Source organism: Rosa rugosa, chromosome 6, assembly GCF_958449725.1.
Source record: "Rosa rugosa chromosome 6, drRosRugo1.1, whole genome shotgun sequence".
NCBI lineage: Eukaryota > Viridiplantae > Streptophyta > Magnoliopsida > Rosales > Rosaceae > Rosa > Rosa rugosa.
This window is the reverse complement of record NC_084825.1, coordinates 32,995,656-33,117,551: the sequence shown is the minus strand read 5'-3', so window position 1 is coordinate 33,117,551 and position 121,896 is coordinate 32,995,656. Positions and strand designations below refer to the sequence as shown.

The window sequence follows — 121,896 nt, the reverse complement described above, 5'->3', positions numbered from 1 at the left end:
ATCGAGCACAAAATAAAATTCTTGTCTCGCACCTTAAACCCTGCTTAACAACTTACAAGCACAAGGAAGAAGTAACCACAATAATTTCTTCCCTAACCTCAACCCTACTAACAAACTCCACAAGGACATCTCATTACAAAACAAGATATTTAATCCTTGATACGTACATCCCATCCAAAAACATCTGTATATCCAACTTAAGAAGGAAAAATCTCTATCAATTTATACTCGTATCCAACCTGGGTACATGCATAGGTCAACATCATGCCTTCACTTCTACGTACAAAAGAAACTCATTTCCATAAACAATCCTCACCGACTCATCAGAGTTAAATCCGGAGGTTTCCATTCCTCGAAGATTGCAACTCTCGGAAGCAAAACTTATTCTAAAACGAACCTACAAGACAATTCTACCGTCCTACGGACTTACACACTGTCTAGACCCCATACTAAGACATACCCAATGATTATACCAGTACCGAAGAGTATATGATGGGGATCCGCTGCAGACGGGCCATCACTCGGGGAGTACTGATTATCACCAAATATGTACCTTACGCTCTGATACCAAACTGTCACGCCCCGAATTTTGAATAACAAATTCAAATCCGAAACATGAATTAATACAACTCACATAAATACAACCTGAATTTTTTTCTCAAAACAACCACACCTCACATCGCTCGATATTACATAAACCAAATCTCAAATTTGTTTATTACAGCACACTCTCACCAAATTATATTGTAAGGCTCAAATGAGCATAACTCACCTCACAATTACAATTGCTGTAAAACTAAAACAAATTCTCTAACCCGCACGATCACCGTCCTGATTCTCCTGACCTGTAGGATTACCCGCTACACAATTTGAATAGTGTACCGGGATTGCAACAACACAAACCCGGTAAGCTTTTGACAGCCCGTATGAGTAAACAAGGAATTGCACGATTTTAAAGTAACAATTCAATTTCAGTATCTCTTAGCATAATAATTGAAGTGCACAACGTCACTTCAAGCATCAATCAACACACGTCTCATCATGACTACTCAAAAACAAACAACTGTTTACTCAATATATACTCACAGGCTTATGATTTATTTATATAAATCATCCCATGCAGTATATTATACTTACAGGCTTATGATTAATTATATTAATCACCCCATTCAGTATATCATACTTACAGGCTTATGATTAAATATATTAATCATCCCATACCGTATATTATACTCACATCTCAACATGACTACGCAAAAACAAACAACTGTTTACTCAATATATACTCACAGGCTTATGATTTATTTATATAAATCATCCCATGCAGTATATTATACTTACAGGCTTATGATTAATTATATTAATCACCCCATTCAGTATATCATACTTACAGGCTTATGATTAAATATATTAATCACCCCATTCAGTACGTATATCATACTTACAGGCTTATGATTAAATATATTAATCACCCCATTCAGTACGTATATCATACTTACAGGCTTATAATTAAATATATTAATCACCCCATTCAGTATGATGGCAGACAGACTAGAGCTCTAACTGAATCGTAGAGTGTCACCTTGGCCAAGGTTCACCCTTACGAAAATATTTGCCTCAAATCACTCGACTCCTCATTTAACTCATCTCAACGACTCAACTATAGCACTTTACTCAATTACTCTTTATCACACTCAACTCAACCTATAAGATAAATTATATCTTCTAGAGAGTAATGCTCGAATTGTAAATCAATCGCATCAATTCCACACTTCACCAAATACCACACATCCAATATATATTCCACGTAAATATATATATACGTAGTCACCCACACAAGAATGACCACTAATACCAACTATAGTTCACATGCATTAAAATCAGGAAATTCATTTTTATAGTTTAAATACATTTTACTTACCTATGGACCGTAGTCGATCAAGTCCATATAATTTAAAACAAATATTGATTTTCTTAAAACAGTTTCCACAAAATCACTATAGAATTCAATCACTGAATTTCGGTTCGTAAATGAACCATGTGCGATTTTACTCACCTCGATATTCCCGCTGCGTCTTCAATTCAACACAATACACACCGAAATCGCTCACCCAAGGGAGACCGTCAATCACCTAATCACACATGACCTTAACTTAGCCAATAACTCAAAAACATATTCAAACGACAATCCAACGGTCGGATCGAAATTAAATGATGATCCAACGGTCGGATCCTCACGGATCGCCCTTAGGATCACCCTCCAAAAATCATCACGAAAATCCAACGGTCGGATCTTCCTGAATCGTCCTTACTAACATCTTCACAAATTTATACGAAAATCCGACGGTCGGATTCTCACAAATCGCATTCCGAATCATCTTTTTACAAATATACGAAGATCCAACGGTCGGATCTTCGCCCATGACCACACAAAGTCACTGGGACAGTCATACGATCATCATATCAAAACTACAAATCCATCGGACGGTACGATCTCCACAGATCACAAATCGAACGATTGAAATCGATCGAAATCGTAAAATTCATAACTTAATCATACGATATCCAAAAATTGCGTATAATATATCAAAATGATCGTATTGAAATATAGAATCTGAAAATGTACAGAAACCATATTTTTGATCCCCGGAGGTGGCCGGAAAGGGCCGCCGGAGTTAGTGGCAGAGCCGCCGCCGACCACCACCAATGGTGTCGGGGCCGGGCTGCTCCTCTTCATCTTATCATGCTTAACAAAAAACTATAAAGGCTTGCTATCAGAAAACGTCAAGAAGAGGTCGAAAATTACCAAACTCAGTCACGGTGGCCGGAATTTTTCCAGAATCCGGCGTGAGCTCCGATCAGCGTGAAAACGTCCACCACTCGCTTCGATTCCTCCTGGAGACTGGTTCAGAAACTCAAGGCGAGTTCATCAAGCCAAGAATCACAAAGAAAGGTGGCCGGAAACTCAAGATATCGGCGTTGACTCAAAATCGAACTCAAATCGGACCAAGCTTGCCGCCGCCGCTACAGGCCGCGCCGTCGTGCAAGGCTTCCACAGACGTGTGCGCAAGGACCATACGAAGCCAATGGAAGAAGTTTGGTGAGGATCGGTGGCCGGAGGAGGAAGATATGGCCAAACGAAAATCGGAGGCGATTTCCGGCGGGGACGAGGGCTGCAGCAGCTTTTTTCTATTTTTGTAAATTCTGAAACTATTTTCGGAAATTTCCGAAAATGGAAGCTTTATACTAAATTGGAAACTTTTTCAAAAAATCATAACTAATTCATACGAACTCCGATTTTTGCGTTCCGCATATGCCCGCGATCGTATCGACGAGCTCTACAACTTTCATGAAGGAAGTTTTCCCAAATTTTGAACGTATAAAAAGTCAACTTTCGCGAGCCCCTAAATAACGTTCGTTTTCGAAAATTAATCGTTCGAACTAATTCCACAACTTCTCCAAGCCTCGTACTCGCTCCCACTATCGTGAAATCATTTCTAAAAATCCACGGAATTTAATTTAGATTTTTCGGGGTATTACAGATCTCATGCATTTCGTCTTTATATATTTACCAAGTAAGACCACAAAGGCAATGACTGTAATCAGCCTAAGCAAACCCAAGTGGGAAGAGCTTGAATAATGGAATGAGGATATTAGCTCTAACTGAATGCCTATAATCAGTCACTACGAGTTATATGATCAGAGCACACTTCTGTTTATTTGCCACTAGGAGAAACGATGATGCAGCAAATCACAGATCAAGTACTACTGAGGGAGAGGTTTATTTGAGCAAACAAAAGAGACAAATTGATTCTGATGAGTAATATAATAATGCCATACAAATTTATAACAATTTCAAGAAACATGCATTCAGTAAACAATAGTGGCAACTAAATATACATTTCTGTTATCATCAAAACTCAATTACAAACTTTACCATGTATAACGGAACAATATTAGAAAACAACCACTGAAGATTAGATTAGCAGACTTGTTCAACTATATATAGACTACTAGATGGTAGTAACAGTTGTGAGAATGATGACTTCGTCTAGCGATGCTATGCTTGTTCATCACAGTCCACAAGAAGAGCCATCCAGAAATCATCCAAAAAAGCAGGACACCATGCTCCAGTATCCTCTTTCATCCAGAAATCATCCAAAAAAGCAGGACACCATGCTCCAGTATCCTCTTTCATGAAATGTAGATCATCATCGCTGTTGACTAATGCTAATGCTTGATCATCACATTTTCCTTGAAGAAGAGAAGTCAATGAATAGTCCACAATAGGAAAACTCCATGTTGCAATATCATCATCATTACAGGATCCCGTGAGATTATGATTATCATCAATGTTGGCTGCTGCTATTACTTCTTGATCACAGTCCTCAAGAGGAGGAGAAGGAGAAGCCAAGTCATCTGGAGAAGGAAACTCAAGGGCTGCTAATGCTTCTTGATCGCAATCCATGACAAATTCATCCAGAGAAGGAAACTCAATGGTTGCTAATGCTTCTTGATCACATTCTGTAAGTGGAGGAGGACAAGCCATGACAAAATCATCCAGAGAAGGAAACTCCCATGTTTCAATATCAATATCCTTGAAGAACACGAAATTATCATCACCACCACTGTCAGGTTCTTGTTGTTGAATAGGCACTGTGGGACTGGTAGCAGTTTGGCTTTGCCTATCAAGTAAATCCGAGTCATGCATTACTAGTTGTCTGTAAGCTTCTTTTTTCTTTCTAGGCTTCTTCTCCTCCAATCGATCAATTTCTCTGTGTTTCCTCTTCTTTTCACTTGGAATTCCTGACGACATTGATGAAGCCGGTGCTTTGTACCGCTCGTTTTTTCGAAGAAGCAAAATTGCCCCCTCATCAACAAGGCTTGTGTACTCTTCCAAATACCACTCCCCATGATGCACAGAGCCTTGGTTAACATATCTGAGTTTCCTCTTTCTCCCAATCGGCTTTCTTTCGCCTTCATCATCATACACCAATTTGGCAGCCTCCTTTTGGTTCCATGTACCAGACCCAACTCTTCGACCAAAATTACAAACCCTCCCCTTGGAGCCCAGTGACGATGTGAAAAAGTAGAGGAGATCTGGGTGGTTTTTAACCGATGAATACCTGTCCCAAATTTCCCAAGGCTCTTCCTGTCCAAACAAATCACAATCATAAACAATAAAATCTGGGGCAATATCAAAACCAAGAAAGTACCTAATCAATTGTGAGTCCGTGGGGCGGAATAAAACCTTCATACCTAATGGTAGAGGCTGAAAGAAGTCTTCCACACAAATACCACACAGTGATTTGTATTGTCGCTCGTTTTTCCGGAGCCGGAAAATTGCACATGAATTAGCAACCTCAACACTAGTATACTCATCCAAACACCACTGCAAATGTTGATCTGACCCTTGGTTGTGATATCTAAGCTTTCTCTTCACCCCAATTGATCTGCCCTCGTCGCACACAAACTTGATTGGCTCCTTCTGAGTCCAACTACCACCGCCAATTGTTCGGCTGATCCTTGAACCACCATTAGACCGGCTCAATTTCTTCAGTGAAGGCATGAAGAAGTAGAGTTCATCTGGGTTGTATTGGTTTAGAAACCCTAGATATCTGTCCCAGATTTCCCAGGGCTCTTCCTGGCCAAATAGATCACAATCAGTAATAATAAAATTCGGGGCAGAATCGTGAAGAATAAACCTGATGAGTTGTGAATCGGTGGGGATGAATGAGATCTTCATACCTAACGGCAGCGTTAGGTATGAAGACGAGGAGGCCACCATCGACTCTGTTTTCTGGATCGCCGCCGCCATAGAATCGAAAGTAACGAACAAACGGTAACAAAGAATATTGATAACAAAGAACGAAATGTAATTGGGAAATTTTCCTAAGAGCAGAGATTGATAACAAAGAATGGAAAGTGGAGCACGAATATATACAAGGGGGATTATATAAGGATTCCGTCTATCCTTCTCTTGATTGGAATCCCGATAACGGTAATATTACTTGGGCACCGACCCATTAAAAAACACTAAAATTCAAATTTAAATTAGAACTTTTTTTTTTTTTTTTTGATCAAATATTTAAATTAGAACTTAGATATTTAATTTAAATTTGAATTTACACAATAAACTTTTTTTCTTTTTTCTTTCACAAAATACTGAATTTTTTTTTTTAATTCAAAACAAAATCCCCCCAACCCCCCCGGCGTGGTGTAGATATAGAGTATAGACTTCTTTAAACTAGGGTTAGGGTTTTTTGACTACGTAGCCTCTTTCTCACGTCAATGGCAATTGATGCAATGGCAGCCCGCTTGGCCTCCTCCCTAGCGTTGGCTGATGGCAAGAAACCGGTGGACCTGCGTCCATCCAAAGGACTGCGACAACCCGAAGCTTTCATGGTGGGAAAGCTGCTCACGGCGCGGGAATACTCTCGTCGCTCTTTCCTTGGCATGTTCCGATCTGCATGGCGAATCAATGGCAGACTGAGCGTTGAAGAAGTTGGAGAAGATGACAGGGTTCTGTTCACTTTCACAGATCCCTCTGATGTGGATAGGGTTTGGAAGGGTGGACCGTGGGGCTACAACAGGGCCCCTGTAGCACTAGCGCCGTACGACGGTATCAGTCCGGCAAGCGAGATACCACTGAAGAAATCATCCTACTGGATGACGCTGCAAGGGGTACCGCCGGCGTTCAGGTCTGAGCGTATTATGCGCCTGATCGGAAGTACGCTGGGAGAGTTCAAGGAATTTGATCGTCCGGCTTTCCGGACCCGAGTCCTGCGCATCAGGGTCGAGATCAACTATGCAAAGCCTCTCTTATTTCGTCGCCGCTTCTGGGTGGAAGATGAAGTTCAATTCATGGTGCAGTTTCGGTATGATAAGTTGTTTGGCAGATGCGGTACCTGTGGCCTAGTTACCCACGTTGGCCTTCCTTGTTCAGGGCCGGATCTGGAAGAAGATAGTGATACACCAGTTGGAGCGGTGGCACAGCCCACGGCCTTGGCAATACTACGGGGACAGGAAAACCCTAATAACAATAGGGTGGTGGTAAACAATCAAACCTTGATCTTCAAGGCTCAGATACCAACTAGCATACCGGAAGCTTTACTTCCCCAATCCGTGGTGGCCATGCGTCGTCAAAGACAGGTGCAAATTAGAGCACTGAGAGAGCCAAGACTCAATGGCGATCCAATTACAGGACAAAGGCGAAGCAGGGAAAATGATGAGGTAGTTATTTCTCCAAAAAAATTACGCTTAAGTCTTGCTATTGGGAAGAAAAATCTGGATGCAGTGACTATGGGTTTATTGGAAGGGCCTTCCAAAAACAGTGATCAACCAAAGAGAAAAAGAGGACGCCCTATTGGAAGTGTGAATAAGCTGCCTTATGGAACAGCAGGAAAAGGAAAAAAGAAAGATGGTGAACCTGACAAGACAAAGAGCAACAAGACCAACCTGATGCCGAGGTTGTTAGCTGCTGAGGAGCCTGAAACTAGTACTAGCTCTAACCCTAAGGGGAAAGAGATGGTACTTGCTTAAGGTACCAAATTTCAAGACATTCTGAACTTCAAGCCTTCTCAAGTGGGAGTGATTTCTATATATTTTCTAAGATGTTTCTAGTTGATATGTGTACCACAATTGAGTGCTGGCAGATTAGACTAGATGAATGATTTTGCCTTAGGAAGTGAGATTATTCTTACTTAGTTTGTTGGCTTGCTGTTTCAGCGAGCGACCATTTAGACTTTAATGAGTTTATGTGTGACTTAGATAGGACATCCGGTTTGTTCCGGCTCTTCTTATGTAAGTTCTGTTAGACTCTGGCCTGTTTTCATGGCTTTGATATCTAATTAAATCAAATCCTTTCAAAAAAAAAAAAAGAGTATAGACTTCTTTAATATATAGGCTTGGGGAGAGAAAAAGTTTTTCCTTTTTCTTTGCTTTTATCTTTTTAATACAGTTATTATTTTTGTTTAATAAAAGAAAAAAAGTAGCGGAGAGTAATCGTTAGACTTTTTTGGGACCGGACCAGAAAAGAAGAAAGCTTTTTGAGGGGTTTGGATTATGGGGGTTGACAAGGGATCCGGATTCTCTGCTATAATTCTAGTTGCTATGATCTGCTATAATTCGCATAAGGTGCTGCCACATCATCACAACTCAATCTAAGGGTTAAACATTAGTGTTCACATGAGTCTAGTTATGCCTCACATACACCAAATTCTATCACCTATCACCCTCCATTTTTTCTGTGCCTGAAACTGGAGAATAAAAAATTCCAGGCATCCTCATATTATCTTTACCATAACTAATTGAAACCAGAGGAGGATCGGAGGAGATGATGGAGGTGCAGAGGTGGAGGAGAGTCTTGGGAGTGTTGCTCGTAGAGCTCATGTGGGTCGGAGAAGAACGAAACGACGAGGCAGAGCGTCGTTAGTAATTGATTTTGAGGGAACAACGGTGAATTAGGGTTGGGGAAAGGTGGGGCTTTGGGTGTAAAGGTTGAGGCTTTGGGGGTTGAAGAAGAGAGAGCGAGTCTACAACGAGTAAGAATGAGTTTTGGAGGGAATGGGTGGAGAGGTGGAAGAGATAGCATTTTGGAGAAGAAGATTATGAAGAAAGAGAGGCCTGATCGATCAACTTTCTTTATGGGTTTCAAATCCATAACTGAGACTTCTTCAATCTGGGAATTTTGTGCAGTGAGGAAAAGATAGGATCTTCAGTATTGTTCTACTCCTTTTGTGGAGTTTTGGATTTGATCTCTCTCTCTCTCTCTCTCTCTCTCTCTCTCTCTCTCTCCCTCCCTCTCTCTGACCTGATCCACTGTCTCTCTCTCTCATCTGATTGGGATTTTCCATTTCTATTTGGAAGATCGGAAAAGAAAATGCAAAATCAAAAACGAAATCAATATATAAACTACAAATTTGTTTGTTTTCATTCTTTTGTTTTCTGGGTTTTGTTCCAACCTATTTCGTTGTCATTTCATAAGCTACCAACTTTCACAAAGCAATGGCAGATCCATCTCTCTCTGTCTCTAGTTACAGAGAAGGGGAGAGGGAAGGGAAGAAGGAGAAGAGGACACGATATGGTGCTTCAAGTCCACCAATGTGATTTTGTTAACTCTTTATTATTAGCCATTGGATTGGCTGATGCTGATGTGGCAGCCTAATAGCAAATTATAGCAGATCATAGCAAAAGGCAATTATAGTAGAGAAGCCGAATCCGTTGACAAGTGGGGATATATCTCTACGTGGGAAACCCACCAGAATAAGAAGAACTTGGACGCGTATATATAGGCTCGCGAAAGACAAACTAACTGTTCACACCTGTTCATTGAGTGTCGAAATGACGTTTTTGCCCTTGCTTTTCACCCACAATCTCAGGCTGCCATTGCTTTGTACACGTATTAACATCATCTTGCTCAGTCTGTCCAAGGTTCCACGTATAGTGATCAATTACCAAACACCTATATCGGGTTGTACAGTTTTGAATATGAAAATGTAGACGGATTGGTAGTGCTTTGTAAACTCAACAATTTTATAGGCAGGAGTAATCAACAAAAAACAAAATGCCAATATCACTGCATTATATATGACTGATCTTCTTTGCTTTGTAAACTCAAAACAATTTTATAGGCAGGAAACTCTTATTTTATCACAATCAAGCCCTTTTAATTCATATCAGTCATTATTGTAAACTGTCCTGCAACAAAGAGGGGGTACCATTGCTATTCAGTTCTGTGCTGCTTGGTTTACATAAATGTTCTGCTATGTAATATTATAAAATCAGCAATAATATTGTCTACACAAGCAATTACTTTCTTCAACAATCTGCTAAATCCCGCAGCAAAGCGCGGGTATGCTCTCTCGTAATACCTAGAGGAATTAGGATTAGGTTTGCTCTCTTTCCTAGTTGGGATTGGTTTGGGGCTTTTTTTTTTTTTTTCCTTCTTTTTTTTTTCAATTACAAAAGATTTTTTTATCTTTAAAAAAAAAGTACAAAAGATCGTTGAACCTATGCGGTCATTTTCAATTTACACCTAACTATTAAGTTTTGTCGTTTCGATACCCCAAGTTTGCTACGTACCGTTAACAATTAATTTGTATCTCGCAGTTAAAAAATTTCATTAACTGTTGACATGGACGTATAGCAGTAGAGGTTGCACGATAGAATGAAAAATTCATCATTTTTGTATGTAATATTGTCCAATTTAATTTTGTACCATGTAAAGGAGAAGCCGTAATTAATTTTAGATTATTGGACAATATGTATGCAATATAGTGCAATCCACCAAATACTATTACTCTAGCCAAATGCCTCTAGTAAATACTTATACAACCTATAAATTTTACGTGTACACCGCACACCATTTAAAGTGTACAGGTGATTAAGATTCAATAAGGCTTTTTACCTACACGATGGAGCTCGAAGAGTTGTTGTATCTTAAGAGAAGTTCATCATTCAACCCCGTGCAGTAGGAGATGATTTCTCAAAACAGTGCATTTGCACGCCTCGACTGAATAAGTTTCTCCCATATAAAAATCTACATATTAATTACTTTTCTTTTATTTCTTATCTCTATTATATTATTGTTATTTTCTACAATATTACGATATTATTTTGTGTTCTAATTTTACAGCAATTCCAACAATTATTTAAAAAATAACATGTATAACAAACCAAGATCAGAAAACAACAACACAAAGCAGACTATGGCCGCAAGATCTCTCCATCATTGGCAGCCTTTTGGAAGCGTCGTGCTTTTTTTTTTTTTTACACCTTTTCCGCCTTTAGATATCGGACACCGGAGCTCTCAAACCTCTTCTATTTTGCAGCATACTTGCAGAAACTCTCCTCTACAACGCCAGTTCTGTGACAGCGGGGACCCGCGAAACGCACTAAGATCTTTAAGTGACAAAATATTGTTGTATGTACATTGCAATAACTATTTTTAAAGATCTTATACGTTCCAATATTATACAGTATACACAAAATTTATGTGTCCATTCGAAACAAAAATGAAAACATCTCTTGGTCTAAGCGTCGTGCATTGGAATTGATGAACCTCTGATTCCCTCCATGAGTAAGGGGTGGCCAAATAATGTTTGCTATTCTATAGCAAGCAACATTTTGGATACTTTTGCTATCAATGGACAAGTTGTACAAGTCACTTATGATTCCAGTGGTATTAAGGTAGTTCTTCAACACGTTTTCAAACAGATTGAGGATGTTGGGAAACAGCATCATGGAGCAGTTCTCCAACGTACTGATGTTGAACATTGTTATTCGTTGCTCTCCAAGTTGACAGGAAGCAACACCAGTATGGAGAATTTGGCAAGTGACTTTATTGTTGAGAAGGGTATGGATAAGCTAATCAAACTATGGGATGAATTTTCTGATAACTCTTCAGTGCCACTTTGCAATAACTATTTTTAAATATCATATATGTTCCAATATTATACAATATACACAAAATTTACGTGTCCATTTGGAACAAAAATGAAAGTACCTCATGGTCTAAACGGGTAAGATTTTGTAGAAGAAATATTTACCGTGACAAAATATTGTAGTATTATATTGCAATAACAATTTTCAAAGATTTAATGTATTTCAATATGTGCAAAGTATTAACAAAGTTTATAATATGTTCATCCGGACCCAAAAAAAAAAACATCTCCTGGTCTGAATGGGCAATATAACTAATGCGTTAAAAAGATTACTTATCCATCTAAATAGGCAGCTGTTATCACTTGTTCATAATCGGTTCTTGCAAATCTAAGGTGAACACGCATCACTCTACCTTTACAGTGTATCTCATTCTTCAATTCCACAATCTCAGCCAAAACTAAATCACTCTTAAACTATGCGGCAGTAACATCGAACTTCTGAATTGCAACTCCGAAATTTTATTCAATTTTCATAAAACTCCGATAGAGCTTGGAGTATGTATGTTCTAAATGGCCTTTACCTGCCAACAAGTATATGATCCTCAGAGAAAGACTAGCCCCCGGTACAATCATTGGCAGTATGGAGCCTTTGGATGCAAAGAAAATGAAATTCAACCGATAGTTGAAAAATTATTGAAGAATGAAGTTGTTATCAAAATTAATACCCACTGAGGGAGCTTTGATGACACTGATTGGGCAATACATACCTTGAATAAAAGGAAGATAGATTCAGTGAAGCAACATGAGAGTGGTGTGAAGCTCTGTTTTGTGATTGAGTATTTGAAAAGACTAACCAGTGATAATTCCACCAAGGATCATATTTATTGGGCTTTGAAAACTTTGACTCCATATTAGAGGTGGCAAACGGGCCGCTAAGCACTAGCACGGCACGAGCCCGGCACGTTTAAAAGCTGCCCAGCACGGCCCAAGCCCGTTAGTGACCCGGCACGACCCGAGATTGAGGGCTTTTTTAGAAGAACTAAGGACCTTTCAAAAAAAAAAGAACTGAGGAAGAGAGTAGTGGAACGCGTCTTTAAATAGGCTCGCTTATAATACCTAGAGGAATTAGGAGACCATTGATATTAATAGCAGACCATTGATGCTAAAATTTATTTTATGGATAAGGAAGACAAAGCAAACTCATTTAGTTTGTAAGGAGGCTGCTACAACCGTCCTAATTCATTTGGGACTTGATGACTAGTACTTCTAACTTGCTTGTTGTAGCTAGTGAATACTACTCCATATTGCTGTATGTACATTGCAATAACTATTTTTAAAGATCTTATACGTTCCAATATTATACAGTATACACAAAATTTCAAATTTTATGTGTCCATTCGGAACAAAAACGAAAACATCTCTTGGTCTAAATGGGTAAGATTTTGTAGAAGAAATATGTAGCGTGAAAAAATATTGTAGTATTACATTGCAATAATAATTTTTAAAGATTTAATGTATTTCAATATGTAAAAAGTATAAACAAAGTTTATAATATGTAACCACGTGGTGTGGTGTGTTGGTCGAATGGCCTAGTCTGGAACCCCCAGGTCTAGCGTTCGAATCCCAGCTCCATCTCGTGGCCAGCAGATTTGAGGGACCCTTTGGGTTCGTGCGTCTGCGGTGCAGTGGATTAGTCTGGCTTTGCCAGGCTTTCGCCGCAATGTCGGTGCAGGTGTCTTGGCGCTAGGATACCACTGCATGGGTGTGTGAGTTACTAACAACTAACCCGATCAAAAAAAAAAAAAAGTTTATAATATGTTCATCCGGACAAAAAAAAAAAAATGGTCGTGACTAGTTACCCAAATAAGGCTCAACAGAAACCCAAATACTCCACTAAGAGATATTTGTGCCCATTTATCCAAACTAACTGTGCAACGACGCTTCTAGGCTCTGAAAACAAACAAATAACAAACCATGCCACTACCCCCTACCCATTAATAGTACGACTCCATTCACCTTACCTTTTTAGTTCTCTCTCTCTGGGGAAACAACCACGATACTCACTTAACACCGGCGATTAAGATTCAAGGTCTGGCAGCGGTTGTATTTTCTCCGGCTTCAAAAACATCAAAAGAGGTAAAAATTGAATTTCTGATTCGTTTTTCAGGTTTTCTAAAAAATCAATTATATAAATCTTCGATTTAAACTTGTTTTCAGGTTTTCTACAAAATCAATTATATAAATCTTCGATTTAAACTTGTTGAAAGCTTAAATTTAGTTCATATCTGTGAAAATAGACTTTGTATGTGCGAAAATCTGTGAAATCTAGGGTTTGTAGTTCATACGTGTGAAATACTGTTGTGAATGTTGTTTTTTGATTATAAACTGTTAATTGAGTGAAAATGGAGACTCATTGAAAGCCTATTGTGGAGTCGAAACCAAAAAAAAAAAAAAGATTATTGTCCCCCAATAATATGTCTATTGGGGGGCAATAATCACTGCACTGTTTATTAAAGTACAATAATCACTGCACTGTTTATTAAACCCACCGGAATAAGAAGAAGATGAAATCGACATTGAGATTCGGGGAGAGCTGGAACGCGTAAAAAATACGCGGATGACTCGTGTAATGGGAGTTCCGATTCGGTGGTGAAGGAAGCGCCGGTTGCTGAGTCGGAGAAGGCGAACTCGGGCGAGTTGAGGGAATCGGTGGCGGAGTCGAAGGGGACAAAGGATCGAGAGTCGGAGTAGCAGTGAGGTTCAGAGCTCAGCGAGTTTGTCGAGAAAATTAGGGCCGGAACTAAAGCCGAGCGAACCGATCGAATCGGAGTGTGCTTCTACTGTTTTATAGGCGATGCTGGATTACTGGGTATTTCTACGCGTATTTGTAACGGATACTTTTTTCTGCCTACTCCTTGTGAAATTAGGATATGACAAAAATGCATAAAAAAATGAAAATGAAAACATATTTCAAAAAAAATGAAAACCAAAATTTGTTCATTTACAACTTGCTTTCTCAAAAATAAAAAATAAATACTTGTTTTTGATTTAGAATATAAGTCGTAAGTTTTGTCGAGTGGACTGTGGTACTCTTTTCAATTTTAAGTGATTTGGTTGTTAAGTTTAACAAGAGGAATTAGGATTAGGTTTGCTCTCTTTCCTAGTTGGGGTTGGGTTTGGGGTTTTTTTTTTTTTCAATTACAAAAGATTTTTTTATCTTAAAAAAAAAAGTACAAAAGATCGTTGAACCTATGCGGTCATTTTCAATTTACACCTAACTATTAAGTTTTGTCGTTTCGATACCCCAAGTTTGTTACGTACCGTTAACAATTAATTTGTATCTCGCAGTTAAAAAATTTCATTAACTGTTGACATGGACGTATAGCAGTAGAGGTTGCACGATGAAGGGGACTTGATGACTAGTACTTCTAACTTGCTTGTTGTAGCTAGTGAATACTACTCCATATTGCTGTATGTACATTGCAATAACTATTTTTAAAGATCTTATACGTTCCAATATTATACAGTATACACAAAATTTCAAAATTTATGTGTCCATTCGGAACAAAAACGAAAACATCTCTTGGTCTAAATGGGTAAGATTTTGTAGAATAAATATTTAGCTTGACAAAATATTGTAGTATTATATTGCAATAACAATTTTTAAAGATTTAATGTATTTCAATATGTACAAAGTATAAACAAAGTTTATAATATGTTCATCCGGACAAAAAAAAAATGGTCGTGACTAGTTACCCAAATAAGGCTCAACAGGAACCCAAATACTCCACTAAGAGATATTTGTGCCCATTTACCCAAACTAACTGTGCAACGACGCTTCTAGGCTCTGAAAACAAACAAATTACAAACCGTGCCACTATCCCCTACCCATTAATAGTACGACTCCATTCACCTTACCTTTTTAGTTCTCTGTCTCTCTCTCTCTGGGGAAATGACCACGATACTCACTGAACACCGGCGATTAAGATTCAAGGTCTGGTAGCGGTTGTATTTTCTCCAGCTTCAGAAACATCGAAAGAGGTAAAAATTGAATTTCCGATTCGTTTTTCAGATTTTCAGGTTTTCTACGAAATCAATTATATAAATCTTCAATTTAAACTTGTTGAAAGCTTAAATTTGGTTCATATTTGTGAAAATAGACTTTGCATGTGCGAAAATCTGTGAAATCTAGGGTTTCTAATTCATACATGTGAAATACTGTTGTGAATGTTTTTTTTATTATTATAAACTGTTAATTGAGTGAAAACGGAGACTCATTGAAAGCCTATTGTGTAGTTGAAACCAAAAAAAAAAGATTATTGTCCCCCAATAATATGTCTATTGGGGGGCAATAATCACTGCACTGTTTATTAAAGTACACTAATATGTTATTGATTGAAAATGGAGTGTTTTCTTGGTGGTCTATTGGGGGCAATAGACAAATTATTGCCCCCAAATAATTTCTTAACTGTGGTTAATTAATCACTGAAATTAGGGCTTTGAAAAGTTTTCTGATTCTTTGTGTTTATTAAAGTACACGAATCTGTTATTGATTGAAAATGGAGTTTTCTTGGTGGTATATTGGGGGGCAATAGGCAGATTATTGCCCCCCAATAATGTATTTATTGGAGGTCAGTAATGTTAGAAACTTTGATTTTAAAAGTCTAAGATTATAATTTTGGTTTTGTTTGCGCACAGAATTTAGAACAATAAAGAAACAAAAAATCCTACCTTTTGTCTTATTTATGAGAATCATGCACTAGTTGGTCACTTGGTTTATGCCGGCTTAAAACAATTTAACAACCCAACTGATCTGAAAATCTTTCCATTGACATTACTTGCTTGTTCCTCTGACTTATCCACATCAAAACTCTTTATTGATCTCACCTCCTCTTCGGAACTGGCCCTCGACCTCTCGTCGTGATCTATGCTCTGGCTAGCTCTTCTATATGGAAATTCTATCTCCATGTCCGATACAAACTTCTTTAAATGCTTTCTGAATTGCGGGTACTTATTCAAGTCATTATGTTTCCCTCCTTGTATCCACAGTGGTTCATACTGATACTTCGAATGATACCAAAGCTGCTGGCCATGCCACCAGTTCATCAGCCGTCCCATGAATCACCAGTACAGGACAACTAACTAAAGGTATTTTCTCAAGGTTCTTATAAATGTCAAACGAATATGATCGTCGCTCCAATCCTGCGGCACAAAGTGCAAACGATACGAACCGAAGGGCAGATGTGATAGGACTTTGAAGAACCACACCCCTCAATCTCGGCAACCGGGTTGCAAGGTCTATTGTAGGTCCAGCTCCAATGGAACTCCCATATAAGATGACATCTTCCTCCTTTGCACCGTACTTGTCCACAAGGCATCTATACGCAGCTTCTATGTCTGCACAAGTGTTTTCCTCACTTGGCTTCCCAGTGGACTGGCCGTAACCGGAGTAATCGTACCCCAATACATTGACTCCGAGGTGATCGCTGAGCTCAGTCAAGGCCCTAAGGCTCATTAGATTACCCAAATCTACAGCATTACCATGCGAGTATAGAACAGTCAAGGAAGCCGAGGGGTTCTTAACATACACTGCCACGATATCATTCCCTCTCTCGGTCCTGATCTTGACAACGTCCATCCCTGGCTTCAACTCCGGTTTGTACCAAGGAAACTTTGTGTACGTGACAGCGCTCAACTCCAGCTTTAGCTTCTTGCTCCCTTCCTCCTCCTCCAGTGTGTAGAAAGGTTTTTCCGGAGGGTGAAACAGATAATCGGTTGCAAGTGAAGAAAACACAGCATGCATAAAACCCATCGAATAAGAGATTATTATATTCGCTCAATATCGTTGTTTGGTGGAGGAAAGATGTAAAGACGTTGGAATTCAGTTATGCAGGGACCTGCAAGCAATATTGGCTCTGAGAATACGCCATGGTGGGTGGCTGTGTTTATATAGAATGGGAATTGTGTTGTGTTTGGCTCTTAGAAGAATTAGGATTGAAGGTAAATTCAAGTCTGGAGGTGAAAAAAGTTTTCTGTTTTGATATGGACTGCTCACTTTAATACTTCCAATTGGATTAGATTAGCTCACTGCTTTCTCATACAAAAACCTTTTCCGTTTAAAGTATTTTTAGAAGCAATCCCAAACGGACAAAAAACAAGAGGGGAAACGGTGGGTTTTTCAACATCTCGCACAATCTATTATACGACCTTGTAAGCTATGATGAGAATTACATTGCAAAGTTATGATTTAAAATTAAAATATTTTATTTATTTCTTTATTCATTGGGGATTATTCTAAATATTATGTTTATTAGGTTATTTATGATTTTAACATTTTTTTTATATTTATATGTAACAATTATTTGACCGTTATATGATTTATGAGGCTAATTATGGTGATTGGTAAGTATGGCTTATATAAGAGTGCATGACTAGAGTTCGAAGGCATGATGTGTGGTTGGAAGGCATATGATAGACATATTGTTGAATATGAAATGTTGGATGTCAGATACATATGAGAGGGGAAAAGCACTCAACCATAATGCAACCACTATAGCACAACACCCTACTTTCCTAAAGTTCTCTTACATATTGTATCATATATCTATTTTTAGTACACAAGGTTTTGAGTGCACGAGTGATTAAGGTTCAATCAAACTTCTTAGTTGCACGACGGAACTTGAAAAGTTGTTGTATTTTTTGAGAAATTCGTCATTCAACCATGTGCAGTAGATAACAAAATTTTCTCTTAGGACAATGCACTTGCAAACCTCAACTCAATAAAAAAAATTTATATAAAATCTATATATTATTTATATCTTTTTACTTTTCTTTGTTTTCTTATTTGTATTATTGTTGTTATTTCCCAAGATATTACCATATTATTTTTGTGTTCTAATTTTACAGAAATTTCGTCCTATATTTTTTACAACAATCTAAGAAAATATTCGAGCGGAATTACAACAATCTAAGAAATTATTCGAGCGGAATTACTGACAAAGACGGACACTTCTCGATCAATATCAATTTGGCTTCTTCTTAATATTTTTCTTCCGGTCACCATCAATTTCGTTCCTCCTACACCTATCTTTACTAGTATAACTGTACAAGTAAAGACGATGATTTGTATCAAAGAAGTTCACCAAAATTTGGTTTTCCAGCCCATTCAAACAAACTTTACTAACTTTACTCAATTAATATTTTCTAAGGTGTCAGAAAACACAATTAAGTGACCCAAAAAATATTATTTTCTCATATCACGGTTATGAGAACACTAGTTTTTAATTAGAACACCAGTTTACCAGAAAACGCATGAACATATTGTCGAGTATGTAAAGCATGGGCTAATATTTCCTCACATTGCACAAGGCATTTCTTTTACCTAATTTAAATGCTACAATACGCGATACCCAATTCCTTTTTTATTGCTTTTGATATTCCAATTTTCTCGTAGAAATTGGTTGCAGAGGTACCTAAATCAGCTGTTCATAAGCAGCAAGGCTGGTGTCTGTAATGGTTGCGTCACTGTCGCTGGTGGAATCACTTTTTTCATCATTTTGCATCAGTGGTGATCTTGCTGGGATGGACATGGTGAGATTTGTATTAGGGATTGCACAATCAGTTTCTCCAGCTATGCCTGTGGTCTGAGAGGGCCGAGTAGAATTCATTGCAGTGGCCGAGGTAGAAGCAGCAGTAACAGGGCCAAAGGTTCTCATTTGCTTTACTCCTCTGTGGATATGCCGGTCACAGTACTTCTGATCAGGAAGAACATCCCTTTTGCACCGCCACTTCTTTCCATCTGTCCTCCTACACCTGCCTGGTTCAAGTTCTTCGCCACGTCTGTTGTCAAAGTATAAGCCATTGCAATTTACAAGAACTGAAAACAAAAGCAAATGAAATAAGTACATAAGAATCAGATGATAATTATAAGGACAAGCTATAGTACCCAAAACCATTTAAAAGTTTCAACTTTGGGGGTACCATGGACCACTTTTTTTAAGGCCCAAGTGAACATAGAGTTTATAGACCAAGTTCAACATTCATTAGTGAGGAAAATCTCTCAGGACCAGTAGTTAATAGTTATCCTTATCAATTAATATATATTTAGGGAAAAGAAATATGCATGGCACAAAGGTTCGATCTTACTCATATGTCCTGCCTGAAGAACACTTTTGGGGGAGAAGCCTGATCCGGGTGATATATTACTGCCAACATTGATGTTGTTTCTGCTTCCTCTGATAATGCCATAATTACCAGCATGGTAGTTGCAACCATAGTCTTTCACACCGATCCAGATCTTATTGTCATTGCAAGTGCTGGCGGTTGCGGTCATTTGTCCAGCAGTGGTGGAAGGGGCTACAGCAGCAGGGGTAACAGCGGTTCTATATGAAGGTGTGCTGGTAGTGTATGCAACTGTACTAATATTGTTCTTAGGTAACTCATGATAGCCACTAGAGAAGGTAGTTCGACTGTGGCTGACACCACCATTATTGGAGGGTTGCGCCATAAGTTGAAGGCCTTTGGGGGTTTGAATCTGAAGGTTTTTCTTTGAATTCAACAGTTCGCCGTCAGAATTCTTCAGTAGCTTTGTGCTGGGAGGAGAAGTGACTTGAGAAGCTTCCACAGGCTTTCTTGAACGATGGCGCCCTCTGTGCATGTGTTTCTCACAGTACTTCTCATCAGGCACTACATCCCTACTACACCTCCATTTCTTTCCATCAGTTCTTCTACACCTTCCTGGCTCAGTATCCATTTTACTCCTGTAGTCGAAACCCCCATATCCTAGAACTGTAAACAATCGAAATGAATAAATAACAGTATCAAATTAACTGAACCAGAAGAGACCTGTTTCAATGTCACGCAAAACAAACAAATTAATCAACAAATCCAGTCATATAATATAAATTCACATGCCAATCTTCTGATAGGACACCGATTAGTACTAGTACTACTGCTCTTTAAATTCGGTGCACAAAGTTGATCGAACTCAACCCGATTCAAATGGGGAAGCTAATGAAAGACATTTTGCTCTAGAATTTAAAGAAAGAAACAGATGGTCTATCGACTTCTACAAAATCCCAACAATTTTCAGGAGTCAAAATTTCACAGAACAAAGTACGCTTAAAACTTCTCTCATTGGAACAGAGTCAAACACAGTGATCCTCAAAAACCCAAGTGCAATTATTACAACCACACAGTTCATAAGGCTACCCAAAATAAACAGAGAGATTATCCTTACAGCTGGGATACTGCTGGTAGAAAGCAGCATTAGAAAAACCGGCAGCCACACTCTTCCAAATGGGAAGCACAAGCTGAAAAGGAGCAGGCAACCCAGCAGCTATGTACTTATAAACAAGCCTCTGATGCTCCAACTCATCCAACTGAGCCACCGTAAACTCACTCCTCCTCCTCTTCCCCACTACCTCACAATCACCACCATCACCGCCGATCGCAAGACCGAGCTTGATCGACGGCGGCGACGATCCTTCATCATCCTCATGCTTGACCTTCACGACTTGGGTGTCGTTCATTTTCAAGAAACCAGACTTTTTTCACAGATTCAGACACCCATTTCGTCGAGCTTTAAAGCTGTGGCGGAAATGAGTGAGGAAACTGTGTTTTGGGTCCGGGTGTGGGTGGGTAAGCCAAGGCAGAAGCCATTTGCTTTGTTTAAAGTGGGGTTTTGTCAGAGTCAGAGTCAGAGAGACTGACAATCCCTGTGTCGCTATACCAGGCTTTTCAGGCCAAAGTTTTCAGAGACGGTTCTTTTCTTCTTGGGGTCTGCGAAGACGAAGGCGCGTGGGGGCGACGCTCCAATTGGTGTACGGGTTCGTGGACTGTTGTGGATGTGCTCCACGCGCTTGCTTCGCCAGGTGGTGGGGAGCGCTGCTGGTCTGGCACTACCGCTAGTCTGCACGGCGACACGTCGGTTGGAGTTTATGTCTGGCGGGTCCCGCGTTTGCGTCGTTTTGTTTGTCGCTAACATTTAAAGTTTGGGTCGTTTGATCAAAAAAAAGAAAAGAAAAAATTTTGTTGGGTCGGGTCGGGGGTCGGGTTTCGAATTGGGTCGGTGATACTGGCTATTTTCAAGATCTCTATGAGCTCAAATTTGAAACTTCGAACAATTGATCACAAAAGGGCCGATATTTGCATGACCCCAAAGTGTATCTTCTAGTAAACAGATTAACTTTGCCAAAAAAAAAAAAAAAAGTTAACAATATTTAAAAACCACATTGATCCTGCCCATATATTAACATATCAAACCCCAATCGTATTTTTGTATATTGGCTTCGAAGTTAATGGCGATGCGCAATGTTCTAAAAAAGGGCCTAGGCAGCGCCTAGGCGCTAGGCGGTAAGGAACCGATCGGATTTTGGCCTAGGCGTTGCCCTTAGGCGCTGGGCTACTAGGTGGGCTAGGCAGTGTTAGGAGGGGACTAGACGGCCCTAAATCCTAATTTATTCTATATTTTGACTATTTTTATATTTATAATTAATTTGTTGACTTTAAATATTTTTATTTATATTATTATAGGTCATAAAAATAATTTAAAAATTAAAAAAAAAATTAAAAACCGCCTAGTCCCCGCTTAGGCCCCTAGGCGCTAGTCCCCGGGTCACCGCCCAACTAGCGCCTAGCGTTTTTTAGAACCTTGGCGATGCGTATGGGACTCTATACACCATTCATGTGGTTGTTGCTACTCTTGTGGTGTATCGGATTCAGCCACTCATTAATCCCACGTAACAAAGTGGATTGAGGAAGGAAGTCGAGGATATAAAACAAGTAATTGTTCTTGGTGTGCTATTTTAACTACGAATGTGCACTTCAAGAATGAGAGATATCCTTTTGGAACGAGGTTGGTTCTCCTTGACTAAGGAGTTGTATTAGACAACATGTTCTTGTTTTGTCTACTATATGTGATATCAATCTATATTTTAGAGCTAGTGGCCTAATCTCCCATTCAAATTTCCACTCACCAAAAAAAAAATGAAAAAGAAGAAGAAAGAGTGGGTGCTAAGAAAAAATCATACTCCTAAACAATATTGATATTTCCACCTTGTGTAACCCAACAACTAGGGACCATCCATGAGTTGCATAGTTAATGGGGGCACTGGGCACCGGGCACATAGCTAGATCCTAGATCACACTAGCTAGGGAAACATTTTAGACCAGTTACATGTGGTGCTACAATGTTCAATGTTGCCGACAATAATCGTTGCATTCACTGCTACCAATTATTTTGGAATTATTCATGATAGTTTGTAGCATCCAATTCAAATATCCAAAAATTACCACAAAAAAAAAATCAAATATCCAAGGGTAGGTAGTTGGGCTAGATTCAATAGTGTGTTTGTCTTCATTTACTTGAAATTATTTTGACACAACATAATGAAACAATGTAGCTATTTTGTTTCCAGGAACAATATTAATATATTATATTTGAATTGAATTGATAGATAGCCCGTTAAAGCAAAGAAAGGAACATCATACAGTGATAGGGATACTTGTGTCACAAGAAATTAAGGATTTCATTCCCATCTGGTCTTTTGAATTTTTTATGCTTGTCATTGATCATATAAGGGAAGGGGAACATATAGCCAGGACCAAATTAAAGGTTGTAGAGATTTTATCTTTGATATAATTTTAGAAATTCATTAGAAGCTCTTCTCGATTTTAGATACCAAAGTGAACAATCTTACGTGTCACTGAATTATAAATTTCTTCTGTTATGACACATTTCGTTGTAAAATACATCTTCGAATAATATTTAGTAACCGATACAACTGTCAGGGTGCTCGATTGAGTTCCTCACTAGGTAATCATGTATGGATACTTCTAAAGTGTGTACCTAGCTAGTATTACAACCGAATCATAATGTTCCAACACACATGTAAGCCATACATTATTTGAAAATGCAAAGCACCAAAGTATGGTGGCATGCCCTACATTATCAATGCAAGATTTGCATATTTATTCGAAAGTAGTAAAAGCTGAGCTGGGTTTATCGTGGCAACCTCACATTTCTAGTCATCATAAGGTCATGGGAAGCCACTTTTACCCAAATATTTCCCTCATATAATTTAGGGTATCCTTTCCATTTTGAGGACTACATTGGCACGAAGGTATTATGGCAACAACCTAACAATTTAGGGTAGTGTTAGGTTGGCTTCAACAACCCAATGTCATATGCTTACAGCAAAGCAGCACCAGTTAAGCCAGAAAGAGATCGGATATATCTAACGGGCAGACCATTCAAATTTGCTGTCTTGAGCTACACGTACTACGACAATTACATATATACCTTTGAGTTAGAAGCTTTTGAAAAAGACAATGGCTTTTCTGTGTTTTGGTGCTAATTGCCAAAAGATTATGCTACCAACCCATTATTAGGGACCAGATCAATAATTGTTAAGTGCAGCAAGCTATTAAGTAGTGATTAAACTGTTCAAACTCATGAGTGTTGTATAAAAAGCACCGATTCTAGTTTACACTATTTCAAAATTAAGTGATTTTTCGAACATTATACTTCCCATTTTGTTAGATAAAACGTGATTATTAACCTTTACGTACACTAATAGTAAATGCATGTGCCATGAGATGGGTTGTTGACATGTCAATTCATGTAGTTAATCATTTTTAGGGAATTTTCATTATCTATACAACTATCAAATCGAAGCAAGAAATTAATAAGCAGATGAAGAGTGCCATGAGAATATGATGGTAACACATAAGAGAGAAATAGGGATCGAGACTAATTCCAAATTTTTTTACTAAATAAGTTACTTAGATTAAAAGTAGTAATATTTAAGGAGTAAATTGTTGACTACTAGCTTAAATACAGCTGTTGTATAATACAGCTCTCTTACATGAAATGGGTCATTTTAAAAGGACTGCCCTATATCACGGTCCGTTTCCAGAATTTTACGTTTTATTGTGAGAAAAGCTGTCATATATATCTAAGATTTGCCACCTCACATAAAAATTAAGGAATTCAATGCAAAATAAGCAATGTATTCGGGGGATAAATGTGTAATAAAACCCGACATTACACAAATCTCTGCTTGAAACTTACACATACTGATCCACATTGACCTCTTCTTGAGGACTAAAACCCAACTCCTCCCTTTGACCACAAAAAAAATACAACCCCAACTTCTCCCAGCTTTCCACCTGTGTTTATAGCCGTTACCCTTTTTCTTTTCTTTTTTCCTGTAATCACAATTTCCAGACCAGAAATTCCAGAACACAAAGACAACCACAACAGATATCTCCCTTCTGCTGCAGCAAGATAATCACATCCACCTTTATCCTAACATAGGAACATAGAACCCCGAAAAGACAGGCCCATTCCCGTCATTTCACCCCTAAAGATACAGAACAAGAAGCACCAGCATATGCCACACAAAACCCCCTTTTCATTTCCAGCTACACATGGCCCCTCTCTCTTAAACCCAACCCCAGTTTAACAAACTTAACCCCAGTCAACCCCTCAAACCCCCCCACTCTCTTTTAACCCCTCACTCTCACTCTCTGCAACACCGACATTACTTTTTTTCTTCTTCTCCAACAATGGCCTCCTTCCACTGCCACCTCCTCCTCCTCACTCTCCTCTCCCTCGCCGCCGCCATCTCCGCCCACAACATCACCGCCATTCTCGAAGCCAACCCCGAGTACAGCCAGTACAACTCCTTCTTAACCCAAACAAGACTAGCCGACGAGATCAACACCCGCACCACCGTCACCGTCCTCGTCCTCACCAATGGCGTCATGTCATCCCTCGCCGCCAAGCACCCCCTCTCCGTCATCAAGAACGCCCTCAGCCTCCACATCCTCCTCGACTACTACGACCCCGCCAAGCTCCACAAAATCTCCGACGGCTCCGTCCTCACCACCACCCTCTACCAGACCACCGGCCACGCCCCCGGCAACCTCGGCTTCGTCAACATCACCGATCTCTCCGGCGGCAAAGTTGGCTTCGGCTCCGCCGCCCCCGGATCCAAGCTCGACTCCAGCTACACTAAATCCGTCAAGCAGATTCCCTACAACATCTCCGTCCTCGAGATCTCTGCCCCGGTCATCGCCCCCGGAATCTTGACCGCTCCGGCCCCGTCGGCCTCGGATTTGAACATCACCGCGCTTCTAGAAAAGGCCGGGTGCAAAACCTTCGCTTCTTTAATCGTCTCCAGCGGCGTGCTCAAGACTTTCCAGACCACCGCCGATAAGGGATTGACTCTGTTTGTGCCGAACGACGAGGCGTTTAAGGCTAAGGGAGTGCCGGATCTGACCAAGCTCACCAATGCCGAGGTCGTTTCGCTCTTGCAGTACCACGCCGTCCCTAAATACACTCCCAAAGGTGCCCTCAAGACCACCAAGGATCCAATCAGCACTCTCGCCACCAATGGCGCCGGAAAGTACGACCTGACCGTCACCACCTCCGGTGACCAGGTCACACTCCACACCGGAGTCGACTCCTCCAGAGTCGCCGACACTGTCCTCGACTCTACTCCGTTTTCAGTCTTCACCGTCGACAGTGTTCTTCTCCCAACTGAGCTCTTCGGCAAATCTCCGTCGCCGGCGCCGTCGATGGAGCCAGTAGCTGCTCCTTCACCGACACCAGTCCTTGCTCCCAGCCCAGCTTCCGTAGAAGCGCCGTCGCCGTCGGCCGCTTCACCGCCGGCTCCTCCTTCCGAGACACCGGAGGGAGCTCCGTCGGATGCACCGTCGGCAGCGGCGGCGGACAGTACCTCGCCGAACGGAGCTGGTCACGTGACTTCACCTGCATTGCTGATGACAGTGCTCACTGTCGCCTCTGTGACTGTCATTTCCTCCGTTTTCTTGTCCTGAACGGTAATTTGAGATGCGTCTGTTAATTTTTTTTTTCTTTTTTTTTTTCTAGTTTTAATTTATTGGTGTTTGTAGTATTTCGACCGTTTGTTATTGGGTTACAGAGATTTTTAATTTAAATTTTAAATTTTCGAATTTCTTGTTTTGTATTATGTAAATCGTGTGGCTGGTGTTGTCCTTAATTCAATATCGGGATTTGGAAATCGATGGCTGTTATCTGTTGACGCTGGGGAATTAAGCCAAGCGCGTGGATTGGTGGATCTGACAAGGATCCACGTGGGATAGTGGTGGGGCGTGACGCAACGTTTACTAGCTATTATTATTAAATTTTTTCAAAATGCTGTGAAGGGACCCACATTATTTTGTTCCTTGCTTCTGGATCGTTCCAGAACATGGATCTGCTTTTGGGCGCGGCGAAATGGTCTGTGTGAGTCTAACGGACACCCCGCGCCACGGCGCCACCGATGTTCAAAATTTCAAGTCACTTTAATTTTGAAGTTGCAAATTTAAAATATGATTTACACATAACTCTTATTATACTTCAACACGAACACAAAGAAATTATGATATGAATGAAGCTCTGTCCGAAAACATCCAAGTAGCTCAGAGAAAAGGAAATCAATTGAGATCCAATTAGTAGTGGTACACTACGTGAGGAGAGTGGATCGCAGGATTGAGGCAAAGCAAACACAAAGCCTCTTATTGCAAAGTGTTCACTTCTTTTTCGTCGCTAGGTTTCGTTCGATTTGTTGCGGATTGGATGATGGAAACAAGCGAAGCCAATCTCCTTGATTCTCAAGCCGAAGTAATATTTTCTAGACTAATTTGGTAAAGCGTGGTGGGTCCATTGTTATCTAAGGTCTGGGATGTTGTACATCGTTTACTATTTGGTAAAGTGGGCCCGTTGTTGAAGTTTCTAATATTTGAACTAGGGCCTCTTGAACTATTATGAATGACATCTTGCCACTCTCGCGCGATCTTCATCTAGTGGTCAAATTTCACGGGTGCAAAATTTTCAACTTCTTGTCTCTTCATGTCTCAAGAATATTGAGTGGATCTTGGGTCTTCCATAATAATGGATCATGAAGTAGCCAATTTCAACGGTCGAACCACTATTCATGTCGTTGATTCTACTATGTTTATGAAAAGTTCTTAATAGTCCAAGCATCATAAGAAACCATGTGATGCTCGATCATTAAGTTTCACTTGAGCATGATGATGTTCCAAAGCAAGTCAGATGCTAGAGGCGAACATGATTTATAAACTATTTTGGGACACTATGATCCACTTGAATATGGTTATTATGGATGACGTCTCGCCACCCTCGTTCATCATTTAGTGATTGATTTTTTTTCTTTCTATTGTTTCTTTTTTATCTGAAGAGTCATCTCTCAAAATCTTGTTCTCTCTTCAATGCCTTAAAAGTTGAAACCTATCAATTTTATATTGGGCCCATCATGAAACTGGCTGGTGTACTAGGTAAATTTAACTGCCGTGCCACTATTTGTGTTGGTGAGTATGCCATGTTCTGAGTTACTAACAACAGTCCAAGCATCATACAAAACAATATGTGATACTCGATCATAATAATGTTTATTCGGTCAGTTACTGACTCAAAAAATTATGTTCAACCACTCAAGAATGTAAATCTGATAGTGGAGATAATTATTATTAAGTTGAATTGTTTTATTTTTTATTTTTAGATTTACACCAATGTGAACACCATTGGTGATACTCATCACATATCGATTACAAACATCGGGGGATTTGAAAACTTATTTGGGATGATGTGGATATTTCATACACTAAAATGTCATTTTAGATCACCTGAGACCATTAATCCTAAGCATATGATTCGGAAGTGAAGGGGGGGGGGCAAAACAAAGTGGTGGTCCGGTGGAGCAGCTACGAACGGGGCTCCGTTGTGGAAGTGTAAAAAAATTTTACCAAGAAAAAGTTAAATCACCCAAAAACGACACAAGAAACAAAAAAGGGTTAAAAAGGTTGAAAATTTTACCAACTTCCGCAGGAGTCAAAGCGTCGCCGTATCAAAGCCATTCGTTCTGTTTTATACTACCCAAACCATACCAGGTAGCCTCAATCCAATCTACGATCAATTCATGGCGTCGGAGGAGCCTCCTCGCCCCACCACGACCACGTCATCCACCGCGACCGCCGCCGAAAAAGAGAAACGACACCGTTCTATCTTCGAACTCCCGGCCAACTTCTTCGACTCCTGCGCCCTCCTTACTTCTTCCGGCCTCTCAGTTGCTTCAACTTTCGAGACCTCTAACAACAACAACAACTCCGCTCTCGAAACCCTAGACGAGTCTGTGTCCGATAGCACCGATCAAGATCGCTCCCTAAACGCCGCCGTATCGACTCGGTGGACCTGCAACACTTGCAAGGCTGAGTTCGAGTCCCTCCAAGAGCAGCGATTTCACTTCAAATCCGATATTCACCGATTCAATGTAAATTGATTCCTTACTTTTGCTTTAGTTACTCTTATATGTTTCTTGAATAGTTGATAGAAAAATTTGATACAGTTATGTGTTAGCATTGTTGATAGGTGAGATATGCTTACATTGCTTTTGCTTAATGTGAGAGATTCTAATCAAATTTCGATTTCAATGTATGAGAAATATTAGACGTCACAAGCTTTAGTTAGTTTTCGATGAATGGTGTTTTGAAAGCAACACTATGCTGTTGTCCAGCTTTAATGGTGCTAATCCGATTTAGCTTTGTGACACTTGAGACGGTAGAACTATGTTTTCTGTGATCAGTTTGCCAGTATTTCGGTACAAAGTACCTGAACTAGTGAAAAAAATGCTATGTGTGTTTTGGTGATGTTGGAATTGATGTAATTACTTGGCTGTATATGATCATAGGTGAAGCTAAGTCTTGCCGGAAAGAATATTGTGAAGGAGGAGGACTTTGATGAGTTAACGTCTGATTCTTTTAAAGACTTTGATGTCTCGAGTATATCGGGATCAGAGGATGATGAACCTGAAAAAGTTGGCCCTTTCAAGCTTTCAAGGGCAACTGCTAGGCAGAAATTACTCATCCACCTTCAGACAGGAGAAAGAATTTCGATTTGGAAGGGTTTGGTTACAAATGAATCTGGACCTGAAAGTAATTTGTCATGTGATGAATTGTTAGGGAGATTGAACACGGTGGTTCATGAGCCTAGAGATAATACCTGTTTTAGAGTTGTGTTGCTTGCAAGCGGTGGGCACTTTGCTGGTTGTGTGTTTGATGGTAGCAAGATTGTAGCTCACAAGACCTTCCACAGGTTGATTTAATGTTTATGTACAATTTTTTATTGTCTACTTTTTGTATTTCTTTAATAATTTAAGAACATTCACAACTTTTCATTTTGGGATGTAGGTATGTCGTAAGGGCCAAGTCTGGAAAAAAACAGTCATCCAATGATGCATCTGGAAGGTTTGCTCATTCCGCTGGAGCTTCTCTTCGTCGCCATAATGAACTTGGATTGAAAAAGGTATTCGATGATTTTTTTGGCTATACCTTTATTACATTTTTTGTGTCATGGAGTGCAGACAAAAATTTAGCTTCCGACAGAAATTTCACTATTTGATCTAGTGACAACTATATGTCTGAGTAGCTTCGCACTTCTTTATAATTGATATTTGTATAGTGGCACTTTTGGTGAAGATGAGGTTAATTTGATACATGTCCAATTATTACCGTCTTTAAGCCAAAAAAATGTTTGCAGTTTGCTAACCATGTAATTGATACTTAATATGTCTTTTATGCCTCTTAGTTTAGTTAGGCCTAGTTTGTTTTTGTGAGATAGCTTAACTGGAACAAGTACTCTTGCCTCTTTCATACAGATATTTATTGAGGCCATATCTTATGTTGTGATTTGTCTTCTGACTAAGTTGCTGATTTATATTATACATTCTAGGATATTCAAGAGCTACTTGCTGCATGGAAGCCTTATTTTGATGCTTCGTCTTGCGTTTTTGTTTATGCTCCTTCTAGTAATCATCAGCTGCTATCTAATAGGGAGACACCATATTTTAGTCATCAGAAAGTCCGAAATATTCCAATCCCTATTCGGAGACCTACTATGAAGGAAGCTCGGCGGATATATGACCAGTTGACACAAGTCTCTTATGAACAAGAGGAGAATGAAGTTCCTTTAGTTACCAAAAAGGAATTGCCGTCTAGTTCAGGAATTGAAAATGATATCATCTCAAGCATGGCGAAAGTCAACATTGTTGAGCCTTTTGTTGAGCCTAGTACAGAAGCTTGCTCAAGTACTAGAGAGTCCAATGAACTCCCTATATCAAGTGAGAGTAGTAATGAGGTTAAAGGTTCGTCAACACCTTTGCATGAGGCAGCACAGTCTGGGAATGCTCTCAAGGTTTTGGAACTCTTGGAACAGGGTCTGGATCCTTGTGCCAGAGATGAAAGGGGACAGACTCCATACACGGTAGCAAACGAAAAGGAGGTCAGAAACACATTTAGACGGTTCATGGCCTCAAATCTAGATAAGTGGGACTGGAATGCTGCTAAGGTACCTAGTGCATTGACAAAGGAGATGGAGGAATCTCAAGCTGCTAAGCAGGTAATTGTTTGTTAGCCCCTCCACCTGGTAAATAATATGAAAAATGGAATTGTAGTCTTTTTGTGTTCAGGAGTTGACATATTTGAGTTGGCTCTACTTAAATAGAAAAATTTGTTTACTTGTAACATTATTTTTCTCATATAAGTTATTAATTCTTATTTTGCCCCTAAGATGATCAAAACACAAAAGATTGAAATAAAAGTCTTTCACCCTCTACTCCTTTTACCTCATAGATTGGCCAGCGCCACTAATGCACCGCCATCAGCTGGGCATGGCATGTGTGGGTGCTGCTCTTTGCTTTTGGCTGATAAGTCGTGCAGGTTTTATGGGTCTCTGTGTTTAATATAAAGAAATGAAGCCAATCGTACTTTGAAAAAAAAAAAAAAATTATACAATGGTAGCATCTAACAACCACAATCCTGGAGAACATATCAGTAATTACACCTTTCTCTCTTGGTTCCCTGTTTACCTATGATTTGGTTAATTAACGTCCTCTATAAGGCATCCTGCCTTTGTTTATTTGGGTTGCCTCTTCAGTATTGTGTGGTGGCGTATTGATGCTTGAAAATATGACTTCACTTCATATTTGATTGTTCAGGCTGAAAAAGAAGCGAAAAGGAAAGCTAAAGCAAAAGAATTGAAGAAACTACGCAAAGAAAAAGAAAAGAAAGCTCAGGTGCATAATTGTTAATATGGTTCTCTTTTTTATGTTGATGGAGATTTTTATTTTTTATTTTTATTTATTTATTTATTTATTTTTATCCTGGTGACTTGGTTTTGATTCTAGTTTTTCTGAAAAATCTTTAGGATGCCATTTTCAAATCACCTGATTCATGTACTTGTATTTAGCTTCCATGCCCTTTATGTTGTGGTTTGCTGCATTTTTTTTTTTTTTTGTAGATTGGGTGCCTTTTCTGTTTTGTTAACTGTTAGTCCTTTAATTGTATTAGAAAAAGAGGAATTAGAAGTTAAGAGAAAATTCCAAAATCATTATGCAAGGGTTTTCTGCTGTCTGGAAGGGGTTGTTTGTTTTAGATTTGAAGCAACATTTGACGTCCATCTAACGACTAGCTGTGTGTTGCATTCTGCTTTTTTCTCCTTATATATTTCTTAGTTTGATTTTTCGCAGGCTGAGGCTGCTGCTTCCAAGAATACTTTGACCATTACAAAGTCCTCTTCATCATCTCAGCCCAGTCGTGCATCACAGATCTCTAAAGAGGTCAGTGTAGATTTTTTATGAGTTCTTTCAGCAAGCGTTTTTTTTTTTTTCTTTGAATAGGCTGTTGTATGAGTCCTAAACTGAACTTAGTTTGTTTCCCCTTCTTTGATTTCTAATCAGGAGGAACTGAAAAGGGCACTGGTAGCCGAGAGGGAAAAACGAGCAGCCGCAGCCGAGCGGAGAATGGCTGCAGCTGCAGCCCTTAGTGCTCAAGGTAATAGCACCACTCCACAACCCAAAACTGGGGAAGCTGGTGAAATTAATTGCTCTTGTTGTAATGTGTCTCTGGCTGGTAAAGTTCCTTTTCATAGGTATAACTACAAATACTGCAGCACAACTTGCATGCATGTGCACAAAGAGTTTCTTGAGGAAGATGGATAGCATAAACTGCTGGTGGTTAATTTACTTTCGTGTAGGGTTCTGACTTCAAGTTATCTGTATCTTGTTTTTTCGTTCTATATCTTTTCAAGTAATTGAAGCAAATGGCAATAGTGTGTGGAAGGTTACAGAATAGAGTGGACTAGTGGAGGTACATTCCCATGTTGTTTCGGGTTGTTTATTGGTTACTTCACTACAGTTGTAGTTGAGTTTTTTGGAGGCCTAGGGACATCCTTGTAGTCTGTTCTATTTTTACTGGACCATGTTATTACATTTCTGATAACAGTCATGATACTGTAGAATATACAAAGGAATATTTGCGACGATGAGAATGTAGATGTGCTCCGACTGTAGATGTCCTCTGAATATAGAAATTGAACTATATAAGCATCAATTGGATTATGTACTAAAGATCAGCATGCTGAGCAAAACTTAATATAACAGAGTTATCCTTGTTTTGTGTCTGGTCGGTTAGGAAGTTTTGAGATTCTGAAAGAATTTCACAAGGATGGAATTTAACCTAAGCAGTTGGAATACAGGATCTGAAGGTGGCGATGGTGGCTGTGGCTATGGTCCAAGCGATGCTAATGGCGGTGGTACCAGGGATGGTGGGGGTGCGGGTGGTGGTGGTGTTAGTGGCAAGTTAGTGATGGTAATTGTGGTGGTCACAACAATGGCTCTCGAGTGGTGGCAGTGGCGACGCAGACGACAATGATGATAACGGGGGCAAGGACAATGGTAGTGGCAGGGGTTGGTGGTGATGGCTTTAGGGATTTTGGCTTTTATCATCAAATTTTGGAAATAATATTTAGTTCGAACCCGAGCATTTTTCCCAAGCTGAATTTTCAGTTTCGGTTTTATACAAGCCCATCCAATTAGTTTTCACCATTTTATAAATTCCGGCTTCCGGCTAAGTCCACACGAAGTTTGAAACAACCAACATCACAATTCATGCAAATGTGGTCATCCTAGGTTGTGGTCTGATAGTCACCTTTATCAGCGGGGCTCTACTAACCTGAGAATTTCCAGATATATTCAGCACACAGCTTCATTAAAGCGAACAAATTAAGTTTAGATCAAGTTTACCACATCCGATATAGGTTTCGCTCAAAATAAATTACATATCCAGGATACCACATTTCTTTTACTCATCTTGGTTATTAATTCTTATTTTACCCTAAGATTATCAAAACACAAAAGATTGAAAGAAAAATCTTTCACCCTCTACTCCCTTCCCCTCATAGATTGGCCAGCGCCACTAATGTAGCTCCATGAGCTGGCCATGGCACTGTGTGGGTGCTGCTCTTTGCTTTTGGCTGATAAGTCGTGCAGGTTTTATGGGTCTCTGTGTTTAATGTAAAGAAATGAAGGAGATCGTATTTTGAAAAGAAAAAAAATTAAATACAATGGTAGCATCTAACAACCACAATCCTGGAGAAGATAATTAATAGTATTTACTCCTTTCTCTGTTGGATCCCTGTTTACCTATGATTTGGTTAAGTAATGTCCTCTATAAGCATCCTGCCTTTGTTTGTTTGGTTTGCCTCTTCAGTATTGTTTGGTGGCATATTGATGCTTGAAAATATGACTTCACTTCATATTTGCTTGAAATTATTGTTAATATGGTTATCTTTTTTTTTTTTTTTTTTTGAAATAATATGGTTATCTTTTTTATGTTGATGGAGAATTTTTTTTTTTATCCTGGTGACTTGGTTTTGATTCTAGTTTTTCTGAAAAAAACTGTAGGAAGCCATTTTCAAATCACCTGATTGATGCACTTGTGTGTAGCTTCCATACCCTTTATGCTGTTGTTTTGATGAAGAATACAAGTGGAATCTTTGAGTCACCTGGAATTGGAAAGTTCAAGTAAATCTAGGCTTTTATTATTAGGATTCTTTTAATCATAGGGATATTAGGATTACTTAATCCTAGTTATTCTAGAATTATATTAGCCTCTCTATGATAGAGGCCTTTGTAGTCTTTTATTGTCAGATTTGAGTTTATAAAAATTGAAAGCTTTGCTTCTCTCCAGGTTGGTGTGATGCAACTTAACCCCAGGTGTGATGCCTAAAACCTCGATCAGAATGTGATGCGTAGATGTGATGCTAGTAGTTTTATCATAGAATCTTATTGGTGTCATACTAGTAATTCTATCTCTCTCTTCTTAACTTTCTTATTCTAAATTCCCTTTTCTTCCAAGCAATTAATCGAGAATCAGATCCTAGAGCATTTATACAAACCCTATGTCTACAGTTCTTGTTCACTTGTCCTGCATCAGGTTTACTGCAATTATTTTGTTCGTAGGTTGGGTGCCTTTTCTGTTTTGTTAACCGTTGGTCCTTTTATTGTATTAGAAATAGAGGAATTAGAAGGTAGAGAAAATTCCAAAACCATTATGCAAGTGTTTTCTGGTGACTGGAAGGGATTGATGGTCTTAGATTTGAAAAACATTTGACGTCCATCTAATAAACGACTAGGTGTGTGCTGCATTCTGTTTTTTTTCTCCTTATATATTTCTTAGTTTGATTTTACGCAGGTTGAGTCTGCAGCTTCCAAGACTACTTCGATGATTTCAAAGTCCTCTTCATCATCTCATCCTAGTCGTGGATCACAGATCTCTAAAGAGGTCAGTGTAGATTTTTTATGAGTTCTTTCAGCAAGCCTTTCCTTGCTTTGAATAGGTTGTTGTATGAGTCCTAAACTGAACTTGGTTTGTTTCGCCTTCTTTGATTTCTAATCAGGAGGAACTGAAAAGGGCACTGGCAGCCGAGAGGGAAAAACGAGCAGCAGCAGCCGAGCGGAGAATGGCTGCAGCTGCAGCCCTTAGTGCTCAAGGTAATAGCACCACTGCACAACCCAAAACTGGGGAAGCTGGTGAAGGTGCCGATGGTGGTTGTGGCTATGGTCCAAGTGATGCTAATGGCGGTGGTACCAGGGATGGTGGTGGTGGTGGTGGTGGTCGTGTTAGTGGCAAATTAGTGATGATAATTGTGGTGGTCACAACGATGGCTCTCAAGTGGTGGCAGTGGCGACGCAGACGACAATGATGATATTTGGGGCAAGGACAACGGTAGTGGCAGGGGTACGTGGTGATGGCTGAATTTTCACTTTCGATTCTATACGAACCCATCCAATTAGTTTTCACCATTTTATAAATTCCGGCTGCCGGCTAAGTCTACACGAAGTTTGAAATAACCAACATACAATTCATGCAAATCATGCAAATGTGGTCATGTGGTCATTCTTTTTAGTTATGGTGTGCTACTCATCTTTATCAGCCCTATTAATTCAAGAGTTTAGAGACATGTTTAGAACACAACTTGTTTCAATGATATAAATGTATTTCACTTGACCAATGTAATTTTACCAAGTCTCTTATTCTCGATCATCTAATGTTAAAAGAGTTTGAGTAAGTGCTCCGCCAAATAATTGGGGAGAATTAGGGTTTGGGAAAAACAAAAGCGACTTTGTTGCCTGTCCCGTGGCGCCCTCTCACTGACAGTGGCTTCCAGCCTCGTCGGCGGCTAGACGGGTTCATGTTTGGTTTGTGGCGAGTGGTTGTCGGATTTTGAGGTACAATGGAACTTTTTTCCTCTCTCTCAAATGGTTGCGATGCGGTGGTGGATCGGGGCTTTACTGCAGATGCAAGGGGGCTCATCACTAGTGGAGGACAAGGTAATCGATTTGGGTTCCATAACTTGCAGTCAACCACAATGTTGTCCGGCGATCGGTGGTGGGCTGAATGATAATGATGGAGCTGCGAGGTTTGGTCCGTTGTTGGGGAGGGATTTCGGCAGACGTGGTCACTGGATCCAACTTTGTAAGTTTCTAACCTTTTGTGGCGGTTCCTGGAAAGTTAGAGTCGACTTTGACTGACTTGAAACAGGTTTGCAGTAGTCTATTACTTTTCTTTATTAGGTTTTAGGTTTTGGTTTTTGGTTAGGTCTAATAAGTCCCTCCTCAATTGAGCAAGGGTTTGGTTGTCTTTGTTTCATAGTTGTGCCATTGACATAACATTCCTGAGGACGATTTGGTTTAACTATGGTTTGTTTTTGTTATCAATTTGCCGACGAGCGATCCTTTACACATGGTTTGGTACTTTTTGGACACAGTGTTGAAGAGGACGCCGTCTTCTTTGCTGTTGACTACTGGGTGTTATTGAAACTTTCGGGATCACATGATCAATGTAGTCTTGGAAATGGGTGTCTTGTGGTTAGAGTTTGGGCTCATTGGCCTGATGGTATTTGTAACCGCAGTTTCTTGGGGTATTAATTGGCTTATGTCCCCCTCAATGTATACTTTCTGATTGATTGAATAAAATATCTATCCTTCTAAAAAAAAAAAAATTGTAAATATTACTTAAAATTAATTATATATCCCACTTAATTATAAACTCTAAATTGATAAGAGTGCTTTTATTCATATCTCCAAATTTGGTATTTAAACCTCCATCTCTAAAATTTTACCCTAAACTATCGATTTTAACCTCAATTTTTTTTATCTCTATACACCTAGCCGTTTTTTTCTCTATACACCTTACCTTTACCTCCAACCTCCACGCCAAAGAGAGACTCATTTTGCTGCGAATCATGTATGTAGTCGATTCCACCATCATCCTCGTTCTCCCCTTGAAGTCTTTGTGAATTGTCTTTTCACTTTGTCTGCAGTCTCTTTCAGAGAGAGATTACTATGGCGAACCATAGATCGAGAATGAACATGACAATAGTTTGATGCTGATATGGGTTTATTAAATCTTAAAAGTTTCAACTAGAGTCTGGAGGTGATTGGTCTTGGTATTTGAAGAGAAAATCATATTATAATTGGAGAAAAATTCAATTATGGGGCAAAGAGTTCAGTTATGATTCTCTATGTGCTTATCAAAGAGGTCATATCATTCAATGTTTTAATACGATTTAGTATCAAAAAATTCATTCACTTGTTCTGTTAATCAACATATTCAAAAACCAACGATGAATCAAAAAAAATATTTCTTCCCATAAATCAAAGGTATTGACGAGATAGAGGGCTTTTGTGCACTAATATATTTTTTTCTTTTTAGATTTCTAGAAGGACAAAGTTGAAAATAAAATTGTTCAAAAATCATGGGAGGTGTATATACCAATTGAGGAGGTATGAATAGGATTTCCTACTTACGTAGAAGTAGAACCTGTTGGCTAGAGTTGATTATTTTCTTTTAATCTCATTTTATTAACGAGAATAAATCCGCGTATGATAAAAATCTCCCACAAAATATAAAAGCCCTTAAGCGCAGTGGTCTGCGGAGCCCAGAGCTGCCCAAAGCGCGAAAGCTCTAGAATTGCCCAGCCCTGAGCAGCAGCAGCAGCACAAACTCGTAACAACGCAAAAATGGTCAGTACTCCTTTCCATAACCCTTGTTGAACTTGGATTGGACTCACCTTTCTCGATTTAAACCTTGTTGTTTTGGTTAATTGATTGTTGCAGTCTGTCACTCTTCACACAAATCTCGGGGATATTAAGTGCGAGGTCTTCTGCGACGAGGTCCCTAAAACCGCCGAGGTCTCTCTTCTCAACTCTCTCTCTCTCTCTCTCTCTCTCTAGATTAAACTTGATTGTTGCCCACCTAATAATACTTCACAGGGATATGTTGTGGCTTTGATTATTGTTAGGGAAAGCATCTGAAATTTTAATTACATCTGAAATTGATTACCAAATTTGTTTGAAAACCCTAGTTTTCCTGTCCAAAATCATAACTATCTTTAGTTTCAGTTTTGGAAAATCATGTCTTGTTTTGACTGCTATACTGTTAATACAGCGACTTGCATTGCAGTGAATTAGTGATGGTGTTGGTATTTTACATGGTGAATGACTTTGTGTTTTATTTCGGCACAGAATTTCTTGGCGCTATGTGCGAGCGGTTATTATGATGGGACTATATTTCATAGGAATATCAAGGGTTTCATGATACAAGGTGGAGATCCGACTGGTACGGGCAAGGGAGGGACTAGCATTTGGGGCAAGAAGTTCAATGATGAGATAAGAGAGTCTCTCAAGGTAACCATTATCTTGCTCTATGGATAAGCCTGGTCTCCTTACATTGTTTTTCAACCTTACTAGAAGGTATAGTTTGCTGTATCGAGGACCAATCTGTGTCTAATTTTGCCGAGGTTTTCCCATTTTACTGTTTCTTTTACAGCACAATGCAAGGGGAATAATGTCAATGGCAAATAGCGGTCCCAATACAAATGGAAGCCAGTTCTTCATTAGCTATGCAAAGCAGCCACATCTCAATGGATTGTACACAGTGTTTGGCAAAGTGATTCATGGGTTTGAGGTTCTTGATATCATGGAAAAGGTACTATGCTAGCTAAGCCAAGCATCCGTCTCCTTCAGTGCTAACATGTAGTGCATTATGCATGCTAACTGATGTATAAATAGTTCAGCATGGGTCTGTAATCACTCTGCTTCTGTAGATGTGTTTGGGCTATTGGTTCATTCATTTCATCTGAGGTTCACCTATTCTGTCTGTAGATTGCTGAATGGTGTCTGTGAAATAGTAGTAGGTTATGATCCCACTCAGAGACGGCTATTGTTCTGTGGATGAATAAAATTTTATTTTCCAGATACAATACCTACTTATTTTTTGGATTGGTTTGTTGTTTGGTTCAAGCAGATGGTCTCTGTCATTTCTTGTTTGAATTCAGTTTTGTTAACTGGTGTTTGAATATGTGCAGACTCAAACTGGAGCAGGGGATCGCCCTCTTGCAGAGATCAGGCTTAATCGAGTGACTATACATGCTAATCCTCTTGCTGGTTAGCCCTGAGTTTGGACTGGTTGAAGGAGGCTGGGATGTAATCTAGCAAATAGTTGCAGCTATGTGTTTGAACAATGAGAGGAAAGACATAGTGAGTGCTGTCATCACTAGCAGAGAATATGTATAGCACATTTTTGTTACTTCGTTAGACTCACTTAACTTGTAACTTTGGGATCTACCATTCTGGTTGCCTTGTTATGACTCATATGTTGCCTGAAGTTATGAGTATAATTTGTTCCCGTAGGGTTTAGTTGAAGTTAACAAACTTGTATCGATTTGGTTTTGTTGCGCTTATGCCTTACCTAATTGGGGAAACCATGTCGCAGAGGATTCTTGCAGCTAGTCCCCTCTGGTTGTATCATTTCGCTTCTTTTGTTTTGATTGTTTAATATCTATTTGCGAGTCTTTCTGTTCTTTGTTACATTTCTTGGTAGCATTTACGGGAATGAAAGGAAAGGGGGATAACAGGGAGGGAGAAGCAAGAACTCTTTAGTGGTTCTTCAAGCAAGCAATCCAGTAGTGAAACAGGAAATGTGAAAGTTGATAATCGGGGTGGAGCTTCGCAAAGTTTGTCCCCCTCTTCTTCCTGCAATATGGGTTGATGATTATAACAATATGAATTGATTCCGATTATAACAGTTGATTTTAAAAGATATTGTGTAAAGGTCATGCCTGCATCACGTAAAATTGAAATGAAACAGTCCCGACACTGAACTCTTAGAAAACAGAGTTCGAACGACCTACGAGTTATAAATTATCTGATAATTTATGTTACTACACTAAATGATATATAAGTTGATAGTTTAGTTCTAATTATCTCTCTTAATCAAGTTTTGAGAGATCGTGAAATCTAACATTTGACTGATTAAGAAAATTATGTTCAACCACCCTTAGATGTAAATCCAATGGTGGAAATAATTATTTATAAGTTCAGTTGTTTTGTTTTCAACCATTTGAATGTAAATTGAATGGTGATTGAGCATAATTTATTTGATCAGTTACGTACCGACCAGCTGAATACACTCTTATTTATTTATTCAAAACAATTGTATAAAACAAAAATTATTTTAGAGAAAAAAAAAAAAAAAAATCACCAAGCTTCCTCTGCACACTAATCGAATAATATTATTTCCGATAAAAACCAAAGGGAGTAGGTCCACGACTCCAATAGTTAGTAGAAACTAGAAAGCCACTATCATTATCAGAGTTGGAAGACCCTGACGCTGACCCGAACTCCGAGTCTCACACTATCCACTGTGATCTGTCCTCACCTTCTTCCCCAAATTGCTGCTAATTGTTTGCTTCAATGTCCGACGTCGGCGAAAGCGAGCCCGCTCCGCTAAAGCCCAATGGGCCTGTGCGCTCCGAGGAGTCCATGTCCCCCATGCAGTTCACCACCTCCGCCGCCGCCAAAATCGCCTCCCAGCCTCTCCCCTCCTACGACCCCTCCGTCTGGGGCGTCCTCACCGCCATCTCCTCCAACGCCCGCAAACGCCCCCAGGTCTCTTAAATTACTCTTTTACCCCTCCCTCCCTCCATTCCCTCTTCTTCTTCTTCTTCTTCAACTCAATTTCCCCTACCTGAATTTTGTACCGAAATTAATGTTAAATAGCAGCGTTCTTGTTCAGTTTTAGGGCTAGAAATCGGCTTGCATTGAGTTAACATAGTGCTCTGTTGTGAAATTTGGAGATGAAATTTTGGACTGATTTGTGGTTGTAATAAATTTGGAATGTAGGGCATAAATATGCTATTGACTTCCATTGAGCATCAAATTGGACGATGCGTAGCCGATAAGCGGTTCCAGATTGAGTCTACTGCCATTAGTGCAAATCACTGCAAGATATATAGGAAGAAGGTTGATGAAGATGCCAAGTCTGCATCAATCTTCCTCAAGGACACAAGGTTGTGCAATTACTAGTTGACGCTTTGGTTTACTTGCATTTTTCTTCTTCTTTTTTTCCGAATCATAGTTTGTGATTTTGTTGAGACTTTTGCAGCACGAATGGGACGTATCTCAACTGGGAGAAGCTCACAAAAGCTGGCCCTGAAGTTGAAGTACATCATGGCGACATTATCTCGCTTGCTGCACCCCCTCAGCATGGTGATAGCTACTGTGCCTTGTGCTCTAAGTTTCTTCGTCCCTTCACCACGCACTCCAAGTAGAGTTTGATTTTTGTAGGAGTATCTAGTGTTGAGATGTTAGGACTTAAGAACTTGGTCTCAGTGTATGTGTTTATAGGTTTCTTAAATTACAATTTGAGAGTTGTTGTCTACAGGTATTGCATTTGCATTTGTATTTAGAGAAGTTGTCTCCAATGCCAGTACAGCTGGTGCTTTTGCAAAGAGAAAAGCAGGTACGTTTATGACTGTTTTAGCATCCATGTTATTGATACAATAATACCGTCTATACATTTTGCTTCCAATGTGCTTTCTCAACCTTAGTGGTGTCAATTTTGGAGTCTGAGTACATATGGTCTTCATAAAATTGGTTATAGAATCAGAATTGATTAAAGGACATTTCTCTTGTGGTTGTGGCAGCCTTTCAAGCCACACGGCTCACAAGGCAGTTCCACTCTACATAACTAATTTACTTGGGCCATAATAGATGTTTATATATTTGATAAAATGTTTGCAAGTGGAATGGAAATTGATATTCCTTATTGCTATGCAAAATGCTAATTCCAAAGATAAATTTTTCATGCCTTTCTTTTGGCTCTTCTGGGTAAGCTTTAGAGGAAACCTACTTCTGGAGAATCTGAAATTCAGAAAAAAATTCTCTGGAATGGCAGTCACATAATTAGTATTGTGGCTGGCATCTAAATGGGTCTTTGTAAGGGTTGCGTTTTCATTTCTTGAAATTGACCAGTGAAGGAAAAGGCTGAAAGAGAAAGGAGATAAGCTGAAGAGAAAGAAGGAAAAATTGACAACTTAGGGATATATTTTATATTTGGTTGCTGTTCTAGGCACTCGTAAATTTTACATAATGTTGCTTCTGATATAGTCTTCATTATTATGATGTTATTTTTCTATATCTTTTCACTGTTTGTACAGATGAGTTTGCTGGTGAGAACAAGAGACTGAAAGGTATTGGCATTGGGGCTCCTGAGGGTCCAATATCTCTTGATGATTTTCGAAGTCTTCAACGGTCCAACACGGTACATTTTGTTTAATGATACTATAGTAGTAAGTGTGAAGTGATGCTGGCAAGTCGATATAATTTACTTCTTTTAAAAAATATCATATCTGCAGGAATTGAGGAAGCAATTAGAAAGTCAAGTCATTACAATTGATAGGTTGCGCAGTGACAATCGTTTGGCTGTTGAGCATCATGAAAATGTATGGTTCTTGTTACTCTCTCTCTCTCTCTTCCTTCCTTGATATAGAAAGTGCATTAATGTGCTTATACGTGACACATCAATTTAATCTTGTAGGAAAAAAGAGAACTGAAAGAATCAGTTGCAAAACCTTACCTTGATCAACTGAAAGAGTTGCGTCGTGTTGTGGAGGTTAATCAGAAGGAGGTGGTAGAGATCAATAAGATATGTGCAGAACAAAGATATGCTCTCGAAGACCTTAATGAAAGGCTTACAGCTTCTGTGCAGTCATGCACTGAAGCAAATGAAATAATGAATACGTAAGGCAGATTATTTCATAATGGTTTTTTTAGTCAAGTCTTTGCAGTAATTTTAATTGTAATTAAGTCTGTAGTATTCCTCACAAGTCATAACACAGTTTTGTTGGAGTAGCTGGCCCATTTTCTCTGGCTAAGAGTTGAAATTGCTTCTTGTTATACCTGATTCCATGCCATGTACAAATCTAGAGTTCCAAATTTCTGAGCCAAGGCATGGGAAGAACAATCATTTTTTTGTGCAACCCGAATTTTTGATCTGGAGTCTGGAGTTCTTGGTGATTGCTAAAAGCATCACAGAGACCTGGCATTATCTATACATTCAAATAAAATACATCTATTTGGTTAGATTTTGTACTTTTAAAAGCATGGAACCCAGTGTTAACAAATAGTTAATGGAAATATTGCAGTTGCTATGGCTGTATCTGGTTTATAATATTGATGTGTATTAACCTGTTTTCTGCATGGTTATTTGAGCATGCCCACACTAGCATGTCTTGTTTTGTCAAGAACAGTGGAGCATTCCCTTCCCACCATACTGTACTAAAGGTTAAGAGCAAGTAATTACTGTTTTCTTGTCTGTAGTCAGAAAGCTTCTCTGGCTGAGCTCAAGGCACAGTTGGATGAAGAGCGAGATCAGAGAAGAGAAGAGCGAGGAAAGGCTGCAGTAGATCTAAAAGCAGCAGTACATAAAGCTCAATCAGATGCTCAAGAGGAACTAAAACAATATTCTGATGCTGCCACAAGACGAGAGAGAGAGCAACAAGAAGTAATTAACAAGCTTCAGGTACAACTCCTATCTTATATAGTTATATATGTATGCTATAACTTCTTCTTCTTCTTCTTTTTGGTGTTGAGGAATTATATTATTGGCATTTGTGGTTTCAGGAATCAGAGAGAGAGGCGTGTTTACTAATAGAGAACTTGAGAACAAAATTGGTAATGTTGGCTGTACCTTTATTGAATGCTTCATTTAAACGATGGAAGGTCCTTCTCCTGATTATCTTGTGTGCTGCAGGAAGACACTAGGCAAAAGTTGGTAGTCTCTGAAAATAAAAATCGCCAGCTAGACACCCAAGTTTGCGAAGAGCAGTCAACCTCTGATAGTCGAAAAAAGGTGATCATGCCTCTTAATCCTAACTTGGATATTATTCCCTATTATAATTATCTTTACCACAAACAGTTGTTGAGGACAAGTTTATCTACTGTTGTGGATGTTTGGGCAGAGAGTGGAAGAACTTGAACATGAGATGAAAGGACTGAGGAAAGAGCTCGAGAGTGAAAAGGTAGAAGTGAAAATTTTCCTTTTACCTTTTGTAATGCTGTAAATGGTTGACTCTGCTAACATGGTTGTGCATATGGTGTTGTCTACACTGCTGTTAGTCTCTGCATGTGAAATGCAATTCCTCTATTTTGTTGATCACTAATATGAAAGATAGAGATATTAAATGTATAACATTTATGAATAGTCTTTCACCCAGGTATCATGTATGATGACTCATTTTAATTTTGGTGCAAGAGGAATTTTGCACGAATGTTTGCTTATAGTGATACTTTTATTCATAACTGAGATATTTCTTGTTGTTGGTAGCAGGCGGCTCGAGAAGAAGCATGGGCTAAAGTTTCTGCCCTTGAACTAGAGATGAATTCTGCAATGCAGGATCTTGATTTTGAGAGACGAAAATTGAAGGCTGCTAGAGAAAGAATAATGCTTCGGTAAGTTTCCTGAAGGATTATAATCTCAAGTCAAGGGTGGTGCTTCAGTAAACTACTTTTGTCTTGCATCTTATCTTTTATCGCCCCATTTGTTTCAAAGTTTGCCTATTGTAGAAATTTTTGTGCTCCAACAATCGGTCAATTTTTTATAAACACATATAGAGGTCCATTTTAGGTAATTTGGGCTGCACATTTTACTTTTTGCTCGAGTAGAGAGTACTGAAGTCTTTTAGAGCGTTACATTTTCAACTTCTCAGATTGGCAGCGTTTGAAAACTCATTTCCTTAACTGGAACATATTGTTTCATGCAGGGAGACACAACTAAGGGCATTTTATTCCACAACTGAGGAGATTTCTGTACTGTTTGCTAAACAGCAGGAACAGTTGAAATCGATGCAGAGGACACTGGAAGATGAGGAAAATTATGATAACACATCAGTTGATTTTGACCTCAATGTTATTGGGGATACAACTGGAACTGAAGGCAGAGATGATAAAGTAATCAGGTACCGAAGAAACAACACTGCTAGGGCAGGGTCAGCAACAACACCGCAGAGGTCCAATGGAAATCAAATTGGAACATCTAGTGAAGAAGTCAGTGTTACTGAGAAGCATGACTGTGATATCAGAAGCCAACAAGGTGAACATACCGAAGAGGCAGAATTCACTAGTGCAAACCATGGTGTCAAGGGTGGCTTTGGTTCTGACATTGATGGTATTGGTACAGGACCTGTTATGGAGGGAGATGGCATTGGCACTGAGCATGTTCCTGAAACTGAAGGCATTGACACTGAGCATGTTCCTGAAACGGAGAGCCCTGGAATGATTGGTGACGAGAATATTGATTTGAACAAGATTGCCACTATGGAAGGGGATACAATGCAAATTGATGAGGAAGGCCATGTACAAGGAAATGATGAGAAAGTTCCAATGATTTTTCAGCAGCGTCACTCTCAATCAAACACAATCAGGACAGCAGACCTTATAGCTTCTGAAGCTATTGGTAGCTGGGCTTGTAGCACAGCCCCTTCTGTCCATGGAGAAAATGGATCTCCAAGAAGTAGAGACAACAATGAGGAAGGTGCTGCTGCACCACACGATCCGATTGACAGGGTGGCTGAGAGCCAAAGTACTCCATCTTCTGAGACTGCTGCCACAAGACGGAATCGTGAGCGTCAAGCACTGAGTGAAATGATTGGGATAGTTGCTCCCGACTTAAAAGAACAGTTCGGTAATGTGGACGATAGTTATGATAATGAGAGAAGAAAACAGGCTTCTACATCTGACTCAGATACCGAGAGTTGTACGAACAGTGAAGATAATAACAAAGTTGAAGCTGCCGAAGGTGATTCAATTTCAGACTCAGAGACCGAGGGTAGTGATCGGGTTGATAACGCAATGGACGAAGATGATGTGGATACAGAAGAAGATTCCGTTGGATAATCGGTTCGTAAGGAATCCAACAAGTAGTCTTACTTTTCTGGTTTGTTTTTCCTCTTCGTTTAGTTCATACGTTTCGAGAACTCTTTAGGATCATGTATATAGTATATATGTGCAACTCTCCCTACACCATTCTGCCCAATGCTTTTCTTTCTTTTTTTTGTCTAAATTGCAATGGTAAATTGTGAATGGATGATCTAGGATTCTGGGATGATAGACAGTCCAAATATGGGTGTGCAAAACGTCTGTTTACTATTTGGGATGTAATTGTCAGTAGCAGTGGCTCAAAGTGGTTAAATATCAATTTTTGAATTTGTGTCAAGAGAAGCAATCAATATGTTCATACACTCACAAATTGAGGAGTCATATTACCATATTAACAAGGCCACAATTTTTGTCAATACCAACTCAAAAATTCTAGAGAGGAAATCCAGAATTTAAATCCCGTTCCGTTCACGTAACTGATCCAAAAAAGAAAGAATAATCATCATGAGGGATTGTGCCAATCTTAAGGCAATCGATTGCGGTAGGCAATTGAGTGTTCTAAGTTGAAATGGAAGAAATTGGTGATGGTGATGTGGATCACATTGCTTGATCGTCAGAGGTTTATTTGAAACCTAAGAAAATTGAAGATTTGGAACTCTAGGTTGCGCTTAAACAAGGCAACGGTTTTAGGGCGTCAGTACATGCCTAGCTATAAGGTGGCCCTTGAAAGTCATTATACATGGGCATCAACAACTATATTTATTTCATGAAAAACATGCAGAATGGCATCAAAAAAAAAAAAAATGCAGAATCTAGATATTTGCGAATGGCACAAGAGTCATTCATATGCTGCAGGTCAATAGTAGGCCATAAGTAGGCCTACGGCCCCAACCCAATGAGTGAAAGACACACTTTTGTTTGTCAGCAAAAGCCTCCTATAAAAAAAAATTACAATAAAAAGAACATACATTTTCCAATGAGTATTTCTTTGTTTTTTTTTTTTTTTTTTTTTAACCAAATCAATCATTTCATTCAACTCAAGCCAGAATGGCACGGATACATACCTTCCCTTGCCATACCTAAGACAAGTTTAGGACGTGGTATGCTAGCACCACCCATTAGACAACCAATGCTCACTTATTCTAAAGCGAGCCTAATACTATGAAAGTGAAGCATAGTAATTAGGCAAAGTTTAGCAAAATACGAAAATTAAAATTTCTCCTTGCCCTTAACAGTAGGGCTAGGAGGCTTTGAGAGATAAGCATAACAGATCTCTTGTGCATCAGTCACCTTCTTCGACTTTGGAGGCTTTTTGTTTTTTGCCCCCAACGGCCTTCCTTTCTTCTTGTTTGGTGCAGGGTTGGCAGAGACCATCTCCTTTGGTACAAGAATATGTCCAGGTGCCTCAACCATTCCCAGGGATCTAGCAGAGAACTTATTGGTGAACATTGGCAGCTTTTGTTTCTTTGCTTGAACGTCGGGGAGGAGCGGTTTGAAGAGTTCTGGTAGCAGGAACTTGAGCTTTTGGGGAGATTTAGTAGGAGAGGGAGGCAGTTGACGTTTGTCAACCCTATTCGCCTTAGCTATGGTCTCCACTACTGCAGGTATACTTGTGTCTTCAAGAGTTTTTAGACCTGGAGTGTTCTCAACCGGTATGAATGATGACACTTCCGTAACCTGCAAGCATGCTTCTGGAGCATTTACTTCAGGGTCGGGGATCACTGCCAGTGTCAGAGGTTGAGGAAACTCCGCACCTATCTCAGATAGAGCTAGGTCTCTTGCACGCAGGATAATAGGTTTGCGTGGTTTGCATGCTTCCTTGGATTGGAAGAGTGACCTGCAAACATTTGGTAGAATCGGTGTTTGGACACCCTGAAAACGAAAGGTCCCATCAACAAATTTGTTAGCAGTAAAACCCAATGAAGGACCAACGATTTCTTTTCTTTGATCAGCTGTATTCGGTGTGGCATGACGCCCAAGTAGAGGGCAATGATCACTCTCATGATAAATCAAATTGCAGTGATCACACTTTCCCACCAAGTTCTCAAAAAAATATGAAATTTCAGCTTCCACCCCAGATGCAAGTTTTAGGGTTTTCTTGAGGAAAAATGGTTTTGAGATATCATGAGCCACACGCACTCTAACCTTGCCCTGATTCGCAAACAGTTTATCATCCAGTTCAAGGAACTTACCAGCCACCGAAGCTATATTCCTAATCATGTCAGGCTCTTCAAACAGCGGCGGGATGTTTAGGATGCGAACCCAGAAGAAGAGTAGAGTCGGAGCGACATCCTCAATAGGCGTAACGCCGTCATACTCCTGCAGTACGATCGGGGCGTGACTGAAACGCCATGGTCCTCCCTTCAAAACTTTATTTCGATCCTTTCTCAGGTCGAACGCTAGGACAAAACGGTTTGGAGCTCTTTCTTGAATCTTAAAATCCTTGTCCAAGACCCAAACTCGCTTGAGAAAGCGCTTCAGATCGTTCAAGGAGGCCGGCTTCTTCACCAGAGGACGTGCCTACAGAAAAGACTGCTTGGCCCGTCGTTGGATTCCACCAGAGGCATTGGAGACATCAATCACATCCCTGCTAGCAAGCGCCAGCGATGCAGCAAAGGAAGAGGTGACAGCGTCGATGGTGGACATGATGGCGGTACTGAGATCGAAGGAGGAGCGACGTACGTCGCTCAGTTTGCTAGGGTCGGGCGGCTGCACACAGAGCGCTGCCTTAGGGTTTTATTCCTAATTTTCTAAATTAAGATATTTCTTTGTTTAAACAGAAGTCCCCACGAGAAAATAAAATAAAATAAAATAAATACACATTTTATCAATGACATAATAGTCAGTAAAAGCCTCTCGTAAGAAATCAATAAAAATAGATGCACCTTTAGCGTCGAATAATTTTTCATTGAAAGTCTCTATTAAAAGAAATAAAATTAAAAGGAATAGACTCTCATTATCTAGAGTGCAACATTCTTCCGTTTTGCCTAGGACTACAATCTCATTTTTACGATTTAGGATAAATACTCATTTGTGCTACTAAAAGATAAAAATTCATCTACCAAAGAAAATAGTTAGCAGCTTAGTTTGAAGTTTGAAGTCCAACTTCTTCAATTCTCTCATCTTCTTTATTAGTTGATAACATAGGAAATTCTATAGTTATATGTATCATATGAATTTGATTCTCTAACATTTAACTTTCTAGTATGAATTTGATCTTGGTTCTCAATTGCATAAACAAAGAAAAATAAAAATAAAAATTTTCAAAGTACTGAGCTGTGTATTTACTTCACCTTAAGCCTCTCAATTCTCAGTGCCAACTCTGATATGTAAATGATACCAATCTCCTGGAGATTGTCATTAATTAAGAAGATTGGTTGCCTACTTTATAATAAGGATGAAGCATTTAAGCTTGGAGCCCAAGCTATGCTTTAGACTAGTTGCTTCAGCCTCTACCCTCGAAGACAGAAGAAAACCAATCTGGAGAGCAACCTCCAACTTGAACACACCTATGTTCATTTGCAACAACAAAGCCAGCAACGTACTGCCACATTATTGTTCTTTTATTATGTACTACAAATTTGAACTGAAGTCCTATATCAATTTGGCGAGGAAAACGATTTCATAATTAGAACCCTATTCTGTTTCTTAGTCTATTCATTTTTTTTTTCAACTCTTTGATCATATAGAGTGAAGACTAGGGTTTAGAGAGATTTTGACCAAATCCCTCATCTCTGTTTTTACTTGTACTTTAATTTGATTCTCCAAGTGGAATTGTACTGTGATGGGAATTTTATCTTGAGCCTGCCTCTTATTTAGTAAGTTGATTAAGCAAAACTAGGGTTTAGAGAGAAGCACCACTACTCCAACCTAAGGGTGCCTCTTTGCCCGCTTTCAAAAAGACAAAAAATATAGAGTGAAGACTATAGGTTCAGAGCGTTTACCTTGATTAGGAAGAGCTTTTGGGTACCCTATTGTGGCTTTAATTACCTTAATTAGGAAGTGCCCTAAACTATTCTCAGTGGAGCCGTGTCTGGTCTAGCAAAGTATACATTCATGGTAATGAATTGGAATACGAAAATTTTGGGAGATCATTATGGTATCACACTGTGTATCATCATACTGCATCACCCAAAAAACCAAGTCGTAAAGAAAACAAAAAAAGATTCGAAATTTGTAGGAAAAAACCAAAGAGGAGGCAATGAGATCGTTTTGGAAAATGGTGGGAGTTTCATTTGCTTGTTGACTACCTTCATTTCATCACCATGGTAGTAGTGTAAGTACTGAGGAAGTGAGGTGATAGTAACACAAGAAATGAGTGAAGCCTTGCTGGTCGCAGTTTTAATCAAATGGCTAAAACTTCTATGTCCAAAAGAAAATGATGAGGGGCAAGCTACTCCAATGTTATGACCACTCTAAATAGATGCCCATATGATCATTTACCAATAACCACATGTATATAGTGTATAGCACCTAAACATATGATCATTTATAAACTACAATACTACCCTTATGGTCCAAAGAAAAAAGTGCATATCTTTTTAATGTCGGTGTGGATTACAGCGTAACTTCTAGCAATGTATAGTTATGTTTAATAAATTTGCGAAAACATCTATTAATTTGAGAAAAAGAGAGAACATATGGTTAGGGAAATTGATGGTCTTTGTTTAATATCAAGTAGAACACTCTCTTGATGGTGTTTAATGTCAAAAATGGTCCGTCGGTCTTCCCTTGAGAATGTTTGATGTATGCTCAAGGACATCTTATTTTTAGGGTTTGTTTTCTAACCACTTTATCTTATTCTAGTTTTGGCATAATTGCCCTAGTGGCCGTAATCTTTTCTCCAAATGTGAAATTGCACGCTAGCAATTAACTTATCTATTTACCAATTTTTTCAGATCTTGCCATTCTTCAATTTAGTAGACTTCCATCCAAATTTGTCACTCATTACTTATCTATATATATAGGAGACAAAAAGATTCCGATCACAAAACTGAACGAAAGTTTATGGAGTTGAAAACGATAGGAACATTGGTATGATTTTTGACAAGTGATAGAAGAGTTGAAAATCTTTGGCCAATAAGTCATTTCTTTGTGTTTTCTCAATTAGTTCATGCCCACTTTTCTCTCTTTTGTAACTATGTAAGTGCATCAAACATAATGACAGTCTAATATGTTTGTGCAAAAACAAAACAAAGGCATTTCTCTTGATATGGTGGATAATGGGGATACGATCTTCAATCTCAACTCATCATACTTAGCTCCCCTAGAGAAATTTTGAAACAAGAATTTGGTCCCCAATCTAAATATTATGGGCTGGCAAGTTGAAGCAGCTAAAATTAAGGGACCATGTGAAATGGCTCAGCCTGAAGTTGGAAGTTGGACAAAATAGCACCACTAGCATCATAATGATGATATTATGATCCAATGGGTGAGAGATGAAGGAGATGGTGGTGTTCATCATGATGATGATGATGGTGAAGAAGAAGATGAAGCCAAAACGGGGGTTCATTTTCCAAATAAATGAGTATGGCTTTGGGTACTCAATTACAGTAAGAAAAGAGACAAAAGGAGGACCTAACAACATTGACTACTCCCTATTGCAGTCCTCCTCACTTTGGCTTCCCTTCCAATAATCTACTCATGTTCTCTTTTGCTTCTCTCAAGTATGTGATGTGCCCACATGCACGTGACTTACACGTGAGGCTCCATGTGAATCTCTATCAGTATTTGGACTTGGAGAAAAAAGGCTCTTTAGACAACCTAACTACATCAAAGGACGCAGAAGTAAGTAACCAAACTTGAATTTGGATGAATTTAGGATCGGACATTATAATGACCAAAAGATAGAACATTATCTTTTACATATATGCTCTATCTAGATCTAAAGAAGACTTCGTTAAAATGTACAAATCTTTCACAAATGTTTGCTTTAGATTCAAATAAAATCATTTTTCAGATGTTTGCTTTAGAATAATTTCATTAGACATGATACAGTATAAATTTCAATGCTTTTGTGTTTGTTTGCATGTATTTATAGAATCATTCATGACTTTTTTTTTTTCCAATGACAGAATCATTCATGACTTTGCTCAAATACTTTTTCAAATGTACTAATTATACAATATATCTCGGTGTCAACAAAATCGTCAAAATCAAAACTAAACCTATTCTTTCTTGTCTCCCTCTTGAGAAAGAACAACAAATTTGCCAGCATGAAATATTAATGCTAAAACCATTGTACTTTCCTATCTTTCTAAAAGCCCTTTACATCTAATGACATTTTATTATTAGATATAGGGAACGATTACATCTAAGCTTGAGTTTACCTGTTTCAATGTCGAGCGTATGACTTGTGAACAATTTCTGGTGTAAAAGCAAAGAGGATTAGAAAGGTTGCGTTTACTTTTCAAACACATCCTTTCTTCTTTTGGGCCAGTTAATATTTAATAAGATAAGGACTGAAAACCTGAAACAAACACCGACTTTGACCAAAATGCCATTTGCTCATGTGGCCTCTTTGCATTTTCTCCAGGCAATTATCTCCCACTAAACATAATACTCGGATCCTTAGAGTCATTGACTTCACTTCTAAGTTATTATGGATGAAGGATGAGTCTCTGTTGGCTCGAGAGTTGTATCATCGATCATTTCTCTTATTCTTTGATTTTCGAAATTTTGGCTCCCATGTCTTCTCTTGTTTATGTTTTTCATCAAGATATCAAATAATAATATTGGCATCAGGTTGAGCTTCAGAATCTCCCAGTTTAACTGGGTTCCAAACCTCATGTAAAACAAAAAGAAATTCTTATTGTACACGAACTCTGATGACAGTTAGAAATTATCTACATATATATGAACATATATATGGAGTGAATTCAAAGCTGCCTAGTAAGACTATTCAAGCTTGAATATTCTACAGTAATGATTTGGTTACTTGATCAAGGCACATGGCCATGCACACAGTCATGTTCTACTACACTGAGGTCTCTATGAAGGGTCCCAACTGTACTGATTCAAAAATGAAGGGGAAAGTTTCTAATATTCAAAAAAGTAAATTAAGAAGAAAAAATTGCATTAGATTAATTATAAGCAGCCCTAGAGGTCCTATTCAGCTATTCTAGACTCATAATTACATGGGAGTTTATAGGAGGGATTAAGTTTGTGGAAAAGGCCAAAGAAATGGGTGCCCCCTTATTCTTCTCTTCTGCATTTCAATTTCATCCTTTGCTGGCCTTTGTAATCATGACCCCCTTTTGCCATCATTACTATGAAAAGCTCTCTCTCTCTCTCTCTCTCTCTCTCTCAAGTGCAGATACAAACACACAATGCTGGATATACGGTTCACCTGTTCTCTCATAGTTTCTGCCAAGGCATCTATTTAAGGTCCTAGAACTCAACTTTTCACAAACCACAATTTTTCCTAAGCCTTCTCTTCTTTAAGCTCTATATCACCTAACTCTCTCTCCCTCTCTCTCTCTCCCCTCCCTGTGAAAGTTCGGGCAGAACCTGAACTGTAGAAGGAAACAATGTGTAGGAACTCCTCAGAAATGATTCCATACAGTCCTCTGCACTCTTCTTTCCGCCTCCGACGGCCATCAAAGCATCACAGCTTTCGCGTTCACCGCCTAATCAACAGGTTTAGTTTCCTTCCTTCACAACCCATCTCTCTGTGTGTTCTTCTGTCTTTAATTTAGCTAATACAAAACATGCTCGATCTGTTATGTAACAGGAGGAGATCAATTACAAAAGAAGCAAAAGAGAAGGAGATGGAAATCAAGAACCTGAAGTTGTACATGGAGAATAAGAGCATAATAGAAGAGAATAACAAGTTGAGGAGAAAAGCACTTCTCCTTGTCCAAGAGAATCAAGCTTTGTTTTCACAGCTCCAACAGAAAATCTCAGACCATGCATGCAGTGCTACTATGAAACAAGATCACTAAAACATATTATATATAGCTTAATTTTGCAATAGTAGTTAACAAGGAGTAGTAGGGGCCATGGCTTCATTTTGTTTTTTCATCTCCTTGTTGGGGCCTTGGGGGAAATCTAATGTCTCATCATCTTTCCCTACCTCAGTTCGGCCTTTTTCTTCTTTCCATCAATTCTGGTTGGGCAAAAATAAAAGGGAGCCATTGACGATTGAGAACATGAAACCCTATTAAATATTCGTCTGTAACTCCACCTTTTTTCTATTTGTTGGGTTTCTTATATGAACACGTTTTTCTCTGGCTGAAAGGGATGTGAATTAGAAACCCTATTGTATATGTGATTTCCTTAAAAATGAAAGGGCATTTACATATGTTACATAAAAAGAACTATCTGGCTGTCAACCTACCTAAATCCAGATCAAGTATAAAACCCGAGAATGAAACCTCTCAAGTCTCAAAATAATTCTGCATTCAGCATAGTTATCTGAAACGGTAGAATTCAACGTTTCATAAACAACTAAGAGATTAGAATATTGGCAAGTGAGTTGCTGATAGACATGAAAAGCAATAGACCCAGCAAATAAGTGCTCTAGATACCGGTAGGTGTAATAGCACGAACCAGATACTCATCAACATTCAAGCACACTGACTTTATTGATACACAGACTAGTCGGAAACACATTGATATCTGTAACTTATACCAATGAAAGATAACATTCCAACGGAAAAATTCATAAAGAAAAAGAAAAGCCTAAACCAGGAAACTGTCTAATATCGATCCAAATAAGTGAAGTCATCATCATCAAGAACTTGAACACCCTTTTCTCCAACAAAATGCTCCCGCCCAATATGCTTAACCAGGTTGACAAACTCTACTCTCTTTTCATAAGGAAGAGGTACATATGGCAGCCTGAAGACTGGTCTCACGACACCAAGTTGGGCAAGTGCTGTATTTAGGCCAATGGGGTTTGGCTCCTGAAAAAGCCACTCAATCAGAGGCATGAGCTTTGCATTAAGGGAAGGGTTCTTCCCCCCAAACATGAGGTCTCGCATTAAACCCGGAACCAAATTACTAGTAACAGATATGACTCCAGTAGCTCCGTGGTTCCACCTTGAATCATGGCACTCATCATCATTCCCACTCCAAACCACAATTCCCTTGTCAATGTGCTCTATAATCCGATCATTTCCAACGCACTCCTTGACACCCGCCAAGTTGGCATTCTGTGCCAACGTGTTAATCACCTGGTGGGGGATATCTTGGCCAGTTCGTGATGGCACATTGTATATGATAGTGGGTCCCATAGATAAGACACTTTCGAAGTGCTTAACCAATCCCTCCAAGGAGGTCTTTCCATAATAAGGATTGATGTGCAGAGCAGCATGCATCCCAACTGCAAACCCTTGTTCAGTAGCATGAACTGCTTCCCTTGTGGAGTTGCTGCCAGTGTTTCCTATTACCTTAATTGATCCACCATAACAGTTGATCGTGTGGCCTATGAGCATTATGTGCTCGTCCCAACTCATCAACTGACCTTCACCCGTTGTGCCACCAACAATCACACCTTCAGCCCCATGTTCAATCTGCGTATTAACCAATGCATCATACGCTTCAAGATCAAATCTGCCATCCGGTAGATATGGCGTTTTGATGGCTGTTATCAATCTAAGTGACTTTATCTCCTCTGTAGATGTCCTGAAAATATAGATAGCAATCTTAAAAATATAAACCGCCAATCCTTTTATTGAGCATTCCAATTAATAACAAGCTTTTGGTTTCAAGTTCCACCTCTTAGATGAAAGGGATAATAAGAAAAAAATAAAACATAAATTTAACAAAATCCTAACCGTATTTGTTCTGAACAAGTCATGCATACACTAGAATATATCCACGTAATTTCTTACCAACCATGAAACAGAGACAACACAACAACACTCAATAAACGTCTTTCAACAATTGTATACTAATTGACACATAACAACTCTTCAGAGACTCCGTCAAAAGCCAGTTAATCCATGAATCACAAGAAGAAGGCACAGTATCAAGAAACTTCAATCTCTTTTATCTCATAAAAAACCGATACATGTTCTAGCCTCTAAATCAATACCACTTAAAAAAAAAAAAAACTTTTACAGTAGATTTGACGACTGGAGAACCTAAAATCAAAACAGAACCATAAACACTGTAAAAACTACATTATCAGCTCATGCATTTGCTTCTTCTAATCCTAAATACAAAAAAAAAAAAAAAATCCATATCTCAGAACCGAAAAGATACACGAAAACTGATCAATCCAGAATTACAAATTACAGAAAACAGCATACCTGTTTTTAATTTCGAAACTACGCATCGGAAGATGAAAATTCGGCAGCACAGCTCCTCGTGGACTCCTCCATTTTACAGTCCTACTGTTCATTTGAACAAAAACAAAAATCAACCAAAATAGTTTAATCAATTTAATACTCATCAAATTAATTAATCCATTCCAATCGACATCAAAAACCTGAAACAAATCTCAGTGAATTTAAGAAACAATTACTTATTTAATCAACTACAAAAAAATAAAATAATGAGATTAAACCAACCTCTTGTAGCTATCGTTAACATTGCGACGCGGAAGCAAGAGAGCCGACTCTCTCAGGCACACGCTGCCGCAGCTCTGCAAACTCGCCATATACCTCAACGCAAAACCCGACCCGAATCGATTAGCGGAGCTCCGAAAGTTGGAAAGCTTGGGAGTTTGGAGTGGCGGAGTTGAAATTTCAGCGAATGGTGATGGTGGAAATGGGAATGCGAATGGCGGTGGAGGTGATGAGAGAGGAGGAGGAGGCGGCGGAGGTCGGGTTGGAAAGGTGGGCCATGCGGTCGGGTTCGGGTCAAGAGAGAGAGAGAGAGAGAGGTGGAGAATGGAGAGTGGAGGCTGCGGAGGATTTGTGTGTGTGAAGTTTTAGGGTTTTTGAATGGGGGGTGGGTAGTGTCTCGGATGATGACACGTGTCCAGAGCTTTGAATATTCTATGGTAGGCTGGAAGCGGACTTTCTAATCGGGTCAGAGAATCGGACTCGAGTGTTGTAATGGACTGAGCCCAAAAGAATGGAGGAGGAAGAAGAAGAAAAACGAAACCGTCGAAACGTATTCAAAGATTCAAGATTTCAGAAGATGAGTTTAGACTCCCTAGGGATCATAGAACGCTATCATACCAAAAAAAATTGGTTTATGAAAGACATTGTTTACCTAAGACGAGAGTTCAGATCTTTTTCTATCTCAAATCTCCTTAGAATTGCTGAAATGGTCAACCGATCAGATTATGAGAGCAGGAACTTTTATTTATATAGAAGTTCATGATCACGAGTCTCACTCATTTGAGATTTCTTATTAATTAAACAATACGAGTTCGAAAGTAATTCTAACTCGTTTCTAACTATAACTATATTTTTTTTTTTTTTAAAGGAGAATGAATCATTCTTATCAATGAATCAACCGCAACGGTCGAAATAATACATCCACCAATACAAACATAAACATAGGCCTACGCCTAAAGTGGTACACATAATACCTCATGAACAATAAAGCACAAAGTCCAAATCTAACAAAAGAAACTTCGCCTTTTAATGAACTTATCGGCTATTATCAAACTCTCGCCGAGCACGCAATTGTGGTATGAAAAATAAATAATACTTTTAAGAAGACTCATAGAAAATATTTAGCTAGGCTAGATTAGACACTTCGACTAAATACTAGGACACCACTAAACTATGGCAAGGACTGAAGGACACCACTAAACTATGGCATAGTGTATAGACCGGGACTAGCTAAAGAAAGAAAGGGAAATAAATAAAAAAAACTAGCCAACATGGCTGACCTGCCCCAAACCTATCCCACCACTAGAAGCACGATCGACACCAGCCACGACTTCTTTCGTAACTTTCCAGAGCCGCTAGCAACCCAGATTGACGTTGTCATCCTGAGAACGCCACTGAGTACTCTTCAAACCCACAAGGTCGCTAGCTCACCAAACCGCGCATCAAGATGTTTCCATCACTCAAGGAACCACCACCAAACTCGACCAACTGTACTACAATCGCCCTCGCCACCAGCAGGATCGAAAGAAGTTGACCAGCCGCCAGCAGGATCGAAAGAAGTCGACCAACCGCTGCAGAACCTCCAATGTTTTCCTTCCTTCTGCTTTTCCTTCTTACTAGAAGTTGATGATGAAATGCAAGGTGTAGGAGTGGAAGCCACTGGTGTTGTGTCCATCTCATATAGGATTGTAAGCTCTCTGGTTTTCAAGCTCTGGCGAAATGTAGTGTACCGATTTCATTAAAATCCTCTTTTGTCATCAATTAATTCCTCCACTCCCATGGCTGAATTCACACATCTTTATCAAAGTATAAGAACCTGAGAGAATAGAGTAGCGAAGGATCCCGATCAGTAAGAGAGTAAATAGTAGTTCTATGTCTACTAGTACTACTGCTCATGTAACATTCAGAGTCTTAAATTACTGGGAAGTCCAGAAAACACCAATAAGATCAATGAACCCATGATTGCTGCCACAATGAAATCCTAAAAAGACACAAAATTCACAACCTACCTGAACCTAAAAAGTTCACAATCCCAATTTGCTCCCAATTTCATACCTCCAATTCTGCAAAATCGGAAGAAGAAGACTATAAGAGCTTGGAAACAAAACGAAAGACTAGAAGAGCTTGATTCAATTCCACATTTCCACTATCAATCAATCCACTCTCCTTCAAAAAAGCAAGCTTCGGATATAGCATTCAATAACAAAAACCAAATTGTCCAAAATTGAAGCCTAATTCACAGCTCTTTCAAATTCAAACTGTCCAGAAATGATAAGCCTTAGATTTCAATAATAGTCTGATCCTAAAATCAAAAAGTATAACCAAAACCACAAAAATCGAGAGGAAAAACCGAAATACAGTGACGAAAATCGGAAACAAAAGGTATTGAAGAACCTTACTGTTGTAGCTATCGTTAACATTGCGACGCGGAAGCAAGAGAGCAGATTCTCTCAGGCACACGCTGCTGCAGCTCTGCAAACTCGCCATACCTGAACGCAAAACCCGACCCGAATCGATTAGCGGAGCTCCGAAATTTGGAAAGCTTGGGAGTTTACAGTGGCAGAGTTGAAATTTCAGCGAATGGTGATGGTGGAAATGGGAATGCGAGTAGTGGTGAGAGAGGAGGAGGAGAGGTCGGCGGCGGCGGAGGTCGGGTTGGGAAGGTGGGCCATTCGGTCGGGTTCGGGTCAAGAGAGAGAGGTTCTCCACGGAGAGTGGAGGCTGCGGAGGATTTGTGTGCGTGAGTTTTAGGGTTTTTGAATGGGGGTGGGTAATGTCTCGGATGATGACACGTGTCCAGAGCTTTGAATATTCTATGGTAGGCTGGAAGAGGACTTTCTAATCGGGTCAGAGAATCGGACTCGGGTGTTGTAATGGACTGAGCCCAAAAGAATGGAGGAGGAGGAAGAAGAAGAAAAGATATGGGAAATAAATTGAGGAATTGTAGACCATTAGATCTAAAACCTGACACATGTCGTCACCTGGTATGAAGCTTAGGAAGCTCAGGTGCTTAGCTTGGTCAGGAGAGGATCCTCTCCCCACTTGGGATCATAGAAACACAACCAAAGCTATCATACCAAAAAGAATTGGTTTATGGAAGACATTGTTTACCTAAGACGAGAGTTTGGATCTTTTGCTCTGTCGAATCTCCTTAGAATTGCTGTAATGGTTAGGCTTAATATACAATGTAGATTATGAGAGAAAGAATCTTTGTCTTCTATATAATTCATGATCACGAGTCTCACTCATTTAAGATTTCTTATTAATTGAAGAATAAGAGTTCGAAAGCAATTCTAACTTGTGTTTTTCTAAATTATATATTTTTTTTTTGAAAGGAAAATGAATTATTCTTATTAATAAATCAATCGTAACAGTCGAAATAGTGCACCCACCAATACAAACATAAAAATAGGTCTACGCCTAAACTTGTACACGCACTACTTCATGGTTTATAAAGCACAAAGTACAAATCTAACAAAAGAAACTTCGCCTTCAAAGGAACATATAGGTTGTTATCTACATCTCGCCGAGCACGCAATTGTGGGCCACTAACGGGCTTGGGCCATGCTGGGCCGCTTTTAAGCGTGCCGGGCCCGTGCCATGCTCGTGCTTAGCGGCCCGTTTGCCACTTCTAGTTTGAAGTTATTTTACTGCAAGGGTGTTTTTAATAATGTAATATACATGTGTGTTATTGTTAACCATGCTTGGGTTCCTAGACAAGAACTTGGAATATAGTTGACATTTTGTTGTAAATGTTGGTGTAAACCCCTCTTGTAATAAAAGTTGTGTTTCAATTTCGGAAACTTGTCGAGTGTCGTTCTTTTCCAATTATTCATATTTTAATTTCGGAAATTTATTTGCATGATTGGAAAATGAGTCTCATCTTAAAAAAAAAAAAATTGGGATGTGACACAATCTCTGTGCTAGACTCTGAAAAAAACAGCGACTAGAGTTTTTGGGAGAACTCGGGGGCTAGTGCTAACACGTTGCTCTAATTAAATTACTAATAAATACAGTGACATATACTGTAATTCTTGGTCTCCAAGTAATTATTCAGTTGTGTTCAATGAATTTCTTACTAAATATAAGTCCAAATAAATTCTACAAGAAATCAGTCATACTCAGCAGAAAAGAGCACACAAATAATTTCATACGTACACATGTATAATAAAAAACCATAATAGAGACATGGCCAGAAATATATGACCCAAAAATTGTACAATGAAAGATAACAGTTTTGATTGACATTCCATGTGAATTGTCATGATACACTATGCACTACATTTTGTTACTTAAAAAACGCTAGCTACGCGGATCAAATAATCCAATCCGGAAAAGAACCTAATTAATTCCAAACACATTGAATGGCCAATTGCACAGTTTTTATTAAGAAACCAAACAGTAACAGAGAAACTTCACAATAGAAATTGTGTCCAAAAGAACTAAAACAATTGATGGAAACCCAATACTAATTGATGAATTAACCCTTACCCCCCTCCCCCAAATCTCTGAAACAAGTCTCCTTTGTAATTCTTTTTTTTCCTTCGGAGACAAAGAAAAGGAACTTGTTACTTGTGTGGAAGCGCCGCTGCATAGTCTGCTTCCGGCAAGTCTCTTCAAGGTGGTTGGCGATCAATAGAAACATCATGTCAAGCTTGTCGATCTAATCAAATCTGAAAATTAGCTTGACCTCTCCTGTGTTTGGATAATGATAATAAGTATTGTATAAAAAGCAATCTGCATTGCCAACGTCATTGTTTTTGAGATCTCTCCAAAATACTCTGTATGCTTGTATAGGTTTTGAGAGCAGCGACTTGTCTTTATATAGAAGTTGATGATCACAAAACGATCAAGATCTACCATTAAGGATTCCGTAATCCTAAATCTGTAAATCATATCAAACTTTATTAGTTTCCCTAATAAATAGGTTTCTAGAATCTACCAATGATTCAAATCAGAATCTTTATACTTGGTCCTTAGGTAATCTTCACACCTTTGTTAATAAGGAATCCTCATTAGTATCGTATGAAGTCCCAAAGTAGTCCTAGATTTTTGACACTGTTAAAAACGCTTTCACACAATCAAAAACGTTTTTGACATCCTTTAACAAAAAACCTCAAAAGCCTTGTGTGAAATTGAGATGTTGAACCACTTTTTAGTGGTTTTTGAAGAAGCAGTCGTGGTGTGTTTATGAAAAGAAACATTTTTTTTTTGTTGAGATTAAAAGAAGGATTAATTACAGTTTACCTCCCTGAGGTTTGGGGGTGTCATCATTTCACCCCCCAAACTCTCAATTTCACTTTTTTACCCCCCGAACTTTCCAATTTCAATCAGTCGTGTCCAATTTCTCCTATTCCGTCCAAATTAGACTTTAACTCTGACTTTTAAGGGGTAAAATGGTCATTTCAAGACAAAAAAAATAAAAAAAATAATAATAAAAAATTCGTTTTTTTTTTTTTTTTTTTTTTCTGTTTCTTCTTTTTTTTCTTTTTTTTTTTAAAAAAAATTTTTTGTCTTCAACCTATACACCACAAGTTATAATAGGTTTATAAAAACAAAAAAAATACTCTAGGTGGTTAAAAGCCACTCGCTGGTCTACGATATTTGTGATATATCTCCGATAAAGTGAAGAATTTTAGGATATATCCCCAATAAAGTGAAGAAATATCTGTAAAAAATAATTTTACACACTCGCTGGTCTACGATATTTGTGATATATCTCTGATAAAGTGAAGAATTTTAGGATATATCCCCAATAAAGTGAAGAAATATCTATAAAAAATAATTTTACACTTTATCTGTAAATAAATATCTGTAAAAAATGATTTTAAACAGATATTTCTTCACTTTATTGGGGATATACAGATATTTACAGATAAAGTGTAAAATCATTTTTTACAGATATTTCTTCACTTTATTGGGGATATATCCTAAAATTCTTCACTTTATTGGATATATATCACAAATATCGTAGACCAAAAATGATTTTACACAGATATTTCTTCACTTTATTGGGGATATACAGATATTTATTTACAGATAAAGTGTAAAATTATTTTTTACAGATATTTCTTCACTTTATTGGGGATATATCCTAAAATTCTTCACTTTATCGGAGATATATAACAAATATCGTAGACCAGCGAGCAGCTTTTAACCACCTAGAGTATTTTTTTATTTTTATAAACATATTATAACTTGTGGTGTATAGGTTGAAGACAAAATAAAATTTAAAAAAAAAAAAAAACTAAGAAACATAAAAAAAACAAAAAAACAGAAAAAACAGAAAAAAAAAAAAAAAAAAAACGAATTTTTTTATTTTTATTTTTATTTTTTTTATTTTTTTGTCTTGAAATGACCATTTTACCCCTCAAAAATCACTATTAAAGTCCAATTTGGACGAAATAGGAGAAATTGGACGCGACTGATTGAAATTGGAAAGTTCAGGGGGTAAAAAAGTGAAATTGAGAGTTTGGAGGGTGAAATGATGACACCCCCAAACCTCAGGGGGGTAAACTGAAATTAATCCTTAAAAGAAACACTTTAATGAACCAACTAAAACAAAATTAATGTACTTCTAACACAATCATTTTTAAACTGACTTCGTTGATAGAATGAGCTATCCTCCATCAAATCAAATGTCGAGATTAAAACAAACACTTTAATAAACCAAATAGAAATAAATAAATGTACTTCTAACACAATCATTTTAAACCGACTATACTAATCTGATAGAATGAGGTATGCTCCATCCTCCATCAAATCAAATGTCACATCAGTTGGTGTGAAAAATTTTAAATGGCAAGAGACGGTATATTTTTTTTATAGCGTGTCAGAAATCCAGTTTTAACAGAACTAGTTTGAAATTAGACTAACATATTAAAAGTCCAACTGAAAAAAGAAAAGAAAAAAGTAAAAATAATTGTAAAGGCGAGACTAAAGTATTCAAGCATTGTGGCCAAATTTTTTAAAAAGGTCACAATCATGCATAGACATGTCACATAACTAAAGGCACTGTTAAAAGAGAGATACTCCATGTGATTTGTTGGGCCTTATGGTCTAGAAAATGGTACAGGTACGGCCAAAATATGGGTCGGTTTGGCACTTGATGGCTTGATGCTAAAACCCCTAATCATAGTTATAGACTTATAGTCCCCTAAATTAGTACAAGTCCCTAAAGTCCAGGCACGTTTGCTTTCCGTTTTTCAAAGTATTTCTGTTCCTCCAATCCTCCCTCTCAATTTCCTTAAACACTGGTCATTCGCATGCAAAGATTTTTGTATTAAAAGTAACGAAAGCGCGTCCTTTTGCACTGCTCAATCATCACAGTTTCATTTTTGTTTTGAGTATATGTTTTTTCTACAATACACAAAGAATAACATAAAGTTCCATGCTTGTTGAGAATTTGAGAGTGATATTTCTCATTGATTGTTGCATTTTATTGCTTGCATAATCGGAATACGTGGTATCTTTTCTTGCATTTAGAGTTTTGACTAATGGTTTTACTGGTTTAAAAGTTTATTGAGATCACTCTTGATTTAGTTACTTAGACTAAGTGAAGATGAGACTTTAGTTACTTCTACTAGGTAAAGACAAGAACCAAGGTGTAAACTTGCTTCCTAGTCGGAAAAAAAAAAGTGTAAAATTGCTTGGATAATGATGCATTATGTCGCGTTCATGAAAGTGAGGCATTATTTATTTTTGCTGCACTAATTAAGTTAATATTTCTACTTTTTTATATTAATCATTTTACAGTCCACACTCATTTTTTCTATTTTTGGTTGAAATTTTTATAAAAATACAAACTTTAAGTTACTAAAAAAAGAAACATAGAGTGTGGATTATAAAATGAGGAGTGTAAATTTCACCTCCTAAATAAACTATTTAAATATGTAATTTCAACCTAGATATAGTTAATGGTAAATTCAATATTTTCCAAAATTAAAACTTCCCAAAAATATCCAAAAAAAAAAAGAGAAAAATCTTCAATGCTAGGTGTCTACTCATTTTCCAAGCCACACCAAAAACCAAAAAAAAATCACTTATTTCCTAAGCTATCAAAAACAGGTGTTGTCTTGCAATCTCCCTAAATAGCGGTTGTTCTTGGTACAACGTAAAATAGGTGAGAATGACATTTTCGTAATTTGAAGGAGGCAACTTTAAGTTAAAAAAAAAAAGTGTCTGCGACTCTCTCTGTCTCTTCCCGCACAGCGCTGGGCCCCAGTAGCCCCCACCGTCCATCACTATCCTCCTTTTCTCCCCAAAGGCCAAACCACTCCTCCTTATTCTTCTTCTTCTCCTTCACTTTGAAACCAACGAGAGCGAGGCCCCTCCCTCCCTCTCAGTACAGCTCAGCTAATAATGGCGTACCGAAACGGCGTCGCCGCCAGGGGCACGGTGAAGCTGGATCGCCCCGTCAGCTTCAGAACCTCGTCGACTTTCAAGTCCAAGCTCCCTCCCTCTCCGTCTCCCGCCGCCGGATCCGCTCTCCGCCGCAGCAGTCCGGCCTCCTTCGGCTCCGCTTCTAACAAAGACGATCACGCAGGTCAGTCAGCTTGTTCCGTTCATTTCAAAGTCGAAGTGTTGGTGTTGGAAATGAATTTTTTTTTTTCGAATTTGGATTATTCGTTTTGGTTATGTAGCTCAGATTCGTATTTGTGATTCAGTGAGAAATGTAGGATTGTTATGTGTAAGAATTGTTGAGTAATTTTGGTTATTGTGTTGAATAGTGCCGGGAAGAGTTAGAGTAGCTGTAAGATTGCGACCTAGAAATGCCGAGGAGTCGGCTGCCGACGCAGATTTTGCTGACTGTGTGGAGTTGCAACCGGAGGTGAGTTGTTTATATTGTGTTGCCATTGCTGTTTTTGAACTTTAATTTGTAATGCTGGTGGTTTATTTAGTTTAGCTTTTCGTTTAGAGCTGCTGTTTTTGAACTCTAATTTGTAATGCTGGTGGTTTGTTTAGTTTAGTTTTTAGTTTTTTTTTTTGTTTAGAGCTGCTGTTTTTGGATACTTAAGTCATGGTGTGAGTAAACTGATGATGGTTTGACGTTTGTTTTACTTCAGCTTAAGAGGTTGAAACTTCGGAAGAACAATTGGGACACTGACACCTACGAGTTTGATGATGTGCTTACTGAATATGCGTCGCAGAAGCGCGTCTATGAAGTTGTTGCTAAGCCTGTTGTGGAGGTATGTTAATCTATTATATCTACTTGTTCGACAATACATGTATTCTTACTACTCTGTTTTCTTGGGGCGTGGGGAAAGACTAAAAATGACATGTTCTGAAACCCCTCAGACTTTGAGAGAAGAATGTATTAGTTACTCCCATACACCATCTACTTGATGCCTCTACTATCCTTCATTATTGGGTCTGTAGTAATTATTCAATATGTCTCATAATGTTTACGTGGACTTGACCTCATGTGATATTTTCCTACAACCTTTTATGTGACATTGCAGTAATTTTTTATTTTGGTCTTGTAGAGTGTTTTAGATGGTTACAATGGGACCGTGATGGCTTATGGTCAGACGGGTACGGGGAAAACATTTACTCTAGGACGACTAGGAGAAGAAGATACTTCTGATCGTGGAATCATGGTTCGTGCAATGGAGGACATTTTAGCTGATATATCTTTAGAGACTGATTCTGTCTCTGTCTCGTATCTGCAGGTCTGCTTTTATTACTTTTCTACAGATTTACTTTTCTATATTCAAAGTTTATTTTTTTGTTCAGAAAATTTAATGTTGGTTCTCTGCCCAAAAATGTGTAGCTTTATATGGAGACCCTCCAAGACCTGCTGGATCCAGCAAATGATAATATTCCCATTGTTGAAGATCCAAAAACTGGAGATGTTTCAGTACCTAGGGCAACTGTTGTAGATATCAAGGACCAGTTAAGTTTCCTGGAGCTGTTAAGAGTTGGTGAAGCTCATCGCATTGCTGCTAATACAAAGTTGAATACTGAATCTTCTCGCAGTCATGCGATTCTGATGGTAAATAATTGACTAGCTATTGCCTATATGCTTTTCTCGTACATATAACTAGTATTTTAAATCTGACGGATGAAAGTATCATAACTTCTTGCCAGTGACCTGTTTGCATGATTTTGAATCAATAATTGGAACATTGATGCTTATAATTTCCTTAGTGCAGGTAAATGTTAAGAGGTGTGTTATGGGAAGTGAAGATAATGTTTCGAGTGAAAATGGTGATCCTTCTCACTTGACCAAGCCTTCTAGACCACTTGTTCGGAAAAGCAAACTTGTTGTTGTAGATTTGGCAGGTTCGGAACGCATCCAGAAATCAGGTGGCTATCCAACTTGTGATCTTCTACCAGTCTTTTAAATTTTTTACTGTATCGGAAATGTGGTGTTTGTTAGTTTATGTGTAAATTGCATGTGTGTATGTATGTGTTTGTGAGTATTTCCACAAGTCAATTTCATGAGCTGCTTCTTCATATCTTTATATTATGTTCTTTTGCTTGCCACTTGCTGGAGGTTGGGACGAGTGGTGCAAAATTTAGCTGCTCAGTTGTTTTCAAATGGTTTAAATCACCTACTTATAAGTTGCATGGCTAAGATCCTGATAGTTTTATAGTTAGACATCACGTTTCTATAGGTTTTCCTGTTGTTTATTCGCTTCAGTGTCTGATGTGTCTTTTACTTGGGTATTTGGTGCAGGAAGTGAGGGACATATGTTAGAGGAAGCCAAGTGTATCAATCTGTCTCTTAGTGCATTAGGGAAGTGTATTAATTCTCTAGCCGAGAATAGTAGTCATGTTCCATTTCGTGATTCAAAGCTTACAAGATTGCTTAGAGATTCATTTGGAGGTAAGAACCAAGATGTCTCTTGTATCTCTGCTAACTTGATGTCAGCAGAGTAATGAAAAAAAAAAAAAAACATTTGATGAGTCTCTTTTTTTACAGGATCAGCGAGGACTTCACTAATTGTTACCATTGGTCCTTCTCCACGCCATCGAGGAGAGACTTCAAGTACCATACTATTTGGGCAAAGGGTTAGTTCTAATATTTACAAGGGCCACTAGCTGTTATGAGTTGTGCTCTCAATATAAGAATACCATTATGAAGTTGTTTTATGTAATTGTATTAATAGTTAATTAGATAGGGTCCTATTAAAAAAGTTTAATTAAATGGGCACTATTGGTATTATTAATAGTCATGCATTCTGTAGAACATTATAAAGCTACTTTCTCTTTTTATTATTAATTTTTTTTAAGAAAAGAAAAAAGAAAGAATTACTGAATGGATTTGCAATTTTCATTAAGTTCCTGTCTTTTCTGTACAAGCAGTATTTTTTCTAGTAATAACCTGGAAATCTATCGATAGTTAGTATTTCTCAAATGTTTGAATATCAATGGATCTGGTATTTCATTGTTGGCAGGCTATGAAGGTGGAAAATATGTTGAAAATAAAGGAAGAGTTTGATTACAAAAGTTTGTCGAGAAAGCTTGAAGTACAACTGGATAAGCTTATTGCAGAAAATGAAAGGCAGCATAAAGCCTATGAGGATGAAGTTGAAAGACTAAATGTAGAAGCAGAAAAACGTATTTCAGAGGTTGAGAGAAACTTTGCTGATGCATTAGAGGTTTGTGGAGCCATTTATAGATATAGACTGTATAAATATTTAGAACTGTTTTCTTCTTTCCTAAAGAATTAGATTTCTTTTGAAGTGCTCTTGGTGGAAAATGGTACTGCTCTTTTTATATTTTTTTACCTCCGAGTAATGTTCTTCAACCAGTCATCCAAACCTTAAAAATTGCTCTAAAAGGGTAGCATTGTTTGGTATTGTTATTTGATTCTCTCATATTCCATGCTCTTTTCACAAAAACTTTTTGATTCACTAATTACTTTGTCTCTGGTGTTTGATTTTATTAAGTGTTTTCCCTGTCTCTGTAGAAGGAGAGGCGAAAATGCCAGATGGATTATATGGAAGCTGTTAAGAAGCTTGAGGAGAAGTTGGTGTCAAATCAGAAGCAAGACCACGAGGGCCTGGTCAATGGTAAATGCAATGGAGAGGTAATCTCTCGAAGAATCATTATGTGTTATGATATGTTTTCTTGAAAGACAGTTTTGAATTCAAGCCGACAAGTTCTGTGTTGAGTGTTGTTTTATTGTCTTCAACTGTTGGCATGAAGATCAGATAGGACTCTTTTACACTTTCCTTTATTTTGCATAGGGATTTATAGTTTCCCCCTCTGGCATATGGAATCTATGCATACTTAATATGCATTATTTCTTAAGCAGTTTTGTAGAGTGACCATCCAAATTATTCTAATATACAGAATATTCTTGAGGTTCTATCCATTCAGTTGTTTGGTCCTCTACTAAGATACCCATATCAATTATCCTACAGAAAGAATATATAATATAAATTTACATTCATGCACTTTGATCTACGTTGAAATACCAGCTCATCTGTTGGATATAATTTTGTTGCATGCTGCACATATAACATCTCGTTCCACAATTTAGTGTATTAACAAACACTCTGGTACCTAATTTATCTAAATATCTAGGGTGTTTTTTGGTCTGCGGAACTTATTTCCTGCTTCTTTTTATTTATGTATATATATATTTTTTTTATTTCTTTATTGGTACAATGATTTTATTTAATAATATTATTATTATTATTTACTTTTTTTTAGTAAAACCAGAAAATGGCCTTCAGAAACTGGTCAGCTCCTGTTATTATGAATTACTTTTTTCATGAAAACGGGATCGAAATTGGGCCAAATTATAAAATGGACTTGATGAACATTGGATCTTATAAACCTTGGTAGGAAATAACTGGATTCTCTTGCCTGTTCTCCTTATAAACACAATTCTCTTTGCTTTCTTTCTGAACATTGATACTTAAGGTGAGTGCTCAACCTTACCATCACCTCAAGCACTTCTCTTCTACTGCTACAGTTCTCTATACCCTTGTTTCAGTAAGAATGAGACTGGGTGCTAGTAAGAATAGGATATGTTTGTACTAGTGTGTTGAATTGTGGGTTTACTTGGATGTTGGTTGGTTTGGTGGAGCATTTTGAGATATGTAGATCTGTGGATGTGACATTTATGGGATTTGGCATGTGACAAATAGAAATTAGTTAATTTTCTTGTGAATTGCCTTTCAGGAAGTGAGTGAGGTGCAAGAGTTGCTCCAAAAAGAAATTCACCTTCGAAAGGTGGCTGAAGAGGAGGTGGAAAATCTTAAAAGTCAACTGGGGCTATTTACACAATCAGAAGTATGACTTTCTTTCCTAAACTAGCTTCATCTGGCTTATTACAATTCCTAAGCATGGAATTAATGTTAGGTTCGGTTTTGTTTTGTTTTGTTTTTTGTTTTTTTCTTTTTGGGTATACTAGGTAGGAGGAAATGCAGAGATTGTAAGGGTTCACAAAATTTTAGAGGAGGAGGCCCGGCATAAGAAGAAACTTGAAGAAGAAATCATTATATTACGTAGTCAGTTATTGCAATTGAATTTTGAAGCTGAACAGGTACGTAATTTATAGAAGTTTGAATAAAACCTATTTGTGCATGCTTTACTAATATGGGGTTTTGCAATCTGTACGAAGATGCTAGAATAAGTACTTGAGATTTTACTATCACAAATATAAAAGTTGATGGTTTAGGGATTGTCAAGGTCTAAAATTTACCCAATATCCCTGAGGTTTCTGTTTTTGACAACTGATATTATACAAAAGTACACAACATCTTTTGTTCCTGTACATTTTAGTTATTCTTACAACATTTCCATCACTATCGTGTTCATATATTCGTCAATATCTCTGTGTATAAGACCCTCAATATTTTCTTTCATTACCTATATTTTTAAGTCGTCCATCCTGCTAGGATTATCTATTATTACAACCAAGATAAAAAGTGTTGAAGATTGTGAGAAAAGGGGTATATTTTTCCAAGAATTGCTTTCTTTGAGTGCACGTATATGTGAGGAAACTATGTCTGAATATGAGTGAATAGGCCAGGTTAAAAATAATATATTTGTAACAAGTTCAGGAACTTTTTGTCTCACATTAGCCTTTAGAATTATCAAAAATATATTTGGAAGAATTTAATCTTGATATGCATTTGTAGATGAGGAGCTGTCTTGATAGAGGCGGGGCTGGAAATGGGTATAGTAGTGCAGATTCTTCCATGTCTTCAGTCAGGCATTCTCATCCCAGAGATGTTGGAAATGGACAGAAGGCACCAGTTTCCACACTCTTTGAACAAGGTGGTAATTAAATATATGTAGGGTACAATAAGTTCACACATTTCAATCCAGTCATCTCATATATTCTTTTGTCATTCAATACAACAGTTGGATTGCAAAAGATTTTGTCGTTACTGGAGTCAGAAGATGCTAATGTGCGTATTCATGCCGTAAAAGTAGTGGCCAACCTAGCAGCTGAAGGTGGGTAGATCTCTGTGCCATGTACTTTTTATGTTGGCCAGTACCACGTAGATCCAATTTCCTGCTTCTTTTTGGTTTAGTTTTTTTTTTTTACGTTTTATTATCAAGATTAGGTGTTTAACTTTACTATACAGCTGATAGGTGGGGTTTTTATTGTCATCCTGTTCAACTATAAAAGGTGCATTGGAATGATGAACCCAGTAGCTTAGTTGCTACCCTGTAGCTTTTATATTTGTGGTTCTACAGTTATGAAAATTACAGAAAAGTATATGCTTGCTTGGTTGAAAAGTGAGTTGTGCATTGTACACCCATTTTTTATCGTGGTATAGTTGTACTACTAAGCAAAGCCACAGCGCCACAGCATAGCTATATTTTACGTCTTTTTTATTAGTTTCTTATTACATCTTGGTGTGCTTATAGTGCCAGTTGCTCTCTGCAAATGCATTTCTTTAGGCTCTGAAAACAGTAAAACACCATTGGCTACTTAAGTTAATCTTCTGATTTGCATCTGTATTTTCCTTATCCAAATACATTTGAGTACTAGATTGATTTTTATATATTAGTTCTGACAAAAAAAAAAAAAAACATTATTATATAATAATGATGGATTTGGTAGACATTAAATTCCATTTGCTAGCAATAAGATATACAGCGTGGTTAGAAATAGAAACCGACTGATATCACTAATTCATTTCTCGACTTTTAGGAATATAATTTACTATCATATACTCTTTCCTTCTCTTAAGTTTTGTTTTGTGTTCTTTCCAAGAATTGATGTATCTTGTATTTCAAATGCAGAAACAAACCAGAAAAGGATTGTTGAAGCTGGTGGTCTTACTTCGTTGTTGATGCTTCTTAGGAGCTTTGAGGATGAGACTGTTCGAAGAGTGGCAGCCGGTGCAATTGCGAATCTTGCAATGAATGGTGATGGCTCAATGAGTTTTTTTTTTTTTTTTTTCTCTTTCTTTCTTTTGTTCTGAGAGTTGAGATATGTTATTTAACTTCCAAAGTTTCTTTGCTTCCTTTCTGGCATAGCAGAAGCCAATCAAGAGCATATAATGGTTCAAGGTGGAATCAGTTTGTTGGCCACGACGGCAGCTGATGCTGATGATGCCCAAACCCTTCGCATGGTTGCTGGAGCTATTGCAAATTTATGCGGCAATGGTATACTGCCTTATCTTTTCTTTATTTCCATACCCTGTGAAGAATGCTTGTCAGTCCCTAGGGCCCACAGTTTATATCTTGGTCTTAGAGAAAAAAAAAAAAAAAAAAGGAGCCCTTGAATAGAAGTTGGTAAGTTTATGGGTAGGCTTCAGAGGGACCCTTTTTTAAAATAAAATTAAAAAATTTGGTAAGTCTTAATTCTGTCTTGTTGCTTCACAATTTACACTTTATGTTTTCACAGTTTTGCTAATCAACTTTTATTTGGTAATGTCCCACAGATAAGCTACAAACAAACCTACGGTCTGAAGGTGGTATTAAGGCTTTATTAGGAATTGTAAGGTGCGGGCATCCTGATGTCCTTTCCCAAGTCGCACGTGGAATTGCCAACTTTGCAAAATGCGAGTCCCGAGCATGTACTCAAGGTAACAACCTGTGTTTAAAACATGCCATCGCCAGTTGCTTCAAGTGTTTTCAGTTGTTGCTATAATTAGCTATATCTGGTCAAAATTGGAATTTGATTATCTTCTTATGCCAAATGAACAAAGTGGTTGCTGACCTACTATAGGGTTTGGATTTCCATTCGATGAGGTTTCTACTTTCAGTGGTTTAGTATTAATATGCTGACCTACTATAGGGATAAAGAGCGGAAGATCCATATTGATAGAAGATGGGGCACTTCCATGGATTGTGCAAAATGCCAATGACGAGGCTGCACCTATCCGGCGCCACATTGAGCTTGCACTCTGTCACTTGGCACAGCATGGTATGTGTATTTGTCTTATCCTGTACAATATCTTGAATATTTCACACATGCTCCTTACATATTGGGTATTTGAATCGCAGAGGTAAATGCAAAAGACATGATTAGTGGAGGTGCCCTATGGGAGCTAGTTCGTATTTCACGGGACTGTTCACGAGAAGACATAAGGAGTCTTGCTCGTCGGATTTTGAATTCAAGCCCCACTTTCCGTGCAGAACTACGGCGATTACGGATAGACTACTGATTGCTGTTGGGATGGGCTGCTTTGAATATATTTTGTCTCCACTTGGTGAGAGCAATGTACAGACACATTCATGATGCTCCTGTACAGGCCTGGGCAAGAATGGTGTCAAATTCTTCATGATCAGTTAAATCTCTCGCAATTTTGTGTAAAGTAAGCGGGGTTTAAGTTTATGTGTTCTTTAGCTCCTCTGTTTAGCTAGCAACTGTATTTGTTGTTGGTTATAAAAAAGGACAAACTAATGGAAGGATTTGTACTTGCTTGAGGGTGAGTCGAGTTTTCATTTAGATTTTCAGAGGTAGAAAAGCTCAAAAATGGCAGCACGCCTCCATGATGTATGATTTATTCTACTGTAAAAAAAAAATTGATGTATTATTTAATGGTATAAGCAATGATAATCGCCATTCTTTAGTTTTTTTGAAAGTTGAATCTCAAGTATCATGGTTTGCTCAATGTGCAGTTCAGATGCATTGAAGGGAATAGTACTTTTCCTCTCGCTTTTTCTCTATTTCTGAAAATGTTAGTGCTCACTATGCTTAGTGCAGTTGAGATTATTTGAACTTGGATGGAAAATATGGAGAATGATGGGAGAAATTTGCAACCAGTATAAGTATCATCCCCCATAGCAGCTTCCTTTCCTGTAGCATTCAGTAGTATACAAATAGGGTCGCTGAGGAATCTAATATGATTTGTGTGGTTCATATCTTCATGAGACTTGAACCTCATGATGAACAAAGTGACTTGAGTTATAAGTTAGCCCTGTTTCTTTCTTTTCTGATTTTCAAGAGCATTAATCCCACCTTAAATGATTCGAAAGGACATGAAATACCGGAAGTTGTTTCACAGAATCTTGAAATGCCCCACACCTTATAGAAAGAAAGGGGTTAACTCGAGTGTATATGCCTCTAAAAGACACTTGGAAGAATGCTTTTTGGTGTTGCAAAACAATACATACCAAGTTACTGTTGCTTATCAACATACCGTTCCGTTCACTTGTTCAGTTAATTGCTTACTCAGTGAAATTGTGGAGAATAATGAAGCTGTTAGAATGAATTTATTTATCTCACAATTCTCCACCATCTATTGCCATCCATATTCTCTAAGTTGGTGAATGAACTTTGATTTTGTGAAAAATTATTCCCTATAGCCAAACACAGTTTATTTGGCTGGACTACATTCTCACTTTCTCAGTTAATATATGGAATTCCGTATCTAATAATTTTCACTTAATTGTCATTAGAGTCCGACGTAGTAAAGTGTAACACAGTTTGTTTTTGAAGGAAAAGTCTTGTGTGACTAATTATGATTAAGGAGGGGACCCTGAACTATTAAGGATTATGGTCAAAGTAATTAAGGGGGAAGCTTTTGCTTTTAACATCATCATCTTCATTATAAATCTAGTCCTTAGTTCCTCGGAGGAGAAATGGAACAAAGTACCATTTGGTCTTCAAAAAGGGGGAAGCTTTTGCTTTTAATTAAATTTTAATAATCATCATCTTCATTATAAATCTAGTCCTTAATTCCTTGGAGGAGAAATGGAACAAAGTACCATTTGGTCTTCAAAGTGTCAATCATTACAATATAAAATATCGAAAATAATAACAATTAAGATGAAGACCTACACCGAAGGTTTTATCAATTTTGACAAAATAAAAGGAAATCCAATCTAGGTTTTATCAACTTTAGCTATCTATGCTTACGGTAATAATTAAATTACAAATTCCAATCTAGGTGAAATGTAAATCATAATTAAGTTGTTGAGTCACAAATTACTTATGCAATTGTGCCCCATAATTATGAAAATTGATTTGTCTTCCATGCTATTTTATCATTTTTTAATCAATTTCCTTTTATTTGTAGGAAACCTTGCATTGAGAATAAAATGACTATATGAGGCTTGAAATGCGGAGATTTGAAGCTAGGGGAAGAAGACACGGAGATTGGAAGAAAATTGCAAATCGACTTTTTCGGCGATTTTTCCGGTGAACTTTTCCGGCGACTTTTCCGGAAAACTTTTCGTGCGAGCCGCCACTCATGGAGGGTCCTTTCTCCAGCAAAGGAGGACCATGGTTGTGAGAATCTCCCATCACTTGAAATTCAAATATCTCCCTACACCCAATTTGGGACCATTTGGGGGACAATGGTGTGTAAGAGCATCTCTTGCATACTTTGGGACCAAGGAGGACACACATAGCTGATCAAAGAGAGGCCAAAGACTAATTCTTCAGCATTCTTGACTCCATTCAATCATCTTCACCCTATCCAAGATCCATTTTTCTCTCTAAAGAAAACACCACCATTTCCACCACTAAAACCACCATTTCCTCCACTACAACCTCTATTTCCTCCACCACTCAACACCACAACTCACCTTAGAGATTCCAAATTTCACTATTCTTACCAATATCAAGAGCTTGGAGCAAGGAGAAGGAGGTGACTACCACCACATCATGTTCTTGGAGACCCATCTCTTCCGACATCATCAATAGTCACCCTTTACTCCCTATCTCTTTATGTATTTGATGTTTAATAGAATGCTGAAACTTGTGTATCTAGCTATATGTGAGTAGTGAACTAGTTGGGGCTAGGGTTGAAAGCCCTAGCCAACCTTGCTTGTATTGATGCTTTTGTTTAGTAATTGATGCAAATTTATGTTGTCATTCTCACATGCTAAGTCAATAGTTGAATGCATTACTTAGACCTAATCAATTTGAGTTATGTGTTTGCCATGACATGAAGTTTTTCTAAGAGATTGTTTACCTTTAGGAAAAAAGGGAGCATGAAAGCACACCATGTGTGCATGTGAGGGTAGTGAGCTAAAATCACCTAGAGATAGGATTGGTTTGCTTGCTTGGTTACCTAAACTCTAAGCTTTATGCATTTAGGGGCAACGGATTGAGACCTATCTGGTAATTGAATTTGTCTCTAGGTAGTTAGCTCTAGACTTATCCGGTTAGAGTTAATAAAATGAAAGGGGTTTAAGCCTTAGTAGTCCTATCCGGATGCTAAGAGGGTAGTTGGACAATTAGCTTTGCATCATTCATATTCAATTATTTTAAGGGCTAAATACTAGTTAGTACCCTGTGGTTTAGGTCCAAAATCAATTCAGTCCCTAGACTTCTAATTTCATCAAAAACACCCCTGCACTTTCAATTTTGATCTAATAGGTCCAATTCGTTAATATTCTGTTATGGGTTCAAGTTATAGTTGGATTATTTGTTGAAAAACTATTTATTTTTAATAGTAGGACTTACTCCTAAATTGACTATGCAGACCACCTCGACAGCACATCATAAAACATAAGCCATATATGAGCCACATTAACAAATTAAATAACTCAATTGTCGGAAAACTAACAATTTGGACCTATTAGATCAAAATTGAAAGTGCAGGAGTGTTTTTGATGAAATTAGAAGTTCAGGGACTGAATTGATTTTGGACCTAAACCACAGGGTAGTAATTTGTATTTAGCCCTTATTTTAATGCTTGCAAGGGAGGCAAAATGTGAAACCCGATGCCCTAACTCCCATCCATTTGATAACAACTTGTTTAGTTTAGCTTAGTTTATATTACTTGCTTTCATTGTTTCAATTTGAATAGAAACCAATCTCAAAATCAAAATCAAATCTCTACACACCATCTTGCACATACTCACCATGAACTTTGGTTCACTTGTGAGCCTTTGTTTGTTATTGTACATTTGCATATTCTTCTAGTTTTTTCTTAGGTTTTCCCTAGCTAGGAAAGGATTTACCAATTCTCGAGGGTTCGACATCCTTACTTAATCCTCTATTCTATAACTTGTACCTCTTGCACTTGAGGGTCACTTCAATGCTAACATAAGTACTGTAGTATTCCAGAATTTCCTTTTATTTTAAGTTCTGTAGTTGTTATTGCCTGGCTTTGTTTTGAAGTCTGGTTCTTCTATATATTCATTTGGTTACCAAAAAAAAGAAATGGTTTTTACTTATTTTTGGATACAGAACTTATGGAAGTTACTTGCTGGTTTTGCTAATTATTGAAACTGTCGAAGTTGAAAGAAGCTAGTAGACTGTTGAAAGCTCTAATACCACTTGTTGGAAGACTTAGTAATTGAGGATGCTTTTAATAAATGCGGAAGCGTTTAGTATGAGGGTGGAAAACGGAAAACTAGAATTTAAAAAATAACAAAAATGGAGATGTGCAACCCGAAGGCTTGCACAGGGTTCCTAACAATTAGAAATACCTTTGTAGGAAAACTCTCAATCAGATACTTTTCTATCTATTGATACTTGATTTGGATCTTGTTCTTGATCATACAATCAACATGATTACAAGAAGTTTATAACTTTATATAGGCATCTTAAGAACCTTCAAGAGTCTGACTTTCCATGCCAACTTCTAATTACTCTAACATTAAACAAGCAACTCAGTAGCTATCTATTGAAAGCTAAAAAATTATAACGGTAGTAAGTGATTATTTTGCAACTCAAAAAACAATAACCTACAGCAACTTATTATTGGAAAAATCAAGAGTGCTAATTTGATTTAATGCTCCAACAATGTCTCCCGCAAACCAACTTTGCTCTTGCCTCCTGTAAGCTAAGTGTCTTAATCTTCCACGTTTTCATCCTCCAAAATATATGTTTCTAGAATCACATAATAGCTTTTAGAAAAGATTTTTATCGGTATCCTCTCTCTCTCACAGCCGCTAGGGTTTTCAGAAAAGTTTTTCTCCTTCCGTCCGGCGGCGCGTCCGTTGACGCTGTTGTCGGACGGGCTCTGTTCCGTGGTGGGTGATCTTCCTCGGGTTTCTTCTTTATCATCGAGATCTGTGGGAGTGGTTTGGGGGTGTTTGCGGCGTTGGCCGAGCAGTGGTTCAGTTTTTGTGGAGCGGGCAGACGTCAAGGTTGCCTGGTCGGGGATCGACGCAGACGGCTGTAGCTTGGTCGGGATTGAAGGAGATTGCACCTGTGGCTGGTTCGAGTTGGGCAATCTTCTGGTCGATTGGTGGCGGTGGCTTGGCAATGGCGAGATCGGGATCGCCTAGCCTTCAGATCGGCGGTGCTGATCTCTCCTAGTTTGGATCTAATGGTCTACTGCTTTCATCGTTTTTGTGTTTCCTTGAGCTAGTACGAGGGTGGCAGTAGGACAATGGTGGAGGTGGTCCGACCGCGAGGGTGGTGTGGTAAAGGTGGCGGTTCAGTGGTGGTGGTTCGGTAAGAACTAGATTGGGCTTGGTTAGTGGGTTGGCGGACCCTCCTTGCTGTCTTCCTTAATAATTGGGTCTGGGCTCTCATGTTGGGTCATGCTTGGGTCCTTTCTAGTAGTTTATTAATTTGTGTTTTTGTTATAGTTGAAATAAGTCCCAATTATTTTTTGATAAGGAGAGTCGGGGGGCTGAATGTCTAGGTGTGGGTGTGCACTCAAAGTGCCTTGTCTGTCCTAGAGAGGTGGCGAGTCTTTATCAAATGGACGCAACCCCCTAGTGGCAGGATGAAACGAAGTGTCGCCGGAGGTTGTTCTGGTTGACAGCATAGTGGGAAAGTTGGTTTAATTGCTCTATGGCTTTATATGAGCTTTATCTTTCCGGTATGTCACTATTGTAAAGCAAATGGTGTCGCCTAGATATCTGGTATGTCAACCCTTGTTAGTTGGTGTATGTTTGAATACATAGGATTAGTGGGAGCTCTTGTTATTATTCAGAAGGTTCTCTTGTTACTAATTGTTCGGGGTTTAGGCTTTACATTCCCCCCTTTGTATTCAGCAGTTTCATTAATGAAGGATTGAGTGCAGCCACACCAGCCCTAATTTTCAATATATATATATGTTTCTGGTGCAAAAGCATATGCAAAAAACTCAATTTGAAAAGCAGTAATGGCAATTCGAAGATCTTCAATCTTCTCCAAAAAAGTGTCTCTCTCAACCTTGAGAGCATCAACCTTCTCCTTGAGAGTCATCATCTCTTCATAGTTGTAGTCAATCACTTGAATTTTCTACTCTTGAATTAGATACTGCAATCCTATATAGGCAGCATCATTTTTAGCAGTTTTCTTAGTATGCTTCCATGAACCCTCAAAGATTGGAAATGTATCATTGTTAGTGGTGATGGTGCACTTGAATTTAGTGGCATGAGATGGTACATCCACTATGATCGCAAAAACAGGATGAATGATATCAAGCTTCTTGCAAGCATCTTGAAATAACTTCTTTAGTGGAACCTCAATTAAGCGAACCATTAATGTTGCCATAATAAACTGCAAAAGAAGACCCAATTGTAAAAATTGAAAAAGCACAAACATGCATGCAATCTTCTTATATGAATGCAGATTTTTCTTTCAAACGGAGTATTTGGGAGTAATATTTGTGTGAAAATTCTTTAATGCACCGACGGTATAAGTGACCCAACATTTATAAGATGATCTCAACTCTTGATATTTATAATCAACTTTTTTTTTTTTTTTTTGAATAAAGGGCTGGTGCGGCTGCCCTCAAGCCTTGATTAATGAAACTGTCGAATACAATACAAGGGGGGACATTGAGCCTAAACCCCTGATGCGGCTGAAACTGTCGAATAAAAGGCTGGTGCGGCTGCCCTTAACTTTTTTTTTTTAATAACTAAAAGTGTATTTGATGTAATCCAACCACACATTCATGTTGGTGCAAATGCACTCAGTGCTCTGAATTATCCCCCATATTTGTGAGCCAAACAATTGCTCAACTTTCTTCTCTAGGAAGCCACTTCGCTCAACCTTTTTCTTCTCCAGGGAGGCAGTTTGCTCTACCATTTCTTCTCTAAGAAGCCGTCACCTTGCTCTACCTTTCTTTTCAGAGCCATCTTGATCAACCTCCATGTTGGAGTCACTTTTTTTTTCTCCCATATTTTCTTTCCCGATCCCTTACTTCCTCTTCTTTTTTTTCTGCCGACTTTTTTTGTCTCCTTTTGTTTTCTTCACTTCTTCACTTCTTCTCATCCCCTCTATCTCTCATTTTTCTTCTCCCTCTTTCTCTCTTCACTTCTTCTCACTTCTTCCATCTCTGATTTTCTCTTCACGTTTTTTTTTTTTCACCTCTTCTATCTCTCTGTTTTTTTTCTTCCTTCTCCATCTTTTCTCACCTCTTTTATATCTCAATTTTCTTTTCCCTCTTTCTTTCTTCTTCTTTCCATCTCTTCATTTCTTCACATCACTCTTCTTCTCTCCTTCCCTTCTTTTTCTCTTTCTCTTCCTTCTTCTCTTTTCTTCACATCCCTCTTTTTCTCTCTCACATCTTTTCTTTCTCTTCTTCTCATCTCTTCCCATCTTTTCTCATAGTTTAATTCTAACTCAATTCCATACACACACTAAGTAGCTGGACAAGTTATTTTGAAATTCAATTGCGGACAGATGAACGTATTTTTCTGACAATATATCAACACACGTTTTCTATTTTAACCAATCCAAATTAGGGATATTCCTTTATTGTATCAATGAATAATGCTAGGTGAGTTAAGGCAATGTGTTAGAAATTAACCATGAGAGTCGGTGAATTACGTACCACTTACCACCAGTAAAACCACAAACAGTAATCAGGAGTTGAGAAAAGGATTAATATCATTACGATATGTCAATGAGTTTGATCCCGTAGAAATAGTTTGCGAGAGGGAGGGGGGGGGGGGGGGGGGGGAGCGGCGGGGAAAGAGGTTTTGCAGCAGTCCATGTAAACTAACCACTACAGAACTGTATACTGCGAGTCAGCAAAAGCTCAAGTGATCGAAGAGAAATTTACATGCCTATTGCTGATAATCTACATCAAGTTTCAAGTGAGATTGATCGGGTCAATAATCATGAATCAATTCAGATCTTTTTGGTCGATACAATGTAAGAAATCATCAAAATTAGGAATAACGCCAAAGATTGACATATAGAGAATTGAAACCTAGATGTTACTTAAGTTTAATTACTGTTAAGCTAATACATACATTCCAAGGAGACACACATTGCATGAGTTACGAACAATGCAATTAAAAACATGTTTAAGTTCCTAATTAATTAAGCTTCAGTAAACTTTTAGGTTGAAAGAAGAAAGCAAGAGGACAGAACATATAGAATATTGATAGTTTGTACTTCAAAGAAAAAGCATAATGATGAGCTAGCTTATCATGATAATCGAACTGGAAAGGCATTCTATTAACTATATATATATATATATATATATATATATATATATATATATATATATATATATATATATATATATATATGAATGATCTCAAGAACAGTAGCAAAACATGCATGGCCTAATAATAACTCCTCCAACTCTAAGTCACAATTAACATACATTCAGGACAATTTAAAAAATTGTAGACATGAATTAATCCATAAAAGGGCTCTATCTATATCCAGCTACATGCTTGTTTCTGTACATGTGTGTTATCTAAATTTACTTTAAGACTAAATAATATATCATTAACAATGATGAGTTTTAATATGTGTATGCACAAATGCAAAGTGTAAGGAACATTAACTAAAGACAGATTCCTTCCTTGAAGAATCAGATGTGCCATAGAGTAAAATCCAACTAATGCCTGCTCAGTTGAGTAAAAGAAGAGATGTAAAAGAGAGACATTCACCAAAATGAAGAGAATCTGGAAAATGTATGAAGGGCAGAAAGAATCCAAAGAATCAAAAATAGGATATGTTGGTATTGGTGTGGAATTGCAGTAGTAGAGCTAGCTAGCTAGGGTTTCGAGCTTGGAGCATCCTTATCAGAAAATCAAGACAAAACCGATTTACTTTTTCTCCTTTATAATATTTACTGACCTTTAACTTTCTCTCTGCTTCATTCACTGCATCACTTTTACTTCTCGATCCGGTGCCAATGAGATAGAAGAGAGCGACAGAGAGAGGAGAGAGGGAAAGAGAGAGAGAGAGAGTTTAACGCTTCCTTGGTTGAGGCCTCTGTTTTTTTGTTTGTTGCCTCGAAAAGGAGCTTTTACAGAGAGCACTGCACGTGTTACCCAATACCCAAAGCCCATCTTCCCTCCATAATATTATAAACCCTAATGATATCCAGTCACAGAGAAAAAGAGGGAGAAAGCCCTAGCTAGGTAGCTAATTAAGCCCCCATAATTAAGGCATCTCTCTTCTCTTGAAGAAAAAGACGTTTCCGTTTCCAACCAGACCTTGAAACAGTCACTAAAACTTAAATGTAAGCAACAAAACAGCTTCTGTATTTTAACTTCAGCGCAGCAACAAAGATAACTGCAAACAATGTTGACAATGAAGATGATTGATGATTTGAAAAAAAAAAAAAAGCCAAGGCAGTTGAAGAAGAAGAAGAAGATGATGGTAAAATAGACTAATTAAAGCTACAAAATTTAAATTAAGAACTATTTATTAATCAATACTGTAATTAAAGGGTCTTGTAACATAGACTAAAGCCGTATGATTTCCTGTTAATTAACTGCAGAAGTACAATGAAAGAAATGAACAGAAAGAAAGACGGAAAATTAGTACTGAAATCCAATGCCAACCTTTGAAACTTGTTGATAGCTGCTGCTTCTTCTCTAAGCTACAATATCACTTTGCGGTGAATTCAAAGTAAACTATTCATGATCCATCCAGTAAAACCAACCCACCAAAACTCATGATCTCTTTTGTACATCCAGCTAGCTAGCTTCTTCAAATATCAAACCCCCATCAACGAACAATTAACACCTTTCAACTAATCAATGAAACATAAAACTAATTTTTATAGAAGAAAAAAAGAGAAGGCTGTTTAATTTGAAAGAAAAGAAGGACAAGGAGTGAGTTCGAATTGAAATCAAAACACAGTGAGTGATGATAGTGATCTTCAATAAGGAGGGCGAGCTGTGCCCCAATATGCCTCAGCGGGCAATTGAACCGAATTTAGAAGATTTTGCTGCATCCCATGAAAGAGTGAGGAAGAAGGTGATGAGTTATTAGCATCTTGCAACATCTGCTGCTGTACTTGTTGAACTTGTGACTGTTGCTGGTGCTCTCCTCCGCCAATTCCGGGGGAGCCAAGGGGCCCGCTTCCAGGCATAGGCGTCACCGCCGTGGCCTCCTCCTCCTCCAGGGGCAGTCTCTCGTAGGCAGCATTACCGAAGCTCGCTGCCATAATGACCACAGGGCCGGACGCTAGGAGCGGGCCCACGACGCTGCCTCCGACTACCTGTCCCTGCCCGCCAGCCAGGTAAATGGTGAGTCCTGACGCCGCGGGCGGAGCAGGTGGGGGCAGGAATGATCCCGAAAGGGAAAGAATTTCGAACCTACCGTGGAGGGTGACCACGGCGCCGGGCGAAGCTGGCTGGCGGAGGGTTACATTGGTGACGGTGCCGCTGCCGCTGAGAATGCAAACGCCTCTTTGTCTCCGGCGGGCGAAGGTGGAGATGGAGTCCATGATGTCGCAGCCGTTGGCGACCTCCATGACGTGAGACCGCAACGCGTTGGCGCTGTCGCGCGTGATGATGATTGGGGGTTTGGCCTTGTTCTTGGAGCCAGCGGGTCGGCCACGAGGTCGTCTCGTGATCTCGCCGCCTTCTCCGCTAGTGGACCCACCAAGCTGGTCCTTGCCTTCCAGCGAGTTCGTGGTGGTGGCGCCGGAGATGTTCTCGTCCCGGTCGCGCTTGATTCCGCGGTGGTGGTTTAAGCCGGAGCTGTTCTGCTCGTCTTCAGAATTCTGGTGGTGGAGGAGATGAGGGTGGTGTTGGAACTGATGATGAGGGTGATTTAGATGAAGATCTCTCGTCAAAAACGGAGGCGGAAGTGGTCGGCCGTGTGCTGCAACCGGATCCATATCTAGCTTCTATTTTTTCAACAAAATAATCTCCAAGTAGTAGGTAGCTTGATTTTGCTTGTCTCTGTTGCTCTGTTTACTTCACCGAACTGACGAAATCAAAAGCACCCACCAAGTTGATAGACCATGCCTGCTCCTGTTCTTCCGATTACTTCTCTATGCATCACGAACATGATAAGTTGGGCTTTGATTAAGAGTTTGGGGGAGGAAATGATGAAGAAAAACTGGGTGAAAGAGAGGAGCTAGGAGAAGTGAGAATTAGAAAGGGTGGTGTTTAGTGAGGTTTACTGTTTGGGAGATTGATTGATTGATTGATTGAATTGGACTTTTTGGGGTTTTGGGACGGAAGACTTTGAGGGAGAGAGAGTGGGTACTATTAGTACCTTGGCTTTTGAGTACTTATGGTGTATTTGGGTGTGTTGTTATTGGGTGAAGGTGGAAGGTGTCTGGGATTAATATTTAGGGTTAGGTCTGAGGAATTAAAATCGATGGGATTGGATTGAATGATAGGTTGAGATACCATTTGAGGCTTCGAATTTTGATTTGGTTTTAAGACAGCGTGCGCATGGCGGTGTGTGGGTCCCACCTTCCTCCTCTCCCTTTCTCTCTCACTCGATTCCTCCCTCTTATCGATGGATCCCACCACCCTGCTTATCTCTCGCTAATTACTTTATTGCTTTTTTTTTTTTTTTGCTGCAAAGTATTTGTCCTCTTTATTAATTACTTTATTAGTTAACTTCATGTCTTTTCACTCTTTTGTCTAGGAGCTAAAGCAGCTCATAATTATAATTAAAAAATAATTAATTGAATAAGTAATTAGAAACCTAGCTAGCTAGCTTCACTCATGAGTATAATTTTATTGCGCTACGACATCACACTTTAAATTTACTAGTGCATCAGGGTTTTCCTGCTGCACATTTCAGTTCGATCTCTTTCTTACCGAGATTTAATTAAGTACTAGGTTAAACAATTAATTAGTCAGCAGCTTCCTTTAATTAATTGTTGAAAAGAAATATTAACATTTGATTCTGGATAATGACTTTTCTATCTGCAAAACTGAAAATCCACAAAACTTTAGGCCTCAGTTTCATCGATCAGTACTACTTTAAAAACAAAAGATTGAATATATGTGATAATATTTCATCGATCATGTTTGGACCTTTCTTCTCAATTCTCACTGCAATGATCTTCTGCATGAATCTGTTCATACCTTATATTTTATATATCTCAAAGCTCTTACTGTTCGATACAGAACTATGTTAATTAATATGGAATGAGAAACACATGCCTAATACAAGAACACATGCATCTATAAAGCTGGTTAATTTCTTCACTACTTAACTGAAGTAATTATCTTAACCATGTCAGCTTTGTACCCAACAGAGTAAAGCCTGCAGAAAAAACAATGCTAGCTAGCTAGCTAGCTATTGCTCCTAACCTTCACAATGCACTTAATATTCTTCCCCTAATTCCTTAACTGTTAGACATTTAGGCCTAGCCTACTATATGAAAAAAACTGGTACTTGTATAGTTTAGTGCTAAGCCTGTGCAGATCTGTAACTACTAGTGCAGTATCATAATGGAACGAAGAGAGTACTGGTAGTACTAGAGGCTTCTGCTGCATCTGCGAGCATGTGAGTCTGTGACACAAGGCAGGAAGAAGAGGGCGGGGTGGTTTTGTCATTTTGCGGGTCATGGGAAATTGGGGCGGGGCCCCATCCCGAACAGTTCGGGTCAGGGGAGTCAGGGCGTGTCTTAAGGGCGACTCTCCCTCTCTCTTTTCCCTTTCTTAAAGGCTTTTAATTTCGATTTGCTCTGCATGTTCTAGGGTTTTGGGGTTTGATCATGATGATGATCGTTTGTGGGGGCAGCCGGCCGTTCGATTTTGCTTTGTTTTGTGGTGGCGTGGCACTCCCCCCGCTTCTTCCCACTCTCTATCTTATCTCCATCAACTTGCATTTCCCATTACCTCAAAACCACATCACCTAGCTAGCGAGCTAGTCATCTAACTTGGGCATCTAACTTGACATGGTTATTATCATACGATTCTGTCATTAGGTTCAATTTGATTAAATTTAGTCCTAATCCTTCATACATGTGCGGTACGTACGTCAGTATGTGTGTTCAATTTTGTCTTATGGCTATATATCGTGTCCATAATGTCTACATCCGGTTGTTTGAATACGATTCTTTTTTAATAGTTACGGTGCATTTTCATTTTCACATTAAGTAACGCTGTAAAAATCAATAAAATTTGTCTAAAATTAAACAGAGTTAGAAGTCTTAAATTTAAGGGGCTCGTTTGGCCATAATAAGCTATATTTATCTATAATGAAGTGGATTAAAACCATATATTCAGTGTGGTTTAGGTCATAATAAGTTTTTTTTTTTTTTACTTTGTCAAGGGGAACCCAAAAGCTTCCTAGGCCCAAGATAAACCCCTTCAGCGCATGTAAAATGCTCCAACTGTGCATTGCAGCACAGTGCCTGACCACTTTGACAGCTTCGGGGTTCGAATCTAGGTTGGGTAGCACACCCAACTAGACAAAAACCACTAGATCATTTGCAGTGGTTGGTCATAATAAGTTATATTCATCTATAATGAAGTGGATTAAAACCATATACTCAATGCGGTTTAATTAAGGTGCTCGATTTAGCTGAACCACAACCGAGGATAGGGTACACATCGCTCCATCCTCAAATGCATTGTTTTAGGGGTTAGTTTTTAATTCTTGAGCATTAGCTGTGAGTGTGCTACAGTACATATGCAATAGGGAAACTATGATCGTCAACCCCAAATAACAACTAAAAGTTAAAAAAAAAAAAAAAAAACATATGGTTGACTTGTAGCTTCGGATTAAATTCTACCTGAGACCGTTTGGATAAGTTCGATTAGTTTGAGTTCCCTTAAACCTCAATTAAAGGAGACTTTTTGATGTATTATTGGTATATCTTTATCTTTGTGTGATTAAGCATCCAAATCTTTCTGATACATGACCTCTCAAATTAATTTGCAAGCGCAATCGAATTAGGATCTATAAGAAAACGTTCGGCAGCCATGAGTACAACTCCGAGTATTGGTTTCCTCGTCGGTGATGATATCATTTCCAGCTAGCCAGTTAGCTAGTCTTGCTTTAAGTTCAACTTTTCTCTCGCGGAATATATGGAAACTAGTAAACCACCTTCCAACCAAAGTAATGTCCCATCCTTCATGCCTCTCGACATACATACAACTCGTGCAATGACTTCTGTTTTGTTTTTATTTGCGCGTAATAGGATAACTTAATTAATTTAAATCTCTGCTAATTTCCTCACTTGTCTAGTACCGAATGATACGTGGCATTATTATCTCTTTTGTAATTGGGAGGTTATGAGTTCAACTCATGAAAAATTAGTTATTGATATAATAATAAAAAAATCTCACTTAATTCCTCCATGCTTGGGCGAATGTATGGAGCCTCTTGATGGTTAGGGTAGATAATCTAAAGGTTTAAGAGCATCTTTAGCAGACTCTCTATTGTGGCTCCTTAGCTATTTTGGAGAGCATGTTTAGTTTTTTATCTATTTTAGCAGCTGCACCAGACTCTTAAGTGGCTCTCTATTATAACTTTTAGCTATCTCGCTCATAAATATAGAGAGCGGGATGATGCTCTCTATAATTTAAAACATTCTTTTTAAGTTATTTTATGTAATTTATAAATACATTTAAACTATTTAATATTCATTTAAAAAATAATATAAATTCAAAACTAGCTAAAATAAAGAGCATTGATGCATACGTAATTCTAAAGTGGCTAGCTAAAATGACTTTTTAGCTACTTTAGCTAAAATTTGACTCAAAAATGGCTAGCATTGCTAAAGATGCTCTAAGGTCAACTACAAATGTTGAGTGCTACTCTCTTGGAAGATTTTTGTTTGCCCTCTGTAAAGGTTTAAGTCTTTAAATCTTTTTATTGAATAGGTAGCAAGTACAAAAGAAAGAGAAAAGGTTGATTGATAACAGAGTCTGTATTGTATCCGCCAACCCTTGTAGGATTTGTACATTTTGGGTTAGATTTCTTCATAGTTAAACTTGATTTTGGTGGTTAATTCTTAAAGTTACAATTATTCGTATAAGGGGGAGGATATAGAACACTGACGTGTATTTGCACCAACATAAATGGATAACTAGATTACATTAAATACATTTTTGGTTGTTAAAAAAAATAATTATTATAAATACCAAGAGTTGAGATTATCTTATAAATATTAGGTCACTAGCACCGTCGGTGCATAGAAGAGTTTTCATTCGTATAATTATTCATAGTTATATGTTCCAACTCAAAATATTTATTTTCATCATCGATTTAAATTCAATAATGATTGACAAAGGTTTCTCTAGTAACTATTTAGAAGAACATCAAATTAATGTTTTTTTTTTCTTTTGGTCCTTTCAATATTTAGGAAAACAGATAACAAAAATATTGGGTGAAATTATAATTCATGTCTTTCAATTTCATTGTTTACATATATTGCAATAGCCAGCATGCTGCCGATCGAACATAAATGATATACATAAGGATCGACATGGATGCAGTTTGACTGCATCGTCAATGGTGCTATTGTAGTTTGAATGGCAAACCACAGCGTGTGGGCGTGAATGAATCAAATCCAATCAATGAATGCTAGAGAGAAAGAGAAAGGTGGTTTTGAGTGCTGTGAGAGAGAGAAAGAGAGAGCTGCGACCTTTCTATGTGCTTAAGTGGTATACCTGTTAGCTTGATTGCTAGGCCGAATGGTAGAATGGAATGAAACCCCTTCCACATCTCACGTTGGTTTGATTTTCAGTTTGGAGAAAGTTCGAGCAGAAGAAGATCAGTGGATAGATAGAGTCATAGAGACTCGGAGTGGTGTCATACTGTGTGGGGTGTTACTGTCTCTCTCACACGTGCTGCGTCCCATGAATATGAAACCCTACGTTGCTCTTTCTCTATGAATCTTACACGTGTTATACTATGGGGTTCGTACGTGGTAAGAACAAACTGGTGGTTAAATTAGGGCAATTAATGAAGGCTAGCTAATTAATTTTGCCTTTATATTGCAATGTAGATACATCTAATTAGTAATTACAACGGATGCATGCTCATAGCTCGTATATCTTTCCCTTTGTTATCAAAGTTACACACCTCTTGTGGTTAATTAATCGAACAGGAATTTGATTACTTTACTGTGAATTCTTCTAGCTCTAGAATTCATTCAATCTGTATTTGGCTCTTTCCCTATTCGACCAAATACAATGGAGATAAAAATACAGTGATTCTAAGGTACATCTGTATCAACACAAAGTTGGTCCAATCATGGCTACTCATTTCTGTTGATTTTACTGTTTATTCAAACTATATCGTTTAAGATTTCTATTCTATAATACTTTAATAAAATTGATACCTACAAAATTTTGAATCTAAACGACTTATAACCTACCTTAGTCCAAAACATTTTTACTTTGGATATAAACTATATTGATATCAGCATAGAATTTTAATTATTTTATTTCATTAATTTGAAAATAGGTTGTCATTTTTATTTTATAAAGAAAAGAAATTACAACTAAAATCCCTAATACAATCTACTCCTTGCAAATCAAAATTAGAAGCATTAAGAGGCGGCCGCTAATTCCAGCTTGCAAAGTCAACTGAATGGCCTAAATTAGCAATAAAATCTGCCACAAAATTCACCTCTCTCCACACATGTTTGAACTCAATATCATGGAACTAAAGAGCCAAATATTTGATGTCATGAACAAGGACTCGGATTCACCATGACACATCAACATTGTTGTTAATGCAGTCAATAAGCAACTTAGAATCTCCCTCTACTTTGATTTTTGTAAAACCATGAAGACCTGCTCTAAAAGCAATGGCTTATGAAACCAAGACATTTGAAAAATCTAACTTTTTTGAATAAGCTATAATGGGAAGATCCTGATCATTACGAACAACAAAACCTGCAGCACCTTGATTATTCTGATAACAGAATCATCAAAATTTAATTTAAATAATCAGAAGGAGGATAATGTCATTTAGTCATAGAGGTTCTAGAAGTTCTCCTTGTCATATATTGAGACTTTTCTATTAGAGTCATATATATTCATCATATTAGCAGCAGCAAAAACTATTTGAATTGCATTTTTTTTAACATTAAAAAAAAAAATAAGAGTGTTTCGAGCATGTCAAATATGATAACAGATAAAGAGAACTTTAGATAATGAATAATTCAAGTCTTTATTATTGATAGAAGAGATATATTCTAACCAATTGAAAAAATTATCATTCCAATCTAAAGTAGTAAAAGAAATACCTGAGTAATGCCAAATATCTTTGGTAAAAATTAAGACAGTGAAAGGGTCGTCTAGAGTACCTTGATTATGTCATACCCTTATTTTTTTTATTTTTTTTACTTTTAGTAAATTAATATAGTGGAAACCTACTGAACTGGTCAACAGGTTACCCAATTAAATATCGACATGTGTCATTTTTAAAAATAAAATTTACCATATTAACAACACACTCTTTCTTGATATGTAACATTGTTAAAAATCATGTAACAAGTATTGTCAAAATAATAAATTACACATAGTTGAACTACAATTACAACTTATGACAACAGTTGTTGTGGTTATTGTAATTGAGTGCTCAAAGATGTAAATATCATATTTGGACAACTTTTATCAAATGGAGAACCTTGATTATCAAGTGGAGAAACTCCTTACAATACTGAGTTGTTACATATCTTTTGGTCTAATTTTAATTTTACCATGTTCACAACACAAATATTGTCGGAATTGTAAAATGGTTGGTAATCTTGTAAATTGTATAGTTTTTAAAGTAATTATTACAATCAGAATAAAAATTACCGCTTTTACACCATTAGTTGTGAGTTAGGGTAAAATATGTAGTCATTGAGTAATTATTCCATTAAAGATAAAAATATAAAGATTTACCACTTTGACAACAAATTTGTTGGTGCAGTTTTAAATTGTCCATAAATTAGTACATTAGTTTAGGTTGAGTAATTACTATAAATAGAACAAAAGTTACCGCTTTTACATCAATTGTTGTGGTTGTGGTAAAATATGTAGTCATTGTAGTAATCATTTCATTAATGATAAAAAATAAAGATTTACCACTCTGACAACAAATTTATTGTTACACTTGTGAAATTATCCATAAACTAGTACATAGGTTGTAGGTGGAGTAATTACTATAATTAGAACAAAACTTATCATTTTTTCATTAATTGTTGGAGTTTGTGGTAAATTACGTCGATTAAAAGTAATAACTAATTCGACGATGGACATTACACAATATACTACTTTAATTACGCAAGAGAGAACTTTATTACACAAATGAGGACGGGTAAAGATATGGGCATTAACATTTCTCATACATGTTCTATTTTATATAATATTTACCACTCTGAGGACTCATGTAACCACTTTGAGGACACATGTGGTAATTAGAAAAAAAATCCTCATTAAAGTAAATAAGATATTCATTAGAGTAAAGTAGGTTCTCATTAGAGTAAAGTAGATTCACATTTGAGTAAATAAGTCCTAAAGTAGGTTCTCATTTGACTACATATTTTAAATCTATTTTTACACTAATTGTTGTGTTTGTCGTAAAATGCATGTAAAAAGAATTATATTTGGTTAAGGAAACTACTAATGATATAATTAATTGGTAATAAAGACTACATAACTAATACTAATTTTGCGAGCTTAGGTAAGAAGGTTTTTGTTTTTAATAAGGAAAAAACGTAATTTTCAATTGTGTAATTGTCCATTGATAACAAGCATTAATCAAACATTAATTCGCTAATGATAACAAGGAAAAAAAAAATTGGAAAGGCTAAGGGCTAAACAAGTTACCAATTTGTTAAATATTTTGAACCATTGGATATATTACTAATCCAATGGTCCAAAATATTTAACAAAATGAGGATATGGCAAACACCAAGGTACCTAAGAATTCTCCGTGAAAGAAAAGGTGATTAAGAGGTTCTAGATCAGCATTACAGAGACAACAGGAACGAACAATAGCTAGATTACTATAAATGAAATCTCTTGTTTTGAGCCTTTCACGAGTAAGCTGCAAAGACTTTAATTTTTGGTGGTATAGAGAGTGTCCACATTTTGTTTAGAATATTTGATCTTGAGTGTTCTTTAATTTTGCTAGTAAACAAATCAGAAACAAATTTAATAGTAAACACACCATTACCAGTTGGTCCCCAAACAAATTGATCTTTGAAAATGAAAATGAGATAAGAGTAAAGAAAGAATATGAGAAATGACTTCAGAGGGTAGTAAACCATGTAATCTGTCTATATTTCAAGTGCCATTAGTAATATAATCAGCTATAGAATCATTTGTATTAATCATAGCTTTTTGAGTCTCTATCAACAAATTAACTAAAGGAAAAGGATAGAGTCAATTATAAAGTCAAAATTTAATACCATTGTCATTTCCAACAATCCATCTGATACCCTCATAAAGAAGGCTAGGGTTCTAGAATCCAGAATACCTCGCCAAGCAGTAAAAGAATAAATTAGTTGTTTTCTCAACAGTGAAAAAATAGTGCTCTCTTAAATATTGGCAGAAATAGGTTGCTATATATTGTATACAAACACATTACGGTTTCTTTCTTGACAAATTAAAATCTGGGCTAAATTATACTTTTCTACTTTAAAGTTTGTGATTATTCGTATTTACACCTCGTCATTATTTAGATTTTAACACTAACTGTAACTTACAAAACTATCACAGTTCTGTACTTGTGTACGTTGCTTCTTTCATTGGTCTAACTGTTAAATAATGAAATATCATTATTTCTACAAGTTCCATTTTGCTGGAACTACAATCATGTAGTTTATACTAATGTATAGGTTGGAGGGGAAATCACCACATATGGTCAAGTTGGTAAAGGCTTTCAGGGGTGGAATCTCCACATCCGGGTTCAAATCACACCGACACTGATTGAAGTTATCTCAATCTATTTTTAGTGGCCAAGGGGATGAAGCTTTTTGACATAATCCCAACAAGGATTAGTTTCTGAACCTAGGAAGCTTTTAAGATATCGTGTGATCTTGATAAAATATATAATTAAAATAAAAATCAAGGCAAGAGTCGCTTAGCAGGTTTTAGACTGCTTTCATCTTTCAGAGGAGTTGTTATCACAATTAAGAGGTAGTTTTGTATTTTAATTTGTGGTTTCATTGATGTTACATCAGTAGTTGATGATAAAACTACTTGTCAAAGTGCTAAATGTGCAAAATTGTACAACTTTGAAATCATTTAAACTTTAAAGGTTAACGGTTAAATAATTAAGTTAGAGATGTAGAAAGATACTGCATTAAAAATTCATATAAATTTCCATTGGACACACGTAGACATGAAAACAGATCAATCTCTTGCCAACAAGTTTCACATGAATTATCCAAATTATTGTTAGTCACACACAAAGCTACATAACAAATTCTTTTTTTTGGTCAATTACTTAACAAGGTCAGCTCTTCACAAAATACGAACAAGAATTGAACTCTTATTATGACAAAAGCATGTGTTGCTTTAACATCAACATAGTACCTCGTTATATACCCCACATTATGAGTAAAACTTAATTTCTTTTATTCTTTCTTTTGTTAATGAATTGATACATTTCTAAACACCAATTCCATTACTCTTAAAAATCTATAACGAGTTGTTCTCCCTATATGTCTCGCATCGATTTTGCATGTAAAAATAAACGAAAAGTTTAGAACACATGCATGCCCTCCTTAATTTCATTAATGTTCTTAAATTTGTCCATTATATATTCTCTAACGACAGCGGATTCATTTATAATAAGTTAGTCAGTACTAAAATTCTGAAAATTCTTGTATACACGGTGATGCAAGTCCATATACAACAAATATGCAATCTCAGCAGTCTATATGCGGGATCAATTATTTATCACTCAAAACCGTCCAACCTCAGCGATACATGAAGATACACGCCATGTACCGAAAACCTTCCGCTAAAACTCGTACGTTTGTGGAAGACAATAGGTGTCACTCTCACTCTTAAAGCTTATACATATATGGATGAATCCAAGCAGCTGGCCGGTTCTTGACAGAGAGAAAGAAGAGAGACAGATCAACAGAAAATAAACAAAGAAACTGTAGGGCTTGTAATTGGCAGAAGAAGAATCTAAAAGGGGTCTCCTTCATCTATGGGACAACTGGTCCACCTTATTCATCACCAAAATTTTGGTCACCCTTCTCTCCCCCTCTTTCTGTAACAAGCAAACAAGGATCGACGAGATGACCATCTTAATATATGTATTAGAATAATACCCTAGTGGTTGCGATATAACACCGAAAAACTTGTATTCTCTCTCTCAAAAGAAACAAACAAAGATATATGCATGAATTAGAGAAACAAAAGAAAAGTTGCAGTCTTAAATTGATATATACAACAAAACATCGTTCTCATAAGGCAGTCAACGGCGTATATATATTTGAAGCCACCAACTCTTTAATCTCCTATGCACTTAAAGTTCATATCATGTTCATCGCCAATAAACCTTCTACCAATTTGCACCAGTACCGATTTGTTATATGTCAACTAAAGTCCATTTGATTCAAAGGTTTTTGTCATCTTTCACTAACTCACCTGTCAAATCCTGAAATGAAAGAATGCATATATACTACACCACTTAGAAGTGGTATCTAGGATGTAATTCAAGTTTCTTGTCAAAAATAAAAAAGAAAGGATGTTTTGAACTTCTCATTTTGCAATATATGCACCTATACAATATATACAGCTCCTTTCAAAAAAAAAATATATATATACAGCTTAATTATTAGTCATACAGATCTCTAAAGAATTAGGTACTACGAAGTATTAATTCAATATATTAATCATATTTTCAAGGACAAGCTTGCGTATGAAGCTTTTTTTTGCTAGAATGGTTCATTAATTAGAAGCTGCGTACTACATAAAAATCTTCATTGGTAAGTCGAGGTTTTTCCAGTAAATACACTTAGATACTTTCAAAATACCTCTAACCTATGAAAGGATTATGTATATCCGGGATACCATATACAAGAGATAGAGTAAACATTGGTATATCTTACAAGAAATTAACTGCTTGACATGTAGTCAGTGCCCGGAAGTGTTGATACTAGGGTTGGCTACTTTAGTGAATAGAATTGCTAGAGCATGTTTACTGTTTAGCTTGGGAGTTATAGGCATGAAGCTGAATTGTAAAACCTAATGAGATTTTGCAATAAAATTACAAAAATATGGCAAACTCAGTTAAATATCCAATAATATACTAAACATTATCATGCAATGTATCTGATAGACATAATAATTTGTCTTAAAAAACAAATTTTAGCTATACATTCCTAAACATGGCATGATATTGTTGCTTTAATTATGTAATAACTTAATTTAAGGAACTGTGTCATAATATCTAGCTAGAATTTGGTCCTAGACCAAGATTCTTGGGTTCACATATACGTCTATATAATGCAACCAATCATATCCAATTACCAGCTCGCTAGCGTTGAGTTCACGGGGTTGATTGGACAAAATAATCTGAAAACAGAATAATTTATCGAACCATTTGTTGAATTTAGTGAAATACATATGGATGATGAACAAGTTAAGTCTTCAAGAAAGACATAGTCTTCCCTTAAGAGAGTAGAGTAGAGTAGAAGAAATGGTTGTAAGCTAGAGATGAGCTTTGGCAGCAGTGCTTAACAACAGTATTATTGTGATTGATGCTTATCTTAATCAACTCGATCCCTTTGTTTTAAACATATGGAAACCCCCATTATCTAATCCAAATAAAAAATTGATGATTATTCTAGCTATAAAGCTAATTCATAAAGATCAATCACTATATATTTGGACCACTGCAAAGAATTAGTTAATAATTAGGTTAAAAGAAAATTAAATACATTTCATCACATTTCCATGTGAGGAGCACCTTATATGGCTTCGAATCTAACACAATGCTAGCAAGCAAAGCATGTTCTCACTCTCTTACAAGCCGCTTTTCTCTCGAAGTGGGTTGAGATTGTTGCACCTTTGCCCTCGATGGAATTGAAGGCCAATAATTCAAGAGCCTTTGAGACTTTGGTTGATTAATTAACTAATTGAGTGTGGAAATTTGATTAGTTTAATTTGCATTGAGCATTGGGGAATATTATAGAGACTACAAACAGCCGACCAAACTGAGGTTTGCCATGTGATAGATGGCGATGGATTTGGAATCATTCTAGTCATCTATTCACCTGCTTGTTTAGCCTCTTTGAAATCTCAATCAAAATCTAATCGCAATATGCCAGCAATTAATATTGTCAACGCATTGTGATAGAGATGAGTGTGGTCACATTAGGGTTTGGTACTTGGTAGATAGATAGATAGGTCATGCATATATATGATTCCTTCTCTCTCTAAACACTAGTTTATTGGCAGCAGAAGCCCTAGCTTCTTTGTTTTTTTGGTACTGTAATTCTAAGATGCCAATGTTTAAGTAATGAAGTTTCTTAACTCTGCAATTTCTTCTTATAGAGTACCAGGGGCACACACAAGGTAGAGAAGAAAAAGCTTGGGTCGATAAGCTCTATGATGGTTCTCCAAAATGAGGCCTTCCAAACATAGTAAAGGGGGTTTCAAACGGGTTTCGAAGTTTCAAACCCATGGTTTCTAAGTATTTTCTTTAATGAATAAAGTCAATAAACTAATCACATAAACAAAGACCTAGGTATTTCTTACGTTTATGACATAAATTAGGCTTTAGAACCGTTATATCTACTTGTTCATTTCTGAAAGAAAAAAAATCAACTTGTTGAACGATGGGCAATCCAGCAAAACATGTTTTACACCCGTATATATCCTAGAATTTGTGTAATTAAGAACCATATTTGCAGTAGGTCAAGCTCCTATTCTACATAAACTAAGCTGGAAGATCTTAAGAGCATTTTTAGCAATGTGAGCTATATTTTAGTAAGTTTTTTTTAGTTGAAAAGGTCAATCCCATTATACAATTTTAGCAAGCAATACAATAATGATTTGTCCAAAGAGCCGCCAGTAGAAGCCATTACATAGAGCACACAACCTTAGCATACCTCTCACATGAGTATACTACTTAGTATACTATTTTTTAGTAACTAAAAAGCTATTTTGGCTCGCTGCTTTAAAAATACATCTGCATTAGTTCTTTTTATTTTAGGTTTTTTTTTTTTTTTTTTTTTTTGATTTTGTCAAGGGGAACCCAAAGGCTTCCTAGGCCCAAGATAAACCCCTTCGGCACATGTGAAATGCTTCAACTGTGCATTGCAGCACAGTGCCTGACCACTTTGACAGCTTCGGGGTTCGAACCTAGGTTGGGGAGCACACCCAACTAGGCAAGAACCACTAGGCCACTTGCAGTGGTTTGTTCTTTTTATTTTAGTTAGTTTTGAATTTATATTATTTATTAAATAAATAAAAGTAGTTTAGATGTATTCATAAATTGGATAGAACAATTTAAAAAGAATGCTTTAAAATTAAAAAAAATAGAAAGCCTCAATTGTTTAGGAGCGAGATAGTTAAAAGTTAAAATGGAGAGTCATTTAGGAGGCTGATACAACTGCTAAAATTGATAAATAGCTAAGGAGTCAAGATAGAGAGTCTGCTATATATGCTGTAAGGATCAATTTTCAAAAGACTTATGATATATACATTCTCTATGCTAGGTTTTCAAAATCATTTTAAATTAGGGGTTTTACTATTTAGGTCATTTGGAAAGAAAATTTCTCTTATTTTAAAATAAAATCTTAGAATAATTTAGTGTAGATTATAGAATTGTCCACATGAAGAAAAGAAGTAGGTGGAGATTTTAGGGCTAGTTTGGGATTGTTGTGATTTAAAAAAAAAAAAAAAAACTGCTGCTGTTGATGTGTTGTGAGAATAATCAGTTGTGAATTAAAACAGTTTCATGTTTGGATACTTTTAAAAGTACTGTCAATACATAAAACAACTTCAGAGCGTGTTTTGAACGAAATCGGCTTCTAAAAGAAACATTTGGGTCGCTTATAAAATCTGCTGCCAATGACTTATAATTTTCAATTAAAATTACTTTTTATTTATTTACCAAACACAATAAAATCTAAAATTTTAGACAAAAGCTGATTTTTTTTTTTAAAAGCAAAGCAATCCCAATTGGGGCCTTAGACTAATTGATGAAGAAATAAATTTCCTAGCAATGATTTTTACCTTATTGTGAATCAATAACTTCCTACGTAAATCTTACTTTCTGACAATAGCCAACAGAAATTTTGACATAAAAGAAAGAAGTGGGCAAAGATTTTTAGATTAACTAATGAAGAAATAAATATCTTGACAATGATTTTACTAAATACAATTGAGATATCCGTGACATTCTCTTGAATTTTAACACTTCTTTTTTTAAAGTAAAAATTCACATTGATTTTTTTTCTCTCACGAAAGTGTTCAACATGCTAACTAGGTCATGTGGCAGTGCGGTGACCCAATAATCATAGAACATGTTTAATTTAATAAAATTAGGAGTCGAAACCTATATATCCTTTTATTATTGGTCAATCACACCAACTAAATGGTAGGACTACCGTACTAAACATATCCTCCTCCCTTTCTATTTTACTTCTCTCTTTTCATTTTGTTTGTCTGATTTTTATTTTACATTTTAAATTTCATGATTGGCATATAATATGTGTAAAGAAGCTAATAGTTGATAATTAGGTTTCGGCAGCTTAGTAGCTAAGAACATGTCATAGAGCTTAGAGAGTCCTTCTACCTGAACTAGCATGCAAGATTGTAAGGGTTGATCTTGATTGCATATATAGGTCCAAATCGAAGCTTCTCATAATTTAAACACCAACATCGGTAATAAGAAATTAAGAACACCATATATCCACTCTTATTTATCTAATAGCCAAGGGTAATTAATTGACTAATTTCTAAATGAGGAACTGCAAAAAAATATGTCTCCCCCACATATTTGGAAGTGTAGTTAAACATTCTACAACAAGCTTGAGATTTTGGCAGGATTAGTAATTAATTACAAGAGGCTAGGAGTAAAGTAATTCATATTCAGTTTAGTATGAGTGAGAAAGAATGAGATAGTGCATTGTTAATGTAGTAGCCACATAAAAAATTGTCTCCACAGACAAGGCGCTAAATTAAATGGTACACTAATTAGATTAATTACTCGTATGCTTGTACTTAATTATTTCTGTTGTATACATTAATCTAAAAGTTCTAAACAAAAAGAATGCATTTATCTGTACCTTTCTAGCTAACTGGAATTTGATATACCTTGCAGCATGATAAACGTACGTTGACACCAAAAAGTCCAGTAACAGAAAAGGACATAAAAAGAATAACAAGAAATATATAGATTATATATGATCAATACTTACTAGAAAATTAAGTGAATCTTATTTAAAAATTCATTGAAAAATGGATAAAGTTGGGATAAATAAACTATATATTATCTATATGCAATTGATGTTTTGCATATTTAGACGACACAAATCAGATCTAGCTACTAAAATTATATATCCAAGGATATAAATAATTGTCATGATCATTGACAAACATGTATGTAATTGATACTGTTTGCACTGTATTTGATCTGAGAAACTTGCTTAAAAATAATGAACTCCAATAATTATACTTATGTTGGGATTGTGGCTTAGAAGTCCACTGTGCAAGAAAGTAAGGAACTTAAATTAACAGGGATCTACCTGAGCTTCTGAAGATAACCATTTGATAGAGTGAAATGAATAGCAGTTGATATAACTGATATAGGTCGACGTATTTAATTAACTATCTTCAAAGGTAGCTTGTTGATTTGATATACACACACACATACATACATATAAACATATAGGACCTCCTTAGATTTTAAAATCTAAAGATTTCCTTGAATAGACTTACTTTTCGATCGCATATCCACATCTCAACAGTTCAGTTTTTAGGTCCTAATGTATAGATCATTTCTACAAATTTTCAGCCAAATTGATGATCGTTAAGGCATTCAAAACTGCGATATACAATTATGAACACGAACAGTTCAGATTGGACAGATTCCGTTCGTTCATTGATTTAATCTAGTTCGATAACTTAACGATCATCAATTTGACTGAAAATTTACAGAAGTGATCTATACATTAGGACCTAAAAACTAAACGGTCAAGATGTGGATATGCAATAAAAAAATGAGTCTATTCAAAGAAATCCTTAGATTTTAAAATCTGAGGAAGTCCTTAACATAGAAAGACTATATATATATATATATATATATCCTATCCAGAGCGGAGCTCCGCTTTGAAATTAACGTGTGAAGTTCGAGTTTTGGGTCACTTTTCAGTCGCATATCCACATCTCGACCGTTCAGTTTTTAGGTACTAGTGTATAGATCATCTCTGCAAATTTTCAGCCAAATTGATGATCGTTAAGGTATCTAACTCACTTAAACCAATGGACGGACTGAATCTGTCAACCTGAACCGTACTAGCTTTAAGGCAATTATCAATGTCTTAACGATCATCATTTTGGCTGAAATTTTGCAGAGACGATCTATACACTAGTACCTAAAAACTGAACGGTCGAGATGTGGATATGCGACCAAAAAGTGACCCAAAACTCGAACTTCACACGTTAATTTTCAAAGCAGAGCTCCTCTCTGGATAGGATCTGTATATATATATATATATATATATATATATATATATATATATATAAGCCGTTCCAAAGAGGACGTCCGCACTTTCGCTAAAGTGCGGACGGCGACGCTGCAGCTCGGCTCGGGGCGCGACGGAGAGGTGGGGGTTGCGGGAAGGACGCCAGGGGTCAGGCGGAGAGGTCTGCAGTCGGTGGAGTCGTCGGCGACGTCGTTGCAGCACTGCCCAGAAAACCTGCAGTTGCAGGTCGGGTTGCTACCCAGAACCTGCAACCTCGACCTCCTCCGACCTCCAACGCTGCCCAGAACCGTCCGAGATGCCTCCGGCCTCCCTCCTGCAAGCCGCGCGCCGTCGTCGCCGCCTGGAACGCCTCCGCTGCGTCGCCGTCCACACTTTGGTGAAGTGCGGACGTTCGCTTTGGAACGGGCCTGTATATATATATCCTATCCAGAGCGAGGTTAGGAATTAGGGTCACTTTTCGGTCGCATATCCACATCTCAACCGTTCACTTTTTATGTACTAATGTATAGATCATCTCTGCAAAATTTCAGCCAAATTGATGGTCGTTAAGGCATTGATAACTGCCTTAAAGCTAGTACGATTCAGGTTGGACAGATTCAGTTCGTCCATTGGTTTAAGCGAGTTAGATACCCTTAAAGACCATCAATTTGGCTGAAATTTTGCAGAGATGATCTATACATTAGTACCTAAAAAGTGAACGGTTGAGATATGGATATGTGACCGAAAAGTGACCATAAACCATAACCTCGCTCTGAAATTTCAAAGCGAGGCCTCGCTCTGAATAAGATCTGTATATATATATATAGGCGTTTTAAAGATGACGTCCGCACTGTCGCTAAAGTGCGGACGTCTGGGATTTCTCCTATCTTTCGCTTCCCATTTAATTGGAATTGGGGGAAGCGGCATACCGAAAGAAGAAAGGTTGGGCCGGGGTCACATTTCGACCATAATCCACTCTTTCTGGTTCAAGCGCCGACGACACTGCCCCTCTTACCGGACGGAGACCAGGGGCATCCCAGACCAGTGTGCAGTCAAGTGGAGTCGCCGACTACCAGTTTGCAGTCGCTACCTAGAACCTTGAAGTTGCAGGTGAGGTCGCTGCCCAGAAGCTTTGACCTCGATCGCTGCCCAGAAGCGAATGCCTCTGGCCTCCGTCCGGCATGATTTGCGCTGCCGTCGCAGCCTGATTGCTGCAGAAGCATCGACGTCCGCCCCAGAACGGGCCTATATATATATATATATATATATACATACATATAGGGAAGATAAAAATAGGACGTCATTAAACTCTTAAAGTGAGTATGTTTATACTTTTAGGATGTATTTTAATAATCACAACCACTCATTTTTTTAGTTACTTATACACATATGAATCCTAGAAGAAATTAGCCAAATTAGAATATGTTTAACCATTTGATTAGCACAATGTTCGTTTTAATTTTATCTAACGGATTACATTTGTTTACACAATTTTGAATGACCATATAATAAGGATTTGGTTGATTTTTTGTAGACATCATTCTTGCATAGGAATCTAAAGGATCAACGGTTGAGATCATTGAATTAAGTCATATACTTGTGTAAAATAACAAAAATTCTCAAATTCTTAAAGTAAGGAGGTCATCTCTAAAACAGGCTTCACACACACACACACACACACACACACACACACACATATATATATATATATATATATTTGTGATACCCTCCTTTCGGATTGTTCAAGGTATCATATGAAGCCTTTGGGTCCAGAGATTAATCTGTTAGGGGCTCGGATAGGCAACAGGGTATTGCAGCCCCTTCCCTAGTCACGTTTGTAATTCAGTAAATAACACTAAATAACCAACCAGCGCTCGAATACAGGAAGTGGGGGTTTCACACCTTGAACTTTTCTCTGGTAAAACTTAATGCATCCATTAAACCATTTACCGTGGTTGCGCTAAATTAATTAGGATTTTGTGTTAATTTGATATACAAACACTTGTAAAGTTACTTAAAAAGGTTTTAATACGTCACAAGATTTATCAATTTATAAAATAATGTTCACACACATTAATCTTATAGAAAACAGCTCAATCTACTTGATGGCGGTGTTAATAAAAAAAAAAAAAAAAAAAATCTACTTGATGCCGGTGATGACTGGTGGCATGGTGGTCTTTTAAGGTTTGGGTGCTTCTGGGTTCTTGTAATGGTCCTTGTCCAATTTGGGCTTTGTTCTAAATAGTGAGGTGGTTGGGGCTTATTGGATATTTTGGGCTTATTGGGCTTTATGGGTTTATTGGGCCTAAAGTAAACATTTTTATATAACAACTCTATATGATGAAATAAATTGCAATAGAGTTCCTCTAGACAACAGGAAAATTTCAAAGTTGAGATAACATTGTATTTCCATGAAGCTAGTAAGTAGTCAATGGTTTAGTAATGGAAGACTTTGCCGAATCAAAGTTTCCTATGACCCTTTCGTTCAGTTATTGAGACGATCCCAAAGTTACTCCCTTGGAATCTTCAATGCAAGACAAAGACATTCATATCACAGTGAACGTTGTATATGTTGCATTACTTATTCAGCATTCTGCTCTATATAGCAGTACTCCAATTCAACCCTCTTTCTCCTCTGCTTCTTTTGCCTTGTCTACACCAGCGGAGTAAGCAATCTCTTTCTGTCTCTTTATGATGGTTTCGAACTTTCGATCAATCACGTTTGAATGATCATGTGGTTTAAGTAGCCTAATTTCTCATTTGATTGCCTACAGAAAGTTTTTGCCCGGCCCTTTTTTTGTGAATTGGGTACTTAAGCATATAGGATAGGGCACTGGTACCTTGTTATAACCGTGTTGGGTTTTACGCAATTAGCATCTTAGGGAAGAAGGAAGAAAGTTGTTGTTAGGTTTCAATATTTTGAAGTGGATTACATCAATGCTCACTCTTCTGCTACCCCATTTAGTAAGAACTATGAAAGCTGGAGAACATACATGTACCATTGAAATTGTCCCTGGTTAACAATCAAAATCATACAATCTGTTCAATTGTAGAACCAATATTAGGCATAATGAGTACTTTTTGAGATTTGCAGCAAGAAATAATAACAAGAAAAGTAACTAAAAATCATTCTGGCCTTAGAAAGCTCAATCATATCATCAACTGCCTCATATTAGCTCTCCACCAAAACCATACATAATTTTTGCCTCATTGTCACACTGATACTGTAGCTAAGTAGCTGTTCCAGATTTTGGATCAAAATTTAGCCAGCATAAAACTCCATATATAGGAGTACAAGGTAAAGACTTTCTAATGATCAAATATATATACAATTATTGCTCGATCATATCCTAATTCCGACTAATATTCTAGCTCCCTGAGTTACGATACCAAATCAACTAGAAGCTCCAATGTTTTCCTTCCCTTTGCTTTTCCTTTTCGGTGCATTCTGTCTTTCAGTATACACTGAATGAGGCTACCTCACGATTGATCGTATCTGAACTCACAAAAAAACAGACTTTAAGGTCCCAAACCAAACAGAGTTTTTGAATATTGACCAACAGCATAAGTAACAAAGATGTAGAGGAGTTGATAGTTGTATATAATTATAGCATCCAGTTAATTAGACACACAGAGTATTGACCAACAGCATAGGTTAGGTAACAAATATATGATTTGTGCGCGCAACTATCGGAACTTCAGTACCATATTCATAACAATATCACAGCAGGCACATAACTCAAAATAACCATAAGCAGATCATATCACAGCAACAGTACCAAATACAGCCAACTTAAGTATCAAGAAGCTACTGAATTTCCTAGAAAGGCACAGATATGACATTGAATCTCGCTAAGGGAAATGTAGGTTTCTTACTTTGTCTCGGATTGGATCTCGATATAATTGGAGAGGGACCCGCTCTGATACCATGTTAAACAGCGACAAGTGTGGCCGGTGACCCACCATTGTACCGATACTGTCCCAACTTAACCACCCGATAGGCGTTGGGTTTTAATCATAAAAGACATCGGTTCACGAAAAGCAACATCAAGAGAGACATGTATAGTGCCAGTAAGGGGATCATAACATCGATAACCCTTCTGGAAGTCAGCATAACCAACAAAGATACACTTACGGGCACGGGGATCAAGCTTGCTGCGTTGAGGCTTGGGAATATGAACATAGGCTGTGCAACCAAACACCCGGGGCTCCAAATTAGGCATAGAAGGGATGGTCAAAAGTGTATGAAGCTTCTGATGAGGATTCTGAAACTCAATCACCCGTGAAGGAGTACGGTTGATATGCTGCTGATTTTACTGCTTCTCCCCAATAGGACCGAGGTACATTCATGCCAAATAAGGAAGCACGAACAACTTCCATCAACTGCCTGTTCTTCCGTTATGCTAAACCATTCTGTTGAGGAGTATAAGAATTGGAGGTTTGATGACGAATTCCATGTGACCGGCAAAACTCAATCATAGGGCCATTCACAAACTCTCCACCATTGTCAAACTGAAACACTCTGATGGATTGTTGATACTGAGTTGCCACCATTTTGTGAAATTCGGTAAACATTCCAAATACATCACTCTTATTCTTCAGTAACGACACCCATGTCATGCGAGTGCAATCATCAATAAACGTTACAAAATACCGAGCTCCAGAAAGAGAAGGAATTTTCGCAGGACCCCAGACATCGGAGTGAATCTTCATAAAAGGAATAGGACTTTTATTAAGACTTGGTGAATATGAAATACGGTGACTCTTGGCCAGTTCACAGATGTCACAGTGGAAATCCAAATCACTAACAACTGAAAACAATTGAGGTTGCAGCTTCTTAAGATAATGAAAGGATAGATGACCTAAACGGCGATGCCATAACCATACAGCTTCCTTCGCATTCTCTACCCCGTTGATCTGATTGGCTTGTCCCAAAAGATGCTTCTGTTTCTTTCCAGTCTCTGTCAGATCCAGATAGTATAATTTCCCCTTTCTAACACCATAACCAAGAATCCGTCGAGTCAGAATGTCCTGAAACACACAGAAAGACGGATAGAAGGTCACAATACATGCAAAAGCTAAAATAACTTGACCAACAGACAGGAGATTATAAGCTAGTGATGGAACAACTAAGACAGATTCAAGGGTTAAGGTATCAGATAAAGCAATAGAACCTTCTCCGGTGACCGGAGTTGGAGTACCATCAGCAGTAGAGACAACGGCTTGAGGGGAACGTCTAAGGTTTTTCACAAGACTTGGGTCATTGGTCAAATGGTCAGATGCACCTGTATCAATTATCCATGTACTATTAAAAATAACCTTACCCTTCATACCTGACTGCGCTACATTAGCAGAGGCATTGTCTAGGTAAACTTTCTCTGTAGTAGCAACAGCGGCCTTGCCCAGATTCTTTCGCGGTTTCTTGGTGAAGTCCCACCAATCAGGGTAACCAATCATTTCATAGCACCGCTCCTTGCTATGACCTAATTCCCCACAGATAATGCACCTTTTGTTTGCATATGGATTTGGTTTACCTAGAGGACGGTGTGGAGAAGGTCCTGAGAAGCCTGGAGGACCCTGTTTGCGTTGAGCCATCACTACTACAATAAGTTAATCAGACGACGGAGATTTGGAGTTGTGTGATGACCAGCCTCACTGTGGTCTAAACGAGTGTTGTGTGATTGAAAAATCAGACAACGGTGAATTCACCGTTGTGCAATATCCATTTCCTCAACAGATAATTAGTTCTGTTGTGCGAATTCTGCGCAGGATTGTGCCTGGCATGGCATGCAAGAGGATGCCTCGGCATTGACATGGCCATTCAGACAACAGAAAATTAAATATAGCTATTGTCTGAGATTACAACACACAACAGTTGTAATTTTCTTTGTTGTCGGAGATGAATAAGACACAACAGCTATATTGTTCATTTGTTGTCTGAGATACATAACACACAACTACAATGAAATGATATCTCTTGTCTGTTGATTCATTCAGACAACAGGGATACTATTATTTCTGTTGTGTGTTATCAATCTCATACAACAGAATTTTGTTATTTTCTGTTGTTGGTTGTTAGTTCACACAATAGCTATATCTGGTTAACTGTGGTGTGAATATTGTAATCAAATTGGCCAACATCTAGTAACTGTTGTAGGAGAAGCCTTAATTTTGAACTCTTTTGCAGTCATACAACACATTGTTTTGTATTGTGTTGTATGATTGAAACTTAGACAATAAGAAGAATATCCATATAAACGTTTGTCCAGATATAATGCTCGATATATTACCATATAAATAGTACTCTAATCCATATAATTCAAGTACCATTATCCAAACATCTATACATTCAATTAACTAGATAATGTACCCAACAAGAGCATTCCTAGCTAGTTATACATGAATCATAAACATTTATATTCTGGATGGCGCTTATAGCCTTCAGCTGCCTTTGGCATCAATAAAACCTGGAAGGACCTCCTCCAATTGTTTTATACTTTCTGCAGATTTTGGATCATCAGGAATGAGATCAACTTCCTTCATTGCACACAAGGCCCCAGTTTCTCTGCAATATATTTAGACGAATTAATCAGCAGAAGAAAATAACAAACTGTTAGCAACAACCAAACAGAAGTGCAAGCAACAAAATCAAAACCCTAACTCATGACAAAATACTTCTTTTTCTATGGCCGAAACTGCCTCAGATTCTTTAGGTTGCTGCTGAATAAGATATAATTAGATGCAATGATCAGAAATCAGTTATCAAAACCAAACAAAGCAGAAGTGGTGCTAAGATAGGGCAAGCTACAAAAATAATAACAAAAAGAACTCCTATATTATCTCATAGCTATTACCATAATTTAACATCCAAATCAAATTTGAGGAGTAAAGAGAGTACTAAGGATAGCAGCATTAACATAAATTAAGTCTCACTCGATTCAATTGTAATATGACACAAAACAATCAATTAAATATACCACATTGTCAAGTTCACATATTCAACACAATCTGTCAATTTCTCCAGGAAACAAATCATTTTCTCCACATTGATGATCGATCCTAGACATATATAATTAATGTGCACAGAGTGAACCTCCAAAGAACAGAGATTGAATGTGACAGAAAATACAAATACAAACCAAATGATCCTCAAAATCCATATAAATGCACAAAAACCCATGATGGCTGGCCATCTTTTCAGAAATAATTTGGATCAAAGCTAATATCTTTTTCTGTAAATACATACCTATAATATATATATATATATATATATATATATATATATATATATATATATATATATATATATATATATATATTGTATAATTCAAAATTAATCGACTAAATCTCAGCTCAGGCAAGCATCTACATATTACAAAACCACAACCTCCATCTGCATTTGTACTCTTAGCTAGTAAAGATAAGAATAATAGACCAGAGTGTGGATCGATAACAGCAAATATATAAATATGAATGAAACAATTACATACATTTGTAGTCTGAACCGTGTTAACAGCAATAGAAACTTTAGTTGCATTCAAGTTTTATAGTTCAAAAACAGAGCAAATCAATTCATCTCCAAACAAGGGACAAAATTAGATAAATTACCTGTAACCTAACAAGACCAGCTCGAAGTGAAGCGGCATAACCAAGCTCCGTAGCAAAAGCATCAGCCTACAAAAATACAAATCTGATGAGAAATACAGCAGTGTACGAGTAAGGATCAACTGATAAAGTATAGATTCACCTGAAATTCAAAAGCTCGACTCACCAGTTAAGAGCAAAGCTAACTAGGTGCTGGACAGGTATTATGGTGTGCTGCAAACAACAAAGTGAAGTCAAAAGACATTATACAGCTGGGAACTTGGGTCGTTTTATTATAACAAAGTTTTGATTAATAATTGAATCTAGGATAGCCCAAACATAGGAGTTCATGAGTCATCCAAGAAGCCTGATCTTTTGTTGCAAATGGTTCACACAAGCCTAACAAACGGACTATTCACATGACACATGTGGTTTGTATATGTTTTATAATATCTATGATAGAAGAACGGAAGGGAAGTGGCATTAATTAGCAAAAAAATTTGGTACCTGAAATATGATGAGTCCAATGATGACTGGCTGGGTATCAAACCCAAAACTTTAAAACAAACTGCTCAAATTTCTTACTAGAGTATATCCCCTAAACTGTAAAAGTGTAAGGATCTGTGCCAAGTACAAAACATCATAAGCAACATGACAAATCATATAAAGAACTCACTCAGAGTTAAACATCATAAGATTAAAATAAAATGATAATCTTTTAAGACCAAATGATAGGTAGACAAGACATGAACAATCATCTCTATGATGCCCTATGTTAGGGTAGATCATCATCATAACAAGAGAGAGCACAAACATGAATCCCCAAAGATAAAAGGCCAAGTAAGCACCTCCTTTTTGCTACCATAGAGTTGAACATGAAAAACCACCAACCATGAGAGATGTTTTATTGTTTTTTATGATATCATAGAACTAAAGTGCAGATAATATGAAGTTGTAATATTTACCCAAAAGAAAAATCCAACAATGGGGATTCAAGAAACAATCATCAATTAAGTCAACGGACATAACTAAGCACTGCATCTGAAAAGGTTTCAGCGCAAAATCTTACCTGCACAATCACAATAATTGCAGACACAATTGGTGGACCAAGAATAGCCATAAGGCAAATTCCTTTCAACATATCTCTGAAGAATAACCATATCATTTGCTGCAAAAGAGATACAAACGTTAGAATGAGCATTAATAATAATAATACAGCCATAGTGACAATAACAATAAAAATCAAAAGATATTATTAAGATTAACTAAGGACTTAATGAATTAATAAGAAACTGATAAGACATGGAACTGGTGAGAAAGGTCTGATTCCGAATACAAACCTTATTGAAACTATGACGTGCCTCAACCACAAATGTGGAGTAGAGAGAAAATGGCAAATCAGTGATCTGGTAGAAGAAAAAAACTAGCTTTTGTAAGCCAGTACAGAAATAGATCTTCAGAATCAATGCAATGACAATACTAATGGGATTGCTCATAAACGCTTAGAACTTTCAAAACCAATGCCACCAGAAGTTGTTCAGCATTTCAGACATTATGATAAAGCCCAGTATGGTGATTAGATTCTTTATGGAAAAATGTTAGCAACCTTGCGTGTGGAATAAAAATTATATGTGCTATACAATGATTAAAGGGACCATTTTGCTAATGGTAGCTACTAGCCCATTAGCTCAGATAAGGTCCAACACTCGTATAGAGCATTAAGGGAAAACTTTGCACAACAAAATACAGCTTCTGCACACTGGGGGCTCAAGGTTGTATATAAGATACATCAGACCCTCCCAAAACTCAAAATTAGAGGGAAAGCCTTATACACTGGGCTCCCCCCATACCTTTTATTTATAAAATCTGTATATCTTTTTTTTTTTTTTTTTCCAGAAGAAGTGGATCTATCTACTAGAGATCAGAATGAACTTGGTACAATTTCATCATCGACATTCCACACTCCACTAAAACTTAAATAACATGAGACGAGTGTGAAGACATTTATAAATCAGGAGATCTATTTGAGATCCAATCAACAATTCAAGACACAAAAGAGACCCAGAACATGAAACCATCCTAAACCCTAGAACACAAAACCATCCAAAACAAACAGAGACCCAGAACAGTCCTCCAAACCCAAACTTACACCTCTAACAAAAACCACATCTTAACCAAAAACCCATAGAAAAAATCAAACCTTTACAGAGACTCAGAACACAAAATTACCTTAGAATTGGAGCCATTCCCTCTAGGCCATCGAAACCCACCATAACTAGACAACACATCATAAATCTCCTCATTATAAATCTCCAAAACCGTAACTTGCACAAACGTCCCCACACAATCTTCCCCATCACCCAAAAGATCCTTCAATGACCTGTACACAGTCCACAGAGAGAGAGAGAGATACGAGTTGCGGGCCCACCGAGAGGTCTCCGGCGTCGTTGAGGAGGGTTTCAGTGGCGGTGCAGAGGATGGGAAGGAGGTTTCGCTAAGTGTGTCAAGAAACCCTAGATTGCAGATTGATGATATCAAATACACCATTACTAAACCTCCAAGGAAAAACCCTCCAACTGAACACTACCTTCAGAGAGAGCGGGCTAGGATTGCGAAGGAGAGAGGGAAAATTTGGGTTAGGGTTATGAGGTAGATGGTCTTGGGGGACTGTTTGGGGGTGGAGATCGATTCTCGAAGAATGGGATTTAGAGAAATTGAAGTTCTTCCGGGGCCAGATCCATGGTTGATTCAAGACAGGTCGAAGCTTTAGGGCCAAAGATTGAAAATTTGGGGGGGGTGGGGGAGAGAGAGAGAGGGATATTGGGAACAGAAGAAGGGTAGTAGAAGAAGAAGAAGAAGGGGAGATGGCAGAAGAAAGGTGGAGTGAACCTTGATCGAGACTATTGGTTTCAATAAAAACTACTTTTAAGTTGTTTATTGGGAGACTTCAAGTTTCTGCAACAACAGAAAATTAACGGACCGTTGTATGAGTATATGATGACAAATCAGGCTGAGAGGGAAAATTTGCCGCCTGTGACTATAAATTTCATTTGAGTGAAACTTTGCCGCGCTGTGCAATTTGCTTCCATGCTCAGACAACAGAATTATGATAATCTGTTGTACAAATTTGTGCATCTTGCACTAGGTGTAACTAGAGGATTTCTCTAAATTCATACAACATTTCGTTATACAACAGATATAAAAAAAAACTGTTGTGTGGATAGTTCAAATTGAGCTCCATATGAGAGGGAATTATGTGCTCATTTCCCTCCATTTAGGCCTCACATTCACACAACGGAAACTTCTTAAATCAGTTGTGCAATATCTTCCTAAAAAAAAAGTTTTCAATTTGCTTACATTCACACAACAGAAACATATTTTTACCGTTGTATGACAGAGTTTGTGTTAATACACAACAGCAGATTTTAGTTCTGTTGTGTGATGAGTGTTGTGTGTTTCGATTTTTGTAGTAGTGCATAACAGAAAATTCGGTAGTCACCGAATGCCCCATAGCCTGTTTCTTTGATTGCATCATTGAGGAATTCATGATTTTCGCAGGATTGGATTTTCAAGGGTTTCAAGATGGATATGAATGTTTTTGAAAAAAAAGTTTTTTTTTTTTTTTTTTTTTTTTTTTTTCGAAAAAAGGTAGGGTGATGGTGGTTTGAAATTCAGGATGGTTTGATTTCAACGGTGGTGGTACGCAGCGGTTTGTGGTGTTCTTCGGGATTCAGGATTCAGGATTCAAAGGATGCAGCGCAAGTTCAAAGGATTGAACCTGCTCTGATACCAAGTAGAAAAGAATACTTCAATTCAGGGTTAATTCGATGTTATGATCCCCTTACTGGCACTATACATTAGGGGTGGGTTCGGTTCCGATCGGTTCGGTTTTGGCCCAAAACCGAAAACCGAACCGAAGTTGGGCTCGGTTCGGTTCGGTTCGGTTTTGCGTTTTTGAGAAGTTGAAACCGAAAACCGAACCGACCCGAACTGTTCGGTTCGGTTCGGCCCAGTTTCGGTTTTTTTTTTTTTTTTTTTTTTTTAGAAAAACAGATTTTTACCACTTCTATTTCTACCTCTCTGTATTGCAACTCAAGAAGTTTTTTGTTTCTTCAAACCTAACAATGAATTTACAAGTTTACTAATGCATACTTTGTACTTCAATAGACTAATCTATAGTTCTATGCTCCATAGTCCATATAATTCAAACTTCAAAGCTTCAAAATAAAGAATTGAGTCCAAAATTTATAATGTCCATCAACAATATAGTCCAAGGCCATTGGAGCCTTTTAGGCAATTAAAAAACAGGCCATTGGAGCCACAAAACAAAACAAGAATAAAAAATAAAAAGAGCAAACCATCCCCAGAATTGAATAACCCCCAAAAAAAAAATATCCCTCTCCTACCGGAGCCAAAGTGCATGAATGGTAGCCCTACTGCCCTTACATCTCAGCCACAGTTCTCTTCAAGATCTGGTGGCAGGATGGCCTGCATTGCACCCACAAAAGGTAGTAAAACATTAAAATGAAAAGGGTTTATTACTGGAAACTACTATAGCAGAAACCACGAACACAAAAGATTCAAGGTGGCAGACTCGAGCATTCAATAACACCTACAATTAAGCATACGCACTTGTAACTACTTCAACTTGAACTAGTAGCCATATATCATACCCACAAGCATCTAAAGGCAAACATAACCTGCTACCTTTGTGTTTAAAGGCAGAACAAAACCATTTTAAGAAAATACAACTTACGAGCATCAACAATTTATAACACCTTGAACACATGTACGACAACCACTCATCCTACAATATGATCCAAGCAAATAGGCTAGAAAACAAACAAGTCCAACGCTGTGGATTGAAAAGTAACTAGCTACCTTCTTAATGAGAATCATGTGAAAGAAATAGAGCTGTCCCATTGCTGCTGAACCATAAGCTATTAATAGAGGTAGTAAGATCTTTCAAAAACAGGCCAAGCTACAGAGCGTTGCAAAAGAGATATAAGGTTAGTCATGTAGTGACTATTATTATAAGAAATTCATTCTCAGGTAAAAGAAACTGACCCAATGTAGTACTTCAACAAGATACTAGTAACAAGAGACACAGAATGCAGTCTACAACTTGACTCGACGAGCCTCCCTGAAATTGCGAACCTCTCAAAAATTAGAAAAGGAAAATACCAACAAACATAGAAAGATACAATTGAAGGACACATAGAACCAGAGAGAGACCATAACAAGCTGAGTGTTGAAATACTAAAGTAGGTGTATTTCATACTGTCCTGGCTATAACTTCTTTTTGTAACAAGGGAAGGGTACCTTGAGAATAGCACCAGGATTGACATTGTTCACAGATTTAACTTGCAATCTTATAGGACAGAGTCACCAACTTGAATGAGGTTGCTGACGAAAGTCAATAAATTGGAGTTAGAATCAAAAGAAAGCATAGACAAAATTTGTTTGCGTGTGAAACAAAAGTCGAAATTCCTCAAAAGTCATAATTCCCTGACATTATCTCCAACCTAAATTACAAATATTTCAATGACTAAAGTTAATAAATTTATGATTAAGATGCAGCAGACAAGTGATGCATTCTCATACAACTAACTACGAAGGATAAGAACCTGCAAATCTGCAATGCCTCCCTTGCAGACTGTCTCCCGACATTGGCACGAACTGATACCCACATCCCAATATACCCTGCAAGACCTGAACCCGAAAACTCCGAACAGAAAGCTCCTAAGAGAAACTCAAACAGTCAAACATAACTTTAGACATTTTGGGGGTCATTTGTCGGAGTACGCATAATTAGATTCAGCACTAATCGATCATAAAGCCACAAACTTTGGGTCTATGTTTAACCACACAATAAGCAAATGAATCATAGAAAGCCAAAACATACCGGCGCCAAGGATGTCTTCGGCAGATTCTAGGGCTGGTCTTGCCACCCAACACAGCGAGCAAATATGCAGCGATCACCTTCATCTCTGTTTTCACGAAATACAAAACTGTTAATATCAACTAGAATCAAACAGAGAGAGAAAGATCTATAGAGATATGCAAATACAGAGAGAAATAGAGAGAGTACTTGAGAGAGAGGCTCTGGATCTGCGGATTATGAAGAAGAAGAAGAGTGTAGACAGAGGCCTTTTATGATTAAAACCCAACACCTATCGGGTGGTTAAGTTGGGACAGTATCGGTACAATAGTGGGTCACCGGCCACACTTGTCGCTGTTTAACATGGTATCAGAGCGGGTCCCTCTCCAATTGCGTCTCCACGTAGGCACGTATCATGAGCCCAAATTGGGGTTCCTTGTATTGCCACTGAAATGAAATTACCAAGTGTCCAATGTGGGCCTTGGATTGTATTGACCAAGTCTCCAATATGAGACTTGTGTCCCAATTTCCAATATGGGAATTGGATGAATGAATTTCACGTGCAGACCTAGAGCTAGGTTGCACGTGAGGGGGCGTGTTGGAGAGGAAAGATCCCACATTGGAAAAGTGACAAATAAAATATAACTTATAAGTGGGTGGCTCTTACCCAATTGTACCGAGGCCTTTTGTGATTAAAACCCAACACCTAACGGGTGGTTAAGTTGGGACAGTATCGGTACAATGGTGGGCCACGGACCACGCTTGTCGCTGTTTAACAGATATGACCTATCCAACTAGAAAGGAATAAAATCAAAGTGAAGCAGACAAATTACCAGAAGTTGAGGAAAAATGCAAGGTGGTGTAGGACTGGAAGCCACTGGTGTTGTGTCAATTACCGATTTCATTAAAATCCTCTTTTGTTATCAATTAACTCCTCCACTCTCATGGGGAATTCACACATCTTCACAATCCCAATTTGCTCCGAATTTCATACCTCCAATTCTGCAAAATCGGAAGAAGTAGACTATAGGAGCTTGGAAACAAAACGAAAGACTAGAAGAGCTTGATTCAATTCCACATTTCCACTATCAATCAATCCACTCTCCTTCAAAAAAGCGAGCTTCGAATATAGCATTCAATAACAAAAACCAAATGTCCAAAATTAAAGCCTAATTCACAGCTCTTTCAAATTCAGTTTCGGCTGGATACTTAAGGTCCGGTGAGGAGTGCCGGTCGGATCCATTTTTGAGTGGGTAAAGGAGCAAGTCTGTGATTTAGATGTTAAAGAAGAAGAAGAAGGCCATTAGGTACGAGTGTGTTGAAGTTGATTGTAGAGCACGATGATGATGATGATACTTGTTACGTAGTACTAGCCGGGCTGTGCAAATTTTGGTGGGATGAAGACGATGGAGTTGGAAATTAACAAAGAAGAAAACTCAAAGGGCCATTGAGTCATACGTGGTAGAAGATCATTGGTGTTATGTTTCTCTAGTACATATTATATGCTTGGTTTGGTAATTTTTTGACTTTTGCCCAGCAAACTTTTTCAAAATTGACTTGGGAATTATGATTTCAGTTGGTATAAATGTATAAGCAAATGACTACATCTTATGTTTTGAGTGGAAATTATTCTATGCACCGACGGTGCAAGTGACCCAACCCTTATAAAATAATCTCAACCATTGATATTTATTATCAACTTTATTTTTAATAAACAAAAAGTGTATTTAATGCAATCTAACCATTCATTTATGTTGGTGCAAGTGCACGGCGGTGCTTTGAATAATCTCTCTGTTTTGAGTGGTGTATTTCAGTGTTTGCTGGAATGGACATTAATTACTCTAATTTTACATGATTATTGCCTCTCAATAAAAAATTTATTAGGAGGCAATAAATTTATTATTAGGGGGCAATAAATTTTTTTTGGGGATCAATAAAGTTTTTATTGGGGGGTCAATAAATATTTTATTGGATATTTATTGGGGGACAATAAACTTTTTATCATGGCCAATAAACTTTTTATCGGGTCTTACTGAGGGGCAATAATATTCTCTGGTGACTTATGAGATCTCCAGCGACCGGTGTCCGTAATCTGGCGACTGTTAAAGTCTCCGATGACTTCTCTCTATCTAAGTGACAAAGGGAAGGAAAAGGGAGGGAGCGCAAATTGTCTAAAAAATAAATAAAAAAATACTTAATAGGGTATTAGGGCAAAAAAAATGTAGGACTAAATACTGTTTAGTCCTTGAGTTTTTGACTATAAAACACTTCAGTCCCTGACCTTCTAATTTCACACGTTTAGTCTCTGTACTTCAAAATTTCGGACCAATAGATCCTTGCCGTCTAAAACCTCCGTTAAGTTGTGGTGAAATGTCTATTATGCCCTCAATTCTTTTTTTTAATTAATTAATTATTTTATTTTTTTGGAAAAGGAATTTTTTTTTTCCCTTTCTTACTTTCTGTTTGTTTCTTCATGTATTCGATTCCTCCTTCCTCAGATCCCTCTCTCTCTCTCTCTCTCTCTCTCTCTCTCTCTCTCTCTCTCTCTCTCTCTCTCTCTCTCTCTCTCTCTCTCTTCCTGGTTCTCAGAAAAGGGAAAAGCAGCTTCCCTTCTCCATCTTCCAACCCAACACGGCTAAGAAATCTCAATCCCCAATCTCCAAATTTCCCTCAAAATTAAGCCAAAGCAGCGAAAGCCCAATTCATTTCAGGGATGAGGCTGAATTGGGGTGAGTCGATTTGGTGGAGTCGGGTGACTCAAAGCCTCAAACAATCAAACTCATCTCTCGATTAGTGAGTCGATTTGGTGAGTCGAGTTCGTTTCTTTGGGTAATGATGCTCTATGTTTCAGGAGGAGAGATAGAGAAGAAGAGATAAGCCATGCCAAGAGTTGCTCTGGAACAGAGCAAAAGAAGGGTCGAAACTGGTTGCCGGAGTTGAATTCAATTCGATCTTTCGTGGCTTTGATGATAGACAATTGTGGTGAAGGCATGGAGGGTGGGTCGGTGACAATTGGGGCGACGGAGGGACAAGATTTGATCTTGTTTTTGGGGAGCTGGGTTTTAGGCAGTGGAGCAGTGGCGTTGGTGATGGCGGTGGGGATTGGGGCATGGATTTGGAGGCGGCAGTGAGGAGGGTGAGTCGGAAATTTCTGGGTTTGGCTCAAGAGCATGAAAATGCTCAGATTGAAGATGGCAGGTGACGCCGTTTCGGACAGCATGGTCTCCTAGTCCTCCAACACAAGCCCGCCGCAACTTCCGCCCCCTGATCCGGTCACTGCCTCCAGACCCCCGCTGGGAATTGACTGAAGCAGGCCCACTCATCCTTACTGTTGCGCGTCGCCGCCGTGTCGGGTTTAGGTCGCACTGGCGAAGTCTCCTGCAGAAGCGGACAGGGGTTCAATTGCTGATGCCGGTGGCCATGGGGGAGGGCAGTGTAGGGGAGGTTGTAGGGGGTGGAGGAGAAGAAATAAAAAGAAAAAAAAATTTTAAAAAAAAAAAAAAAAAAGAGAAAGGAATAAATTTATTTAAAAAAAAAAAGAACTGATGACATAATAGACATTTCACCGTGACTTAACGGAGGTTTTAGACGGCAAGGACCTATTGGTCTGAAATTTTGAAGTACAGGAACTAAACGTGTGAAATTAGAAAATCAGGGACTGAAGTATTTTATGGTCAAAAGCTCAAGGACTAAACAGTATTTAGTCCAAAAATGTAATTAGTTGGGTAAGTGGACAATTTTTTAAGATGTTTGAGTAAATGAGATTAATGTAGCTCAAGTTTGGGTAAATGGACATTTTCTCTAATCATTATTGTTGGAGCAATTTTTTCATTCAGTCTAAACCTCACCCCTCAAACCGATCACACCGAGTCCACCCCCTCGAACAGATCCAAACAAACTGTGGATGACATGGTAATTAATTGAAGCCAGAAGCCATGTATGCTTCTAATTTGAAGTGCCATGCCAATGGACTCCCACAGCCTTCCATGTGTTCCTTATCATGAGAATAAGACTGCCATATGTATCGCATTTTTGTTTCTTTTCTTGCAAACATCACACAAGTCACAAGATAAGAAGAAACCTATCCTATCAAACATTCAAACCAATCCCTGGTGTTTGGACAAAACATTGAGGACCCATTTGGACAATTCTGTCAAACAAGAAAGAGACGAATCCAAGAAATCAATGAGTGAAAAGAGGGAGAAAGCGAGACTACATTGTTAGTGGCGGTATATTCCAAAGTTTCTTCTAAACTTTAAGACATCTCTAACACAATCAATCAACCTTCTTATCTTCATACAAACTATTGCAAATACATGATTGCAAAGTAGAACTGATGAAGAAAAACCTAAAAGTTCAACATGATCTTTGATCAACTTAGACATTTCTTGTCATCATCAACCTAAATTCTTCAAAATCCACAACCCCATCTCCATTCTTATCAACCCCTTTGATCATTTGTTTACACTCTTTGAGACTGCTTCTTTCACATCCAAGGCTAACTAGCACCCTCCTCAACTCCTTGGCTGAAATCTTTCCGTTCTTATCAGTATCAAATATAAGAAAAGCATCCATGAGATCATCACAGCCATTACTCTTCGTATCATTAACATTCACAGCATTCATGAACTCATCCAAGTCAATAAACCCGTCTCCATTGCAGTCCATCTCTCTCACCATCCCTTCAGCTTCTTTCGCCGCCGCGGACTTGTTCTTGTACCCGAGGCAGCAGAGAACTTCACTGAGCTCCACCGGAGATATCTTCCCGTCCCCGTTTGCATCCATCACCTCAAACACTTGCTTGAACTGATTTGACACTTCCATGGCCGCAAACGACGATGCAGTAGTCGCCGGTGCATCAGAGTTGGAAGACATTTTTCTCTTCTTTCGGAAGCTCTTGCATCCACTAGACGTGCTCCACCGGAGAGCGGTCAAGCAACTCCTAAAATAACTCATCCTAAAAACCGAAACTCTCTCACTTCAAGAAACGAGATCAAAGACAAATTTTTTTAACCACTATAGTTATGAAACTCCGACTTGAGCAGTGGTTGATGTGCATGGGTTCGAATAGTGTATATATATGATGTGAAATATGGGAGAGGGATACATCTATATATCTATCTCTAGGGAGTTGGGACAAAGTCCTTTCTAGAGGGTGTGGTTGATCAGGTCATGTTTGGTGGATGCCAGCTGAGTTAATGATTCGACAAGAGACGGCATAGTATATCATTATAATATGTCACTCTGAAAGCTTTCTGTTTTTAGCTTTGAGCTAGTTGCTACTAGCTAAGCTCTTGTTGTCTCCGTAATTTGAGGATTTTTTGACTTCTGGTGTTGTTTTATGCCGATCATTATGTTCATACCCTATGTCTTGTCAAGTTATTCAAGGTGCTGTTTATATTTCACATACCAAGATCGTTGGCCTAGTTCAGGATCTAATTTCACCTTACTAGAGTTATGGGTGCCTTGCTAGAGTTAAAGAATTTATGGGGTTAGGAAGAGCTACTACCTCAACTTGTTATATAGCTCATAAGCGGAATGTGATTCTCAAATAAGCAGAATGTGTTACTTCTAAGAATGACCGACTATAGGGTAGAAAAATGTCTTCTCAGTAACTTGGTGATAAAGAATTGATGGTCACCCACCCTTGAACTTAATATCAAGGCTGATTCGATAAATAGTTCTACATAGAAAAACAACTTTGTACCATCTAGCATGATAAGCTGACAACTTTGTACCATCCAGCATGATAAGCTGAAAAGCGCTTCAAATATCCAGAACCACCAACTATATCTGTAGCAACAGACATCCATAACCATAAGCAATGTGTAAGCACTACCCTTTGAAAACCAGCTAGAAAAGAATACGAAGAAAGAGTGTATTCACAGCATAGAAGGCCACTTTCCATAAGAACAATTTCATTTATCCAAAGATGGTAAAAAATGTGACTAGCATACAACATCAGAACTCCTGAAGAGATGTATAAATTCTATGGGAGCTAATACTCTCAAATAGACTACAGAAGGTTTCAAAGCATTAGCCAACCAATCCAAAACACTGCTAACTCTTCATACACTATCAAACTATATTTCCGATAATGAAAAAAAAATAATAATAATAAAGACGAAACTACAAGAATTGGGGAACAAATTATCATACATCTCAAATTTCATGGTCCCTATCTCACCGGCTCAACATGATCGAAGCAAAACAGGACCCACAGATGAGCTGAGCATGTCACTAAGGGCAGCCTGGACCTCATCGGACCCATGTTCACAAGTTATCAAGGTTGCAAGCAGCGGGAAGAAATGAGACAAGTTATTTTCAAATGAAGTGTCTCCCAAGCAACAGATGGCCTGGAGAGTCGCCACAATAAGCGGGGCACGTGCAGCCAATTCTCTCCGTCGCCCAGAACCTAGAGGGATCAGCCAATGGTGCTGCTGCCCATTAGATGATTCAGATATCTTCCCAGAGCTTGCGGCTTCAATATAGAACTGTAAAACCTCCTTGCAAAGGTCCACAATGTGGGACTCTACCTCCACCTCATCATAACTTGGAGGCCTGTCCTCTACAAGATTCTGTAAGAATGTAAGGCAGATTTGGTAAGATTCGTTCTCAATACGTAACAGTGGAGGGTCTTGCATTTGCGTCATGGAGCCAAACTCTTGTAGCCTTGCCCGTAAAGTGGTATCAGTGTTAACTTTGTGAGCATGGGATGCCAAATCATGCAGAGCATTGAAGAGGATTAATGTGTTATTCGATGAAAGGTGAGAACGATACATGGTGTAAATCTCCATCACTGCCTGTAAATTTTAATGAATCATGGAATCATCAGGAAACTTTATTGATATGATAACATGCAGACTGTAATATCTTTGATGTAATACCACTAATTATTAAAACATGCATATTTTATACACCGCTAGCATTATCGTCATACTCTTGTATCTTTATATTTTCTAGTTTTAGACATTAGGAAGTAAAAAAGCAAGTTACAATAATTTTAACAAAATTGTTAACAAATAGTTGATGTGAAATTTCCTAGATCTCAAATTTTTCATTGCAATAATTTTCATAAAATGTGGATTCCAATTTGACAATATGTTTCCATGCCACTCACTAGGACTAAAAGCATTTAAGAAATTAAAAACATGGCAGGTAACATTTTGCCTAGGTTTCAAGAAGCACAAGAAAAGCAGAGCATAGATAAACCAGATGCTGACAAAGCTTATCTAATAGGCATATTTTATAATAGAAAGCTATTCAGTAATTGGAACAGAAAGTACCTGAATCAATAATAGCTGAACAGCAGCTCGGCACTTAACGTCAGCCAAGCCAGCATAAAGATGGTTTGTCCTTAGTCTCTCTGAATCATCATCAGGCCTCCCAGACCCTCCATGATCTTCTCTACTAGAAGAAGAGTCTAGGATTCCCATGATGCTATCTCCGTTAAGAATGAAAGAAAAATCAGGAAGAGTTGAATTGGCAGCTTCTTTTAATGATGAAACCACTTCAAGCCACTTCTCATCAGAAAAGAGATCCCCTGCATTGCTCATCAATCGAACAAATGCAGCAATACCTATGCCAGCTAGGCTTTGGTGAGGTCGTCCAATAAAACTGACTAGAAGATCCAAAACTTTCTTCAAAAGAGGATTGACAGTGTCATAAAACTTGACAAAAAGATCAACAACTAATTGGAGTGCCAATGTGCATGTCTCGTACATCCAGGCATCTTGATCAAGCTCGCCTGTTTCACTGTCAATCCCTTGCTCTGGTGAACTTTCCCCAGAAGGATCAATAGCATGGCGCACATAGTCAAATATTGGAAATAGC

General features: G+C 37.9%; 14 protein-coding genes, 1 long non-coding RNA gene and 1 pseudogene across 26 annotated transcripts in view; 6 read left to right on the top strand and 10 right to left on the bottom strand.

The window, feature by feature from the left end:
* Positions 1–696: 696 nt before the first annotated feature.
* On the bottom strand, positions 697–2,987 carry LOC133713810 (uncharacterized). Its single transcript, XR_009848254.1, has 3 exons — positions 2,807–2,987; positions 2,057–2,132; positions 697–860 (listed from the first exon to the last, which is right to left on the bottom strand). It is a non-coding gene; the product is annotated as an uncharacterized LOC133713810 (long non-coding RNA).
* Positions 2,988–3,817: 830 nt separating this feature from the next.
* Positions 3,818–5,991, bottom strand: LOC133718489 (uncharacterized). Of its 3 annotated transcripts, none has more exons than XM_062145337.1 (3): positions 5,706–5,991; positions 5,260–5,644; positions 3,818–5,152 (listed from the first exon to the last, which is right to left on the bottom strand). In XM_062145337.1, exon 3 carries the CDS (start codon positions 4,814–4,816, stop codon positions 4,061–4,063), a length of 756 nt encoding a protein of 251 aa, XP_062001321.1. In that variant the 5' UTR covers positions 4,817–5,152; positions 5,260–5,644; positions 5,706–5,991; the 3' UTR covers positions 3,818–4,060. The 3 variants fall into 3 exon arrangements, with proteins under 3 accessions (XP_062001321.1, XP_062001323.1, XP_062001320.1); XM_062145339.1 differs by having other exon boundaries at positions 5,749–5,991; XM_062145336.1 differs by having other exon boundaries at positions 5,260–5,991.
* LOC133716608 (uncharacterized) lies at positions 5,112–5,818 on the bottom strand. The gene is made up of 2 exons (XM_062143294.1): positions 5,260–5,818; positions 5,112–5,152 (listed from the first exon to the last, which is right to left on the bottom strand). Exons 1-2 carry the CDS (start codon positions 5,816–5,818, stop codon positions 5,112–5,114), a joined length of 600 nt encoding a protein of 199 aa, XP_061999278.1.
* A 10,169-nt stretch (positions 5,992–16,160) lies between the features above and the next one.
* On the bottom strand, positions 16,161–17,196 carry LOC133716607 (uncharacterized; annotated as a pseudogene).
* A 1,417-nt stretch (positions 17,197–18,613) lies between these two features.
* On the bottom strand, positions 18,614–21,128 carry LOC133715085 (growth-regulating factor 9). The gene is made up of 3 exons (XM_062141432.1): positions 20,623–21,128; positions 19,530–20,171; positions 18,614–19,260 (listed from the first exon to the last, which is right to left on the bottom strand). Exons 1-3 carry the CDS (start codon positions 20,912–20,914, stop codon positions 18,857–18,859), a joined length of 1,338 nt encoding a protein of 445 aa, XP_061997416.1. The 5' UTR covers positions 20,915–21,128; the 3' UTR covers positions 18,614–18,856.
* Positions 21,129–24,892: 3,764 nt separating this feature from the next.
* LOC133716051 (fasciclin-like arabinogalactan protein 10) lies at positions 24,893–26,359 on the top strand. The gene has a single exon (XM_062142789.1). It carries the CDS (start codon positions 24,954–24,956, stop codon positions 26,226–26,228), a length of 1,275 nt encoding a protein of 424 aa, XP_061998773.1. The 5' UTR covers positions 24,893–24,953; the 3' UTR covers positions 26,229–26,359.
* A 1,930-nt stretch (positions 26,360–28,289) lies between these two features.
* LOC133714973 (uncharacterized) lies at positions 28,290–35,741 on the top strand. Of its 3 annotated transcripts, XR_009848908.1 has the most exons (9): positions 28,291–28,699; positions 29,117–29,520; positions 29,616–29,730; positions 30,157–30,822; positions 31,421–31,498; positions 31,952–32,041; positions 32,162–32,255; positions 34,956–35,045; positions 35,161–35,741. XR_009848908.1 is itself a non-coding variant. In XM_062141262.1 (8 exons), exons 1-8 carry the CDS (start codon positions 28,349–28,351, stop codon positions 33,132–33,134), a joined length of 1,974 nt encoding a protein of 657 aa, XP_061997246.1. In that variant the 5' UTR covers positions 28,290–28,348; the 3' UTR covers positions 33,135–33,316. The 3 variants fall into 3 exon arrangements, 2 of the variants coding, with proteins under 2 accessions (XP_061997246.1, XP_061997247.1); XM_062141262.1 differs by lacking the exons at positions 34,956–35,045; positions 35,161–35,741 and adding an exon at positions 32,959–33,316 and having other exon boundaries at positions 28,290–28,699; XM_062141263.1 differs by lacking the exons at positions 34,956–35,045; positions 35,161–35,741 and having other exon boundaries at positions 32,162–32,745.
* Positions 35,742–37,635: 1,894 nt separating this feature from the next.
* LOC133715618 (peptidyl-prolyl cis-trans isomerase CYP18-1) lies at positions 37,636–39,627 on the top strand. The gene is made up of 5 exons (XM_062142174.1): positions 37,636–37,789; positions 37,883–37,957; positions 38,291–38,452; positions 38,595–38,753; positions 39,133–39,627. Exons 1-5 carry the CDS (start codon positions 37,787–37,789, stop codon positions 39,214–39,216), a joined length of 483 nt encoding a protein of 160 aa, XP_061998158.1. The 5' UTR covers positions 37,636–37,786; the 3' UTR covers positions 39,217–39,627.
* A 762-nt stretch (positions 39,628–40,389) lies between these two features.
* Positions 40,390–46,129, top strand: LOC133715598 (uncharacterized). Of its 4 annotated transcripts, XM_062142139.1 has the most exons (14): positions 40,390–40,714; positions 40,949–41,115; positions 41,211–41,314; positions 41,490–41,567; positions 42,265–42,368; positions 42,463–42,549; positions 42,645–42,847; positions 43,427–43,628; positions 43,730–43,780; positions 43,860–43,958; positions 44,068–44,127; positions 44,433–44,557; positions 44,869–45,197; positions 45,285–46,129. In XM_062142139.1, exons 1-14 carry the CDS (start codon positions 40,520–40,522, stop codon positions 45,998–46,000), a joined length of 2,520 nt encoding a protein of 839 aa, XP_061998123.1. In that variant the 5' UTR covers positions 40,390–40,519; the 3' UTR covers positions 46,001–46,129. The 4 variants fall into 4 exon arrangements, with proteins under 4 accessions (XP_061998123.1, XP_061998121.1, XP_061998120.1 ...); XM_062142137.1 differs by having other exon boundaries at positions 44,436–44,557; positions 44,869–46,129; XM_062142136.1 differs by having other exon boundaries at positions 44,869–46,129.
* A 7,382-nt stretch (positions 46,130–53,511) lies between these two features.
* Positions 53,512–54,124, top strand: LOC133714366 (protein LITTLE ZIPPER 1-like). The gene is made up of 2 exons (XM_062140464.1): positions 53,512–53,621; positions 53,715–54,124. Exons 1-2 carry the CDS (start codon positions 53,512–53,514, stop codon positions 53,923–53,925), a joined length of 321 nt encoding a protein of 106 aa, XP_061996448.1. The 3' UTR covers positions 53,926–54,124.
* Positions 54,125–54,536: 412 nt separating this feature from the next.
* Positions 54,537–56,839, bottom strand: LOC133714365 (4-hydroxy-tetrahydrodipicolinate synthase, chloroplastic-like). The gene is made up of 3 exons (XM_062140463.1): positions 56,500–56,839; positions 56,239–56,322; positions 54,537–55,609 (listed from the first exon to the last, which is right to left on the bottom strand). Exons 1-3 carry the CDS (start codon positions 56,586–56,588, stop codon positions 54,682–54,684), a joined length of 1,101 nt encoding a protein of 366 aa, XP_061996447.1. The 5' UTR covers positions 56,589–56,839; the 3' UTR covers positions 54,537–54,681.
* Positions 56,840–64,741: 7,902 nt separating this feature from the next.
* On the top strand, positions 64,742–73,496 carry LOC133717218 (kinesin-like protein KIN-UB). Its single transcript, XM_062143898.1, has 19 exons — positions 64,742–65,041; positions 65,226–65,326; positions 65,562–65,684; positions 65,982–66,167; positions 66,269–66,490; positions 66,651–66,804; positions 67,178–67,327; positions 67,424–67,512; positions 67,899–68,102; positions 68,414–68,533; positions 69,637–69,747; positions 69,869–70,000; positions 70,599–70,737; positions 70,825–70,917; positions 71,716–71,841; positions 71,956–72,081; positions 72,360–72,503; positions 72,716–72,844; positions 72,925–73,496. Exons 1-19 carry the CDS (start codon positions 64,858–64,860, stop codon positions 73,083–73,085), a joined length of 2,694 nt encoding a protein of 897 aa, XP_061999882.1. The 5' UTR covers positions 64,742–64,857; the 3' UTR covers positions 73,086–73,496.
* Positions 73,497–82,472: 8,976 nt separating this feature from the next.
* On the bottom strand, positions 82,473–84,360 carry LOC133715731 (AT-hook motif nuclear-localized protein 22). The gene has a single exon (XM_062142355.1). It carries the CDS (start codon positions 83,859–83,861, stop codon positions 82,896–82,898), a length of 966 nt encoding a protein of 321 aa, XP_061998339.1. The 5' UTR covers positions 83,862–84,360; the 3' UTR covers positions 82,473–82,895.
* Positions 84,361–106,910: 22,550 nt separating this feature from the next.
* On the bottom strand, positions 106,911–111,242 carry LOC133717044 (uncharacterized). 5 transcript variants are annotated; one of them, XM_062143665.1, is made up of 6 exons: positions 110,412–111,230; positions 109,523–109,609; positions 109,252–109,350; positions 108,370–108,416; positions 108,207–108,272; positions 106,911–107,163 (listed from the first exon to the last, which is right to left on the bottom strand). In XM_062143665.1, exons 1-6 carry the CDS (start codon positions 110,727–110,729, stop codon positions 107,040–107,042), a joined length of 741 nt encoding a protein of 246 aa, XP_061999649.1. In that variant the 5' UTR covers positions 110,730–111,230; the 3' UTR covers positions 106,911–107,039. The 5 variants fall into 5 exon arrangements, with proteins under 5 accessions (XP_061999649.1, XP_061999650.1, XP_061999651.1 ...); XM_062143666.1 differs by having other exon boundaries at positions 109,523–109,588; positions 110,412–111,216; XM_062143668.1 differs by lacking the exon at positions 106,911–107,163 and adding an exon at positions 107,170–107,318 and having other exon boundaries at positions 110,412–111,242.
* Positions 111,243–118,295: 7,053 nt separating this feature from the next.
* LOC133717360 (probable calcium-binding protein CML23) lies at positions 118,296–119,264 on the bottom strand. Its single transcript, XM_062144064.1, has one exon. It carries the CDS (start codon positions 119,017–119,019, stop codon positions 118,441–118,443), a length of 579 nt encoding a protein of 192 aa, XP_062000048.1. The 5' UTR covers positions 119,020–119,264; the 3' UTR covers positions 118,296–118,440.
* A 700-nt stretch (positions 119,265–119,964) lies between these two features.
* The window catches only part of LOC133715510 (brefeldin A-inhibited guanine nucleotide-exchange protein 2-like), a 9,977-nt gene continuing 8,045 nt past the window's right edge, over positions 119,965–121,896 (bottom strand). The window contains exons 10-11 of the mRNA XM_062142023.1: positions 121,350–121,896; positions 119,965–120,866 (exon numbers count right to left, since the gene is read on the bottom strand). The exon at positions 121,350–121,896 is cut by the window's right edge and continues 130 nt beyond it. Coding sequence (XP_061998007.1) covers positions 120,255–120,866; positions 121,350–121,896 — 1,159 coding nt within the window. The 3' untranslated portion in view covers positions 119,965–120,254. The remainder of the gene's footprint in view (positions 120,867–121,349) is intronic.

Bases quoted from the DNA above. Each gene is read 5' to 3' on its own strand.
- LOC133716608 (XM_062143294.1), bottom strand. From the start codon at position 5,818: ATGGCGGCGGCGATCCAGAAAACAGAGTCGATGGTGGCCTCCTCGTCT. The intron at 5,153-5,259 runs GTATGAAGGTTT...TTGTTTGGACAG, and splicing joins CTTTCAGCCTCTACCATTAG to GAAGAGCCTTGGGAAATTTG.
- LOC133717218 (XM_062143898.1), top strand. From the start codon at position 64,858: ATGGCGTACCGAAACGGCGTCGCCGCCAGGGGCACGGTGAAGCTGGAT. The intron at 69,748-69,868 runs GTATGACTTTCT...TGGGTATACTAG, and splicing joins GGCTATTTACACAATCAGAA to GTAGGAGGAAATGCAGAGAT. The intron at 70,738-70,824 runs GTGGTAATTAAA...TCAATACAACAG, and splicing joins TTCCACACTCTTTGAACAAG to TTGGATTGCAAAAGATTTTG.
- LOC133714365 (XM_062140463.1), bottom strand. From the start codon at position 56,588: ATGGCGAGTTTGCAGAGCTGCGGCAGCGTGTGCCTGAGAGAGTCGGCT. The intron at 56,323-56,499 runs GTTGGTTTAATC...TCAAATGAACAG, and splicing joins GTTAACGATAGCTACAAGAG to TAGGACTGTAAAATGGAGGA. The intron at 55,610-56,238 runs GTATGCTGTTTT...CTATATTTTCAG, and splicing joins AGTTTCGAAATTAAAAACAG to GACATCTACAGAGGAGATAA.
- LOC133714973 (XM_062141262.1), top strand. From the start codon at position 28,349: ATGGCGTCGGAGGAGCCTCCTCGCCCCACCACGACCACGTCATCCACC. The intron at 32,042-32,161 runs GTCAGTGTAGAT...ATTTCTAATCAG, and splicing joins CATCACAGATCTCTAAAGAG to GAGGAACTGAAAAGGGCACT. The intron at 32,256-32,958 runs GTAATAGCACCA...GTTGGAATACAG, and splicing joins TGCAGCCCTTAGTGCTCAAG to GATCTGAAGGTGGCGATGGT.
- LOC133716051 (XM_062142789.1), top strand. From the start codon at position 24,954: ATGGCCTCCTTCCACTGCCACCTCCTCCTCCTCACTCTCCTCTCCCTC.
- LOC133717360 (XM_062144064.1), bottom strand. From the start codon at position 119,019: ATGAGTTATTTTAGGAGTTGCTTGACCGCTCTCCGGTGGAGCACGTCT.
- LOC133715731 (XM_062142355.1), bottom strand. From the start codon at position 83,861: ATGGATCCGGTTGCAGCACACGGCCGACCACTTCCGCCTCCGTTTTTG.
- LOC133714366 (XM_062140464.1), top strand. From the start codon at position 53,512: ATGTGTAGGAACTCCTCAGAAATGATTCCATACAGTCCTCTGCACTCT. The intron at 53,622-53,714 runs GTTTAGTTTCCT...GTTATGTAACAG, and splicing joins GTTCACCGCCTAATCAACAG to GAGGAGATCAATTACAAAAG.
- LOC133715598 (XM_062142136.1), top strand. From the start codon at position 40,520: ATGTCCGACGTCGGCGAAAGCGAGCCCGCTCCGCTAAAGCCCAATGGG. The intron at 41,116-41,210 runs GTTGTGCAATTA...AGACTTTTGCAG, and splicing joins ATCTTCCTCAAGGACACAAG to CACGAATGGGACGTATCTCA. The intron at 43,959-44,067 runs GTGATCATGCCT...ATGTTTGGGCAG, and splicing joins CCTCTGATAGTCGAAAAAAG to AGAGTGGAAGAACTTGAACA.
- LOC133717044 (XM_062143665.1), bottom strand. From the start codon at position 110,729: ATGGTGTATTTGATATCATCAATCTGCAATCTAGGGTTTCTTGACACA. The intron at 108,417-109,251 runs GTAAGATTTTGC...TGTTGTTTGCAG, and splicing joins CAATTATTGTGATTGTGCAG to CACACCATAATACCTGTCCA. The intron at 108,273-108,369 runs GTGAGTCGAGCT...GTATTTTTGTAG, and splicing joins GTTAGCTTTGCTCTTAACTG to GCTGATGCTTTTGCTACGGA.
- LOC133718489 (XM_062145336.1), bottom strand. From the start codon at position 4,816: ATGTCGTCAGGAATTCCAAGTGAAAAGAAGAGGAAACACAGAGAAATT.
- LOC133715085 (XM_062141432.1), bottom strand. From the start codon at position 20,914: ATGAACGACACCCAAGTCGTGAAGGTCAAGCATGAGGATGATGAAGGA. The intron at 20,172-20,622 runs GTAAGGATAATC...GATTGTTTACAG, and splicing joins CTACCAGCAGTATCCCAGCT to TTCTAGGATATGGGGGTTTC. The intron at 19,261-19,529 runs GTAAGATCGAAC...TTTTGTTTTCAG, and splicing joins TCTTCAGGCAGGACATATGA to TTCTTGTAAATTGCAATGGC.
- LOC133715618 (XM_062142174.1), top strand. The intron at 37,958-38,290 runs GTCTCTCTTCTC...ATTTCGGCACAG, and splicing joins AGGTCCCTAAAACCGCCGAG to AATTTCTTGGCGCTATGTGC. The intron at 38,754-39,132 runs GTACTATGCTAG...GAATATGTGCAG, and splicing joins TTCTTGATATCATGGAAAAG to ACTCAAACTGGAGCAGGGGA.